Source organism: Stenella coeruleoalba, assembly GCF_951394435.1.
Source record: "Stenella coeruleoalba genome assembly, chromosome: 12".
In the NCBI taxonomy this organism is placed as follows: Eukaryota; Metazoa; Chordata; class Mammalia; order Artiodactyla; family Delphinidae; genus Stenella; species Stenella coeruleoalba.
This window is the reverse complement of record NC_137158.1, coordinates 52124920-52246815: the sequence shown is the minus strand read 5'-3', so window position 1 is coordinate 52246815 and position 121896 is coordinate 52124920. Positions and strand designations below refer to the sequence as shown.

Below are 121896 nucleotides of genomic sequence, written 5' to 3'. Positions count from 1 at the left end.
GTAGCTGCTAGAAACGTGGGCTCCTCCTGACAGAGCTTTAGAAAGAGGCAGCAATAACGAGACTTGATAACCTCAAAAGCTGTGCACAGGAAAATCATCTGCGTTTGAGCTAAAGAAAGTCATGAAATCAATTATAGAGGATTCTAGTTAGGTGTCTCTTGCCCCTCCATAGATGGTTTTTCATCCACAGGTAAGATAAACGAGGAAAACTCGCAGAAGATACAAATGTGTATTTATTAAGTAAGCATTTTTTTCAAGTCAGAATGAATTTTTTTAAATTTTACTTAATTATTTTTATAGAATTTAAATCAATGTTTTTTATAATTCAAATTTCTGAATTTAGTTCCTTGTCTAATCCAATAACATTATATGAAAATGTGAAAATGTTAGTTATTTTACTTATTGATCATTCCCATTGCTCCATGCAACTTAAAAGTTAACTTACTTCTTCATTCAAGCTCTCCTTTGAAGTCTTGTCTAGAAGTTATAGACTATTGAAAATGTAATTTTAATGAAATGAATTGTGTTTTTCCCTTTAGCCCCAAACATACAAGTATCAGAAAATTTCAGGTGTCCTAACCAAAATAGCTAACTACAATTTCTCTCAAAATAAAGTTCCTGTTGCCCATTTTTAGATGACATTTTAGAAATCTCCATTTCACAGATGCAAAGATCCATACTACAAAATTCAACATCTACTATATGCAAAATAAAGGCTTTTTTAAAGCAAAAATGTATATTAATTCAAAATTACATTATACCATTTTTAATATTGTATTGGAATAAACAATTCCCTCCAAAGGTCAAAGGTAGTTGAGCCAAATAGTAAACAGTGTGCTCAGTATTCTTATAATTACCTCTTAGACATCTTATTTAATCTGTTTTGAAAACAAACATTACTTAGTTTGGGGAGTTTTATTTATCTTTTACACAAATATGAAAACTGAAAAACTGAATTAAGAACAAGACAGAGCTTTGAACCTCTGTTATATATAACCAATTATAATGCATTGCAATTTTTTAATATGGTTTAGGGTTTGTTCACTTCTTATCTAGGTGTCTCTCATTCACCACAAGAACTAAGTTTGACAGAATAAATGCATTGCTATCATTAAGGAAAAAAATATTTGCATGAAATTTGAAACTAAGTCAAATACTGACTGACCAAATACCTTCTGAATTGTAACAATGTCCACTATTTACTATAAAAGTGCATTTATTGTATTTAAGACCTATGCTTATTTGTTTTCTAATTTTTTTTTATTTCAACAGTATCATTTGCACTCCTTTAAAAAAAATAGTACAATTTGAGTGTCTCAGTCCAGTGCATTGCTATTTCATGTTTTTCTCCTACAGTATAGGGGAATAGATTCCCACGCTCAGCGCAGAATAGGTTCCATAGTATTATGGCCATGTGCCGGGCTAATCTATGGATATTTACTAAATAAAAACTTCAATTCATGAAAAAAATGATATGCTTTAAGCCATTAAAGCGATATAATAATGTTTCAAAGCCAAGCCTCCTTATGTATTTATTATTTTCTCCCTTTCAAATAGTAATAGTGCTAACTAGTTCCAAGAGCATATTGGAAAACATTTTTTTCAACTAAAACAAAACAAAATCCTTTTCACTACTAAAGATAATTACACACACACTGGATATTTAGCCAGTCCTCCACGTTTGTTCCAATATATTTTAGGTAATCTGCCGATTCTTACATGATCTAACAGCCTCATAAATTTAAAATGTATCACTATTTCTTAGGCTATATAGCACATATAAAATGGAACATTTGCCTATTAGCCGATTGATGCAAAAAATGTAAATACTATATCTGAAAGTTCACACATCGTGCCAGAGCTCTGCTCCTTTTATTTTGTGTTGAAAGTCATTCTGAAATGTCCTCATAACTGGCGGCAATTTTTCAAGTAATTATTAATAAACACACACCAAATAAGAAGCAAAAGAAATTATTAACCAACCAAACCAGCTAGACGCTTAGATAAAATAACATAAGATTGTACAACCTTTCAGCAGGTTTTCTTGATATAACTTCTTTAAAGGACCATAAGCATGTCCATACGCTTTTGGGTTATTTGTAGATGAAAAGGAAGTCTGTTCCTGAAGACACACTGCCATAGCTCTAAAAGTTTCTTTTTGTGAAGAGTAGTAAACATGTTTCTTGATGTTTAAAACAATTCTGCATTACCTTGATGCATCAGAGGGACCTCTGTTCCCTCAGAAATATTACGGAAACTTCAAATGTTTAATTTAACAATGTGACCTAGTTAATATTAAAGAGAACCCAGCTGCTTGGCTTTCTTGCTTATGAATGTACGAATTTTCAGTACTGTAAAGTAAACAAGCATTTTATATGAAAACACTTAAGGAATGTCTCTGCCTACACTTATGCAAACTATTAATGAAATAAAAGTAATCATGCATGCACTTCAAAAACTTGCTTGCAACACTCAATTTAATATTTGTATATTGTTTTAGCATAGTGCCATGTTTGTCAGTAACATGTTGAAGTTACTGTATTGAACTTACACAATAAAGACAATACTATACGAGAATACTCAAAGCAAGACCTCAAATATCCTTCTTCAGATTATAGCTATATTTCACCCTTATAATATAATAGATGCATGTATTTACTTTTTGGAAGAGAGAACAAATAGAATCCATATTCTAGTATCACTGCTTTATTCCATTTTTAAAGAGGCACTTCTTCATATTTCTTAGAATATATTTTTATGATAATCTCTTCCTTTTAAAATATCAGTCAAAAATGTGTGCAAATATCACGGACAACATAAGGAAGTTACTTATTTTTAAACCAGCTTTGGAAGCAGCTGCCCCTGAAACACTGGAGAAAAGAAATGATACAAGAAATAGAAGGTTAGGCAGGCTAAGTGAGGGAAGTAAATGAATTATGGGCCTATTCCAAATCAAACGTGGTAATTCTTTGATGCCTACAAATTTTAAGTAACAAGATAACTGAAAAAGAAAAGCATAGCTCTCAAAATAGAGAGGCAAATCATTAGAGCAAACAGTCTAGTGCTCGTGTGTATGTGTGAGTGGGGATGTACTATCTCAATGAAATCGAAAGAATATAAGGGTGCTTATTTACTATGTATGTAACAGTAGACATAGCAACATAACACAGAAAATCACATGAGGAAAAAGAAAATTCCTAAACAGTGTTAGTTAGCTGGTGCTGAGGGGAAAATTCATAAAGATCAAATGTTCTCTAAGCAGCTTCAAAAACATTACTGGAAATTTTTTTCCAGACTGAAAAGACATAGGCAGACCGAACTAGATACAGCAATTTCAAAACACATCATTGTTGTAATTTGTTCATTCATTTAAAAATATTTTACACAATCCAGCCAACTCTCAATTGCTCATTTGAAAAAGAGCCGTCAAGCAGCAATGCCAATGCAGTTTCCAAATGTGGGGTAGGGAGAGAGTGTGAATGATACTTATAAGTGGGTAGGTATACACATAAAATATGCCTTCCAAGTTATTTTTGTATATGACACTAGCCTATGACAGGGGGAAAAAAAAGCTGGCTATGCTGGTTGACATCTGAAGCTGGTAGAATTCTGAAAATTGGCAATAAATGGTGCATATCAAATGAAACTCATGAAAATGCAAGGTTGACTGGCCTCCTGTACTTACTTTCTTTCCATTTTATTCCATCATATTGTCTAACACTTGCTTGTATAGTATATAAAGCCCAATGCTAAAAAATGTATGTCAAGTTGGCAAAAACGTAAGAACAACATTGGTTAGGTTCTTAGATTAAGAGTTGCTGTGGCTTTTTATTCCAATGCATTCCAATCTCTGTAATATTTATGGGTGGAGCAGAGGACCGACAGTCATTATTCTTCTGCATTTGATTGGAGGTCAGCATTTTTAAGGTATCTTGCATTCATATTTTTAATGTATATTTATGTATTTTTACAAATACTAGACAGTCCATTGGTGACACTGCAGAATCGTGTACTGATCTTGATTTTAAGATTCTTAGCTATAGAATTAGAATTTGACTTTTTAAAGCTTTTGACTAAGAAGTATATGAAGGCTGCTACATGCCTTTATTTCTGTTGGTTTCCAAAAGTTCCTTGAGATATTTTTCTTTCAAAAGAATATTTTAATGTTAAATCCTCAGTCTCGAAAATTACCACTCTGAAAAGGTGGTAAAAATCTTGCTTTTTCACACTAGAATTTGAAATTTGAAGTTAAATTTTTAAAATGTGCTATCATTGCAGAATTTTTATGAAGTGAAAACTTTAACATAAGGATTCCAAATCTAGATTTATACTATAATATAGTATCTCAGATGCCCTCAGAAGATTTCATTATCTCTCCTGGATGCAATATGCTCTTAAAATCTTTTCTGAGAAGAAAACGTGAACTTACTGGATCATTAGGAAAATTAACTTGAATTTGGGGAAAACAATATTACTCTCCATCACCTGATACTGCCTACTGCCTTTGCTGATACCTGTTGTTTTTTTGAAGACAAAATATATTGCACTAAAATGGCAGAGTCAAGATTGCATTACAAATTAAATTGAATTCCCTTAAATAAGTTCACTGAAAGTCTGTTTTACTATACCTCATTTTCATTAACTTTAATGGAAGTGGTTTTCCAGAGTTAGCATTGCATACAGTAATCTATAACATCTCTAAGACCATTGAATATGTGTGATTTACTTTGTAAGCCTGTCACATTGAGGATTTATTAGAGTTCAGTAAAAATATATACGTGTGTGAGAATATATATATTTTTTCAACCAGTGCACAAGAATTAGAAATTAGCCCCTTATTGGTACTTGGCAACTTTTATGTTCAAAATTAGCTGTCAAATACTATTCATGTATGAGTTCTCTTTCTCTTGATCAAAGAGTTTTGGGGGAAAAAGTTTCTTAAAGTACATCAGACAGGGATAAAATGGGGTCTGGAATAAAGGACACATTGTGAAGACAGCAGTTTAAAAAGAATCCACTCTCTTTCAGAATTCCACATCTTAATTTGGGGAACATATTTTTTCACAAGACTCCAGGAATTAAACAACATAGAAGAGTTCAAGTGTTGAGTTTACCAGGTCATTTGCCATTCCTTGTCTCCCAAATGCAAGGCCAGTGATAGTCACCAGGGTACGTTTTCTGTGAACTGAAAATCACTAGACAGTTAATACATTTATCATAATAATTTCCTAGAATCATCTAGTTCCCTGTGCCCATTAAATGTACCTTTGAGTACGACAGTTTCAGAGAAAAACAACGAAACAATCACTATGATAGCTGAAATATGGCTTCATAGGAAACAGGGCTACATTTAATTAGCTTTAATTGCTTATGTGTCTTTTCTGTTCTTGTTATAGTTCATATCACTGGCATAGACTCATAAGCCAATCTTCCAATTTAAGTTACTACCAAAATTTACAAACTTGACGTGAAGAGTACATTGTATTTACAAAGAACTTGGCACTTACAGAATAAATTATTGACCTTTTAAAAAAAATTCAGACCAGGGCACCCATGGTTCAGGCAAACGGGAAAGCCTGATGTCTTATATATTATGCTACATTAACGTGAATAAATAAATTTCCAGCTGGTAATTCCTCCACAGCGCTGGCCCTGGTGCTGAAAACAAGTACCTTCCATTTCTAATCCATGGGGAGGGTAGAGAAGTTATCAGTCCAGAGAGAGCAAAGGTTGCATGTTTTCTTCCTCATTTTTATCCATGCGTTTTAACACTGTAGGATCCACAACTGATTGGGATCTAGAAATGATAAAGCCAATGTCAGTGCGTTACTGCCAAACAATCACCTTCTGTTCTCTGTCTTTTCTCCTTTATTACTTCTCTCATGGATGCGGATTAACTTTTTCTACAACAAGAGACTTATGAACTGAGAATGCTGCACATTTAAAGAGATACATTTATGGTGATGTTTTGCATCAAAGGAAACAATCCCCTCTGGCCTCTGAATAGAATAATGCACAGCAGAGGATTCTAAATACATAATAATAGGCTTAAGTTCTCTTCTTTACAGTCAAGCAAGAGACTTTTCTTTGAGTCTGAGAATTTCTAGTACAGGACTGATGCATTCCAAGAGATCACCAAATGGGGGAATTATTACAGTGAACTTATTGTTATAAGAAAAGAAGTAGAAATAAAAGGAGCCTTGATTCCTGTCTGAAAGGGCTCTATGAAACGACTTCAACAGGAATGTGCATTTTTAACCATCTTTTTTTATATTTAATGAGAACTTTAGGAAAAAAATCAATATTTCAATATGAGTTTTGTTCAATTTTCCACTAGGGCATCTGAATAAAATCAATCTTACTCTTGAAAACTTTAAGAAAAGTAGAAACCCCTCTTGTTTAGTCAGGAGCACTTTATGATTAGGAAAGCAAATAATGTGAAAACCCCTTGCACATGCCTTTGATAGCAGGTGGGAATTATATCTCAGTTCCTCACTAGGAAACAACATAAAACTGGGAAGGAGGAAAGTCAATGAAAAGTGCTACTGTGGTGGCAGGAAGCTGTCATCTTAATGGCTATGGCATTAAAGAAGCAGCTGCCCTTTTAAATTATCCTCCATAATGAATTTTTCCCCTGCTGCTGCATTCCAACCATTTGGCTATTGCTGTGGCAATATGCCTCTTCACAGACCTCATTAATTTTCAAAAAGAAAGACTATAAACTAAAATACAACCACACATGCTAATGAAGAAGAACAGCAATGGAACTAATTATCAAAGCAAAAATAATTACAGAATTAACTGATAAATTGACTCCTTCATTTAAATAAACTTAAATTCATTTCTAAAGAGAGAATGAAAAGGAAGGTGAGAATTTTAAAATAAGGAGGTTTATTTCCTAAGTCACTTTCACTATTTTACCTCAATAATAGGTATTAGATGCATGTATCAGAATGGAGACTGGCTGCAGTTGAATGTGGGGTGCGTGTGTGTGTGTGTGTGTGTCTGTGTGTGTGCAGGAGAGAGAAAGAGACAGAGAGAGAGGGAAGGAGAAGGAGAAATGATAATTTATCTTAGAAAAAAGTACATGAATAAAATACATTTTAACACAATTGACAATTGCACAAAGCACTTAATAATTAGACTTGTAACATTGTTTTTCTTAGACTCAACTGAAATAATTGGTTTCCCAAGATGAATCCATGCTAAAATATACAGGGGTCCATTTAATGTCCTGCACTAGAGGGTTACTTGACAACGAGTACCCACTAGACTATAAATTCCATGAGCAGGGACTTTATCAGTTTCTCTCCTTGCTATGAACACAATGCATGTCACAGAGTCTGTTACACAGTAGGATTTCGATTAACTTTTATCCAATAAATAGCTTCCATACTGAAAGAAGATGGCTATCAAGCATTCAAAGCGAAGAGTGATGAAGATAAAGCAATTTATCCTGTGGAGAAAGAAATTCTTAACAAAAACATTTATTTTAAAATTCTCACAAATTTATTTTAAAATTCTCACAAAGTTAAATGTTGAGGCATATCCTAATAATATTCAAGTACACACCAAAGCTCTTCAGACAGCACAGAGTCTACAATATAATCATTTGCCATAATGTTCTATTAAAACACACATGATACAAATACACATACGCATGCACACACATCTTTTAAATCCTTACGTTCCTTGACTACTTTTACTATCAAATGTAAAATAGATAGCTAGTGGGCAGCAGCCGCATAGCACAGGGAGATCAGCTCGGTGCTTTGTGACCACCTAGAAGGGTGGGATAGGGAGGGTGGGAGGGAGGGAGACACAAGAGGGAAGAGATATGGGGACATATGTATATGCATAACTGATTCACTTTGTTATAAAGCAGAAAGTAACACACCATTGTAAAGCAATTATACTCCAATAAAGATGTTAAAAATTTTTTTACATAAAAAATATTAAAGGATATGGCAATTTTAATAAAATAGTTTAAATTACAGTGCACTATCCAACCTGGGATTAAGTTCCTAGTTTGCTTTTTTTAAAAACATCTTTATTGGAGTATAATTGCTTTACAATGGTGTGTTAGTTTCTGCTTTAAAACAAAGTGAATCAGCTATATGCATACATATATCCCCATAACCCCTCCCTCTTGCGTCTCCCTCCCACCCTCCCTATCCCACCCCTCTAGGTGGTCACAAAGCACCGAGCTGATCTCCCTGTGCTATGTGGCTGCTGCCCACTAGCTATCTATTTTATGTTTGGTAGTGTATATATGTCCTAGTTTGCTTTTATCATGCACTACAGATGTCAGAATTGTTGGATGATGAATGCTGCTGGCTCAATACGCAGAACGATTCCTCAATAAAACAAGCCAGGCAGAAACAATTTCTGATTAAGATTTTTTTGATATTTAATTGCCCCAAGTGTACTGTTGTTTTAGTCTAGATTTTCTTTTGTGCTCTCTTATACAAAAAAACAGGGTTATTTGTGCAGGATCATAACAGTTAATAAATTGGTCTGTTTCAACTGCAATAGAGGAAGTTACCTAACATTAACTCACAGTACATCTTAGCAGTCTCCAGCCTCTACTGTCTTTCAATGAATAACTTTTTTCCTCATGAAAACCTATAGTTTAACTTTAATTATCCAGGTATCATTTATTCATTTATTATGTATCTACAATATTGTGCTATACCTTAGTGTTTAAGAGACTAGATTTTAGACAGAAATGGATTCCAATTCCACCTTCTGCTATTTATTAGTTCTGTGACCAAGGGAAGGCTATTTAAACTTCCTAAGATTTTGTTCCCTTATCTGTAAAATGGGGAAAATAATACCTACATCATACAGACGTATTGAGGATCAAGTGCAATAATGCATGCATAACCCCCGGCATTAATTCCGGCAGATAGCATATGGTAGTGGTTAAGGAAATAACTTAGAGAACACTATTACCTGTGTTCCAGCATTAGCATTGTAGCTTTGGAGCTATGTGAAATGCAGAAGTTACTTACCTTTTCTGTATCTGGGTCTCCTCATCAATAAGATGGGTATAGTATTACCTTATTAGTTGTTTAGAAAAGCAAAGGAGTTGATGTATACAAAGCATTAGGTAGGGTTTGGCACGTAGTAACCATAGGTGTTGAATATTATTTAATAAAATGGAAGTGCCTATTACCATTAACAACATGAGTGTTGATGCTCACTGCAACTGTTGTGTGCCAGACACTATCCTGGGTCCTAGAGGCATAAGGTAAAAGACAGTCCCCGAGTTCAAGGAACCCATTCTCTAGTGAAGTTTGTATTCTTTCACATGATTATACTATCTCTCCACAAATTTACACGGAGGAACATAATCTTCTAGCTATACACGTAACTAAATTCACCCAAAGGAACAGTTATCTACAACTCTTTGGTGAAGGAATGATTTTTCCCCTCTCAATCTAAGAATGATATAAAACTGGAAAAGGAGATGGAGAAGGGTGGAACCTAGAAACAATTTTCTCCCATCCTTGATGGGGAACTACCATCCCCTGCCAGAGAGAAGATCAAAATAAAGTGAAACAACTTTCTTGATCTTATTCTTCAGGAGTTTTCAAATAGAACCATATAAGCTTCATATGATACAAAAGCTACACCAAACAAAGGATGTCTGAAATTCCAATCAGCCCATGTCAGAAGCAAGAAACTCAGGGTTGAGGAGGTCGTCGTGCTGTAAGCCAAGTCTTCAGGGGACAAAATGTCCTAATTAATTGGAGAAGAAAATCAGGATCCAAAAAGACTTCAAAATGTGGATCGCCTGAACCAAATCTAACAAGATGATGTCAATTAAAATAATGTGCTTGGAGGAAAAAGCTAAACACAGAAATAAAGAATTATGAGGATAAGGATCTATAAGTAAAGAGACCAGTTTTAAGGGGTTCAGTATGAGTCAGCAATGTGCCTTGGTTGCCTGAACGGCAGCAACAGTGACAGCAACAGTAACTAAAGGAAGCCAATGAGGTCCTCACTGCAAAGCCAGAATTCTGGAACCTCTATGCAAGTAATGATAACGTCAGATGTCACCTCTACAATTCTAAACACTGCACCTAAAAGGGGCCACTGACAGACAGCAGAGGACTCCTTCATTCATTTAACTGGTGCCTAGTGAGCATGGTTTGTGTGCCAGGCTCCACTCCAGGCACTGAGGATTCAGAAGAGAACAGGATAGACAAAGCCACTAAAGTCTCCCTGAAGCTTACATTGCAGGACAGGGGGATAAATAACTAAATAAAATCAATCATTTCACTGACTAATAATGAACTATGAAGAAAATAAAGAAGGTGATTGATAGGAAGTGTCTAGAATGAGTAGGAAGTAGAGCTGATTAAGACCTGGTGACTGAGAAAGACCAAAAGACCCTCTTGAGGAGATGACCTTTGATTGGGGCCAGCCATTGGAAGACAGAGGAAAAGAATATTCCAGCCAGAGGTGACAAGAATAAAGACCCTTGGATAGGAACAAACTGGGGAGGCTGAAGGAGAATAAAGAAGGATGTTGTGTCTGAAAGGTAGGGGAGGAGAGAAAAGGTAAATAAACTTAGAGGAGAGAGGTAGGCAGGATCAGATCATGCAGCATATTGTAAGTCTCGATATGGAGTTGATTGTATTCATTGTATAATCAGCAGTCACTTAGAAATTCAAAGCAGAGAAGTGAAATGATCTGATTTACATTTTTAAAATATTATTTTGACTGCCACATGGATAATATAATAAATGGAAGGTAGGGGAGCAGGGTAAAGGTGGAGGCAAAGAGAGCAGGTAGGAAGTTTTGGAGGAAGTGTAGGTGATGGGGATGCAGCTAAGGCTGTAGAGGATATGGAGAGAGGTGTGCTCAGAGGAGGGGACCACATTAGTTAACAAGTCACAGAAGGAGGGGCTAAAGGAAATGAGCATTGCTAGCTGGCAAAGGAAAAGACTAAGGGACACCTATGAGAGCTGTCTCCAAATCCTCATGTAGCTCAGTTCTGTCACAGAAGAGTAGACAAGATGTATATCAACAACATGAAAGACTCTGTACCTCATGGATTGGAACCTTGTTCCATCACATATAGACTATGTGACTTTGGGGATACGAATATCTGTTTAACAAGGTTGTTGTGAGAATTAAATAAGTGAATGTTACCAAAAAAGTACCTAGTAAGGGCCTAACTCATGAGAAGTTTATTAAAAATGGTAGATTGTAACAATTATCACTGTTAGAATTTTAATTTTTATCAGAAGGAACCTATTCTTAGGTAATGGCTTTTAACCATTTTTGTCTTAGACAACTTTGAGAATTTGATGAAATATGCCTTCTCTCCAGAAAAAAAAAGCACTATATATACATTTATATATCTATATATACACACATACATTCAAACATATACACACACAGTTTTGAATACAACTTTTATCACTTTACAGACCACTTTTAGGGTCCATCAATGAACCCCTTTGGTGAGAAGAGCATATAACTCAAATTAGGAAGCCTTGTTTTAAGAGGAGGGAGTTGAAAAGCCCAAACTTGATTTAAAGATAAGCTTGTCCATTAGTGGAGAAATTAAAGCTGAAGATGTTCCTGGCCTTTCCATTCTCTCCAAGGAGTTGTGGAGCAGCCTGGGGAGAGAAAGGCATCACACCCCGCCCCCCAAGAACAGCAGCAGCTGCAGCAGCAAATAAAAGAGGCCAGACTCAAAGATGCCACTGCATGAGTCAGTGGTGACCGAATGACCCTAAGGCTTTCCTCAGAGAAGGATGCAAGATAATGTTTGCAATGACATGGGAGATGCCCTTGTGTCCTCCCTGAATTACGTGAAGAGAGACTTGTAGGAGCTGTGGTTCCTATATTTCCAGGATAGGAAATGAACCAAGAAATAATATTTGTGATCCAAATGAACGCTGGGCTGGTGTGGCCTGGGGTAGCATAAGAATTAGATGTCTTCATCTAATTGCTACAGAATGCAAACTCAGAGGCAGTTACGCATTTGTGTGTGTCTGGCAACCCCCTTGCCCTCGATCACCAGTAGATCATGGCTGGACATATGTTTTACCCATATTGGATACAAAACGCCTAGGGAAGTTTTTATTACAGAGCATGTGTTGAATAAATACCCATTGACTGAAAGAAAACAGGCCTAATAACACTATGAGAGTCAAAGCAGGAAATCAGATTCTGACTCAACAGTGAATTCTGTAAAGATTAAAGCTGTAGGGAAAGACAGTGTTTTGCCCCAGGAATGGCTAGACAGAAACTTTTAAACAGAAACTTGGCAGAGATGCTGAAAAAAGAACGTAAGCTTTGAATGTTAGTGTTTGAAGTGTGTGTCTGTTCGCTCTATGGATCCCTTCCTTCAAATGAAATCTTACACAGGAGTCCAAAAATTTGTTTAGATAGTCAGTCTCACCGCAGTGGAGATGGGCACTGTCCCCACCCGCTACCTGCTTGCCCTGAGGCACTCAACCAGAACCTTAAAGAACAGTTTGAAAAGCCACTGGATTGGCTGACTTCTAAGGGGCCAGCTGGATTGTGAATTTGGAACAACATTGAGTTGAGGTTACCTTGAATGAATTTATCTTTGACTTGAAACTCCTTAGACATCCAATCATAGGAGCATGAAAGGCTTTAAAATGTCACCAAATAGCTACTTCAGAAAAATATAAAATCTGGAGTTGTATCAGGTGTCCCCACCCTGGCCCAGCCCGCTTCCCAGCAACCTCCAGCATACCTCTTCATGGACTTGGGGGAGAGTTCCTTCTCTACCTCCTTCACAGGCATGCTGTAGGAGTCCACATTGTATTCACTGTCGTCATCATACTCGTGGTCTAGCAGTGTTCTTGCCCAGGTTCCCATATCATAAGGGGGGAGCATTCCTCCAAACTCAGAGGGCAAAATCTCAGGATGAATTAGTTGGTGTAGACTGTTCAGGTTGTTACCGTGCAAAAATATCTACAAATGCAAGAAGAGGGTGGGAGAAAACACACAGAGGAGAATAAATATCACCCAGATTTTGGGAACTGGGCGGGGGGTGGGGGGGATGGAGGATTGAGGATAGGAAAGCCAAAGCAAGAGTTTTCCATGTCTGTTAAAATATTTAAGCCCTTCATCTACTCTGTGAAACAGGAAGGCTGGTTCTGTAATCCTAATACTTCATATAAAAATCCTGAGGCTCAGGGATTTTAGGTAGCTTCTAGAAGGCCAGATCATTATTGGTTTAAAGAACTGGAACAAGAAATTTCGTTTCCTGCTTCATAGCTGGGAACATGAGCAGAATCTAATGTGCACGTTGATCTGCACATTATCCTGGTGTTAGCTGTACAAAGCTGATGATGTGCATAATGAATGCTGTTAAAAGACTCTTCTCATAAGGACTCAACAACTGCTGAGCCCATTCACGTTATTAAACCCAAAAGCTGTCACCAGTATGGCTTTCTCTTTATCTTCGGTAAAAATAAGAATACTGTAACCACTAAATTACTGCTTTATAATACAAAGTATGTGATGTAAATAAAAGTAGATTAGCATCATCACAATGAAAGGTTGACTGAAGTTTCACATCCCAAAGGACCAATGTTCTGTAATGTTGCCAGCATCTTCTCTGCTAGAGATTTCCATGGTTATCATTCAAATCAGAAATGGAATGAGTTGAAACTGTAAAGCTGTGTGCATCTGTTAATTATTCTTATCACTGTCTACATAGAGCTTTTGGTTAAACTGGAGAATTATTTAAGCTACATACTCAAGATTTGTTTCTCCATAAATTGCTACCTCTTTCCTCTTCTTTCATTTCAATCTCAAGACTTCAGATCAGTCTTCTCTGATAAAGTACTCTTGTCACCTCATATAAACTTTTATATTTATTTAAAGATTATAATTTATAAGTGGCTTAGAAATCTCACACTTCAGGTTCAAGATGAACAGAGGTTCATCTTGCTTTCCATACTTTTAGAATCCATGGAAGTAAATATACTGGAAAACAAAGACTAGTCTATATCAAATAAAATGAGAGGAGTGGGAGTCACCAGTCAACAAATAATTTCAACAAATTGTGGAAGAGTATAAAAGCATCTGAGATTGGGTCACTGGTCAAAATGATCACAGCAAGTGGCTGGTGGAATACATAATGTGGGGCTTACAGAGGTGGAAGATACTGTCTTCCCCAAGTTAAATCAGGTTAATTGCACTTTACACCTTCCCCTTCCTACTTACAGAGCACAACAGGAAAACACACACACTCTCTCTCTCTCTCTCTCTCTCTCTCTCTCTCTCTAGCTCTCGCTCTCGCTCTCGCTCTCGCTCTCGTTCTTATAATTTTCCTGGGAAAATTAAGTTCTAGCACCTGAAATCCCAACTTTATTAGGTATACAACCTTTATTTCATCAGATGTACTACTTCATGTCAGAAACCTTATCTTTCAAGTCATGCAAGAGTTAGGTAATAAATCCTTAGAAAAGTAAATGTAATTCACACTACTTCTCTTTTCACTAACACTCTGTTCCCTCCTCCCTCAACATCACTTTCAGCTTTGGCCTTGTTTCCTCTTTCCCTGAAAAAATAGGGCAACCAGATGAGACCCACCCACTAGCATCTGTATCCATATGCTTTGCCTTTGCTCCCAGCACAATGGAAGAATAAACTCTACAAAGGCCAACCCCTCCACCTGTGCACCAGAATTCATTCTCTCTTCCACTCAGTTATATTTCCCAAACAATTCTCTCTTGTCTCTCTCACATCATCAGATTTCCTCCTCTTCTGTATCTTTCCCATCAAAGAACAAACATGCCAGCTCTACTCTTCCCTCCCCCACCATACAGATGCATAAAAACCTCTCTTGACCTTACCTCCAGTTATTATCCTATTTTTCTCCTTCCTTTCATTGCAAAACTCATCAAAGGAGTCATCTATATTCATTGTCCAAGTACTTTTGTCCCATTTTTCCTGAATCGAATCCAAATAGGCTTTGCCTCCCACCATTGCATGAAAATAGCTCTTGTCAAGATCCTTCTCACTGCTAAATTCAGTGTCCAATAATTCTCTGTCCTTATTTTCCTTAAACTCTCAGCAGCACTGGATATAGTAGATGGCTCTCCTCATTGAAACACTTTCTCCCAGGATCTCTTGGTTTCCTTCTATTTGATAGATGCTTTTTTCAGACTCTTTTGCTGGTTATTCCTCACCTCCCCAGCATCTTAACATCAGAGAGCTCCAGGCTTCAGCTCTCGGATTTATTCTCTTCTCTAACTATACTCACTCCTTGGTGATGTCATTCAGTCTAGTGCCTTTAAGTATTGTCCATACACTGAAAATTTATATTTTGAAGCCAGACCTCTCTTTTGAACTCCATATTGGTATTTCTACTCTCTATGTCACACCTCCACTTAAATGGTAAATGGGCACCTGGAGCTTAACATATCCAAGATTGAACTTATAATTCTCTCCCCCAAATCAACTCCTCCCTATTTTCAATGTCAGTTAATCGTACAAATATGCTTCTAGTTTCTCAGGCCAAAACATTTGACTCATCTTTTACTTCTCTCATAATCTAAGTTGTCAGTAAATTCTTTTGGTACTACCTCCAAAATCTATCCTGAATTCAAACATCTGAACAACTGCACCCTTACAACCCTAACACAACTCCCATCATCCTTCACACTGTGTTACTGCCTCCTAACTGCCCTCCTGACTTCCACTCTTGCCACCAACACTCTATTCTCAACACAGCAGACCGAATGACCATGTTAAAACATCCATCAGTTCACATTATTCTGCTCATAATCCCCCATTGCCTTCTTCTTTCTCTTAGAGTAAGTCCTATAAGATCCTCTATGAACTCTTTCTGTGAGCACATCTCCTACTACTCACACCCTGCTGGAATATGCCATGCACACATTTGTCTCATCATTTATTGAAGTTTTACTATATTCTCCCCCGTGTATATTTTTTCTTCCTCCATTTCATGCAAGAAGTCTGGTTCTTTGGGTCTCCTTTGCCTCAGATTACCTTACAATTATACTTAGGCTGAACTTTTAAATTTAAAAAAAATTTATTTTCCTAAACCGTGCCATTGAAGAGATTATGGTAGCTGACCATAATTATGGTAGAAAGAGGGTAGAATATTTTTAAGAATTAGCAAGGAATAGAATAGCAAGCCCACGATTGAGGAAGAAGTGGAAATTTGTGACAACTAGCAGGAAAACCTGTTTCCTGTCAGCTCTTGGGGTGTGGCAGGACCACATCTGTGGACCAGCTGAAGAGTGCACTAGGGTAGTGGATTGAAACCTCGCCATTGGGTTCTGGCTTCAGTAAAGATGCTGAAGCATCTCCTTCTGCTGGAGCAGAAGGAGACCTTAATTCAATGAACTAATACTAGCTTGAACAGTGAGCATGTCAAAAGTGGCCATGATGGATGGGAAGTTAGGCTCTACATGAAAGATTCTAGACACTGGTGAAATTTTGAGAAGGGACCCCTGTCAACCCCTAAGGTTGACATTCCCATCAGCCCAGTGTGCTGGAAACTCAAAGTCTGATTTAATTTAAGAAAATGAAGAGCTAAATGTCTACTGTGAAAGAGGATTCACGACTCTTTCCTAGGTTTCCTTTTACCAGTTTTTCAGAACATAGATTTACAGCATCTGTGTTATAAGTTGTTTGAGTAATACTGTAATGCTGAATCACTTGGGATTCCAGTAAGGAAATATAATAACGTTGCATTGTGCATTGATTATATACTTAAAAATTAAAGGTGTTTCAATCTATAATTATTTTCTCATACAAAAATTTCCAAGTCATATAGTTTTAATTAAAATGGTAAAATTCAAATACCTCAATTCCATCTGGAATAGTGCTAGCAATGCATTCTTGTAGGCATTGTCAAAATCATCAAATTCCGTCAAATAACCCCCAAACCTAGAACTTTCCTTGTTTTGTAGACTTGAAACTCTTCAGTCTTTTCAACAGAGCAAAATCATGTCAAAATCATGTCACAACAAGTCACTCCTGCACTCAAAGTCTTTCAAGTGCTCCTCATTTCACTCTGACTGAAAGCCCAGATCTTTACGACCTTCTATGAGTGGGCACACTATGTTCCTGCCCATCCAGTCCCCTAATATCCTCCCCAGTAGCTTATTCGTCTCCAGCTTTTCTGGCCTCCTTGCTGTTTGTCAAATATTCCAGGCCTGTTTCTACCTAAGGACCATTGCCTTTGCTAGTCCCTCTACCTGGAACAGTTTTCCCAATACATCCACATTTTCAGCTCTACTACCTCCTAGCTGTGATTTAGAGCAAATGGTTTCAGCTTCTATGCCTCATTTTCCCATCTATAAAAGGAGGAAAATAACAATGCTTACCCTAAAGCTTTGTTGGAGGGACTAAATGAGTTAACATACCAAGAGTACTTAGAACAGCACGCGGCATAGCATGAACACTAAAAAAGCATTCATTAGTACAATCTGTGCTAAAAGCCCCAGCAGGTATTTTGGATCACCTGATCATCCCTTCATAGAACAATGCTGAAAGTGTTTTTTCTGAGGCACATCAATACATTTTTCCAAATTATAAAATGTAAATTAATATGAATCTTGGTGGTAGAAATAATTCCTAATATAAATTATAATTGTTTACAGAATTCTTTCTCCTAAATTACTAAAACATATTCAACAAATTCACAAACAGAAAACTCTCTGTTCACAAATGTTTGACACCGACACATACTAACAATGATTTCACTTTCACACTCACAGTAAGGCTTTTAAGGCACTGAGATACCTGAAGTGCCTTCTCATTCATGAGAAACATGGAAAATTATCTTCCCTATGGATTTAGAAGTAACTATATTTTCCTGTGGAACTAATCATTTGAAAATTGGTCACAGCACAGTGGTAAAAATATCTCTAAATGCAGAGCTATTTGTATTCAAATGTTAACTCTACAACTTTACAGCTGTGTAAATGAATAAGCAAGTTATTTATCCATCCTAAGACTTACTTTCCTCAGCTTTTCAATAGGAGATGATGCTTACTAAGCTTACTTTTCAGAGATGTTTGGAGGATAAAATGAAATAATGTACATTAAAATGCATTTTAAAATATTATCAATAGTGATAAATGTGTTCGGTATTTACAATGTGCCATGCACTGCATTAAATAATTTATATAAATATTCTTATTCTCAGAAAAATGATTATTTTGGAATCTACTTTGAATATCCTCATTGTTGGATAAAACTGAATCTTGGAATTCAAGTAACTTGTAATTTAAAGAGATATTAAAATTTCTACACATTAGTATTCTTTCTGAAATGTGTGATTGATCAAGACAATCACTACAAAATTATATTAGAGATCACAAAATTCACTATATTCAATGTAATACATATTGTGAAATAACTAACGCCTATTTATAACATAAAAAATTGTAACTTTTCCCTGCATATTACTTGAAATTAAGTGTACCAATAACAATATAGTAACACGGTATAATTTTTTTTACTTTTAAACTGAGGCTTTAATGTATAATGAATGTGCTAAAATGTTCCCCATTTGTGGAAAAGCAAGAGAGCTAGTTTTTAAGTATTTCTTTCACAGATACACTGTTCAGAATTAATCACAAGTTTTTACATTTTGTAAAATATCTTTTATGTTATCTTTTAGAGTTATATTCAATACAGAAACACATTTTACCACAGCACATGTTATACATACAGTATGCATCATAATTTATTGAACGGGGAGCAGAAAGGAAATAAAAAAACAAAGAAGCAAACAAATACCCTTTTCCGAGTCTTCTCCTTCAGGAAAGGCCGGATCACGGTATACAGGGCATGGATATACCATGGTTGGTTGACAAAATGAATTCCTCCAAATCGTGCTGGGAAACTATCCTAGAGTAACATGGCGGGGAAAAAAAATCAAAACACGCTTTAAGACACTGAGAAGGTTTAGGGAAGGCCATATGGTATACAAATTTGTTATTCCGTACACTTAAATGATTATGTGTATAGCTAAGGAGAAGAAAGAAGGAAGAACCTTAGGAAGAACCTTACTGCAATTAATCACTGTAACTTTCATACAGAAACTGAAGCAATATGGAATAAAGCACATCTTTCTCAAGAATAGGTTGTTGATAGGAATTTCAGCATTTTAGGAGTGCCACGTTTTAAGCCTGCAAACTGCTAACAGTCATTATAGACCACGAAATATATGTAAAAGACTTTAGAAATTTGTCAAATAATGAATCTATGTTAGATAAGTGTCTATTAAAGTGTATTTAAATTAAAATGTTTTATTAAATTTCAATGTAGTTATCTATAATGTGAGGATGGTCAGATATCAAAACTCACTTTATTCTCTTTATTTTATTACCAACTTTACTATAAACACTCTCCTTTCCTTATTCCAACTACAAAAAAAGGAAACACGCTTAAGCAAAATAAAAACCTGGAATTGTAGTGTAAGAAATTTGCACATGCATTTTGCCAAGTTAAATGAAAGTTAAACCCTCTGAGCTCACTCAACAGGAGGAAAACGGGGCTATCACAAAGCCAGCCTCTCCTTCAGCAAGAACTCAACCATGTAAGGTTTGCATCTGAAGTGATGTAGAGGTGTTTTCCTCCTTTCTGTGACTAAATAGGTGCATCTCAAGTCCACCCCCAAATCTGAAGAGAATCCTTAAGCCAAATAAGTTACACCATTTGACAGTGCTACGGATTCTACGTAAATGGACATAGATTTTGCTACTGGTTCAACATTCCACGCTGAACTGACTACAAAAGTCCCTTTAAAAAACTGTACCACTGGAAGTGTCTCTTGAGTGGCATCATAATAATTGGCATACATCTAGATTCTACTGAGAACATAAACAGGAACAAAAGAGAAGAAACTGAAATAATTGTAGATCTATTTTCTTAATTTAAATTTTCTCTTGAACAAGATTCAAAAGATTTAAAAACATGCATGGTGTAACATCATTAAATTATTTTGTTTTTAGGGGACACTTATGAGCATTAGAAATTCATTAGTGATTTTATATATTGATTTTTAGAGTCAACAAACATTTTTTCTGCAACAAAATTTCTATCTTTGAGAATAACACACTACGAAAAAACCACAGTACTTCAAATAATAATTACATTCGTAAGCTGTGTCTTATTTTATGTCAATGTCTTACTTCTTTTATAAATTTGTAGCTTTCATTCATCAAGAGTATTACAAAACAGAAATGAATCAGGTAGAAATGCAGACATAGTGTCTTTTAATTTTTTTATTTTTTCAGCTAAATATGCTTTTATTTTCATATGAAAAAATACATCTGACTTCCACATAGCAGGTTACTTTTTAAAAAATTTTTATTGGAGTATAGTTGCTTTACAATGTTGTGTTAGTTTCTACCGTACACAGGCATAGAGAACAAACATATGGATACCAAGGGGGAAATGGGGGGGGATGAATTGGGACATTGAGGTTGACATACATACACTATTGATACTACGTATAAAATAGATAACTAATGAGAACCTACTGTATAGCACAGGGAACTCTACTCAGTGCTCTGTGGTAACCTACATGGGAAGGAAATCCAGAAAAGAGGGGATATATGAATCATATATGTATATATGATTCATAGTGTCTTTTAAAATTATGACATTTTTATACATAAAATGAAGATAAATAATGTATATACAATAAAGAGAATATTAATATGTGCCCTCCACTCAACTTAAGAAATAGAATATAATTGGTAACCTTGAAGATCACTGTATTTATATATTCTTTCATTTCCCCCACATTTTAAAATTGCACATTGTATTTCAAATATAAGGATTTCTCTTGCTTATATCAATATTTTATTTTATAAATGTTATAAATATATAAATATTATATTTTTATTTTGCATATTTTATATATTTTATATATATATATATATATATATATATATATATATCTCCCTTAAAACATACTGTTAAGTTTTTTAAGTACTTAAGCTTTATAAAAATGTCATAGTCAATGTGGTCGGGTAACAGTGTTTTTGCGGGTTCGTTGTATCTGAAATTTAAACACGTTGTGCATAGCTATAGTTCATTGTCACTGTTGTATAGCATACCATTGTATGGAACACCACAGTTTATTTTCTCCTGTCCCTGCACATTGTTTTCCAAATTTTCGGTTTGTTTTGCTATCACCAACACAGCTGCTCTGCAGACTTCATTCTCAGAAGTGTCTCTTGTGCACGTTCAGGTGTATGTGCAGGGTATTTATCTAAAAGTGTTAACGTTGAGTCATAGAGTGTACACAGTTCAACTTTACAAAATTGTTAGGAGCAAACTGCACCAATTTATACTCTTCTTTCCCCCAGTAATGCAGGAAAGTTCTGGCTGCTCCACATACTACACTTGGTATTACCCATCTTTCTAACTTCTGCCAATCTAGTGGGTGTAAAATAGATTCTCGTGACACTTTAATTTGTTAGTTGCTTCGTCTTTGCTTATTTTAATTCCATCATTAATAACATTGTTTGATAACATAACCATTTTACACAGAGGTGTTTTGTTTCTGGGTCCTTGAGGGCCTGAATTTGTTATCTCTGCTGGTCTTGTTCATGATATCTTGTTTATGGTGGATCATATTTGGCTAATATTAATCCTTGGGAATCCTGAAAGAGCTAGTTTGAAGATGCTTTTGTCCCGACAAGACCTATATTAGCTCCCACTAGGTTCTATCCCTGGATATGGGAGAGGCAGAGAGGTTCCTTAAATGTTTCCTGGCCAGCAGGGATTTCCCCAGCACAACCTTTCCCTAAGGATGCAGCACCTGGAGGAATGCAGGTTCTCACATCCAGTCCCCAACTTGCCCTCGGTGTGTGCAGGCCTCACGTCTTCTCCTGCCCACCGCGCACCCCCAGCAATCATTACTCTCCAAAACTCTAGGTTCCTACAGTCAACATTGGCCTCCAGAACCACTCAAGCTTCCCTTATTCTGTTTCTTTCCAATAGACTCCATGTGTTTGTCTCTGTCGGGACTTGTTTTATGTTCACCAGCGTTCAGTAGAGCACCTAGACATATTTTCATTGTGATTTATTCAACACCCTGGTGCTTCATGGCAGGGAGATCTTGAAGAATTTTTAACCTACAGCACTACCTAAAGCAGAACTACTTAGTACACTTTTAAAATATACTCCTGAGTGAGCATTTGATCTCTAGAACAAAACTGAATGAACACCAGCTATCAGGCTTTTAAGCCAGAAGTCTTAGCTCAGTGATTTTTAAACTTTGAGAACCACTTGAGGTCATGCCTTCTACTGTGAACAAAGAATATACACATGTAAACACATAACTTACACATGATGCCATGGATTCCTTGGACACATCTTTCAATACAGAATGACTTGGTCAGTACCAAATCACAGTTAAGGCAGTGTGAAAGAGAAAGGAAAACACTGACTTTGCAATCAAGTAGACCTAGGTTAAAATTCTGACTTAACAGTACCTCTGTGTTAAAAAGGTATCAAAGTATCAAAGTCCAAAGCAAGGACATAATACTTGATTCCTTCCTTTCCTCAGTGTGATATCACTCATTTCCTTTCTCTTTTTCTTCTCCTTGTGGTATTACCATTATACACATGGTACACCTTTTGTAGTTGCCCTGCAGTCCTTGGATATTCTGTTCTGTTCTTTTTTCCCTTTGTTCGCTTTACATTTCAGTTTTTGCGGTTTCTATTGATATATCCTCAAGCTCAGAGATTCTTTCCTTAGCTGTGTCCAGTCTACTAAAAAGCCTATCAAAAGCATTCTTCATTTCTGTCACAGTTTTTGATCGCTAGCATTTCTTTTTGGTTCTTTTTTAGGATTTCCTCCTCTCTGCTTACATTGTCCAGCTGTTTTAGCATGCTGTCTAGTTATTCATTAAAGCCCTTAGCATATTAATCATAGTTTAAAATTCCCAGTCTAATAATTCCAATATCCCTGCCATGTCTCATTCAGATGCTTACCCTGTCTCTTCAAATTTTGTTTTCTACCTTTTTTCAGTTATGACTTATAATTTTTCCTTGATAGCCAGGCATGATGTACCAGGTAAAAGGAACTATTGTAAAAGGCCTTCAGTAATAAAATGGTAAGAGGTGGGGGAAGGTAAAGCATTCTATGGTCCAATGGATTAGCTCTTGGGCTTTGAATGATCATGTGCCTCTGGACTGTTAACTCACAAGTGTTTCTTGATCTTTTTTCTGGACTGTTAACTGGACTGTTAACTCACAAGTGTTTCTTGATCTTTTTTCTCCCCGCTTGGGTGGAGCAGGATGGCTAAAGTACCTGGAGTTGGGTATTTGCCTTTTCCCATATGGAAGACTAAAGTTGGGAGTTTCCCTCCCCCGCAGGTCAGTTAAGCTCTAATAATACCCCAGCAGGTTAGATTCTGGTTACCTGGTTTCTCCTGAGAGCAAGCCTTGATGAGTAGAGCAGAGTGCTCTGGCATATGTAAAAATGGTCCCTTTTCCCCTCCTCCTGATGCAAACACAAGGAGATTTTTCTCAAGTATTTACGGTGAGAACTTGGTCAAGGTCCTGGAGGTAAATCTCACAAAAGTGTGGGAGGCCCCCCTATACCTGCTCCTCTCTCTGGAGCTTTAACTCTCAGCATTTTATACAATGAGCCTCCAGCAATCCGTCATTAACAATTCAGGCTGTCCTTCCCCAGATTGGTTCCCACGTAGGTTTCTGATCATGACTTTCTGCCCCAATAAGCCAAGACTCCCTGTATTCACCTGTTTCTCTAATCCTGGGGGGTAGGGGATTGCCCTGTGTCCTCACACCACTTTTACAGATCTAAGAATAGTTGTTGATTTTTCAGTCTGTTCAGTTTTTTCCTTGTTAGGACAGAGTGGTGACTTCCAAGCTGTTTATATTAGGAACTGGAAACCAGAAGTCTGATCCCCTTTATTTCTGATCACACCTCGGGTCTTGCAGTATTTATACCCCCACCTCTGTGTAGCTTCATATTTTCATATTCACCTTCCATATGATGCTAGTGTGATCACAGTAAAATCTGAAACTCACTACCTCCATTCCACTCCTTAGTACCATGTCACTTTCCCCCATCCCCTTCATGTCTGTTCATGTTCACATGCTGTTTTATCTCTTGTTGATTCTGTTCCTTCCCATATGCATCCCTCCCTTTTTGTATCATCTGCTCTTACTAATCCCTTAAGAATTAGCTCAGGCAACACCATTTCCAGGAAGCTCTTTTGATCCTTTTCCTGACTTATCCCACTGCTCTCACATCAAAGCCCATCTCTACCATCACAGTGCCTAAGTCCATCACTGCACTTGCCATGATACTAAAATTGTCTCTTTATTTATCTGCCTCCACTACTAAATTGTGAGCTCTTTGAGTGCAGAGGTTGTGTGTTCCATATGGTCTGTTGGTGCTGGGCCTGGCATCCATTTCCACCTACTTCATGCCCCACCTAACAGAGCAGGGGATGGAAGGCTAAAACAGGAATCTATGTTAGCTAGGGTTCTGACTAGGTGAGATCTGTCAATGAGATGCACTTGAATAAGATTTAAAGGACTAAAGGGAGGCAGCAGTCACCTTCCTGTGCAATGACAGCTGCTAAGCAAGCTCTAGAAGAGCAATTGTTTACAGTAGTATCTGCACACCACCTTCCACTTTCTAGTTACCACCTTTGGAAGGTAAAAGTCTGCTGGGACATTAGCAGTAAGAGGGTGAAGACATCAGTTTCTTGACCTCTGAATCACATCTGCAGGGTTGGGACCTCAAAACCAAGAAAGCAGTCACAGACCTCCGTAATTTTCATTCCTCCTGCTCTTCCAGTGAGGTTTTAAGCACTCACTCACTGCATTTAAATCCATTTTTCCTTGAACTATGCAGAGACGTTTCTGTTTTGTGCACTGAATGCTGATCCAGACTGTGCCTGATTCATCCTTCTACTCCCAGCATTTTGAAAACCTGTGTATGTGAGTGTGTGTGTAAGCTAGATGAATATTTATTAAATGAAATACATTCTGATTTATTATTTAAGTAAACTATTTACATTCTCTGAGCTACAATTTATCTGCAACATGGGAACAATATTTAACAGGACTGCTAATGGCTCACCATTGGTGCCACTCATTGAGCCCACCTTCTTGGTGCTGAGCTACCATATTAACTCCCACTTTACACACGTGGAAATGACTGCAGTGGTAATTTTATAATATAGTTTATTGGGCAATTGTTTGGCCCTAAATAACACTACATAGTAGAAAATAATAATCAAAATATTAAGAATATACAGTATGTTGATCATTGGCTCTGGCCACACTGCTCTTCACTGGAGACAAGGAAATAAGTGCTTTGCAATTAGTGAGAATATAGCCAAAATGGGCTGAAAAGAGTTAATAGAATTTCTACCTTCCAAAAGCTTTTGCCAATTCACCTACTTCTATTCGTTTTTCCTTGAGCAGAACACTTTGTGCTTGAGGTACAGATTGTCTGGCGTGAATTCTTCAGTTAATGGAAACTTGACCCGCCAAAGCTCTAGTGGAACTCGGCATGTCTCCAAGCTTCTGCTGACCACAAACTCAAATAAATATCCTTCTTTGGGAGAAGATGGATTTGGAAGTACTTCCAGCATGTAATATGTGGGTTTCCTTAAGAGTTGACGGCCATGGCAAACAACTGCAAAATGAGCTCAGTCAAAGCAAAGCCTTGATCTTCTCCTCATTGGCATAAAAACACTATGAACACAAGAGACTTTGGCATCATGGGCACCATATAGAGGGGTAAACATATTTATATCTACCAAATATACATAAGAGAATTATTCACATATTTCTAGCAAAAAAAAAAATACGTTTGCCCTAAATATCTAGCTATTCAAGAAAAAAAAAATTAGAGAATCTGAACTATTAGCATGTAACTCAAATTTTTAACTGATTTTGATGAAATATAAAAATTGTGTATTAAGATTAACACTACTATGAGTAAATTGTCAGATTTGAGAACATAAATCAATATAGTTTCTGGTGTAATTAAAGGTTGAGGTAATAAATGTGAGGAAAATGAACTTTTCTATTATTACATCACAGCTCTGGTCTTGTTTCACAAGTAAGACTGTCTAGGACTCCTAAACCAGACTGTCTACGGTTCCTCAACTTCTTAAACTTATCAACTGGGTTTAAGAATTGTCCTCAATGTGAACATAGGCAAAAATTGTATTTGTAACTCACCCATTCAGAATTAAATCTATTCAGCCTTTTTTAATGTTTGTTTTTCTTTTCCTCTTTTCCTGCACTTTTTGTAGCACTTAGTTTCAACTACTATATGCGCTATGGCAAAATGCATTTAGTGATAAATTGTAGCACCAGCACCTAGAAATTACACCTTTAATTCCACAACTCTACCTCTGAAGTTATACTAGGATCAAAAATATTGGACTATTCTTTTATGAAGCTTTTAGAATAAATATAAAACATGCTTGTTGTAGAAATTTTGAACACAAAATAAAATAAAATTTTTTTTTGCGGTACGCAGGCCTCTCATTGTTGTGGCCTCTCCTCTTGCGGAGCACAGGCTCTGGACGCACAGGCTCAGTGGCCATGGCTCACGGACCTAGCTGCTCCGTGGCATGTGGGATCTTCCCGGACTGGGGCACGAACCCGTGTCCCCTGCATCGGCAGGTGGACTCTCAACTACTGCGTCACCAGGGAAGCCCAAAATATAATTTTTAAAAAGTCACTCATAACTTTACCACCTAGAGACAAAAGCAATACTCTAAGCATCTTGGAGTATGCCTCCATTTCTTTTCAGTTATGTTTTATATAGATGACATGAAACACTAACAGTCTTAAATTATGATAATAGTTTTTTAATAATGGCTCATATGTGTGCAACATACACGATATCACTTTCTCTAAAAGTATGAGTAGGTATAGAAAGTGGGTGATTATTGTAGCAGTTGGTACTACTGGTTCCTTAGGTAGGATCAACATTAGCTTCCTTCAGATATGTTCAAACTTCTTAAGATCGGTCTGCTTTGACAGCTAGTGGGAAGCAGCCGCATAGCACAGGGAGCTCAGCTCGGTGCTTTGTGTCCACCTAAAGGAGTGGGCTAGGGAGGGTGGGAGGGAAACACAAGAGGGAGGAGATATGGGGATATATGTATACATATAGCCGATTTGCTTTGTTATACAGCAGCAACTAACACAACACTGTAAAGCAATTATACTCCAATAAAGATGTTAAAAAAATAAAAATAAAAACTTTGAGAAGAAAGCATAAAAAATATGCAATCAAAAGGTGAAGAGAAAAAAGATATAAAAGATGGTGTTAAGTAGTTATTAAGAATATTATGTTATTTGTATAGATTTTATGATATTTGTGGTATGTGTCAGCTTCTTAAAATGTCTAGTTTATAGCGATTCATTTCATTATGAGTAAAATTTCATCTTGTATCTGGAAAAAAAAAAAAAAGATTGGTCTGCTTTGACGTGCTAACCGTAGAATGTTTTGCTAAATATGTATATTGAGGGTATTCTTTCTAGATGGTAAAATAGTATTTTAATCTCATATCCGTCTTTTATTTATTTATTTATTTATTTGCGGTACGCGGGCCTCTCACAGTTGCGGCCTCTTCCGTTGTGGAGCACAGGCTCACGGACGCGCAGGCTAAGCGGCCATGGCTCACGGGCCCAGCCGCTCCGCGGCATGTGGGATCCTCGCGGACCGGGGCATGAACCCGTGTCCCCTGCATCGGAAGGCAGACTCCCAACCACTGCGCCACCAGGGAAGTCCTCAGATCCCTCTTTTAGAATGTTGTACTAGCTATTTGTCTACATGTTGTACCCATCTTCAGAAGCTTAAGATTCCTGAATGAAATCACGTTTGTTCTAGTTCCAAAGCCCTGCTCCCATTCCCTACCACTAGCACCCTGCGCAGAGTCTGCAACTGAAAAGAATGGAACTATAGTTGTGATCCCATATACTTAGTGCCATCAATAGTGGACAGACAGATCCAGGCAAGTCATTCAACTGCTTTCAAAAGGGAAACAAAAATTTTTACCAAAACATTCTAACTAGTGCCTTCTGCCAAACTGCAAGAAGACAGGCAGGAAAGTATTTAATTATCAGCTAATTGGTATGTCTTTTTCTGTGCCTGTCTCATGACTGGTAATAAGCCATATGTAAATGAATGTAAGTGACATTGAAAACAAAGGATCTTGACCCTGGTATGGAGATAAGAGAGTTTACATTGAAATCGTACACATGCAGGAGGATGCTTCATCTCCATCCTCTTAACTTGTAACTGTCCATTAAAACCTCATACTATCCAGGTAGGCATCAAATAAAGGAACTTAGATGAAAAAAATTGTGTAGAAACAAAATTTCACCAAAAGGAAGTAATTGCTCTGACATGTAGGGAAACAATAATGATTAACATTTTCTACAACCAGTTTGTTTAACATTTAGAGTTTGTCATCAGAGAAAAGAGAAGAAAATAAGCGAATGGTTGGAAAATGACTAGTGAATTCCTGTTTCAGGAAACAAGTCAGCCTTCAAAGATATATCACATTGTATTCCAAAATAAGCACTTAGCAAAGCTTTTTGTTTGATGAGCAATCTCTGAAACAAAATGCATGTCAATTACAGATTTAAATTTTTATGATTCCTCAGAAAACAGTGTCTTAATTTTAATAAGTGTTTTAAGAAACATGGATTAACCATGATGGATCATTTAAAAGAGTGATGAATAGGATACATTAATTTCCCATTAATAAGTGATATTCTTTTTAGAATTAAAAATTTTTGAGATATGAATACATTTTGAAATGATTTTACCCTTATAAAGATTAAAATCTTAAATCCAAATACACACTAAAATATAGATAACTTTTTATGTTAAATTTTTAAATTTGAAAATTGATATTCTTAGATTTGCATTTGCAAACTTTACAGTATCTGTTTGTTTTAAGACCTCTGGCAAAATGTCAGCTATTGTTTAAAGTGTCTATCATGAATACAACTGTGTCAACATGAATTTCTATTAAGGGTGATCAACAGAATGTGCTCTACCCAAAGGCAAATGCATCCATTTACAACACTTCTATTTTTAAAAATAGCCACTTTCCTTCATCCTATATGCATCGATACTTAGCTAAAGAAGGTTTCATGGTGCCACGACTCCTAATAATGTCTCTTTTCCCCTGTCACTCTCCTTTTATAAAATTCAGTTCCCATTATAGAGATATGCTAGCTTTGTTCTTTTTCAGTTTTGTCTGAGGGTGTTCTCTGTTTTGTTTTGTTTTTTAAGTTAATTTGAAATGATGCCCAAGTGCAAGTGCAGTGATGTTGCCTGATATTCTCCTTTCTGGGGAACATAAAAGAAAACTTAGAGGGGCTCAATGGAGGGCTCTATCTTCTCAATGCAAATAACTAGGAGAACTGCTACAGGATCCTAAGGTACTAAATTATCATGTCCTTTAAACTGTGAGTGGACATGTGCTGTAGGGAGAGCAGGTCTCACACCAACATTTTGAAGGCAGAGGCGTTTGACTGCATTGCTTTGGTGATTGCTTGGACTGAGAGAGTCTTCCAACTTCCACCCCAGAGGTCTAGGAGGAAACTTCTCTGGGTCACTCAGGACCCAGTGGTGGCCAAGGACTGCTCCAGCTCACAAAGCTACAGGCCTAGAGAAAGGGAAGGAGTGATCCTTTCCTCATCCAAGACACACATGATTATCATCTGCTCACATGAAAATGAGAATTGTGTAATGTTCTTATTGTTGTAATTTTAATGTAGACCATCATTTCCCAATTTTTAATTTTGTTATAAAAATCTTAAATACAGTATAGTTCGCTTGCCTAAATCTACAAAGAATAACCTCACTTCCTCTCTCACCAGTAAATTATCACTTGTAAATAATGGTTATACACTAATTCCACAGGAAAAAACACAAATGTTATTCCATTTTTTCCTATTCCTGCTATGTTTCGAACACATGTATTGAGGTAATCCATAACACTCTTGGCTTCTAGTTTCCAGGGATAAATCCACGTACCTATTAGGTAAATGTCTCTGTCAGCAAAAGTATTCCTGTCCCTTCCTCTCAGCCACATAATCAGAATTATTAAATAGACCAGAGGGATTACTATGGAGAGAAAGCTTACGAGAGTACATTATGACTATATGATCAGGGTCTCTGAAATTTGTGGGCTAGAACTGACTAATCTTTCTCAAAATCTCAGGTATATTCTAATTCCAGACAAATCACTGTTTTATTATTGTGTTCTTGTGCTTATAGTTGATCATCTGGTGTTGGTTAACTTTGGTTCAAGTACAACCCTTCCCATACTGTAAGGAACCCTGGAACACAATGTTGGTACATTACAGTGGATAAATCCCTATACCTAGATAAAACTCTCAAATTACACTGGTGACACAGTGACATCAACTTTGCATATGGAAGGGTATGTCTGAGTCTTGAGTACAGTAAAATACAGACAACTTAAAGTGGGATAGTATATAAAATATTCCTCCTCGAAAGAGCACTACCTAGATAAAAAAGTTGCTTAAAGTATAACCAACACTGAAAATTAATTTGTACCATGTTTAGTCATCACATAACTGAATGAACAAGAAGATTTCTCTTTCATGAGCAAAATAAGTTGGTATTCCCCCCAGCTATTTTTTCTGTCAGAGAAGGTTGAAATCAGATTGAAACGAATCACCACAACAGAGCCTTGACACGAAGACACAAGACTTATTTAAGTTAGTCTCTGCTGGTGTGTGCCTGGTACATGCGGGAGGTGAGACAGCCAAGAGGACAGGACACAAAGCCGTTCTCACACCTCTTCACCATCCATGAAGTATCAATTTCAATCAACTATAACAGCAGGAGAGAACCCAAAGTCAAAGCTACCACCTTGGGCTTCCCTGGTGGCGCAGTGGTTGAGAGTCTGCCTGCCGATGCAGGGGACACGGGTTCGTGCCCCGGTCCGAGAAAATCCCACATGCCGCGGAAGGGCTAGGCCGGTGAGCCATGGCCGCTGAGCCTGCGCGTCTGGAGCCTGTGCTCCGCAACGGGAGAGGCCACAACAGTGACAGGCCCACGTACCGCAAAAAAAAAAAAAAAAAAAAAAAAAAAAAAAAAAAACCTACCACCTTATAAAAACACTAGGTTCTTTTATTAAAACTGAACACAAAGCAAAGGTCACAGTTAATTGTGCCATTTCCAATCAAAATAGAATATATAGTAATTTTCTATGACCTGTACCTGAGTCTTGTGGCTTCAATCTATGTGTTAGCTGTAGCAAGACAGCCTTACTTTTACCCCCAGCCAGTATATCAATAATGAATTAGGTCTCCCACTTGACTTTTAAACTACTTTAGTAACACACATTCAGAAATGCTAACGTTCTCATATTCAAAATTGCCAAAGGGGAATGAAGCAGCAGAACTTCAGCCAGAGGAATTCAGAAGAGCAAATTATAAAAGTAATTCGGCAGAAATCCTTAAGTGAATATTTCAGGACACTCCTGCCTACATCAGGCAGGTGAAACTGGCCAAGATTGTTTGTAATGGTGAAACTCAGTGCTGCAAGGGTTTGGCAAGACAGGATCTGTCATATTCTGTTAAGGAAATAGAAATTGGTGAAACATTCCTGAAAGAAACCTCAAAGCATATACTTTATTTCTCCTAATACTATTTCTAGAAATAAATTATAAAGAAATTATCATTAATTGGGGCAAAATTTTCTGTACTTGAATGTTTTGTACATATTTTGTAATGAGGAAAACACTGGAAACAATTTAAATTTATTTAACAAAAGAGTGAATAAATGAATAGTGTATTTATAATATATAATACTAAAGAGCCATTGAAATGGCATTTTCAAAGAATTCTTAATAACAGAAAACAATCAAACTATAATATTAGGCAATAAACCAGGAAAAAATTTTATTTTAACAAAGAATATAAAAGAAAAGAATTAGAAATATACATCAAATATTGGCCTGGTTAACTCTGTGTAATAGAATACTAGATGACTTTTATTTTATTCTTTGTATATTTTATATTTTTCAAATGTTCCGAAATGACCATACACACACACACACACACACACACACACTTAGAGAAATATTTTTAAAAAATCAATACAAAGACAACACAGAACTCTAAGCGTTGATTAATGCTAACAAATATTTACTGAAAACTGCTCAAGCCTAGGAAACATAAGGGGAATATGAATGAAGCAGAGTCCTTACTTTGAAGGAATTTATATTCTGGTAAAAAGAATAAGTAATGTAAACCAAGGAAAGACAATGTTCACAAAATGTTATAAGGTTTAAAAGAGAGAAAAGATGACAGATTGAACAGAAGTTGGAATGATGAGGAAAGAACTCCCAAAAGAGGTAGTATTTGGAATAAATCTTAGGGTGTCAATGAGAATCTGGTCGCTGTAGTTGAGGCAACAGAGTGAGTGGAAGAGAGCATCTCAGAGAGAAGGAGAAGTGCGACTAGACACGGGGAGACTGGGCCACCTTTGGGATCCAGTTGCCAGGACTGTTTGTCTGGAGTTGAAGGTAAGTGTGAAGAAGTGTTGACAGCATGGCTGTCAGCAAGACGGTTTCGCAGGCCACCTGAACCATCCAAGCTGTCTCACAAAAGAGCTCGAGTGTACTTTGCACTAGGTCTCCTTGAGAAGAGTGGCATGTTGCAGTCGTGCTGTGGGAACATTAATCTAGCAGGGTTGTGTAGTTTGTTATGGAAATTTGACATTTTAATATTTATGTTTTAGTGCAACCATTGTAATGTAGAAACATTCTGTCTCAGGTTAAAAATAAAAAACCAACTAGAGTGTTAGTTTTGTCGTTTTGTTTTTTAATGACCAAGTGATGTGTGACACACACATCCATCCACCAGGTCCTCCCATCATGCTCACCTACCACATGCTCACCCGCAGCAGGGATAAGGTGGTGAGGGTAAGGGATGGGACGGGGCTGGAGTAAGACTTGGGAACTAATGGAGATAAGGATGGAATAAGAGTCCTGGGTGTCTCTGATGCACATTTCTTGGAATATGAAACTGATTTTTATGTTTTCACCTGCCCAATCGTTTGGTGAAGCCTTGCAAAATGTCCTACTTTACTTGATTTCAAGTAAGGAGACAGGGAGGATGGACACATGAGGTCAAGCCTATTAGCACTATGCAGGTAAAAAAGCCGAATGCGAGTCATATTAAGGTGTTAAGTATAAAAGGAAAACCAGATACACTCGTCAGAAATATGGTGAAGACAGAAGAGGGAGCCTACAAGAGAATGGCTGAAAGTAGGATGCTACATTTTAATCTTGGTTAGTTGAGAGACCACTACTTGTACTAGAAACTGAAAGAGGAAACGGATTATATTTGAGAGGAAGTGTGATCTGTCGAATTTCAAGTGGCAGTAGGCCATGTGGAGATGTCCCCAAGTTTGGATAGCTCAGACTGGAGTAGAGATATAGAAAAGCAGAAACAGAGCAAAAAATGGAGATTCATGAATACACTGAAAAACATTTTAAAAGGCTACAGACACCTGTAAATTTTAAAATGATAATAATACACATTTGTCCCCCTAATTGAAGTTCTTGACCAATATCATGTTGCCGGCATTGGAGAGAAGAGGTCACTGAAACCAGTGTGATGTTTTCCAATCATTTGCCAGGACATTTTTAGCTCTACCAACTCCTTCCAAGACTATGTGGTGTCCATATGGATTGTGAGGCAGTGGATTATAAAGATAGCTTGAGAGGTTCTAAAGATGTTCAGGCACGTGTCCTTCAAAGAAGCACATATGAAAAACAGCACGGCCGAGGCTCACGGTGTAGGCAGCCCCTCTGCCTGACACTGCTAATGAGGAGCTCCCATTTGGTCTCTGAATGTCTCCTGCAAGGCCAGGGGTAAGGAGGATGATTCCTCAGTTTAGCTAATCTGGGAATATTTACATTCTCTTACTTGTTAGTTTTACAACAGGAAGGAAGCAAGGGTATAGCTTGGGATGGTCACCCCCCCACCGCCTCCAAAATCTGAAAACTCGTAATGAATGTACCTCTAAAAAAAAGAACTTCTAATTCAATGCTTCAAATATTTTACTGTGCTTTCCTTGTGTTTATTACAAAATCAAAGATACTTATCCATTTTGGTTACTTTGAGAAGATTCTAATTAAAGCTACAGGAAATTCATGTGCGCTGTGTAGGATTCTTCTTCCTTTTGCTTTACCTTCTGTGACTTTATTGGCAGTAATAATCACCCCAAGCTATTCCCTGGAAGTTTACCTTCACATTGCTGCAAACTCCTCCTACAAATAAAGCTCCTTGGGAAGTTGTAGTCAACAAGCTGTTGCACCATGGTGCATTTCCTCGGAGTGGAGATGTCAAAGATTGGCACTTACTGTCCCCCCATAGCATTCCTATGCACTCAGGGCCTCCTTGAGTGCACAGAACTGGAGAGTTCATATTAGTCTTTGGTCTGCCAATTTGTATGAACAAGATATGGAAGCATCTTTATTTGTCCAAGCATTCATATCAGGGCAACCAAACACATCTGTAGTCTTTCTTTCCTTAATCTCAGTCATGGTATATACATAAAAAATAAAATAAAATTCTAGCCCAGCCACACAAAGTTGCAGAAAATCCTCAAGAAAGCACAGATTTCCTGAACAAAGAGCTGTTATTTCCAATGATTGCTGTATGCATGGATGTATGTGTTTAAGAAAGCTCCGTAGCTTCAACGTCTTCTTCGCAATTCATGAGTAGAAGAGATTGCATGCCTTGCCCTTCACCTGCCCTTGAAGGGAACACAACAATTCTGAACTAGTGACAAAGCTGGTTTTATCCGTTTTATATAACGTGTAAAGCTGACTGGGGCAACGCATGTCATTTAAAAAATTGAAGTATGTGACATATTTAGGCTGATATTTTGTTCAGTGTAATTTTTAAAAACTCACTCTCTAATCTTTAGAATAGTCCATGGCTCAACCGTGAGTTACAATTTAGGTGGATTCCAGAGATTTTGGAGACAAAACACAGACAACTACACCTTTTCTCCAACTTCAACACTCTCCCCACCCCATACATGTAGTTTGTCTTTGGATCAGGTTTTGATCCTATTCCTTTTTTTCTATCATCTACTTACAATTCCTTTAACATGGGTCTTATCTGTGTTCATGTATGTACATATGTATGTATTTGATGGAAAGCTCCACATGAAGTTCTATGTATTAACTCTAAAAAAATAACCCCCACCTTTAGGTAAAGTCATCAAAAAATTCCTTTACAAGTAAATATTACCAAAGGAGTAGATTTTACTTTAAAAAGTGTTGCTTTTATCTCTCCAATAGTCTCTGCCATATAGATCTGATCAAAAACAAAACAAAACAGGAAAAACTATTCTACTTCTTTCAATGATACAAAATAAAAATGTTATTCTGAATGTTATTCTATGGTCTTCTTCAAAAGAGGTAATAAAAGTTTATTTCTCATTCAACAAGGATTTATTGTTTTAAGTACGATGCTGGTGGTGAGATCCAGACTCTAATATTTTCACTTTTTTAACCATTCAGAAGGTACTTGTATTTATCTATTTACTCACTGATTTTTAAATTTTTAATAATAGACTCACAGGAAGCTGCAAAACTGAAAGAGACCCCCTGCACTACTCCCCCTTCCTCGCCCAATGGAATATTTGTACAATCCACAAAGTTTACTCAGATGACATCAGTTTTACAAGTACTCATTTGTGAGTGTGTTTGTATGTATTTCTACGCAATTTGTATCATCTGTGTAGCTCACCACATTCAAGATGCCAAAATGATCTATCACCACAGGGCTCCCTCCTGCCACCCCTCCAGGGTCACACCCAACCTGACCCCAATCCCTCACCTCTGGTAACCATTAATCTGTCTTCCATCTCTATAATTTTGTTATTTTGAGAATTTTATATACAAGTAGAATCATACAGTATATAACCTTTTGAGACTGGCTTTTCTCATTTACATAATGCCCTGGATATACTTCAAAATTGTTGTATGTAGCAATAGTCATTTTTTCCCCTTATTATTACTAAGTAGTATGCCATGGTATGGATGTACCACCATTCACTCATTTTAGGACATTTGGGTTGTTTCCAGTTTGGGGCTATTATTAAGGATATTTGTGTGTAGCGTTTTGTGTGAACATAAGTTTTCATTTATCTGTGATAAGTGCTCCAGAGTGAAATTGCTGGGTGATATGGTTGCATATTTAGTTTTATAGAAAACTGCCAATTGATCTTCAGAATTGCTGCAGCATTTTACATTCCCACAAGCAATGTATGAGACATCTGGTTTCTCTGCATCTTTACCATCATTTAGTATTTTCACTGTTTTTAATTTTATTTTTATTTTAGCAATTCTGGTAGGTATATACTGAAATCTCATTGTGGTATTAATTGCATTTCCCTAAAGGCAAAAATGTTGAACATCTTTTCATGTGCTTATTTGTCATCTGTATATCCTCCTCAGTGATATATCTGTTCATTTACTTTGCTCATTTTATTATTGGAGGTTTTTTTCAAATGTTGACTTTTTAAGAGTTGTTTGTTTCCTAGATAAAAGTTCTTTCTTGGTTATGTGGTTTGCAAATATTTTCTCCTTGCTTGTAGCTTGTCTTTTCATCCTTTAAACAGGGTGTTTCACAGAGTAAATATTTCTTTAATTTTGATGAGGTTCAATTTATTTTTTTTTTCTTTTATAGATTGTGCTTTCAACATCAAGTCTAAGAAACCTTTTCCTAGCCTTAGATCCTAAAGATTTTCTTTGATTTTTTAGAAGTTATAGTTTTGTGTCTTACATTTAATTCCATAATCCATTTTGAGTTAATTTTTGCATAAAGTTTGAGGATTAAGTCGGGATTCATTTTTTTGCCTATGGATGTCCAGTTACTTCCTGCATCATTTGTTGAAAAAGCTATACTTCCTCCACTGAATAGCTCTCACATTTCTGTAAAAAACCAGGGCATATTTGTGTAAGTCTATTTCTAGGTTCTCTATTTTGCTCCATTTTTCTATGTGTTTATCCCTCCACCAGTTCAACGTTCTAATATTTATATCTAATATTACTGTAGCTATATAAATTTGACACAGAAAGAACAAAATCTACTTCTTCTCAAGATGTAAATTAAAACTATTTTCCAAATATATCACTATGTTGTTCTCTGAAACATAAATAAAAGTTGATTTTTAAGGAAACAATTCCATCCCTAGAAAAAGCTGAAAATTAACTTGCCATTTTATACCTTTCAATTTCATGAGCCAAATAATGTTAGTTTGAAATGTTTCTGTTAAAGCAAAAAAAGATTAATATGCCAACATGAAAAAAATAAACCCCAAACCTGAATAAAAAATACATATCTAAAGATTGAGAAAAATTACTAGGAAAAGATATACAACTAAGAAATAATTAATTTTTTAAAAAACTCTGACATAGATAAAGAAACAACAGACAACAAATAAACCTTTGGTGTTTATGATATACAGAATGCCCATAGCGTCTTGGACAAGTCTGTCATTACATGATCTTAATTTTATTACTGAGAAAACTGAGACACAGAAAGTTTAAAATTTAAAGGATTAAAGTTAATCAAACTGTTGTTAGTTAAGGTGATCATGGACTCTACCATAGTTTCAAATCTACTTCTTAGTCCACTCTGCTATAATTTTTTGTCTATTAGTGAGAAAGAGACCAAATTTTTAATATTAGAGTTAAGTATCATACTAAGAAAATACTGCACATACTCCTGTAGCAGTGACACTGCTTCAGTCACTCTACAGCCAACACACACCTTTATCATTTTCTTAGTTTAAGCAAAAAAGAGCTTCACATTTTATTGATGATATATGTATTGAAGGAACATTCGTTAAGCCCCACTTTTTGCCATTCCCTTAGTGATGGTGAGTAAGATACCATCTCTGCCACCCATGGATTTTGCCATTTAGTTGAAATAAAAATGTTATATTCTATGTTTTACCAGAGAGCGTTTTGGTGGCTTACAATGATACAAAACTTTATTTTAAAGTAAATGAGTAGTTTCTGATTTAAAATGACAGACTGAGCATGTGCATTTGTCTCCCTTACTCCTGAGACTTCATTACAATTATGGGAAAGGAATTTTTTTGAGGAAATGAAACCATAAATAGTGAGCGGAGTGGAGAAAAAAACATGATCACATAAATTATTTCAAAGCATTTTTAGAATAGTTGAAGGATTTAAAAGTCTAATGAATAAAACAGAGGCAATACAGACGGGTATGAGAACAAGAAGAAAGGGATTTTAAACAAGAAACAGTAGATTTAAACCAGGAATTCACTGAAAAACAATACAGAATGATAGTCATGCAGAAAAACTAGAAAGCAATTAGACAAATTAGAAGAGAAACTGACTGGGCTAAAAGAAAAATGATTTTTAAAGGAATAAAAAGAATTTCATGAATAAATATGAAAAAATGACTATAAGATACTGGCAGTGAATCGTGGGAAAAGGTCTTCTACTTTTAGTTATAAGTTCTTTTATTTTTTATGAAGAAGTAAATATCTTGATATAATATTTTTAAATGGAGTTAAGTATAAAAGAAGGAAAAATAAGACCAAGATTCTCAATAATGAGACTAATGCAGTAAGGTATATGTAGTACTAGTTAGTACAGATATATTCCTGAGTGTTTTAACAGCAGCATTTGAAGTTATAATCCCTGAAAATCTTCTGGAAATAGTCACTTAGAAGTTCATCAGATTTGTGAGTAGACATGTGAGCTGGAATTAGAATTGGCATTTGCTTGTGAAAACAAGCAACTTTTAGAGGTGGCCTAATAGAGACACCTAACACAACAGAAAGTCACCCTTCCTCTACTCTGTGATAAGCTGAATGATAACCTTTCAGACAGGATTAAGATTCTCCTTAGAAAATGATTTCAACCCCGTCCTAATGCGTAGCAAGCAAAGTAGCAGTTAAGGCCCTAGGATTTATTCCATCTTCCTTGGCAGAGCAAGTTTTAGTCTCAGATATTAATGTGAAGAAGAAAGCATGTGCTGTCATTTGGATCTTCCCACCTTGGTTCCACTCCAACACTACCTGGACAGCAAAGTCCAGTTTGGAGCTATGAAAAAAAGACAAAGGGAAGGAGATCTAAAGAAAATGTTACTGAAGATAGGGCTGATCATTATGCTTAGCTAGCGGGGAGTGAGCAGTTCTCTGAGCAGTCATATATGAGTCTGAAGAACATATAGTTTAGGTGGCATAAAGCTTGACTTCAACATGACTCATTCCTGCTTCTCTCTCCCATAGTGCTGAGAACATTAAAACAGAACCTGAGATAAGGTTCTTGGATAACTGGGACTCCACTGGAGATTAAATATTACGCAAAGAATTCAAGAATCCAGTCTCTTATCCGTCTCTTATAATAGCTCCATAAGACCAGAGATGAGATCAAACACCAGAGAGAGATCAAAGATCAGACACAGATAGAATTGAACAAGAAAAGAACAAAATGTACACACTTTTATTAACAGCCTATTTAAAAGACTATTTCAAAGAAATAAGAAAAAAATGACATAAAAGGAGACATTGGGATATTATAAGGCAACAGTGTGATGGTGATAAACTGTAACTTCCTGCCTTTTTCCAGTCGGTATTGCAGAGCTGTGATAGAGCTTTGACTCGGCTCTCTGTACAGCTCGCTAAAGGTCTGGTGTACAGAGGTTATGAGCATTTCGCTAAGTGAGGATGATGCATCTCCAAGTCCAATAGCCTTCTCCATGTAAGATGATTCATGAGAACTATTCTCACAGTAGTTTTAACAAAAACTGCCTCATCAATCTGTGTTTTAATACACAGGTTCCTTGCTACCTGTGAATTCCATCAACAGACAGTATTTGCTATAAGTACAGCTGATGATATGCTTAAGTGAACCAACAGCATGTTGCAACTGTTACAGTGTTTCCCTCTGTTTAACCCATCCTTTATAACAGGTCCACCAGATTTTCTATTAAAATACACTTTCCCTGTCAAGTCAAAAACTTGACTGATCACCCACAGAAAAAAATTTGAACTCTAGAGTTGCATTCATGACCTTATACTATTGGTATCAATTAACTTTTGCAACCTTATTTCCTACTTTACTTTTTCATGAATGCTAATATACAACTAAATTAATCTACTTGCTAATACCCATCATGTACATCATGTACATATTCATCTCTGTTTTTTCCCCTAACTGTCCCTCAGCATGTAATGCTTTTAACGATGCATTTCCCTTCTCTCAAAATCCTTCCAGGGCCTTCTATGGATATCTTTTTTCTTAATCCTTTCCTTAAGTAAAATATAACTGCCCTTTCCTTTCTCCCTCTTTAGTATGTTATTTGCACTTTTACAGAGCATTTGCGATTTTAAGTTAACATCATCTTTGGCTATTTAATAATATACTTTACTAATCGTGGCAAATATTTGCCATACTGATCCAAATACATGTGGAGTAATTATTTTTTTACTTGGGGATAAACTGAAAAAAAAAAGTTTTGAATTTAGAAGAAGGAAACTAGAATGATACACTATTTACAAACTTTGTCATGAGAGAAAGGATGGAGGAACAGGCCATTGGTATTTGGAGAAGAAAATCATAAAATAAAAAATATCGGATAGCTCCAAATGTTCAAAGGAACAACACTCTATGTTTTTGAAATATTGTTATGTAAAGGGCCAGGTACTAGGTGCAGTAGCATTGATCCTGTCTTCATGAGTTGGTATAAGGACCAATGGGTACAAGATTCAGAAGCAGATTTTAGTTGAATTTAAGAAAGAGCTTTGTTGCCAAACTCAGAGACGGAAAGGACTGCCTTTTGAGGTGCTGCACTAGCTGGCTCAGATTGTGTATAAACGGAAGCTGAAGAATCATCTCTTAAGACTACCACAGAAGTAATTCTTACATAAGATGGCCTGTGTGACTTCTACGTTTCCTTCAAATGCTAAGATTCTAAAGATTCTAGCCACGTCTATGCTAAGCTTTTCATGACAGCATCTGACATAGAATGTGCTCCTGTGTTGTGTACCTGCTGAAACTAATTTAGATCTATATAGAATGGTCAAGAGCCCAATACAGAATGACATAAAATGCCAAGATATAGCATCCTAATTTGATAAGAAAGATCACATTAGGTTGCTCTCTGTTATTTTAATACTTGGTTTTCCATTCACTTGTACTTAGTATTAGTCTAGAAAGTCAACAGGAAAAAGAAGAATCTAGTCATGAATCTGTAACCCTTAAATATTTAAAATATGTGAATAGTTGTTCATAATTTACCAACATTTGATCAGATTTTAGAAGATAATTAATTCATTAAAAAGTCTTATAAAACAGAATGCACTTTTTTGTACATTCAATAGCATAAATACAATTTATCATCAGATCTTGAGCAAATGAAAGTATAAACCTTTTCAAGAAAATCTTTTCCACAAAAGGCTTTACCATGAGTAACAACTAATTTAATTTTTTAAGAGTATCTTTTTTTGAATTTTATTTTATTTATTTTTTATACAGCAGGTTCTTATTAGTTATCCATTTTATACATATTAGTGTATACATGTCAATCCCAGTCTCCCAGTTCATCCCCCCACCCCCCCACCCCTGCCACTTTCCCCCCTTGGTGTCCATACATTTGTTCTCTACATCTGTGTCTCTATTTCTGCCTTGCAAACCGGATGGCATTCTAATTTGGGTCCCAAACCGCTGCCTCGCCAAAACCTCTGGTTTGTTTCATTTAAGGTAAGCCTGACAAGCTCTGGGTCTATGGAGCATGCCAGAACCCTTACTTCTCGTCTGTTCAAAGAGACCAATGTGAGCAAAGACATGGGCTGGGGGAGAATGTCTGGTGACTAGATCATGTTTTAGAAAGCCAACTGTGATTACCAAGTCCATGTTGAGGAGGAACTGGACAGGGTCCAGTTGGAGGCAGGGCCACTGATTTATCTTTGGAGATAACAAAGGTGAGAGGTAACAAAGATTTAAAGGAGGATAGGGAAAAAATATGAATCGGAAAGGACACAGACAAAAAGTACCCTCCCCTTCTTTTTCATATCACTTGGCCTGAACTAATGCAGACATTCAGCATCTCTGGGCTGGATTGCTATAAAATTGTCTCCTAAATTCCCACTTTTCCAACTTCTTTCTTTAAGATTATCCCACTCCATAGATATTGGTGGGCTGAAGTCATGAACAAATGAATTATATCACATTAGTTTTTCAGTTGGCCATTTTCCATGATTTGTTTTCTCACTTAAAATACTCATTGATTCTCCAGTCTTCATAAAATACAGTTTAAATTCAAAGTCCATCCCACTTTGACCCCAACCTATCACATTTCTCCAGTGTATCTTTCTTGCCTACCTTACATCAACTCGTCACATGAGACTGCCTAGACTTATAACATATCCAAAATGCAATGTATGAATTTTCACTCTATACTTAGCTGCACTGTTTCTCTCCCTATGCATCTCTATATACCAAATCATGTCATCCTTGAAGATATGCTCAATCTTTAACTCTTACATAAAACATTTATAGCATTTTAGTCCACACACCACAACTCCCTCTTCTGAACTATTAAACAATTTCTGTCTGTAAAAATTTATTTTGCCATTTATAGAACCAATTTTAATAATATAAGGATATGACTGGTAGGCAGAAATAAGATGTACTGTTTAAAAGCATGATTGTCCTTATAAGGTGTAATTTATGTCCACTTTTTGTCTTTTACTTAATTCATCGATGGCTATCTTATTCAGATTTGCATAAAAATGTTTTAAAATGGGGCTTATTGATGGCTGTTTAAAAATTCAACTTCCTTCTTTCCTCCTACCAAACACTGGTTAGTTCATATCAGGTATATTAGCATAATATTTTGGTTTATATATCAGCCTGGTAGCTTCATAAAACATGCTTTTTTAAGCATGTCTGATCTTTGACTCTGAAGCATATTTACATTTCCCTGACTCTGTTTTCCTAGGTCTTGCTGTAAATTTCCTTTGTGGTTCCCAAATGTGACCCGTCACAGCTATATGAGTTAGCACTGCATAATTTTCTTAAGATGAGCAGCTGCAGCTGCCTGATTCTATTAATTTTCTCATCAGACTATGTTAATATCACTTTAAAATAGGAGCTAACCTTTTTAACATGGCACATTGTATACTTATTTGTTAAATAATTTGCTTTATTTTCTACTGTATATCATGACTACTTGAAATAAAATTTTTATGATAAAAATACTATGTTCCCAATGGTAAAATGTGTAAAATGCAGAGAGTAGGAAAAGGAAAATTTCTCCACAGTCCTACCACTCTCATATAGTCATTGCTTACATTCCAATGCATTTTATTCTCCTCTTTGCTTAACATATTATTAACATAAATGTGATCATATTTTCATACATTCATTTCTATCACACACACTTAAGATTATTAATAATCATTGCCCATATTATCACAAACTCTTTGCAAACATTACTCCTAGCAGTTGAAAGATCATCCATCATAGAAACACCTTGGTGCTGCAGGGTTCTTCCTCACAAGGATCTATATTCTCCTTCAGCTCATGGATTCTGAGTCTGAGAACTATCTCAGGTCAGGAAACTAGGCATAATATTCTAACTTTATATTCGGATAGCTGCCTTCATTCCTTTTCTCTTTTTTCTAGTTTAATATTTTAAGCAACATTTATTGTCTTCCTATCTTTCTTTCCCATAGGAACACCATGTTTAATAACCATATCCACAGCTCCCTTAGGGCCAGGCCCTTACGATTGCCACTCCAACCTTGCCACTCATTATAATAACTGCACCCAACATACTTCTGGTGTTTAAACGCCATCACCTAGCCAGCAGTATTTCTGAATCCTGTCATCCCCATTGTTCAGGAAATCCTTTCACTGAGTTTCTTTACCATAGTCCTTTTGATTACTAATTCCCCTGCAGCTCTCACATGTCTTAGATATTGCACTCTCCAGTGTATGTTCTCCCATGAGTATCCCACCCTATTTCATCACTATGAAAGTTTTAAGAATTGCAGGTCTATAACATGCTTTTAGTCTACCCAGGACCAATGATATGATCCTCCTTGCCAGTCAACTGGTGAGTTATTTAGCGGAACTGTTATCTTGCCATTGAGGAAGTCTTCATCTAGTTGAAAACAGTGAGGAGAGATATGTATATTAATCATGTAAATACAAGTCTCTTCATGTATTTCAACAGAAAATATTTGTGATATTCCCAAGAGTGAAAATCCCCAAAGTCCTAAGAACAAACCAACGAGTTCCACATGTTATAAATCACAATACTTTTTATTATCACATTTAACTATTATCTTACAACTTGGAAGAACAAATGTAGTGACTATAAACTTCAAAGAGAAAATTACCCACTTAATTTCTTAAAAGATGCATTATTTTCAGAAAAAGGGGGTGGGAGACTTTCTTCCCACCTAATTTTAGTTGGTGAGTTTTGCATGATCTGCCAAGTTAGGTTGATTAATTATATTATATAACCACTGTATTTTGCTCTAAAGACATAATCTTCTTGTTACATAGTTTATTTATATTATCTTCTCCAGCATGGGGCAGGGAAGAAGTGCATGGTCAGGACTGACTGTAACCAAGTGACTCCTCTGACTAGGTATCATGCCAATCTCTTTCATACATGTTATCTTGTTTAATCCTCAAAATAACACCAGGTGGAAGGTATCACTCCCATTTTATATGTGGTAACAATGACCGCGATCAGTTAAGTAGTCTATCTAAAGTTGAAATCTGGATGTGGCTGAGACAAGACTTAAGCCCAGGAATGCTTGCTTCTAAAGTCTGACCTATTCTAGCACCTGTCAGGGGAGAGACAATTCTGCTTTCAACTATATCCTATATAATTTTTGTCCAAATACCTCTTTATGAAGACAGCATATAATCAAACCATGACTTTCCTAGCAGTTTTCGTGGGTGAAAGAAGACAATCTCTTTCTTCCTTACATGGCCTTATGATGAAACACAAATCACAGTGTCATTTCTTTTACCCTATATCCAACTTAGGAATGTTTTTGTGTTTTTAAAATTAAGACATAAATAACTTATGGGAAGATTCCAAGAATAGAGGAAAGAGAGACGATAGTTCTAATTCCAATGCCGATACATGAGTTTCCAGTAAACAATTCCAAAAAAACAGGAGCTAAATAATAAAGGGAAAGCCTTAAAAGGAAAACCGTGGACGACGTGAAAAATGTAGCCTTGACCCAAACATAGAAAGTATGAGACTCAGGGAAAATGAAGGAAACCTCCACTTCTGTGAGTACTGTGACCTATTCTAAGAGGTAGAGGGGCTAACTTTAAGGGCAGTGATGACAAGAGAAAACCAGAACTGCAAAGCGGAAAAGACAAACCTCAGCAATGGAATTTCTGGGAGCTCTCCGTGGTGCTGCTTAAGGCTGCACCTTACTCAATCACCTGCACTTAGGCTGATTTCAATTCAGCCTAAGCCTACTTTGATGGTTTCTATGCAGCACTGAGGTCACATTAGCTCTTTTCTGAGTTAAGGCACTTTCCAGACCCAAATATCTATGAAACTAGAAAACAGCCTGTTATGATTTACAGCAGAGTGCATTTACCCTCCTTTCACTGACTAAATTATAGCTCTAAGTTTAGCATATAGTAGTAACCCATTATGATGCTGATTATCTACCCTCTGTTGAGACAGTAGGCCTCAAACACCACTAAATGTAGCTTGTTCACCAGTTCTGTTGTGGCCCATCGTGGTCTTGCGTGGGGTAGAATGTGCTTTTCTTAGCCATCTTAGGAGAGACAGTGCTCTGACTGGTAGCATCTTTTGGAGGTTTTCTTTTAAAACCAAGTGATAAAATTGCCTATCTGCCTGAATTTCATCTTACTTGAAAATAAACCTGGTTTTCTAAGTTTTAACGCCTTAGTTCATAATAATTTGCAAATAATTATGGGTATATCTCTTGCAATATTTTTGGGTTTTTGGAAATAAATTTACTCCATATTTAATCCTAGAAAAATATCTCTGGGGATTTAAAGAACATAATAATAAAAGCTATTACTACATAGAAGAAGAAAAATTTCTCCCTTAGATCATTATCTATAGATAAAAATGATGGCTCATGACTTTCATTTCTATCGTCTTGTGGTCCTAAACTAGAAAATGGTTGCTTTGGGCATCCCTGGTGGCACAGTGGTTGAGAGTCCGCCTGCCAATGCAGGGGACACGGGTTCGTGCCCCGGTCCGGGAAGATCCCACATGCTGCGGAGTGGCTGGGCCCGTGAGCCATGGCCGCTGAGCCTGTGCATCCGGAGCCTGTGCTCCGCAACGGGAGAGGCCACAACAGTGAGAGGCCCGCGTACCCCAAAAAAAAAAAAAAAGAAAGAAAGAAAAAGAAAAGAAAATGGTTGCTTTAAGGAGTTAAGGAGCTTCCAAGTCAATAAGGCTGACTGAATAAGCGCACTCGCCTCACCTCCTTCCACAAATTTAAATGACAGTAAACGGTACAAACTATAATAAATTTACAACACTGAAAACTAAATGAGGCAAAGTAACTTTATTAAATCAGATATTTGATAAAATTTTAGAAGATGAAAAATACATGTGGTTCTAACTTCCACTTCCAGAAAGACAGAATAATCAAATCATACTTTTCCCTATTCTTCTCATTAAATATAACTAAAAAACCTGGGCAGTATCCATAAAACAAACATAAGAAGACTATAAATGGTGAAAAGAAAAAGGCAGACCAGCTAGAGGCTTTGGGACCCAAAGAATGAAATACTAGCACATTCCCCGGGCTTGATTTTGCCTCAGATATCCCAGATTTATAGCTCAGGAAACTGGCAACTGGAAACAGGCACAGACAAAAAAGCCCTAACTAAAGCTTGCTCTCACTGGCCAAAGGACCAGGAAAGACGCATACTAGCAACACACAAAAGTTTTAGGCAATAACTACTCTACTCCAGCCAAGCACTAGAGGAAAAGAAAAAAACAAACACATGTGACCTCACTCCCACCCACACCAGCAAAGGATGAAAGCACCCTCATCAAGCTGTGATGAGGTATCCCAGCTCCCACCAGGGTCATGTAAGAGAAGACTGAGTATGCAGCCAGGACTTTCATCCCTATTATATCGATGTTAATATCCTGGTTGTGAGATTGCACAATATTTTTGCAAGATGCTACCATTGAGGAAAACATATATGAGATCTCTCTGCACTATTTCTTACAACTGCATGTGAATCTACATTAATATAAAAATGAAAAGTTTAATTAAAAAACATGTGATCCAGAAACATTATGATACACAGAGGATTAAGACCACAGATACAATGTCCACGCAATAGGAATACCAGAAAAGGGATCAGAGAAAAATTGAAAGGAAAGAATAACAAAAATGTTTCTGTTTCTATCTGAAGGATTCATTAAGGTGTGGTAGACACAAGAAGATCTGTTCCCAAATGCATGCTTGTAAATGCCAAAGATGGAAAAAAGATCCTAAAATCTTTTACAGGTACCTACAAAGTATCAAAAATTTGTCTGAATCCAGGCTTCTTATCAGAAATAATGGATGCCTGACAACTATAAAATAATGATTTCAAAGTACTTGAGGGAAATTATTTTGAATCTATATATCTAGACAAAACTATTAACCGATGTGAAAAAATAAACACACTTTAGAGAATGCAAGTGCCCTGCAACTTTACCTCCCTCATACTCCTTCAGGTGGAAAAAAAAAATAAATATATATATATATATATATGTAAACAAAACAAAAAAGAGAGAAAAGAATTCAAGGACTTGAGGAAAGGAAATCTAAGACACAGCAAATATTACACAAGAATGAAATTTGAAAGTCTTCTAGAATGACAGCTCTAATACAGACCTAATAAACAAGAGGAAAAAGTCATAACAGGAAATAAAGAGCTCCTAGAATACCTTCAAGAGGAAAGTGGATTCCTTATGGTACACAACATGATTGAAAAACTAGGTACTGATAGTATAACTTTTACATTATTAATTTATGTACTAAAATTATATTGACTTTTTGCATGTTTTCTCTAGATGACTAAACAATAAGTAAAACTTCAACTGGTTTTTAAAGCACTTGATAGATATTGACAAAATGGTGAAAGCTGGTGGACTCTGCATCCTAAAATTTGACATTGATTTCAGTCTTTAAGCCTATGCAACAAGACTCTACAGTGAAATCCTTTCAGTGTTTCAGCAGCTAGTATTCTTTTTTGGGGAGTTTCTCAAGGTAGGTAATCTCGAATTTTTTAAAGTCATATTCTCATTTTATGAAAATTAAATCCCCAATTCAGAGGATTTCTAACCTTCAAGGTAAAGCAACAAAAATATCACTATAGCTGTCTTACATGTAGTCTTAAGACGCTAGAAGAATGATTTACTATTTTTCTCCTTTTAAAATCGGGATCTTAGGAGCGCTGAACTGACTGAATCGCAGCTGTGTTACCTTTGTTATGGGGATATAGCTATAGGGACCCACGTACATAGAAATGGCCAGCACCCCTACCTACGCAAAGCTAGTCGGGTACAGAGATTGCAGTAAGTACACAGAATGGATTGTAGGAAAACTGCATTTATTTCTTTGTGCTTAAAGGTTGGAATAAAACTTTCTTGAAACACTGTCTAATTATCACCTCTTCCTTTCAGAGAACATAAGCAAACATGCTATAAAGAGCTGATAGAAGAGTCATCATAGGTATTTTAGGGAATCAGCATTGTGAAGGAGAGGACGAGGTGTCCACCATTCCTTTTCTTCCTAGAATCACAGACTACATTTCTTCATCTCCTTTATAGTTATGGGTGTCGACCTGACTGAGTTTTCTAGCCAACAGAATTCAAGTTCAAATAAACAATGTACACTGTTTTCAGCTTTGGCCCATAGACATGTATCATACGTGATTTTCCATGCTTTTTCACCTTATAGGGAAATGCAATGAAACTGACCAAAGTGACCTGGGAAACCACACATAGAAAACGGCAGGGCAACAAAGTGGAAGGAACATGGGTTACTGACTCACTAGGAGAAGCACCATACCTTGATCAAAGCACCCTATTTGATTTCACTGTGAGATGGTTGAGCAAATGCACACATTTTTGTTTGTTTGTTACAGCAGCTATCATTACCTTATATAACTACCTCACACTCCCCCACATCTTAAAATTCCAACTGACTGAGGCCTTTCAAAATGCAGTTGACCTCAAGCCATAGAAACACACTATTTTTAATTGTGCATCAAATAGAAGCCCAGGATTAATACAAGGAGGCATTCCTCTTATGAGTTTATTGTGACTTCTCCGATTGCTGATATGAAGAAAATGAAGCCCATTAAAAACAAATCCTCAGAATAGTTAAAATGAAGAATAAAGAGTATTTTAATTTCCAGATCAATCTTAAGAGAATGTAACAAGAGTGCTACTCATGGATGGGACAGAAGAATCACTTACCTCCAAGATTCTGGCAATATGGTACCAGAATTTTAAAACTTAAGAAAACAAAAATGACACCTTAATTTGAGATTTCAAAAGATTTTGATTTAGATGTCCAGGAGGGTACATTTATGAAGGTGAAATGACTAAACATTTGAAAGATAAGCATGTCAGTTTTATCAACATCTGTAGGAAAATCTGATAGCACTGGGGTCTTAAACTAATTTTTTCCAGTTTTATCAAGGCATGATTGACAAAAATTGGATATACTTAAGGTATACAGACAGCATGATATTTTGGTATACACACACACTGTAAAATGATTGCCACAATCAGGCAATATCTATCACCTCACATAATTACCTTTTTTTATGTGTGTGTGTGTGTGGTAAAAACAGTTGAGATCTACTCTCTTAGCAAATTTCAAGTATACAACACTTTATTATTAACTATAGTCACCATTCTGTCCATTAGGTCTCCAGGATTTTTTCATCTTATAACTGAAATGTTGTACCCTTTGACCAGCATCTCCCCATTTCCCCAACCTCCCGACCCCTGGTAACCACCATTCTCCTCCCTGTTACTATGAATTTAACTTGGTAGATCCCACGTGTAAGTGAGATCATGCAGTACTTGTCTTTCAGTGCCTGACTTACTTCACTTAGCATAATGTCCTCAAGGTTCACCCGTATTGTTGCAAACAGCAGGATTCCTTTCTTTTTTAAGGTTGTATCTAAACTAATTTTTTAAAGATAAATGAATGTTCACATTTTGCCATTTTGATTTGAAGAGAGTGAAAAAAATGAAGTTCTACTGGGATAGAAGAATATATCAAGATGCATTTACATTGATAATAAAAAGAGTAAGAGAGAACTTGCAGTTACTCATCTTTTTTGTTCTCCAGTTAAGGACTTGTCTTAACATAGCCAATAAAATGAAATGGAGAATAGCTCGTATGGTTTGTTCAGTTTTTCATTATAGGTGGTTACTTTCTATCCATTTATCATTATCTCAATGACTCAAACAGAAAGATTATTTGCTTCCTTCCTTTTTTTTTTGCCGTACGCGGGCCTCTCACTGCTGTGGCCTCTCTCGTTGCGGAGCACAGGCTCCGGACGCGCAGGCTCAGCGGCCATGGCTCACAGGCCCAGCCGCTCCGCGGCATGTGGGATCTTCCCGGACCGGGGCACGAACCCGTGTCCCCTGCATCGACAGGCGGACTCTCAACCGCTGTGCCACCAGGGAAGCCCCTTCCTTCCCTTTTGTTGCTTAAATTATTTGGCTGTTAGAAGAAAAATGATAGCTAGTCTCCTTTTCAGTGGTTGAAAGTGTACAGGTATTAAATGTTATGGATAGTTACTGATACTCCTTCCTTTAATTCAGTAAGTGTATGTTAAGTAAGTCTAGAGCACTCATCTCTTTATTTTTTTTTCAAGGTTGACAACTACTTCCTCTAACTAGACATTTTAAATGGATTTAGCTGCTAATCAAAAAAAAAAAAAAACCCAGCAATTTTAATGCAAGAAAAAATAGTGAGATATATGCACATACACATGTATGTAGGTACATGTATGTGTTATGTTTATGTGTATATATGGACATATATATGCAGAATTAACCTGGCCTGTTAGCAAAGTTTATATAATCCTTAGCCTGCTTGCTGAACTGAATATTATATATAGCTTTTACATGTCTATAGTCAGATTTTAAAAAGACTTCCAACGTCCTACTTCTGGGGACTAAACCTCGCAGCCAAGCCACAGTCTCATACCATGAAATCAAGCAGCTTTAGGGTTTTCACTCATTTTGTTTTAGGTTAAGAAACAACTGAAAGGAAGCACACTTAGTTCAGACAGCTATGCATGTGATGAACAAAATGTCACTTTTTTTTTATACACTGCCCTTGTCACTGTTTCTCAACATGGTTCTGACGGTGCATACAAAATGTGGAAATAAATGCTCCCACCCTCCAGGCTGTCTGAATAAATACAGTTCATGAGTCCGTGTGTTCATTTTCAAAAAGACAGGTATTGTTTCAGACCTCTACCATCAATGCACCATCATGCTGCCTTAAATTTACAAGGCAGCTTGCATGCAAGAGGTTTCTGCTGTTGTCAGAAGCATTATAAGCCTGAAAACTATTGGCAGGTTAAAAACCATTGCAAAAAACACTGTTGCAAAACAGAGTCCTTTCGTCTTATTATGAAAGCCCAATTTACTCAATATCTCATTGACTTCCTCTTTACTATTCTCCCATAACTGTCCTCCATACACACACACACACACACGCGTGCGCGCACGCACACACACACATGTGCAATTTCAAAGCTAGCAGGAGCTGTGGGTAAGATCGGGAAGACTGAATAAGCTAACGCTAGACTGAAGTTAATGGCACTCCTCACCCGCTAGCCCTGGACAGGGATGTTCCAAGTCATTAGCATAGCCTCTGTTTTTGGCAAGATCCCCTAGGTAGGACTGGGCTTCCAAACAGTCAGAGCCAGAATTTGTAGTTGGCAGCACTTTCTGCCTTCCACATGAATGACCAGAGCTCTCAGAGCTAGCAGATTGGTGGCTGCTAGTAACACTGGACCCTTGAGTCAAAAGAAAGGGCCAGCATTAAGTACTGTGAATTGATTACATATTCTTGATTCTTTCACAAGTCCTATTTATTAAGGGCTCTTACAATATCTGGCACTGATTTAGGTACTTTGTGATGGCCCTACATCTGAGTGTTAGGTAGCAATTCAAAGAGCTATTCAATTCTTTGTTACAGCCAAACCCCTTGTCAGCAAGCAACCTCTTGACTTCATTATGTACTTTTCAGCAGATGGAGTTTGGGGATTCCTGTGAAATTGTGAAAGCAACAGCACAGAGACTCAGCAGAACAGAGCTAAGGGGGGATAACAGGTAAATACATCCAAAGGGCAACAAACAACAAAGGTAGGGTCAGGATATGTTTAAAAACATCACAAATAAGAGATTCTGGATTCATAAGAGAGTTTGAGTTTTTCACTACCAAAGAGTTTTAAGAATGGTAATATTTTATAAGAAAAATATTAAAATAGAGCAACAGAAACCAAAAAATATTAAAAGCATACTGCTTCATTATAAATTCAGTCTAAGCTGTTCTAGGTATTTCCAAACATTTCATGTTTTAATTGGCTTCCCCAGCAGATATCTTAGAGTCAACAAGTCACATCCACTTAATCTTGTATTGATTTTCTAAGATGCTTCCTGTTACTATGACTACCCTAATCAATTAAATTCTTGTAAGGTGCAAGACAATTTTCTCTTTCTCTTTTCCTTCCGGCTAAGAATGAATACTTTATTTCCACAAAATATATCTGATGTTGCCTCTTATCTATCAAGGAGCCGCACTGTGTTGGTAAAAAAATCTTTTATGCCTTTCCTTTAAAAAAAAATGTTTGAAGATTCTGCAAAGAGAAAGCGTACAGAATTGCCTTGGATTGGTATAATGAGTGGCTTACCAATTTGTGGTTGTGAGGATAAAAGTTCTCTTTGGCTAGCAGAAAAGTGCCTTGCCCTTGCCCTTCATCACAGGGAACTGGGAGGTTGGTAGTCACTCAAAGAGACCACTCACTGGGAAGAAGAAAATGGTTCTGCCACTTGGTGTCCAAAAAAGTGCAAGGTCGGCCATTTGTGACTATTTTAGTACTGTACTATCCCAACAAAGACATTTCACCTGTACTGAAATGTGAGGAATTTTGGCATGGGGGAGGAAAGTTACTTTAACCTGAGGCTACCCATTTTTTCTTAGGCACAGCCCTGGAAACAACAGAAACAAGGGGGCGTGGGAGGCACAAACTATTGGATGTAAAATAAGCTCAAGGATGTATTGTACAACACGAGGAGTATAGCCAATATTTTGTAATAACTGTAAATGGAAAGTAACCTTTAAAATTGTATCATTTTTTTAATTAACAGAAAACCAGAAAAAACAAGATTCAGGAAAGACATTCATTCTTTGGAATCAGACAACCTGGACTCAAGCCTTGAGGTCAGCTGAGAAAATTCAGGTAAGCATCTTAAACTCCCTGAAGTTTCATTATCTGTCCTACAAAATGGGATCAATATAAGTACCTCTAGGGTAGTCTGGGTGTTCTCTATATCTAAGCCCTCTCCTTTGATCCAAGTCAATTCTTCTACCCAACAGATCTTTCCAAAGAAGAAGAGTGACCAGGTCACTTTCCTGTCCCAAATGTCCCCATGTCTGGAGTACACAGGTCAAACCACACAGCATGCCTTCCTCCAGCCCATAGGGCCAGGTCTCAGCCTGCCCTTCCCAGATCACCTCTGGTCATTTGTTTCAATTCATTTCTCACTCTAGCCATATCGAAACTGATTTATCACATACTTTCAATGCTTTGTAGCTGTCTGTTCAAGGCACCTCCCCCAAAGTTTCCCTGCCCCAAATGCTCTTCCTGTCCTTATTCCCTTAGCAAACTCTTGCTCTTCCCTCAAGGCCAAAGCTATCTCCACAATCACCACCTTTCCAACTGTGCCAGGAGTTTCTCCCAAAAGAAACGAAGACTAATTTTCACCAGGTAAAAAAAAATCTCATGTTTTGTTTGGCTTCCAACGAGAAAAAAATATATTATTTGGCAGCTAACATGAAAATATCTAGATGCTATTTAACCACAAAGTAAGTGATTTTTAAAAAATGGAATCTGTGTATCTATAATCTGAGCACTAAAAGCAAAATACGATATTTTTCAGATTCCCAAAGTCAATCATCTTTAAGTCTTCACAGCCTAGGTAGTCACTGAATTGTGAGAAAAACAGCACACATCCAGGAAAATATGCCACTTGAAAAATGAGCTTACCCACATCAATTACTTTGATCATTAATATCACCTGTGAGGTGTATTATTTCTAATGTAATACTTTAAAATTGGTATAAATGAATAGACTGACATCCAAACAAGTTAAGTAATTTGCCCAAATATTTGATATGTGGCAGGGCTGCCATCCAAACCCAGGTCTGTCTGCCTCTATAGCCCGTTTCCATCCTTCAACAGTGTCTCTCTATTGGCCTTCCACTGTGATCACAGGTGGATCTTACAGCAATAGTCTTTGTGTTTTTATCCAAAGTATAAGGTGCTATCTCTAGCTGGGTCACTCAAAATACATGAGGAAAAAGGGGATTGGTGTATGCAGGTAGAGAGGTTATACAGTCACCTCTGTATAAAGGAAGAGAGATGGGCCCTCTTCAAAACACAGTTACATCCCTTAATAATACACATCATTAAATGTTTCCTCCTTGGCACTAGACCCACTGGTAGCTTTTCTTACTTTTGGTTTAATTCCCTAGGATATTTTTTTGTTTGCCTAAAAAGAAGTAACATATTATAGCAGAATGATAGCGTGATACAAATTATCACTGAGTTATTAAAAATATTCTCACCTCTTAATTTCCCTGACTGGGTTAATTGGAAGGGGTTTATTATTGTGGTTTTGGTGGTGGTCTTAGTGATGGCAGTAGTTGTGTTTAACAATCTAAAATTGTGCATATGTGTCTTTACTTCAAACACTTTACGGTTTCACGCTAATCTCAAAAAAAACAGTTTATTCATGCTCTGCGTGAAACATATCAATACACAATAATATTTCTCACATAGTAAGTACAAAATAAAACAGAGTCTTAATTAGAAAAGTCAGAAAACGTTACTTCAGTATGAAAGTAAATATGAAATCACACATGTCACAATGGAACATTTTTAGCACATCTTATATTCTTATTCAGAATCACCATTGTTTATAGATATCGATATAGACATAGACACAGATATAGACATAGATGTAGAGCATTTAAAAATTAATTTGAACTAGAGAAAAAATGAGTTTAAAAGTTAGTAACATGTCAAATTTATTCCCAGGAGGATCTCCCTCCTTTTAAGTGGCTTCCCAATTGGCAACCAGGAGGAATCAACCCTGCTTACTCAGTCTGGGTCCTGGGAGCAAGGAAAGGGGATGGGGACAGTGATGGGGAATAGAGATAAGGCAGTTCAGCAGAGGTCCCTGCAGAGAGGGGGACCATTTCCCTGTCTAACACAAGCACAGAGGTTTAATCTGACTGTAGCTCCTGTTGGGCTGACCCTCAGCACTTAGAAAGTCCTGATGGGAGCCATGGGTAATGGGGAAGTTCCCAAATGTGTCCAAGTGGTCAGTTTTTTCCTCCACCGAGGACTTATCGTATTACTATTAAATGACTCCATAAAGTGTGTAAATTAGCAAACAGCAAGATATTGAGTCTATCCTTGAGTTGTTTGTTTTTTTCAATTTTTTGGAAATAATATGAGTTCTCCAGTTCTTCATATGCTGAAGGCCTAGACTACCCCTCATGCCAGTTAAATTGGGATCACGATTATAAAAGGCTAGGTTACCATTCTGTGTTAAGTAATATGGTTGGTGGTGACCAATTTTCTCTACAGAGTGAGGAACACTTTACACGCTGATGGCAGGAGGGCAGAATTAGGACTGATTCTACATGATACACACATTTCCAAGCACTGTGTTTCCCCATGCCCTCCCAACTCTTATTAACTGTCTCTATGGAGTTAAAAAGAAAGTGTAGTTCAAGATAAGGCAGGAGCAAGGCTGACTCACCAAGAGCAACTCAGGAAACCTGCATCAGGGAAAACCTATCAGAGAAAAGGATCAGTGTGTCTTATTCACTCCAGGGGCAAAACCCAAACTGTGAATTCAATTTGGTTAAGATGTCCTGCTGCTTGGAGAAGTGACCTTTTTTTAGGGGGCCATCATCCTTCAATTTAGGTGCCTATAGACACAGTCAGAAATTACTGTGAAGCAGAGATCTAGATAATTTTGGTTGTTCTACTTAAAAAAAGAAAAATCTAACATCCTGAACTAACGAATGACAACGATAAAATTAGTTATTTTGCGATATTTTCAGTGATAAACGTTATAAAAACTAACTGCTGCAAACTTCTAAAAAGCATGTTGAACATACTGAGAATAAATACTGAATAAGCTCACTTAAGAATTAATTTGCAAATCTTTTTAAGAATTTAAATTTTATTCCATAAATAGTATATATAAAGTAGCATAAAGCCAAGCAGAGAGCAGAAAAAAGACACCTTAAAACTTAAAAAGAAATCGTCGATATTAGGTTTATAACATGCCACTAAATAATAACTGATTTTCCATTTTATAATTCCCAACCAGTTAAATGTCATTCATTGGAAGATGCACCATTCCTCTGTCAACTCCACATCATGGCCCTTCCACAATTAAAAAAAAAAAAAAAAGAGCAAAAAAAATCCCAATTAAGTATAAAGAAGTAATTCAAAACAGTGATTCCATATCTCAGATACCAAAAACTTATTGATTGATTGGCTTTCCAACAGTTGTTGGGCAACTAAATGGAACAATGAAGCAAACATTTAGCTAATTAACAACTATACACAGAAAAGGAAAGAAAAACAAACAAACAAAAGCCTAGATAGCTAATAAGTAAAATACAGATGTTGCTTGTTCTGATTATCAAGCTAAAAATCCCAGATCATCACTGGCACTTATAGACATAGTGAGGGCTTAGTGCCAAGTGTCACAAGCTTCCGTTCATTAAAAGGCCCACATCTTCTAGCTTTTCTTCTATGATCCTTTGTCCAGTTAGTGTTTGTGCTTGAAAACTAGTTTTTTAAATGTGCTTTTATTATTCCTTAAGTAAGATCTTCTGTTGTTCTACCACAGATAAGCCAAACATGGGAGACTGAGAAACTGGGTAATTTGTAAATCATTACCTGAAGGCCTTCGATAGCCAAGCGCAGCATGCTTGGTGTAAGTTTAGAGGCTTGCTTGAAGGTGAAGTTACTCCAGTCTATGATCAAAACAAATCCATTCACTTGAAGCTCGGGATCTTCAATCATGGCTTCTAAAGAAAGTAAGATGGCACGCAAAATATCCACCAGTGTGTACCTATCGGCAACAGAAAAGGGCTGCATTAAATCTGACAACCACTTGTGTAGAAGCTATAGAAAGTTGTGAAGCATACTAAAAATTCCCTCTTAAACTACATCAGGAATCTTAAGGAAATGATTTTGTTTAAAAATCCTCTTTTAAGATGAAGTTTACTTTATTCGCTATACTCAGGGGACATACTAGAATTTAACATGTATTCTACCAAAACAAATTCCAATGCTTTTGAAAATACTACAATTTGTTTCCTTTTCCTTTCCTTCTAGGCCTTGCTATGAGTTTATAATATCTCATTTCAACAACCCTAAAAACTAGGCATGGTACTTTTAAATAGCTCAAGAATGCTCTCAGCAGTACTGACATTTCATATCTTCACATGTAGAAAATTTGAGAATGAGATTTGAAGGAGTTTCATCAATAAACAACACTATACGTAAACAGTTATGATTGAAAGTGTCAACAGATTTTAATTGTACTGAGTTTATATCATAAAGGTAAAAGAAAAGAAAAGACAAAAAGGAAAGGTGGGATGGACAGAAAGAAAGGGAGATCAATGAAAATAAAAGGGAAAATGTACCTGTCTGTTATTACACAGGCCATCCAAATTTAGGGGTCAAGACTTTATCTTTTTCTACCTTGCAACTTAGCACAGTGCCTGGCACACTGTAAAAACTCCATAAATGCTCTTTACTTTCTTCTAAAATGGAACTAGACTAGAGTGCAAAGACACTAATTGTGCATTAAGACACTGCCTCAACGAAGGCAGCGGAAGTAAGAAGAAAAGAAGCCAAATTTGAGAACTATTTTAGAGGTAAACTTTTTAAAATTTAATAATTAAACGTGAGGGCTAAGATTGAGGGAAGAGTATAAGATGACACACAGATTCTAGCTTCAGTCTGATTAGATGGTAAAAATCTTTCATCAAAATCAATAGTGCAAAAAGAGGATACAGTTGAGGATGGCTGGAAATGTGGAATTTGGAATAGTATCCGTTGTACTTGAGAAACATGTAGTATACCCAGAAAGATATATCAAGTAAACATCTGAAAAAGTAAATTCCAAACTCAGGAGAGAGCTCAAGATTGAAAATTCCAGAATCAAAAGCACACCATTCCTACGTTCAAGGAAGTGGATGAGGTAATGCAATCTGAGCTGAGAAGAAAATGAGATAATTACTCTAAGAGGGAATCCCAGCATTTCAAGAGGGATTAGTAAATTTATGGAAGATGTTAACAATTTTCCGTTTTTAGCAGCCTGCATTTCAAGTTTACTTTTCTGCTCAGACATTCAGGTGGAGGTATCTGGGAAAAGCGAGAGAAAGAAATCCTGACCTCAGGGGAGAGGTGGTGTGGGGAGGGGGGTGGATTAGGAGTGGAAATCATTGGGATTCAGTGGAAGCAATGGGCTCACCAGGAAGATGCATGAGACAGTGAGCACATGTGAGGGAGTAGTTCTATTTTGACTTCTAAAAACATTTGGAGGCGAATGGAGAAAGTGTAGTAGTTCAGAAAGGAAGGAATAATTAACAGTGAAACCTCAGGCAATTTCTCACTTTCTCTGGGCCTCATTTCCTCATCTGTAAAATCAGTAGCTTGGAATAGAATCTCTTTAGGGTCCCAGCATTAATTAAGCAAAGGGTGTGGTGTCAGAAGACTTCAAGACGGAATCTCTTCCTGTCCCTCATTAGCTGTGTGGCCCTGGACATGTCAATGATTTATCATTCTGAGGTTTAGTTCCCTTAAATGAGAGTATCTATGATTATCTCACTGCAGCTCACTGGCAGTGGCAAGGTGGGAGGAGGGGGTATGGGAAGGGAAGTCAAAGACATGATTCAGGTGAAACCATTTGCACAATGCTAGGTATGTATCATGTGTTCAGTAAATGTTGGTTGGAATACACACATAGCACCCTTTTTACTGTAATGGTAACCACAGACATAGGCAGGGTATGATCAGAACTAAAGAATATTTGCTTGTAAATTTTACTTAAAAATTAACAATAATCTTTACATAGCTTATTACTACTGTGAAAGGCAAGGATCAAGAGATTATTTTTAAATCTCTGGAAAGTATACAGGGTATTTATAGGCCTAAGGCTATGGCATCCCAAAATACTACATAAGCACATGAGATAAATTTTTTTGTAGAGCTCTGTTAGCTGTCTTTAAATCTGTGAAATATGAATGACTGAATACCTTTATCTGTCACTTCATGGCTGGCTCATCTCCTTTTTAAACATAATGGCCTAACACAGTATTGTGACCAGAAGCCTATAAGCCTACACAGACTGGAAAGTTGGAGCAGGAAGGCTTTAGTTCTGGTTAAAATTTAGAGCTACCCCCTCTAAAAAAGTATTCACTTTAATTTCTGAAGTTCATAATAATATCACAGTTAAGAAAATTAAAAATTAGAACAATCCAGTTTAGAACTTCCCCCCATTATGATCATTCTTACATTTCCTATAAGAATGACAAATAGCATTAATACCAAACAGCCTTAAGTAAAAGTGGAATCTGAAATCGGCTTTGGAAGAATGATGCACTGTATGTATGAAGAATAAACCATGGCACCAGCAGGGCTGAAAACAAGAGGCAATTTGTTTTAAGTAACACATTTTAAGTTTGGCTTTTCCAAAACTGTGTCAAATCAAGAGAGAAACTTATATACATATCATTATTCCAAAGGAAAGAAAATAAGGCAAATCCCAGGATCATCAATAGAGAAAAGCAGGTTTGCAAAGTTTTCAAGAGTAAATCTAACAATGTTTTTTTTAATTTAATACTTTCTTCCAAAAAGAGAATTAAGTGATTTTTATATAAATTATACTAATGTATAAGTTTAATAAAAGAAACATAAAAACATCCTAGCTAACTGAATTCAAAGGGCAGGTCAAAACCACTCTTGAGGGCTTCCCTGGTGGCGCAGTGGTTGGCATTCCACCTGCCGGTGTGGAGGACACGGGTTCGAGCCCTGGTCTGGGAGGATTACACGTGCCGTGGAGCGGCTGAGCCCGTGCGCCGCAAGTACTGAGCCTGCACTCTAGAGCCCACAAGCCACAACTGCTGAAGCCCGCGTACCTGGAGCCTGTGCTCTGCAGCGGAGAAGTCACCGCATAAAGAAACCCGCGCACTGCAGCGAAAAGTGGCCCCCCGCTCGCCGCGGCTAGAGAAAGCCCGCATGCAGCAGCGAAGACCCAACTCAGCCAAAAATAAATAAATTTTTTTTTTTTTTTAAAAAGGGCTTCCCTGGTGGCTCAGTGGTTGAGAGTCCACCTGCCGATGCAGGGGACACGGGTTTGTGCCCCGGTCCGGGAAGATCCCACATGCCGCGGAGCGGCTGGGCCCGTGAGCCACGGACGCTGAGCCTGTGCGTCCGGAGCCTGTTGCTCTGCAACGGAAGAGGCCACAACAGCGAGAGGCCTGCGTACCACAAAAAACAAAAAAACCCACTCTTGACACTCCAATCCTCTGTTGTCAAACATGTCACATTACTACCATTAGCAGCTCAGCAGGTTATTCGTAAGCAGAACATTATTACATGAGACCTTGCCAAAGTCTGCAAAATATCTTCCAAAGAAATGGAGCATTTTATGAATTTTCTGTCTTCAGGAATCCTACTTTCATTATTCTCTTTGAAACTATTTCCGAACTGTTGTATTTTACAAATTAGACGTCACTACAATAAGTATTTCACAAGCTCACCCCAATTATAGTAACTCTACCATTGCTATTCTTCCCTTCTATGTTGAAAGAAAGCCATAAACAATAAACTAGCCCATTAATGGAGCTCTTGGCTCCTGACTGTGCTTCCCAAAGCAGCATTAGGTAAAGCCTGAACCTGAAATCAACTTGGAGAGGATGAAATAATGACACCAGTACACCTGGGACTAGTAGACCACTGCTCTTGAAGGAAGTCAAAGCTGCTATAATATGTAAAAAAAAAAAAAAAAAAAAAAATTCTCCTATTTCGTACCAGTGTGATCAAGAGCAGGGAAGCTTCTTCTCCTGCTCTGGCCTTACAAGGATTTGGGGAGCTACCTAGCCTATGCTTCTCTCCTGGGGCTCACAACGTCTTATCCCCTACTAGAGCTTACAATCAGTGCAAAGAGCGACTTAAATCACAAACAGGCCATTTCCTTCCTACTCTCCAGCCCTTTCTTTCAGCCTGACAAGGAAAAACTGGCATCTTGGCATCACACTGAGCAGCACAAGAGCAAGCAGCTTCCCCTCTGTCACTAAATCAATCAGCCATTATTAAATTCTTCATTAAGGCTGCCCCCAACCCTCAGTTTTCATTATGCCACATTTTCTAATGTCTGAAGCACTTTGTGTTAGAAAGGTGCCAGGGGAAGAGACAAAGGAGAAGAATTACTTTTATTAATGCCTCAGAGTATCATTAGTGCTAAAGTCAATGAATTCACCAAGGTATTTTATATTACTGAGTGGTAATAATAATATCTCTATCTGTGTAATCGTTTAAGATTTCCAAAGCAATTTCAAACGCATTATCTTAATCTCAAAATAAGCCCAAAGTCTCTGTGCCTGACTTAGTTCCTATTATTTTGGAGATGAGGACACAGATGAGATCTCAGAGAATTTAGACAGTTTGTCCAAAATCACTATGGGAGTAAAACTGGAAGCCTAGATGAGAAGCTGGGTCTTTCTGACACCCCAGTGCTCTCCACTCCTTATGGTGCCTAGACCTAGAACCGAGTTTGATGAATAGCTGTTCTGCTTTCTCATGTCTCAGTGGCATACTGTGTGTCAGAAGATGGATCAGAAAGTCGATACCAACATGGCGCCAGGCCAGTTATCAGGTTAGCTCCAACCTGGTCCCAGCAAGGGGCTTTGGTGGAAGAAAAGTAACAAGACATTTGTAAAAGTCAGGATGGGAACAGGCTAAGTCTACAAACCTTGGAGGAAATGTGAAATCCAAAATAATTAAGTGTCTGGTTTGTATCACTAGGCACAGATTAGTTGTCTCAGCCTTGCTTTAATTTTACTGCTGTGGAAATGTACATGAGTAAGGACAAAAGAATCCTTGTAAATGAAACATCTAGAGGAAAAATGTAATTCTTTGGGGAAAAAAAAGGTTAAAAAGTGTGCACGGGCTGCCGCCAAAATAAAATGAAATGAAATAAAACAAAGTTGTGCTGGAAAAATACATTGAAAAGGCTACTCTTCCTCAGAGCAGAATAAGTGTCTGCTTAGCTGCTTAATACAGTCTTTGCCTTCAGAATATTTATTCTACCAACTTAAATTTCTGTGCCTAATGGTCTACATTCTGATGTTTAATCAAGATTTTCTAAAACATAGATGAATCTTTTAATTATCAGAGCTTGCTTTTTTTATAATTATATTTAATTGTCTTTTCCCAGATTTATGTTGGTTAACTACCTGTACACACAAAACAAGTTTGACCAATTCACTTACTAGCTGTGAGGTTATGGGTGGAATAATTGCTCTGTGCCTCAGTTTCCGCATCTGCAAAATGTGGATATTAACAGAAGCTACCTCGTATGTATGTGATAAAGATTTAATAAATTAATGTTTATAAAGTGCTTAGAATAGTGCCTGACACATAGCATATGCTATAAAAGTGTTTCAACATGAATGAATGAATTAAATAATTAATTAAAATGAAAAAATAAAAGGTTGATTACATTACCCGAGCAGGTGATTTTCTTTCTATACAACACTGAGCAGCCTGCTGCCCCTGCCCTGAACTTCCAGCACTGACAAGCAATACCCTCATTTAGCACTTAATGACCTCTCTGGAGTTATTTAGCTTTTTGTGTTTTTTCTTCCCGGAGAGGTTGTATGTTCCTTGATGGTACAAATAATGTGTCATGTGTCTTTTTTGCACCTAGCACCTATTAAATGTCCACGTATGTAGCAAATGCTGGAAAAAAGTATACTTTTTAAAACATTGATTTGAATCAAGTACTATTCTATTCACTCATTTTACTCGATGTTGTAAGGACCCAACCAACATACGGGGACATCTTTTCCCTCATGTCAATAGTGCCACTTACTATGTTAATGAAATGTATGTACCTGCATTCAATGATGTAAAAGAATTCAATCTTTTTCCCAGAATGGAGGAAATATAGTAATTTACTAAGGATAATTTAATAATTTATTAATTGTTGGCTCATGTTTTAAAATATCTTTACACATTTTTTGAGACATCCTTTCAGAGCACTTTAGTAACATCAAATCTGTTGCTTCTTTTCAACTTTGTTTAAAGTTGCATATTTGAAACATGAAAATAGCCTGGTTTGGGCCAGACCCAATCAACATCCTGCTGAAGTTTGGAACTCTTGGTCATTGCTGTTATTTCAGGATTATTTCACTAATTACTGCATAATTACCCTAATTTTTAGAGACTGTCCTATTTTTTTAAAGAGATTTGTCCCAATATTTAGCTAACATTTCTCAGGACAATTTTTTTTCTCTCCCATTTTCCATGGTACGAACCAAGGGCATATTTTGAAGTAAGCTGCAGTTCCCAGAGTATTTGTTTAAAGAGCAGCCCGATAAGGAAGCAATACAGAAGCCCTGCTGGGACAGAAACCCCATGGAACCCACACCTGCATTCCTAGTATTGACCTAATCTCAAAATCAGCCGTAATACGGCATAGCAGTGCCTCTAGGCTTTCGAAGGTAAGGATTCCTGACCCTGCCAGGATATATGACACCAAGAAACAAAAAGTTGAGAAATATTTAAATATTTTAATAAACAGAGCCAAGAAGACTTGAAAAATCAGTCCAAAAAAATTAAGCCTCTTTTTTGGCTTGTTTTTTGCTTTTAAAATTATCAAGTAAGAGTGTTTCTCCCTAATTAACTAGTTAATTGCCCTTGTCTGTTTTAATCTATTTCTAATCATTTTATTTTATTTTGTATTTTATGTTATTTTATTTTAGTGCACTTCCACAGAAGAGTAAAGCTTTGTGGCTGAGAATAAAGCAAATATGTATAGTCTATGGCTATCATTTAAAACTTTTAAGCTACCATCATCATAACCTTCTTTCATTTGAAGACTGGCTACATTATTTTAATAAATGAGAGCATAGTCATAATTAAAACTGAAGCTTCAAATAGCTGGCCATTTGTATAATATTTTCCTTTGTATGAAAAAGCCACACAATAGGAACGAACAAACTGACAACAGTACATGTTTTAGGCAAATTCCAGGATAAGTTAGAGGATCCTAGCATTGTCTCACCAATCAGTCTTTGAGCTCTTTCAGAGTTTCAGTACTATAAGTGATAATCAATGTCCATTATGACAAGCCAAACATGGTACAAGACGGTCAGTGCTTTCTGAATTGCCACTATATTAGAATCATTTTAACTTGGCTGTATTTAATTGTTTTCTAATGGATGTTAATCAGATTCCAGATAAATTGTTTGTTTACAATTGGTTGTTTGTGGTACTAAGTAGAGAGAAGTCATTTATAAGTCTAAGAAGGTAAAATATTACTTGCAGGCTAACTGACAAATTACAGGCCACATATCAGAATACATGTCATCATTATGTTTCAGGTAACACAGTTTACTCATGAATATTCCCAATAATTACATGCCAGTGAATTTCGACTTCTCAGATACCTGCTCTCACGCCCTAGGGTCTAGACCACAATCTACTTTCGTTCCAAACTTCCTTTTCTTAAGGTAGTATAATCTATTCTAGCTTCTCGGTACATTATCATCACACTCTGTTGATGAAATCAGGTGGACAATTTGAAGGTATCTGCTGAGTCCTAAGCAGGGCACTGTCACTCAGGAAAGCAAGATAGCATGTAATATATGGAGGACTACTGCATCACAGTGCTGCAGGGTAACAATCCGTTTGTTTTTAATTTTGTGGAATTTACTTTTGTTTTCAGAAATTATGTTAGACGATTTGAAAAAAAAAAAAAAAGATAAAATTGTGTGAATCTTTGCCAAGGATAGCCTGCTCAATAAACGTAACAAATCATCTGAAACCTGTTCTGTTTTTTTATAAAAGAACCACAGACCACACTGAAAGTCATTTTGACATTTCAGTATTTCAAATATTTTTTTAGCTGTATTACAAGGTGGGTACACTGTAAATATTATACCTCAGTCTCCTGAAGATTCCATATTTCTTGTAAAGCTTTGGAAACGGTCCAGTTACTTGCAATAACCTGAAACTGACCTGCACTATACTGCAATAGGAAGAGACACTATTTTATTTATAGTCACCATCTCACACACATTTACTGTTTCCAGTCTCCTGAGAAGCACAGAAAACTGTCCTAAAAATTCAATATAGGAGAAAATATATATAGATAACTTCCTGCTTAGAATTCTTTTTTTAAAAAAATGCATAACTCAATTCAACTCAACAAACATTTACTGAACATTAACGCTAGTTCAGGTGCTGTTATAATAACATGAGGCTTAGTATTTTTTTGTTATACAAAACTCTTTACAAAGTTTTTCAAAATTCACAAAAAATCTTGATATTCCCTTTGGGAAGTTGGAAATAACCTGTTATCCAAATAAAGGGGGACATTTTCTTCTACCTCATTTCTGGAATTTCCCTGTGCAATCCTGGACAATTCCCACCTATTCTTTCTTTAAAATAATGTTATGTGTCTCTTTTTTTTTTTTTTTTTGCGGTACGCGGGCCTCTCACCGTTGTGGCCTCTCGCGTTGCGGAGCACAGGCTCCGGACACGCAGGCTCAGTAGCCATGGCTCACGGGCCCAGCCGCTCCGCGGCAGGTGGGATCTTCCCGGACCGGGGCACAAACCCGTGTCCCCTGCATCGGCAGGCGGACTCTCAACCACTGCGCCACCAGGGAAGCCCTATTTTGTCTCTTTTAATAGTGTTTTTTTGTTTTTTTTTTTTAGTTGTTGAAAGCCAGGTAATTCACTGAACAGCTCTAGAAGGTGGTTAGAATTATGTTCAGATGTGCAGTCTTCTGCAGGGACCCAGGTTGTTTGGACCGGTGGGATCAGAGCAGGAAGGTGAGAACACCTCACTCACAGAACAGGGGAGGGATGAGGAGTAAAAGAATTTGGCACATGGCATATCCAGCTAACAGAGCAATCGTAAGGTAAACACCTAGGGAAGGTGGCAGAGACTTCTGTAGGAGTCAAGTCAGATAAGCCTTGAAAATGTACGGTGGAGGAAGGAAGGGGATTCAGGCCAAAGGCAGGAAAAGAGCTGGTGACACTCTGGGCACTGTCAGAAAGGCAGTTGTCCTGCTGGTTTCAGAACAGGGCAGAGACAGTTCTTAGGCACATCTCCCAAGGATAAAGGTTTACAGAGGATGCCAAGAGGGGGGACCTGCTTATCCACTAGTCCTTGTATATGTGCATGTAGACATGGGATGGGGGGTGCAGGCAGGGAAAAGGAGGGAGGGACTTTTTAAAAAATATATAGGAGGAGGAAACTCAACTGAATTTTAGATAAGCTCCAAATAAATTGTATACCTTTTGATCTTGAAGTACTAAAACTTCTTGATCATACCTGTTCATTTCCAACCACAGAAATTGAATTCACAATTATTAGTCTATAGGCCCTGTAAGGTATTTTTACAGGACATGGTTTTTCATTTTTAATGTCACATGTACAAAGTTTTAATATTTAAGATTTTGTGTAGATTTAAAGAAAAAGTTCTACATATCAATTAATAAGTCCCCTCCCATTGTAGATTTCCAGGGAGATATATTTTGATTACTAGTAACTTAGCCTTTACATGAAAACATGAGATAGACAACTAAAACACAGTTTCTTTAGTAAGTCCAAAATAATCACCTTTCCACATACATGAGAACTACAAGAGGCTTTCATCTTAATTAGGTTTATAAATCAATGTCAATATTAGCTCACTTATACAAATAAATGAAAATAGGTTTGATGTATGTTCCTGTCTCCCTAAGGGCAACCTGCTTCCCTAATGATATCTTTAACAGACTTTGAGACATATTTAAATATACAATTTCCATAGCGCTCATTTCATGGCAACTCAATAAACTAAGTTCCAGTCTAACTCATGAAATACTAGGTTCTTTCTTGAATAAAATTTTTCTGCTTTGATATACACAATAATTGGTTTGCATAACCCTACAATGTACTTCTTAGATGAAATAAAAACTTTTAAAAGAGAAATTGTGGTCAAAGGATGCCATTTCATGAGCCTTTAAACTTTGCTACCTGATAAAGAGTACAGTAAAATCTCTATAATTAACCAAAATAAGAGACAGAAAGAGAGCTCCATTCCCCTCAATGGCTAACTCTATGAGTTTCTTAGCTTTATGATTCTTCAGGTAGTAGTTTATCTTTATATTTACCTAAAAAATAATTGTAGTTCTCAACGTAGAATTACAGGAAAAAGGAGACCAACTGAAGGGTTAAACGCCTGTTAAAAATATTAATTTGCATTCTAAAATCCCAAGACTCTGAGAAGCCTATCTGGAGACCTATAAGATCCATAAGATTTCTCAGTAACTGTAAAAGTCTTTTAAAGTTGCTCCAGAGATGGTTTAAACTAACCAGATGCATCAAAAATCACCATTCACCGCACTAAAAATACAGCGATGTTTTAACAACAAGCTTCTTATGATTCATAATTCTGGTGACGCTTTTAAGTTCCATGACATTTATTTAACTTCAAACTTAATTGAAACTACCTTACACAAAGGTCTTTTATAATTTCTTATATCTTTCAATCTGAGAAAATAATTCCTCCAACTGAGGAAGTAGAAGAGTCATTGTCTGTTTTTTTCTATTGTAATGTAGATGAAGTAAGAATATTAGTTCTCCTCCATTAAAAAGCCAGAGAGCTCAAAAAGTCTGCCAACTGACAGATCTGAACATTTTTCACTTCCTTCCAAATGACGAAAAATCACATCAGACAGGAAACACATTCTTTAGATTAGTGACAGGTGTAGAACAAGCACACAAGTCAGCCTTTATTTTCAGGGTCGGCGGCATGCTCAGCAACAGAGGGGACAACTCTTCCTTTTTATTGAAGTGACACACATCATATTATTCCTTCATCTACACATCACCAAGCAGAAAAGTTTCCAAGCAATAAAACTACTTGATCTTGGTTGAATGCCAGGGTAGTCTTAAAAAAATAAAACCGCAGTACTAAAGAGAGAGAGGAGGGGGAAGTGGTGGAGCACGATGATGGTGATGAATCCAGTTTAAGAATTTCTTCAGGAAAAAAAAAAAAAAGAATTTCTTTAGGAGGAAGGAGGGAAAGTTGTCTCCATTCTCATACTCATTTCTCCACAGAACAGTAAACTTATTTAGGAGTTGAAAAAATTAGCAGCTTTATTTAGAAGCTGAATGATTGAGATTATACAGCACAATAATATGGTTCAGGAAGCACCTAACGCTGCAGTAGAAAACGGGTGCTCGTGAAGTAAGAGTTTCAAAGGTAAAGATAAAAGTCCCACCACCTCCCCAGGGTGCCCACCAAAAACGCATTTCTTCGTTCCAGTTTCTCTTCCCACCCACCCCACCCACCCACCCCGAGCCAAATAAACAGTAACGTCAAAGCTGTAAAACTATGACACTACTCAAGATAAATTCTGGAAAATGGGAGAGTAAAAGAAGCCCTAGTACAAGTTCGGATTTAGGACTTACCTGCTCTGATCCCAGTTGGCAGCGAAAAGGACTAGAATCTTCCTGCCATAGTGGTCCAGATTGGCTAGGCCCCCAGGGAAGCCATCCTTCAGTGCCTGCTTGATGCCCGGATCAGTGGCCTTGAAGCTTTTGAACATGTCCAGGTTCTGCTGCCGGTACTCAAAGTACTGGGCCAGGAGGCGGAAAGCCTCGAAGTGATGAAACTTCCTGGCCCGTAAGAAGCGTAAGATGAAGGCATCATCTGTGCGGAGAAAGCCAATGTCCGGCCTGGTGATGACCATATCCCTCACCTCCTGGATGTCCTGGTGCAGTGTGTCTGGGTTCTCATTGAGCTCCAGGCGGGCTTTCTCCAGGGTCTCAGGAGAGAGACCAGCCTGTAAATGAGTCATTGTTCTGCTTGTTCCTGAGCCCTGCCTTTCTCTTGCTGGCTGTCCCACTGCACCACTGGCCCTGGTCACTACCACACACCGGCCTCCAGACCTCGCTGCTGCCTGCTTCCTCTTCTTTACAGGAAACGATTTGTCTTGGTGTCCAGTCAAGTACCCTGTTGCTCCTGCTTCCCCACACCTTTTCTATGGAGGATATAAACTTCTTTGCCCACCCCCTAAAAACAATGTCCCACTTTAGTTCCCTTGTCCCTTTCCTTTAAAGAGATGTGGACCTCTGGCGGCCCAGCGCTCCTCTTCTTGTCCTTTCTCTCTCCTAACAAAACACGCCTAACTGCACCCCGCACAGGTGGTGCTGATCTTGGTGCTGTCCTCTTCTCTTCCGAGATGTAACAGAAACAGCCCCCATGCACATCTCAGCCCCAGCACTGTGATGCTTCTGCGGTCCCTACTGAAGGATGCTCCTGCCAGGGATAACGATGGAAATTCTGATTAATAATAAGGCGGCTCTTCAGCTCGGAGCTCAGGGCGGGGGAGAGAGCGTCTTTGCCAGAAGGGAAAAGAGAGAAAGAGAAAGGGGGGGAAGGAGCTTATTTCTCCTTCTACTTATTCAAAGATGCTATTTCTAAGACATTTGTGGGATTCCATTTAAAATGACTGTGATCCAGTTAGGCGGAGGCTCTGCAGATAGCGCACCTTCCCTCCTCCCCTCCTGGATGCACCGTGATCTCATAAGGCACCAGAAGGGGTTTTGGTGGCGTTGGCACCAGCGTGGGCTCCCCCCTCAACCCCACCCCCAACTTCTGTCTTCCTCTAGCCCTTTATTTCAACGGACTTGCTGCGGAGAGGTTGGGGGGAGGGATCTCGCCGGGAAGGTACATTGCAAAGGCAGGGTTGGGGGAGGAGAGGGTGGGAAAAAGGAGTGGAGGATAAAACCTTTTCTATAATACCCCAAAGCGAGAGAGAAGAAAGAGCAGCCGGCTCCTACCAGCAAACCCGGAGGCGGGGACGCTAAGCAAGGCGGCCCTCCCTGGCATCCATCGGCCGCGGCTTCGGAGGCGGCGGCGGCGATAGCAGCATCAGCCCCTCTCGGTGGGTTGGAGCGAGCAGAGAAGAGGGACGGCAGCTGGGACCCGGGCAGAAGACGCTCTGGGGAGCAGCCCTGACCACATCGTCCGCGAGCAGCCCGCTTCCTCTCCCCGCAGGAGGGGTGGGGGGAGCAGAGCTAGGGCCACCGTTGCCCCAGGTTCTCGCCCGGCCCTGCCATTCTCGCCTTCGGGAGAGGAGAAGGAAGGGAGCGAGAATCGAACGCCTGGATGGAGAAGGCCACGCGGGTAGCCGCCGCCTTTGTGCGCCCGGAGCCGCCGGGACCGTGGGCGCGGCGGGGCGGCGGCTGCGGGGCGCGGGCCTCACCCTGGGCGCTGCCCAGCGGCCGCAGTCGGGCGCGCCCCTCCGGGCTGCTGCTGCGGCGGCGGCGGCGGCGGCTGCGGCTGCCGCTGCTCAAAGAGGACGCGGCTCAGCCTAACTCCTCTCTAATTATCCCCGCACAGATCTCGCTGCGACGTAAGCACTCACTCAGCTCGCGCACGCCCTCGGCTGCTCTCTCCCTGACTCGTTTGGGTAGGATCGCAGTTTCCGTGGCATTCAGATATCCCGAGCCCCAAGTTGAGCCGGCTCCTGGTCCCCACTGCCGGGATGGCCGCTCGGGCGGACATGGCCTGGCCGGGCGGAGCAGCGACGCCTTGCAGCCTCCCCACGCCCCGCTCTCACCCTTTGTGTGCGAGACCCCGGCGCTGCCCGGCGGCGAGGAGCTGTAGCAGATGGTAATTCACAGTGACATACATTTTCTAGTTCCGGTAGGAGGTAATTTTTTGATGTGGAAGGAGTACGGAAACATTGTGTCCTTTCCACATTTTGTTGTTGACAGAAAGGTTGCATTTGGTAAAGAAGACCAGAGTGGTTGCAAAGCATTGTGTTGATGATTCAGTGCCCGGAGGAACTTATATGGATAGAATTTCGACCATAAGCTCTGGCTGCTAAATTCCTGTTGAAGAGGATGGAAATGAGCACCGGGTGGGGTGGGGGCGTGGGTGGGACCAGTTCTCAGAGGAAGGAAAAACAGGCGCTCCTTGACTTCCTTCTCATCTCATAATAAAACACACATTTCTGGAGATGCATATGATGGTTCCCTCCGTTTTATACATCTGTACACAAGAATCATGATAAATGAGCAGAAGTCTTTGAGCTTGAGATGACTGTCTACGGGTTTGAGAAAAAGCAATGTTTTCTATTTTCAAAGGACAGCATGTTACTGAGCAAGCATGTCACCAAGAGCAACTTTTGGCTTACAGACTGTCGAATGGGGTCCTGAGTTCAGGTTAACTCAATGCAACAACAGATATTTACTGAGCTCCACTGTGTGTGAGCCATTGTCCTAGATTCTATGGATAGGTGGTCTTGAAGATAAGAAAACATTGTCATATTTGATGACTATTAGTACCTTCAGATTACAGGCACACACTTTTAGTTATTGTTCTTAAGATGATGGTGTTGACAAAGAGAAAGAAGAGGGACGGCAGACCTATACCACTTTATTAATTAAAGTAGTGCAAAGTAATGTAGGAACCAGAATAAGAAAATAAATTATACACACACACGAAGTCATTATCCTCAGGGAATTTACATTTTAAATGGGGGAGGTGGAAAACAAACCAGATGTATGTGTATTACATATATATGCACTATATGTATTCAAGGTCCTTCTAGGACTTCATGTGATTATGACTCTCAAAAGCATTCTGAATGCAATATGAACTGTTAAAAATTTTTGGTTCCCATTTCAAAAAAAAAAAAATGGAAAAATTCAGTTTAGACCAGTATTCAGTATTCAGTTTCTAACTGAAGAAAATGTCTTATATCAACTGTATAAACAGGTTTTAGCCATCACCAATATGGAGAGACAGTTCTCCCGGGGTCTTGTGTTTCTGCATGTCTTATGAGCAAGGCACTAGCTATCCTTTTTTCGAGACTATCCTTTCAAGGCTGTATGCATAGTGAACAGCCTTGGAAGAGCCTTGGCAGCTGGAGATAGTACCTCCATCTGAACGAAGGGTAGGTTTGCTTAGAGCTTTAGAAGATAGTATCTCTCTCTCTCTTTCCTGAGCAAAGGACAAGCAGGCTTATTTGGTTTCCTTCAACTCAGAGCTACTCTCCTGTAACGCCACCCACGGTGTATGCAAATATAACCTGACTTCTCTTAGGCCTGTGGGAATTGGGGCTCAGGAAACCAGCCCCAAATAAGCTGATGCTCAGAGTGCTTTTCTGCATCTGACTCTTTCATCTCTAACTCAGGAGTTGTGCATCCATGGAACTGTGGCCAGCTAACTTGTTAGCTTACAAATAGGGTTAAATCTCAAATCCTTCAAGGTGCTTAAAATGCAATTGCTTCATTTTGTTCTCTGAGATGGAAATACTAGACTATATCTTTAGAAAGGAGTTTATAAAATAAAATTAAACTTGTTGGTCATTGGTATGGTGTGACCTATATTTAGTGATGATATTTTCATTATATATCAATAATAGAATTGCCTCAAATAAGGTTCATTTTAACATATCAGTATATGATCTAAATAGCTTCTGCTATGCAGTAGCATCATTGGAGTTGGTCAGTTATATTTACAAACTATTCAGTCCTGCAATGATCCTACTTTTATTCTGTCTCCCTTGTACATTTGAAATCAAATTAAATATGTAAAGCCGTCTAAGAATTAAACAAGGTGTTTATCCAGATGACACCAGAGCATTTGATTCTCATTCAATATTAACTCACTTTGCCAAATTAATACAAAGTAATGTAGAAACTAGAATATGAAAATAAGTTAGTTAAACAAAAAGATTAATTAAATTGTAATCAGAAAATAATTAAATCAAGGACTTCAGCTGTTTTCAAGCAACCTGAAAGGACAATTTGTTTTACTGCGGTATTTAAAAATGGATAGAGTGAGTGATTTATGTTTTAAAGCATTTTATCCCATTTGCTGTTCAATACAGTATACAGATGAAAAGGGGCAAAAACAAGATGTACAGTTCAATGATATATTACAAAACAAACACCTGTGTAAATACCCACCCAGGTAAAGGAACAGAACATTGCAGGTACCCAAAAAAACCCCATCTCCTCCCCTCATAACTACTGGCCTCTCTTCCCAACAAAGAAAGCCATTCTGTCTTCATTTTGAAAGTAATCACTTCCTAGTTTTTCTTTAAAAATTTACAAACTAAGGAGCGATGCACTACAAATTAGTTTTTTGTTCTTTAAGTTAAATAAATGTAATCATTCATATGTAATTTTGTGATTGGCCACTTTCATTCAATATTATGTTTGTGTTTCGTTCAATATTATGATTCACCTATCTTGTTGCATGTAGTTAGTTCATCCATAGTCAGTGGTGATGCATGGAATTTCATTTTATAAACAACATACTTATCGATTCTCCTGTTGATGGAAATTTGGGTTGTTTTGTACTTGGGGCTCTTAGGACACATGATGTATAAGCATGTTGGTACAAGTCTCTTAGTGCACGTGGACATACCTAGGAATGAAATTGCTGGGTCTTGTGGGATATGCATCTTCAAATTCAGTAAACAATGCCAAATTATTTATATCCAAATGATTGCGCCATTTCACCTTCCCCCCCAGCAGTGTATGAGGTTTCTCACTATGCCACGGTTCTCATAAGTTCTTACTAGTGTCCTTCATTTTAACTGTATTTTAATTGCATCCATGATCTGATTTTGAACAGGGGACTTGCATGGTGACTTTCAAATGCATTTCTATGGTTACTACTGAGGTTAGCTAGTTTTTATATATTTGGCCATTTGTATAACCTTTTTTGTGAAGTGTCATTTGAAGAATTTTGCCCATTTTTATAGTGGATTGTTTATTATTGTTGGAGTTCTTTATAAATTTGGAATATGAGCTCCTTGTCACTTACACATGTTACAACTATCTTCTTCCAGTCTGTAGCTTGCATTTTTACTCTTAATAGTGTCTTTTGATTAACATAATTAAGAATTTTAATGTAATTTAAATTTTCCCCTATGAATAGTGTTTTTTGGGTCCTGTTCAAGAATATCTTAAACAGGTCACCGAGATATTCTCTCATACTACCTTCTAGAAGTTTTGCTGCTTTTGCCTCTCACATTTAGACCTGCAATCACTTGAGACTGGGTTTAGTGCATGGTGTAAGAAAGGGATCAACCATTGTTTTTCTTCCTATATGAATATCCAGTTGACTCAGCACCATTTACTGAGACTATTTATTGAAAAGACTATCTGTTTTTCCTGCTGAGCAGAAGGGCTACCATTGTCACAAAATAACTGTCCATATATGCATGGATTTTAACTCTATATAAACTATAAGCCCCACAAGACATCATTGTTTTATATAACTAATATTTCTCAGTGGTTCTCAAAGTGTGGGCCCCAGGCCAGTAGCATTAGCATCACCTGGGAACTTGTTAGAAATGTAAATTCCCACCCCTGACATACTGAATCAGAAATCCTGGTGAGGGAGCTCAAAATGTCATCTGGCCAGCCTTTCAGGCATTCATAATTTACACTAAAGCTTGACAATTGTTGCTTTATATTTACAGACATATTTATTCTTTTTGTTGTTCTTCATTCCAATGTCATTGTCACAATGATCTCTATTGCGGTAGTTAATAGGCAAGATTCTTTCCTCCAGAGATTTATCTTGTTTTGTTTTCTCTCTCTCTCTTTTTCTCACATATAGGTAGTACTACAGATAAGAGTATGGCCTTTAATAGCATTGCATAGACTAGGTGTTGCAGACGTAGTTGACAAATTCTCATTTCATCTTAGTGGTGTATTACCAGTGATATCACACCTTCACAGAAACCAGTAATGGGAAATTGATCCAGCTATCCTCCTGATGATACAAATGCTTCCCAGAGACCCCATTTGATACAGCGAGGGTGATTGTACTGCTCTCCCTTCTTTCAGAGAAGTAAATATACTCAAGGAGGTGATTACATTAAATCTTATTAGCCTGACAGGTTTTATTAAATTTATAATACATATTATATATAACTATTTAAATTATTTCATATCACAGATCTATATTAAATTAATTGTTAGTTATTTTATTTTATTTTGCAAAGTTGCTCTCTACTTTTAAATAAGGCTTTCATAAAGGGATTTGCCTGGATCACTTAATTCTATGTGTCAATAGTTCCAATATAGCTGGGCAGGTGAAACTAGATTACAATAATCATTAAGGACCACCTCAAGGAAAAACACTCCATAAAAGGTTTAAGAGGGGTGTGTGTGTGTGTGGGTGTGTGTGTGAAGGTCTGATTGGATGTATATGAACCTCAGCTATTTTTAATACAATCAGCAGCTGGGTGCTCACTCCCTGGGCAGCAGTTTATTATAAGCAACACTAACACCCCTAAAATGAGTCCCCCGAATATGAATACTAAAGAGTCTATCAGGGTGAAGATCCTTCAATTAAAAAAATGTGGAAAACTACTATTTTGCTGAATTTCCCAGAGTTGTCGCTTCTTAAATAAAGGCAGTGTATCCAGGCTTGTCAATGGCAGTGAACATGCCTGTGACTAAATGTCCTCCTGTTGCTAGTGTCTCATCAGTAGATAAGAACATATTCAGTTCTGCTTCATTTGCTCTTATTTTGAGGCATGTAATTTCAGTTCTAACATATTTTCATACCAACTGCTCAAACTTGGATTTCTTCCATTTTTGTTCTCCAAAATATTGAGAATGCTGTTATTGCACCATATCTGTTAATAATCATCTAATAGGACCTGGGTTTGTTCTAATGGAACATAATTAGCTAAACTTCATGAAAGTTTGAAGTAAATTTTATACAACAAGCACATGGAAACCATATGTATATTTGCCCTGCCTATAGTCCCAGTACTCAGCACACATCAAATACTCCAAAAGCCCCAAGTGGAAGAAAAGTAAAACTTGTAGAGTTAAAAAAATCCCTACATGTTCCAACTGTAGGCGAATTTTTTAAAGTGGGAATAGTGCACATAATACACAAGTGAAATATTTTAGATTTTTGAAACCAGTTGTCCCTGACATTTGCCTGAATGTTATAAAGTGGTTTTCTAGGATTTCTTCTGCAGTCCAGTTAAATCATCTTTTGAAAGTACTTTCCTTAGATTTCCATTGGTTCAAGTCCTCTCAGGCTACAGTTACAAACATTCCTGGGACTTTTCCAAACTGTTTATCTTCTGGCTTACTAAAGAGGATTTATATAGCAGAAGAAAGTCTTGAAACTGTCCAGCTGGATACGTGTTGATGGCTTATTAAGATGACACTCTTACTGATACAAAGAGTGCTTTAAAAAAATCATTCTAGTAAGTCATGGACCGATCCTCACATGAAGTTTGAAAACAAAAATGTTTAAAGATGGGAGTGGAGTTTCAGTTCTTTGCAAATTCATTTATTCTTCACTAAATATTTATTGAGAACCAATGTAGACCCTGCGCTAGGCAACTTTCTGCTTCCTTTTTAGCTCACCACTGTAGAATATACTGGAGCTAAATTATCTGAACTATTAGACGATTATTTTGCAAAAGCGTCATTTTTAGGGTTATATTGCAAAGGTCATTTTTCTAGTTTCAGATGGACACAGGTCTGTAAATTCAAACAGAATCCTTTGGGATAATGACCACTATCGGGGATACTGTGGATTTTCAAATTGGTGCCTTGGATGGTAAAGAGCATCCTTTTAGCATCTCTTTAGGAGCAGCTAAATTTTTCTCAACCATCCAAAACAGGTTTTCTCAAGCTATTTTAGATATTGTCCCATGAACCAATAAATAAGATAGAACTTTGGGTATTGTGCAATCCCTGGAAAGCTTGCTTATCTAGTATACTGCCACTCAAATAAGTATATTATAAAAGAGGAGTGAGTTATAAGAATACAACCTGGGATCCTTACAAAGTGTGTCTGTTGGCTCCCTGTAATTAAGAGTGACTGGTCTTGGCTTCATCAATTGAAGTGAAGTTTAGCTAGTTTCTGTATCTGAATAATTAGACATCTTTGATAGTACTTTTGACGACAGTTTTCTCTTTAGCGATGTCAGCAGCTACCTTACTTTCTCTGTCTCTTGTTGACCCAGCTTCTCACAGCTGAATCCAGTGTTAGCTGCTTCTGAAGATTCTGGTCCTTCTCAGCTTCCCAGATCAATCAGAACAAAATTAAAGTGTCAGCCAGAGTTTCCAAATTCAAATGGCATTAGGGACCCAGCAGCCGGTATCTTAAACTGTGAAGCAGCCTGTGTAAGGCCACAGGGAGTGTTGGTAACCGTGGCAAATTTTGAAAGCATACTCAACGTTCAGACCTTCTGGTTTGTTTCCACACTATGCAAGCCACCAGAACATCTGCTGGGCTGCCAGTTTGCATCCCTTGACATAAGCTAATATTTCCTGCCTAAGCTATTCCTCTGTCATGCTTCAAACATGAGATTCTGTGGACCATTCACTGCAACTCCCAGACCCTCAAGTTGTGCTGCCCCACTGACCTCCCCTGCTTTAGCAGCCAAACTCCCTGGGACATGGTGTGCCGGAAGCTCACTCCCATACATTCCCTAAGTCACAGCACCTCAGAACTCCCTCATATTTGACCCACAGGTGGACCCAGTCCATGGGGTTGAACTGCAAAGCATGCCCCAGACACCTCCACGCTGACTAGCCATCTGTTATTCCGCTTTGCTGGTTCTGGTTGCTGTCCTTGTGGCTAGAACATTACCTTGTATCTGAAACCAAGCATCAGTCCTCAATAAAAAAACTTCTCCAGAAGTTGACCAGGAACTCTCTGACTTCTGAATGTTCTCCCACCAGTCTAAGCACTGGAGGCTGCACCTTGACTGCCTGGACATGCAGCCAGGTGCCAGGACCTGAGGGCACGTCTCTCCGCCAACACTGTGTGGAAAAGATATAGGCCCTTCTGGAGAAGCAGCCGGAGCCCAGCAGCATCTCAGAAAACAGATTTTCTGACTCCATCTTTCTTCTTTATCCAGCCAACATTGTTCCGGAGTCTACCAAAATTACAATTCAAGGCAAAATATACCCTGAATAGGCCAGAATAGGCCTTCTGTTTTCCACTCACTGGATTATGCCAGTTTCTCCTCATATTTCAAGAAACTGATGGGGAGCTTGGTGTTGGCCACCAGATGGAAAGCCATCTGTAATACACAGGCCAAGATGTGCTGCCCTGTAAAACTGGGATTTGTCCGAGTCAACCTGCTAGCTGTCCAGTTTCATACTACTTGGTTGCAAAGGTTAAAAGACATGTTTACTATAAATACTTCCCCACACCTCAGCAACTTTGCTGCATGTACCTGTCAAGTTACTATGCAAAAAGATTTGAACAACTCTCACAATGAGGCAAAACATAAGAAACTAACATCATAATGAGAAAAAGAACTGTTAGTAGCAATTTTCTCCAATTAGAATTTTCAAATTGTCTATTGCTAGAACACTAATCATTGAAAATAATATCCTACTTCTATCTTCTGATCCTGTAACCCTCCAGAAGCTACAAGACAGGACTCTAAAGATAGTTGCAAGTTTTCTGGGATCCAAGTTACAATGTAATATTAAAACAGTTTGATGTATATTCATTGTGGAACAGAAGAAATAAAACACTGATATCATGATTTCAAAATTAAACAATAAGTGACTTCATATGGCTGTAAGAATTCCTAAAATATGAAACAACTGAGGGAAAAAATGTATGGCTCAAATCTTCAAGATACCCCCTGTTTCAAATGAATAGATTTACTCCCCATCCCCCATAATCGTTTTATACTTTCTTCCATTGCCGTCCATTATTTCCTGCTCACAACTTCATAGTGGAGCTCAAGTCAGAGATGTGGTCTGGCTTGCCAGCAGAGGGAGCTACAAACTCGCTAGAGCTTGACTAACATCCAGGGACCAAAAGCACAGTGGTCACGTGGGGTCTGGGCTATCTAAAGCCAGTTGAAAGTAGGGTTGCCTGATTAAGAAAAAGACAAAACAAAATACACTCAGATAAATTTGATTTTCAGATAAATAACAAATAACATTTTTAGCATAAATATGTCCCATGAAATAATTGATATATATTTATACTAAAAAAAATTAAATCCAAATCTAACCAGATAGCCTATATTTTATCTGGTAGGCTTAGTTGAAAAGTCTGTTGCCTACAGAGGGGAAGAAAGAAACTTTAACAGTAAAAGACAGGGCCTATTTTATCAATACCAGAAATGGAAGCAGGGAAGAATTAAGGGAAGGAGCTGGTAAGACCAGGCTCATACTGATGGCACTGCACCCGTCAGGTCATGTGATCCAATGTCTGCAGGAGAGTGGGCTGCAGGACTGTGGGGTAGCTGTGTGGGTAATAGGAGCAGTGGATTCAGGAGGCATTTTCCGCTGGAATTCGCTATGCATGTCTGTAGCCTGGGAAGCCTGTCGTTTGATTTATCTGGTCTATCTTTTGTGATTGCCTTGACTCTTGTAGGGAAGGCAGAGGCTCTAGGATATTGCTCTTTCTCATGCAAGGGAATCGAGAGGTTGGAGAATTAGAAGCTCAAAGAGGGCTTTGAGCACTGGTGGCGCAGTGGTTGAGAGTCCGCCTGCCGATGCGGGGGACACGGGTTCGTGCCCCGGTCTGGGAAGATCCCACATGCCACAGAGCGGCAGGGCCCGTGAGCCATGGCCGCTGAGCCTGTGTGTCCGGAGCCTGTGTGTCCGGAGCCTGTGCTCCGCAACGGAAGAGGCCACAACAGTGAGAGGCCCGCATACAGCAAAAAAAAAAAAAAAAAATCTCAGAGAAACTCAGTGGATATTTGAGTTAAACGTGTTTTTGAGTATAATCCCAGGCTTTGGAGTGTGCTGTGGTTTAAAGGACCTGGAAACAGCAGGCACAACTGTGTCCCCTTGCATCCACGTGACATGTTTGGGCTTCCTGAAGAAAAGGGTTGAATCTCATTTGTATTGACGTCCCAACCGCTGATACAATCATGTCTCAAAGGAGCTGTCGTGGATGTTTATGTTGATTTGATGTTTTGTGATTATGAGACTGAAAATTATTTTTCTCCAAAGACAAGAAATGGGACTTTCAGAGCTTCAAGAACTGTATATTTGTTTCAAAAACAATCAATGAATCAAAATGTAATTGAGACTTTTAAAAAGAGGGGGGAAAGTAAACTGGTAAAAATAATTGCATCCCTTTATTAATATAAAGCTGAAATATTTCACTTTGAACACTAAAAACTATTGAAGCTAAATCTTTGCAAAACCAAATACTCCTGTCCTATAGGAAATGGTTAGCTATACTCTGGTGACAGAGTGATTTTAACGTGACCAGGATTTAAGTCATTGGATGCGTAAGGAGTGCCACGTGGAGAAGCAATGAACTTTATTACCATCTGGTGATGTGCTTCTGGAATTATGTACCATCCTGTCCCCTTCTCATCTCACACCACTACCCAGTGCCTTGACTTGTACTACTGAGACTCACCTGTATAAACAGCACTGCCTTTCCACCAAGTGAATGCAGCATTCACAAGGAAGACTGGTGTTTCAGCCTACGACGCTTCACCCCGGAAAAAAATCATTTTGAGCATAAAATACCATATTAGACACCATGAGAATAAGGAAATGGCATGAAATTAGGAACATCAGTCAAAGCAAGAACCTTAGGTTAGCTCATAAGCTTTATCTTTTATGATAGTGCTCAGGCTGTCTGGTTTACATGAAAATTTACTTAGCTTGTATGCTTAAACCACCTTCTAAAATTCACTTTACTGTTTGTATAAAAGTATATTTTAAACTTCCTCAAACTTGAGAGTTTCTCATAGTGTCAAATAATAGATCAACATTATACTAATCCCTATTAGCCATCATTTTCTGTGAAAATGACACAATGAGAATGTATTCTTAGTTTATCTCCTGCAGAGGAGTCACCAAATTCATGACATTGGTAACTGTTCAGGTGAAGGCAGGGAGATAAAATCAAAGAGGGGCATCATGGGGCTTTAAGTAATTTGGCACTATTTATTTTTTAGTATATCAGTGGATATAAGGGTTACCTCATAATGTGCTTTCTATTTCTATGTCTTAAATGTTTCACAATAAGCTTTTAAGAAAGAAGAAATCAGTCGCTTCAATCATGCACATACTTTGGTGACTCGTGTATACAGGTCAAGTATGTGATGCACATTTGTTTAGTATGATTTTTGCTTTTAGGCACATAATCACGCATCTTCTCTGATGTTTCCATATTCATCCAACTACAAATCAAAGAAAAATATTTTGATGAGCTATCAAAATGGCTTTATATTTTTTAAAAAAATGTTATTGTTGGGCTTCCCTGGTGGTGCAGTGGTTGAGAGTCTGCCTGCAGACGCAGGGGACACGGCTTTGTGCCCCGGTCCGGGAAGATCCCACATGCCGCGGAGCGGCTGGGCCCGTGAGCCATGGCCGCTGAGCCTGCGCCTCCGGAGCCTGTGCTCCGCAACGGAAGAGGCCACAACAGTGAGAGGCCCGCGTACCGAAAAAAAAAAAAAATGTTATTGCTTATGGGGTTCTACAACCTCATAAACCTCTGACTACCACCCTATCTCCTCTCCTTTAAACTTGTTGACAAGGCTGTTTAGAGTCACCATCTCCTCTTGGTCATGCTCCACTCACCCTCAACCCTGTCCTCTGACTTCCTCCATTAAAGTTGTGCTCACCATGCATTAGTGGTTGTCACGAACAAATTCTTGCTAAATATTACTTAATCTCTGTAACATTTGCACTGTTAATATCCCCACATTTCTTTTTTTTTTTTTTTTTTTGCGGTACGCGGGCCTCTCACTGTTGTGGCCTCTCCCGTTGCGCAGCACAGGCTCCGGACGCGCAGGCTCAGCGGCCATGGCTCACGGGCCCAGTCGCTCCGTGGCATGTGGGATCCTCCCGGACCGGGGCACGAACCCGTGTCCCCTGCATCGGCAGGTGGACTCTCAACCACTGCACCACCAGAAGCCCATCTCCACATTTCTTGACATATTCTCCAGACATCTTTGGGCTTCTGTGATCTGATATTTATTTGGCTTCTCTCTTCTGAGTCCTGCTTCCACCGCTTATTAGCCGTTTCCCTTGATAATTTTACTCTAAGCCTATTTTTACCTATAAGCCTAATTTTCTTCACTGTAAAGATTACTCATTGCAGCATTACTTGGACTGCTTATTGTATCCATACGATGAAATACCGGCAGCTGTTTTAAAATATAAAGTAAACCAGTTGTGATCATCTGGAAAAATTAAGTTGCACAAAAGTAACACAATCTTAAAAAAAGAAAGAATTATCAATCACAACATAAATATGCAGAGAGAAGGAAAAATTAGAGAGATATGCGCTAAACTTTACTGAAAGTTATTTTGCAGAATGGATTATATAATACAGTTACCTTCTAATTCTGTATTTATATCATTGTGAATTTTGTAAAAGCATGCATTATTTTGATAGTTGTAAAATGTGAAAGACAAGGTGAGAAATAGGGATGTAATATACTTCATTGTATTGTCGAATTAATTAAATGATACAGCACTTGGCACTATCTATGGTATACTGTAAGTCCACAACAAATGTTAACCATTATTATTATTATTATCTCTCTGCACCTTTGTAGTTTCATTACTCTTTTCCCAATTCTAAAACATTTCTGTTCCTCAGGGTTGCATTTTCAGCTCTTTCCTATCACTCTACACGCTTCCCCTGCCATTCTTATGCCAATGACTTACACCTCTCTATCCAAATTTCCCTGAGGAGCTCCAGACCCACCTACCACAGTCTTGAGCTTATTTCTACTTGTAGATCCTTCAGCCTAAAAATGCAACATGCATAAAACTGTAGTCTTCACGTTGACCTTCCATAAGTACTCTGCCTCTGGGTTCCCTAGTTCAGTGACTGGTAACCCCATCAAGCCATTGTGTAAGCCAAACCTGAAGGTCAACCACTGTTCTGCCATCATCCTTCACTACCGATCCCTTGGTTCAGTCAATTCTTCCCCTGTATCTCTCTTTAAAAAAAAAATATTTATTTATTTATTTTATTTTTGGCTGCGTTTGGTCTTCGTTGCTGCGCGTGGGCTTTCTCTAGTTGCGGTGAGCAGGGGCTACTCTTCGTTGTGGTGCACCGGCTTCTCGTTGTGGTGGCTTCTCTTGTTGTGGAGCACAGGCTCTAGGCACGTGGTCTCAGTAGTTGTGGCGCACGGGCTTAGTTGCTCCGCGGCATGTGGGATCTTCCCGGACCAGGAATAGAACCCATGTGCCTTGCATTGGCAGGTGGATTCTTAACTACTTTGCCACCAGGGAATTTCCCCCCACCCCCACCCCCCTGTATCTCTTTAGTAGCTCTAGGGACCATCCACTTCCTTCCAATGCCATTGTCATTCCCTTGGTTACATCACATATGTAACCACCTCATGTTAGTCTCATTGTCCCAGCTTTATACCAATTTATTTATTCAACAAGCATTTACTGAGCAGAGGTTATAGCCAGCGAAGAAAAAGATAAGAAAATTTGCAGTCACAACTTCTGTTTCCAACAATGTCTGCTTTATTATTCTTATTTCGTATAATATCACACATATATTATTCACCTTTGATGTTTTACTAAGAACACAAGCATTTTCGTGCAATCATATTATGGATGACAATGATATGACAGTGATAGTATGGTTGGTCTTGAAGACACAGAGTAGATGAAACCCACTTAGAGTAGGACTGTGTGATTTCAGGAAAAGCTTCCTGGAGGAAGTAACAGTTGGGCTGAAATTTAAATTATGAGTAGGTGCTGCCTGGACAAAGAAGAAGAGGAGAAGTATCCCAGGTAAGAAGCCACATTGTAACATACTGACATACTGAGAATTTTCAATGTCGCAGAAGCCAGACTTCTTAGCATGAGTCATTCTGTTCCAGTGCAGCTGAAATTTGGAACGAAGGTAGAAGAAACAGAAGCAAATCCCTGTAAACTGTGTAAGGAGATTAGACTCTGTCCTAAGGAAATGGAAGCCATCACACAATTGAAAGCAGGATGTCACATAGCAAGATGACTGCCCTAACCACGGTGGTGCCAGTCTCTGCCCTTCAATCAGAGTGAACTTTGTATCTCCTCCTGAAGCCCCTTAAACAGATCTCTTTTTCCCTCAGTTTAAAGTCCAAATATTATCTGACCCTTTCATACTTCTCTACTCATTTCTCTTGTCATTCACTCAGCTTCAGTAAAATCAATCTCCTAGCACATCCTTGAAAGTAAAAGTACTGCACAGTCTCGCTTCTGAGCCTTTCCACACTCTGCTCCCTAATCCTGGTACATGCTTTTTCTATTCTTCTTCACTGCGGGGGTAACAACCACTAATCATTCAGGGCTCAGTTTGAAATCAACCTCATTATACGACCCACCCACCTCTGTCCACCATTGAGCTGTGCTCCTACTCTGTACTCATAACAATGTATGATAACCTTACTGTATCATATATCATGCTCCAGTGTAATTGCCTGCTTTCTCCTTGTTTATCCTGTTCCCTAGTACGCATAAGTTCTGTAAAGTTAGGGCTTTGTCTTGTAGGGGTGTGATAAATACATGTTGAATTAATGAAACATCATTTGGTTTTCTGGTTTAAAGAATATACCAGGTTTCTCAATGAATTAAAAAACTCAAATAAATATATCAAAGAAAATAATATAATCACAGTAATTTAAAACAGATAAGAAAAAGAGTTGTGAATTATATGGTAGAAATTAGATGAGTAATGTCTGAGTCAAGAAACCAGATATCAATTATGTCTTTCTTACTTGCTATGTTATTAGGTTAGGTTATTTAAGACCTCTTAACCACTTTTTCTTCACTTGTAAAGTAAAGGTGTTCACTTAGATGATTTCTTACACTTCTTTCAAATTTAAAATCCTCTACTCAGATAATAACAAATGGAGGTAGCATCTATGTAAAGTACGAATGTTTCCCAGATTATTTAACTAGCAATATGGTTTGCTTACTTCTTTTCAGTTGTGTAAAATGAGAGTAAATGAAATAATGTATATATGATTAGCTATAATATATAATGGCTATATTATTAGTCACTGATTTGATTAAATATCTTTCATACTCTCTTTATAAAGTGGTTTGTTTTTGTGATTTTGCTACTGAATGAAAAATTTAATTCTTAAATAAAATTGAAGTGGAAAACAAGTTTGTCTCAACTCTAAATGATGTCTTGAAACCCACTCTTAAATCGGCTCTTAGTAATTCCATTTTAATTACCAGAATTCAATCTTAGATAGAAATTCACTTTTCAGTTGAACGGCCTTTTTTCTCTGACTCTGTATCTTTTATTAGTAACTTTTTATACATTAGCTTCTTTGATTAGAGCAATATAGAAGCTGGCATGGAGAATTCAAAAAGTTAGTATTATACTCTTTCAAATGAGTATGATTTAAGGTCAGTATGTTGTTATGTGGCTATAGATATAGAATTTCCAGTTTTAAATGAAAAAGGTAATATCACCTTTGAGAATCTACCACAAACTGTCAGAGGAAAATTAAAAGCAATTCATCAAAGAGCATACTGACTGTCTTAGTAGAATGGACATTGATTATGTCCCAATTAAAGCAAACATGACTCACACTGAATGGAAATCAATTGACTATCTGTATGATAAGCATGATCCTCCCTTTGCTGTCTAGGACAATGGAGCTATGAAGGTGGCTGGGGAGAGAGATGTGCTTCATCTGTATGTCGCACAGCACTGTAGTAAAGTTCCAGAAAGCTGAGGATGGTCCCAAAGAATGTGTGGCCAAGGAAAAAACAGACACAGCACACCATTCATGCCCCACTCCACTTAGGTACCAGCTGGCCTGAGGAGGGTACTGTAGAGGAAACTCTCTAACGTGCTGGCCCCAGGGAGATCCAGAGCTTCTCCATGGAAGAAGCTTGCGCTTAGGGGAGCATCTGAGTGAAGGGCAAAGGAGGCCCCTTCTCCCATTAGCCAGGGGGTGTGCATTACAAGGACAGAAGCATAAAGTACACGCCTTTAAAGTGTTGGGTGCAGATGTATCTCTCACCAGCCCTCACAGCAATGGGAATTCCACAACACATCCTCCCTATGCTGCTGTGATACACTCAAAGATTCCCCAAAAGCATTTTTACAACGGAAAAAATAAATTCTGAGGTTCTTCACAGTTTGTTACATAGCACTAGGGTGTGAGAGCAATGGCATTAAATCTGATCAGTTCCATTTATTAGTTGCTGTAAACCTTTTATGGTTTGTACAGACAATTGAACATTGCAGTGTGATAAGACAAGAGCGACCACTGTGGTGTCAGAGTAAGCTCTCTGGGTTGTGTGAATTCAGGAACCCTCACCACAAACCACGAGAGCAGCTGCTTTGACTAAAAAGCTTACTGTAATTCTATGCCATTTTCTCCCCACAAAAACTGTTTACTTCTACAATGTTATAGAGTGCATTTAGCAAAACTGCTGATTATAACCTTCTTTTTATTTGTAGATTTTTTCTATTGTCAATTACAAATATGCTACATATTATCAACCTCCTTTTGAGGTTGTAGATAAAAAGAAGAAAGGAAAAACCTATGTTGATTTTTTTTTAGACTTCATACTTATTTCATGCATTTTTTTAGTGGTATCTCGGGTCAAGGGTGTGATATTTGATTTTTTTTAAGCTCTTGACACGAACTGCCACCTACTAGCCTAACATTTTGTTTCTCTCCCGCTCTTCTTTTCCTCTGGTCTCAATAGCTCCTTCCTCTGTCCTTGCTTATTTGTTCCTCTATTAAAGTATATATTTTATTCTGTCTAGCAGCAGATCTTTTTTTTTTTTTTTGCATGTTTTTCTCTATGACGGAATTTCAAGCTTTTAAAGGGCAGTGCCCATGGCTTTTTCATCTTTGCATCCCTCGCAGCCACAAGATATGGTACTCTCCAAAGACAAAATTCAGGTTTTTGTGTGTCTAATTGAAGCAAGTTTAACTTAAACAGTCCAAAATATTCTTACTTAAAAAAAATTATTTAGGGAAAAATATAATTTCTTGCAAACAGTAAATCACTGCAGTCACCATGAATGACAAGTGATCAACAAAATTTCATGTGAGGAGATCCATTTAGTCACCATGTTAGGCAGCAAAAATGCCCTAAGCACACAGGTTGCTGATGAGAGGCAAAGATCTGACATTTAGGGCTTCCCTGGTGGCGCAGTAGTTGAGAGTCCACCTGCCGATGCAGGAGACACGGATTCGTGCCCCGGTCTGGGAAGATCCCACATGCCGCGGAGCGGCTGGGCCCGTGAGCCATGGCCGCTGAGCCTGCGCGTCCGGAGCCTGTGCTCCGCAACGGGAGAGGCCACAACAGTGAGAGGCCCCAACAGTGAGAGGCCCGCGTACCGCAAAAAAAAAAGATCTGACATTTAACCTAAGCAGTAGTGTGAAAATAGAGTATTTTTCTTACTATTACTACATAATGATAAAGCCTCTAAATGAAGAAAGAAAATGTCTGTCAATTATATGGTGCTTTATTGGCAAAATGCTAAAATGTCAAATGGTCTAAATGTATACTTTATATACACTATATATTCAATTGCTATCGCTAAATAGCTACCTGCTCAACATTAGTTGAGCAAAACACTTGGTGAAGTGACTCAACTCTATACATTTCATACAACAATCTGACATTGTACAGATAATGTCTTTAATTCATGTTTTACAGACTTTTTCTTCCATGTGACACATATTTATTCAGTGCTTTTATGCTAACTTTCTATAAAAGGTGCCATTCTACTTGAGGTCTACAAAGTCAGTTTGCATTCCCTGTATGTTGCATCCTTATAACAACCCAGTATTTGTCTCTGAGGTAAAAGACATTTTAAAATTTCCACTTTAGAAATGAGAACTAAGGGACTTCCATGGTGGCGCAGTGGTTAAGAATCCGCCTACCAATGCAGGGGACACGGGTTTGAACCCTGGTCTAGGAAGATCCCACGTGCTGCAGAGCAACTAATCCCATGCGCCACACTACTGAGCCTGCGCTCTAGAGCCTGTGCGCCACAACTACTGAAGCCCGTGAGCCTAGAGCCCGAGCTCTGCCACAAGAGAAGCCACCGCAAATGAGAAGCCCATGCACTGCAACGAAGAGTAGCCTCTGTTCGCGGCAACTAGGGAAAGCCCGCAGGCAGCAAAGAAGACCCAATGCAGCCAAAAATAAAATTAATTAATTTTTTTAAAAAAGAAATGAGAACTGAGGACACAGAGGTGAAGGTGCATGACTGAAATCCCATTGTTAATATGTGTCTGAGTTAGGATTGTAACTCAAGGAAACTAGAAGTTTGCCAATGCTCCTTTTCACTCTGTACTACTTGAGCATATCTAGAGGGATAACTGTGATTTTATTTTAATTTTTATTTATTTTTGGTTGTGTTGGGTCTTTGTTGCTGCGCTCGGGCTTTCTGTAGTTGCTGCGAACGGGGGCTACTCTTCGTTGCGGTGTGCGGGCTTCTCATTGCGGTGGCTTCTCTTGTTGCATAGCACGGGCTCTAGGCGTGCGGGCTTCAGTAGTTGTGGCACGTGAGCTCAGTAGTTGTGGCGCCCGGGCTTAGTTGCTCCGCGGCATGTGGGATCTTCCCGGACCAGGGATCGAACCCGTGTTCCCTGCGTTGGAGGATTCTTAACCACTGAGCCACCAGGGAAGTCCCAGCTGTGATTTTCATATTCATTTGAATGTTTTTCTTGCACAATTCTTACTTTTTAGCAAGAGCTTTATGTAAATGAAATTATTTACAGGCGAAATGACAGAATGTCTGGGATTTACTTTAAAGCATGTGCTAGGAAAAAAATGGAGATTAGTGGAAAGTTTAAAAACATTTGGGATAATGTTGATAATTGTTGAAACTGGGTAATGGATATAAGGGACTTTGTTTTGCTATTCTCTTTAATTTTGTATATGTTTGAAAATCCCCATAATGAAAAGTTAAAGAAAATAAAGAGGATTTTGAAACTTACACTTGGGAGCATAGATGGTAAATTAGTCAAGTAAATGGTTCCTTGCGATGCTGACAAGAAGATAATTTTGGAGAACGTCCAAGATTACAGTTCTTAGAGTTTTAGACCTGGATAGTCCATTTAAATTCATCCCCTTTCAATAGACAAAAGTTTCACTTTTCAGAATGTTCACTGATTATTCAAATTATTCCATGGACTAACAAAAAAAACAGCCTAAGGGAAAATTATGCATAAAAAAGCAAACATTAAAATTTCTTCTCAGGACAATGGGTAAGAAGAACTATGTGGAAAAGGGAAATGATAAGAAAATACAATTTGAATATATTATTTTCAAATTCTTTGACACCATGACTTGGCACACTCGAAATTTAAGACTTTAATGGAACTTAGAATATACTGTTTTAAATAATTCAAGAATAAAACCAAGAATATGTAAAAATTTAATATAGTGTTGAGGAGAAAAATGAAGGGTTTGACCTTGAAAATCATGATGTTGCACAACTACTTTACTCTGAGACCCTTACATGATAATACAGGTGAAGGGTGACACAAGAAAGTGACTACAGATTCTTTATGATTACACCACAGTGTAGGTGTGACAGCCCTTAGCATGTCACATGTGAAGGGAAGGAATATAAAGTAAAAATATACAAGTAAAAATGGAGATGAAAAACATCAGGCTTGCTGCTACTCATAGTGCACAAAAGAAATATTTAACCCAAGAGATTAAATGTCCCCTGGAGAATCTGCTAGTACTAGTCAATCAAGACAATTTTCCCAGTTTCTTCTAAAAAGATACAGAGCTGAACTTTCTGTGGAGAGTAGCTAATTACCTTAAATGATTTATGGCCACCTCTTCAAGTATTTAATAATACTTTGTGTCTGTCAAAGTAGGCAGAAGTTAAAAGAAAAGAGTGCAAACATTAGGTGTCTAATTGTTTCTGCATTAACTAAGGACAATAGAATTCACATTTTTCTGTCAGGAAGTCAAGAGTATACCACACAAACAGTTAAGAAGAAGAGTGTATGTTTGAGTCACATCAGGAGAGACAAAATATGAACATTATTAGGCTTCCCTGGTGGTGCAGTGGTTGAGAGTCCGCCTGCCGATGCAGGGGACACGGGTTCGTGCCCCGGTCCGGGAAGATCCCATGCGCCGCGGAGCGGCTGGGCCCGTGAGCCATGGCTGCTGAGCCTATGCGTCCAGAGCCTGTGCTCTGAAACGGGAGAGGCCACGGCGGTGAGAGGCAAGCGTACAGAAAAAAAAAAAAGAACATTATTAATGATTCTAGTTGCTCCCTTTATCTTCAAGCAATAGCACAAGATGCTGTGAATCAATGCTAATATTTTTATTGCTTTTGAGATGCTATAGTGATTTTGTCAATCATGTAAGGCAGGCTAACTCTAACATAGATTTTTCTCATAGTGGAGCCCTCTTTGGATTTTTCACTCACGTATTTTTAGAGAGCGGACTCTGCAATTACGCTGCTGTGTTTGAATTCTTCCACACCCTAGCTGGAGCAAGTTGCTTAAATTTTCTGCTCTTAATTTTCGTATCAGTAACTGAACATAATTGTACCTACTTTAATAAGATTGTTGTGAGGGTCATTTTAGGTAACAAAGAGCTTAGATAAGTATTTGACATGTACTTAAGAAATGGTAGTTAATAATATTATGCTCTATATAACATACATTCCTTTTTCCTAAAGTAAGTTTTCTATTTTAAATGAAAACTAGTTGTCATAGGCCAACACATCCCAGCCTCTGATGCTGAAATAGTCTTGTTTCCTCAGGACTCAAAGATCCTGTTTTAGCAGAGTAGATTGTTTAACTTACCCAGAATCTAACTCTGTTTTTCCTTTTAACAGAACTCAATTGTTTTTTTATTTGTTTTTATTGTGGTAAAAAACATATAACATGAAATCTACCCTCTTAACAAATTTTTAAGTGTACGGTACAGTATTGTTAACTATATACACATTGTTGTACAACAAATCCCTAGAACTTTTTCATCTTGCATGAATGAAACTATACCCATCGAACCCGCAACTCCCCTTCTCCCCTTCCCCTTAGCCCCAGGCAACCATCAATCTGCTTCCTGCTTCTATGAGTTTGACTACTTTAGATACCTCATATAACTGGAATAACACAGTGTTTATTCTTTGACTGGGTTACTTTGCTTAGCATACTGTCCTCAAGTTTCATCTATATTGTAGCATATGATAGGATTTTCTTATTTTTGAGGATCAGTAATATTCTGTTGCATGTGCATACCACATTTTCTTTATCCACTCATCTATCAATGAATATTTAATTTGTTTCCACGTCTTGGCTATTGTGAATAATGCTGCAATGAACATGAGAAGGCAAACATCTCTTTCAGTTTCTTCGGGAATACACCCAGAAATGAGATATGGGGCTGGATCATATGGTAATTTTATTTTTAATTTTTTGAAGAAACTTCACACAATTTGCCATAGTGGCTCTACCATTTTATGTTGCCACTAGGAGTGCACAAGAATTCCAATTTCCCCACGTCATGGCTTGTTATTTTGCTTTATTTATAATGGCCAGCCTAACAGATATGAGGTTGTATCTCTGTATGGTTTTGATTTTCATTTACCTGATAATTAGTGTTATTGAGCATCTTTTTATATACCTTTTGGCCATTTGTAGGTCTTCTTTGGAGAAATGTCTATCCAAGTCCTTTACCTAATTTTTAATTGGGTTATTTGTTTTTGCACTATTAAGTTGTAGGAGTTTCTTATGTATTTTGGATATTAACCTCTTATTTTATATATATATATATATATATATATATATAGTTTGCCAATATTTTCCCTTATTCAGTATGTTACCTTTTCACTTTGTTGATTGTTTCCTTTGCTGTGCAAAACATTTTAGTTTGAAGTAATCCTACTTATATATTTTTGCTTTTGTTGCCTGCACTTTTGGTGTCATATCTAATAAATCATTGCCAAGACCAATGTTGTGAAGCTTTGCCACAGTGTTTTCTTTTAGGATTTTTATAGTTTCAGGCCTTACTTTTAAGTCTTTAATCCATGCTGAGTTGATTTTGTGTGTGGTATAAGATAAGAGTTCAGTTTTATTCTTTTGCATGTGGATATCCAGCTTTCCCAGCAAAATTTGTTGAAGAGATTGTGTTTTCCCCATTGTGTAGCCTTGGCACTTGTTGACTATTATTTGATTGTATATACCTAAATTTATTTCTAGTCTCTCTATTCTATTCCATTAGTTTATATGTCCGTCTTTATGCCAGTACTACGCTGTTTTGAATACTACGGTATTGTCATGTGTTTTGAAGTCAGAAAGTGTGAGGTCTCCAGCTTTATTCTTTATCAAGATTCTTTTGGCTATTCAGGATCCTTTTTCATTCCATACGAATTTTAGGCTTGTTTTTTCTCTTTCTATGAAATATGCCATTAGAATTTTGATAGGGATTGCATTGAATATGTAGATCACTTTGGGTAGCATGGAAATTTTAGCAATATTAATTCTTCCAATCTGTGAACATGGAATGTCTTTCCATTTATTTGTCTTTAATTTCTTTTATAATTTTTGAAGTTTTCAGTGTACAAATCTTTCACCTCCTGGTTAAGTCTATACCTAACTATTTTGTGCTTTTAGATGCTATTATAAATAGGACTGTTTTCTTAATTTCCTTTGGGGGTTATTCATTTTTATTATATAGAAATGCAATTGATTTTTATGTGTTGATTTTATATCTTGCAGTTTTACTGAATTAACTTATTGGATCTAACAGGTTTTTGTTGTTGTTGCTAGTCTTTAGGGTTTTCTACATATAAAATCATGTCATCTGTGAACAGAAATAATCTGAATTCTTACTTTCCAATTTTGATGATTTTATTTCTTTTTCTTCCCTAATTGCTCTAACTAGGACTTTCAGTACTATGTTAAATAGAAGTGGTAACAGTGGGCATCACTGCCTTATTCCTGATCTTAGAGGAAAAGCTTTCACGTTTTCACCATTGAGATTATGCTAGCTGTGGGTTCTTCATATTATGGCCTTTACTATACTGACATAAATTTTTCTATTCACAGTTTGTTGAGTGTCTTTAAGAAAGTGTGTTGAATTTCGTCAAATGCTTTTTCTTCCTCTATTGACCATGTGACTTTATCCTTTGTTCTGTTAATGTTGTGTCTCTGTGGGGGAAGGAAGTTTTGGGGCTTCCTATTCTGCCATCTGGATCTACCAGAACTTAACGTTATGCACTCCATCCCATTCAGTCCCTGACTTTCAAGAGAACTGACTCTACCACCAGCTCCTGGAGGTGGGCCTGACCCCACTAAAGATCATCTCATCTCTTTGGCTAGTGATGAGATTTATTGGGTTCCATGATGATGAGATTTTACTGGAGTTAATGTAATTCAAGGAAAGGACTGCTGTCCCGTTGGAAGGTTCTGGGAAAGTCTGCCTTCCTCTTCTGGGAGAGCCTCCAAAAACAATGTTCTCTGTCACTCCCCTTGCATGTGAACAAGGAAGTATGCTCGATTGCTATTGGCAGGCATCTTATGACCATGAGAGAACTGGCCTTAGGTTGAAACCCAAACTGTGTGTGGCTGCACAGAGAGACCAAAGAAGCCTGAGTCCTTGATAACATATTTGGTTCAGTGAATCTGTCAACACTGAAGCCCACCCTTAGCTTTGAATTTCATGCAATGTGAATTTTTATTGTGTAAGTTTGAATCATAAATTCTAATAGTTCCAGACCAAAGCATAATGGGATGAATTGGAGAATGTCATTAATATAGCTAAAGCTCAGTTCTTGGATCTGTAAAGTCCTTGTAATGATTAAATATGATAATGTTTTATATATACTGCTATGTATAAAATAGATAACTAGTGAGAACCTACTATATAGCACAGGGAACTCTACTCAATGATCTGTGGTGACCTAAATGGGAAGGAAATCTAAAAAAGAGTGGATATATGTATACATATAATTGATTCACTTTGTTGTACAGCAGAAACTAACACCACATTGTAAAGCAACTGTACTCAATAAAAAAAAATTTTAAGATATGATAATGTGTTTAAAGCTTCTATCAGTGTCATGCACATTCAGTTCTCAATACGTATTAGTTCCCTCTTCTTTCTTGTATAATGAGGCTCAGCTTTTCTTTCCCCACATACCCCTAGACTTATTAAGGAAAGTGCTTTCTATTTTTTGTTTCATAAGGTAAAAAAAATAAATCTCACATCTGTTTCCAGAAGAAAAGGGTACAATTCCTCAACAAGAAAAATGCTTTTTGTCTTTTGTTCCCAGTAACAAGATTATTACAAATCCCTTGTCAATTCCCACCCTCCCAGCCCCAATTTTTCTAAAAAATTTTAAATTTACATGCCTGACAGCACTGTTAATAAAAATTGGAATATAGGAACATAGTATCCAGAGCTGAAAGCTCATGTTTGAAGTCTAAGACCAGAAAGAGTGTTCTCTCACCAAACTGTACAGACTATGTTCAGGCAGTATTTTTTACATAAAAGCAAAGGAGAAAATGTACCAGTACTGTAGACACTGGAGGAGACCACTGGGTTTTACTCAACCCCAAATACATAAATGCATATGCCAAAGGAGTGGGAGACCTAAGGTCCTGCGTATAACCATTTGTAGTTCAAGGAAACAATTGGATCAGTAACTTCTAACCTATAAGTTGTGATTTAAACTTCCATCTTTTTTCGTAGCGACCTTGGAGTATCAATCAGGTGGACACCATGCCACATAATAAGCTAGAACAGATTTAAACTGATACAATAAAAATTTAGTATTTCATGTTCCCTTGTGAAATATTTGTGCATTTATGAACTACATCATTTATATGGTTTGTGGAGTCATTGGATAAGTGACACTGATACAAATAGTGTCCATTGTGTAACGTAGAGATTTTAAATTTTGTGTGTTGTCAGGCAATGTTTATGATACCTTAAAACGTCCACACAGCTAGTGACAAATTATAATTGAAGAAACAGCTAGCTCTAAAATAACTCTACTATAGATTTTTGCTCTCAGAACACATTATCAAAGACATTTTTCCAAACAACACACATCACTGCCCTTCACTTGTGGATTTAGCTTCCTCCAAGTTGTTTTCACTTCTCTCACTTACATTTTCTTTTTAAACAAGAGTTACACTTCCTTAAGCAGCTTCAGTGAAGCATATAGTTTGGGACTACATGGTTTCATGCAATATTGGCCATGGCACTTTTTAATCCATCAATGTCCATAGCGTTTAAAATGGACCAAAACCCCTGTGGAAAAGAAGCATACAAATCTAACACAGAAAGTCCTGACTCAATAGTACATCAAGCTAGATACTCCTTATGTGTAACTATTTGTTGCTAACAAGGCACTTTAAGAAGTTCATTAACTCTGTGAGACTGCTTAATCACACCTCATAAAGGACAGTTTATTTATCCTGCAAACATATAATTCCAGCAATAATTTACTGATTTATATTTGAATCACTATGTTACTCCATTTCATATCTTTCTTCTAGATCTCTGACATAAGCCTCCAACTTAAGAGCAAATGGTTATAATAGGTCAGTAGGTTAAGAATTACTATAACTGAAACAATTTTATGCCAACTCAAGTATTTATTAAACGCTTTAGCACCAGGCTAAACTGGGAACAAAGTAATAAAGCAATTATAAGGCACAGTTCCTATTTTAGAATTTAGTTGAGAAAGGAGAATAAAAGTTGTACAGACATATATATTTTTAATATACACACATATATGTATGTATTATATAAAAGCTATACAGAGCTATAATTACATATTGTTAAACAGTTATATATAATTATATAGTGTAGATAGTTATGCTATTATATATTATTTATATATTATACAGCATGATTTTAATATGCATCTAATATACATGAAATGAATATTATATTTACAATATACATTTTTATGTGTGTATATATACATTACATTTATGTATTTAATATACATACAGTATATATTATATAATATATATTATGTTGTCTATAACAATATAATTTTATGATAAAGTATCAAAATTGAGCTTTTATTTTCATTCATTCAAACATTTTTGGAGTAGAACAGAGGTTGGCAAACTTTTCTGTAAGGAGCCAGATAGTATATATTTTAGGCCTTGCAATCCATATAGTCTCGGTTGGAACCATTCTATTCTGCAGTTCTATGATGCACAAATGAATGGGTGGGCCTGTGTTCCAATAAAACAAAAGCTTCTCCTATAACCTACAAGGCTCTACATGACCTAGCCTCTTGTTTGCTCGCTGTCATCATTCAACACTTGTTTGCTCACAGACATAAGGACTCCTGGTTTGTGGCTGTCACCACAGGGCTTAGTATTCGTTTCTCCCTGGAATTCTCTTTCTTCAGATATCTGTATAAATTTTTTCTCCTCCCCCTTCAAGTCTTTGCTCAAATATCACCTTTTAATAAAGCCTTTCTTAGTATGCTATTTACTACCATGGTATGTAGTATTGTCACAGAATATCCTGTAGCCTTGTCCAAAACTCTGTATTTTGCTCCATGGCTCTGATTTAGCCCGGTGGTTGAGAAAAGCATAGACTCTGGAGCAAAAATGTTTGAGTTGAATTCTGGTTCTTTTACTTACTGACTGTGTAACTTTAGGCTAATTATTTTATCTCTCTAGGGCTCATTTTCCTTTACCCATAAAATTAACATACTAACAGTATATAATTCATGGAGCTGTTTGAATTAGTTAATATATAATTCATTTAATATACATAAAATGCCAAATTAATACTGAACTGAATAGAATTTCTAAAATAACAGAGGAATAAAAAGATACTATCCAGCAGAAGGCAGGGAAGGAGAAAAATAAGAAAAGGAAAAAAAATAAAAAGCAGAAAACACAAGATAAGTTGCAAAAATAAAGCCATTGTATTAATTGTTAACTATAATCATTAGCTCCAATATAGGTAAATGGATTAAATCCAGCTATTAAAAAAACAGATTGTTGGGTTAGATTTTTTTAACGAAATCCAGCTCTACACTGCTGACAAGGAAAACATCCAAAACACACGCACACACAAACATATGTACACATACACACATACACATATTGAACTTAAAATGATGGGAGAAGATATATTTTGCAAAAACTAATCAAAAGAAAGCCAAGGTAGCATGTTAATTTTAGACAAAATATGTTATGGAAAAATTCATTATAAGATAAAGAGACACATAAAAATAAAAATACACCTGTATCAGAGAGATATATACAAATGATGAACTTGTACGTACCTATCTTAATCTGTTCAGGTTGTTATAAGAGAATATCATAGCCTGGGTGGCTTATGAACACCAAACATTTATTTATCACGGTTCTGGAAGATAGAAGTCTGAGATCAGAGTGCCAGTGTGATTGGATGAGAGCCCTCTTCCAGGTTGCAGATTTCTTGTATCTTCACGTGGCAGATGGAGCTAGGGAGCTTAGTAGAACCTCTTTCATAAGGGCACAAATTCCATTCATGAGGGCTCCACCCTCATGACTGAAGCACCTCCCAAAGGTGCCACCTCCTAATACCATCACATCGGGTGTTAAGATTTCAAAATATGAATCTGTTGGTGTGGGGAGTTTGACACAAACATTCAGATCATAGCAGTACCTAAGATAAATGTGCAAGGATTTTTATTGTGACACTATTTATAGTAACAAAAAAATTATGACATTCTCTTATTAAAAAATCATGTGATTAAAAGGTTCAAATTAAAAATACATTTTATATGCCATGTTTATAAAATATATATATAAATTTATATTTGCATAGAAAAAGAAACTAAAACACATCAAACATTTATCAATAATTATTATTTCTAAATGGTAGAATTTCAGGGTTTTTAAATTTTTTTCTTAAAAATGTTTTCTAATTTAATATAACGTACATCATTATGTATAATTTTTAAAAGCAGAAAAATAAATAGTTTTAATTCAAAGTTTTACCAATAAACAGCAAAAGTTTAAATATATTTGCATCATGACATTAACCTTTTTTTTTAACATTAAGATTTTTCTAAAGGAATTGCTCATAGAGTGCTTGTAAAACAGCTATTTCCAACTGAATTTTGAACATATTCAGATGTTTCAATTCCTTTTTGCCTCTAACCTGAGTTCAGTACTGCAATTTTAGCTATATATCCATAGTAGAAATAATTTATGTATTTATTGAGAACATAAATATTCATTAGCATATCTTATTTCCCTCCAGGGTAACATCAATCTATATCAACACTCCAACCTCTCAGTTTCCACACTTCAATTTTGCAGGGATGAGGGTATATTATTTATGTTTTCACACATACATTCTAAACATCTGGGATAAAAAAAACCCTGCTCTCATTATCACTCATTTAAATCATTTTGCACAATGCCACAGGAGAAATGGTTTGAGAATAAATAAAATGCACTTTGGTTGTTACATTTTATGATTTAACCAGAAAATGTCTGGACATTTTTTTTTAAGTATGCTGTAAATGCCAGTCTATTGTCATTCTAAAGGAAGATTTTCTGCATGAATCTGTGATTCTTTGTTAAATAGTCACCTCACCTCAGGTGCTTGCCTAGGCGTTCTCTCTCTCTCTCTCTCTCTCTCTCTCTCTTTCCCTCTCTCTCTCTCTCTTTCTCTCTGGTTCTCCTTTCCATCCCTGTTCTTAAGCCTTGGGTTAGGCTTGAGTTAAGAAAAGGAGATAAACCTTAAATCGTAGGTAAAATTAGAATTTTGATTTACATTAGATTTCATTTTGAAATGAAAATGACTGAAAACTATGAAATCTTTCCAAAATATCAAGAAGGGGTAGGAAAGATTGATCCTGGAGACAATGTTTGCATGGTGGTGTTAGGAGAAAAATCCCTGTTTCCTGGTCATACCCTACTGAATTCAATCTACATAATGAATCAATTAAAATTCATTCCTAATTATCAGTCCACTCCATGTCGTGCTCACTGTGCTCCACGCAGGTTTTTGTTTCACCAGTGCTTCTGCGTTGACTTGAGCTTTAAAGGTCTTTCCTACAGTCTTAAGGTATCTAATCTCCACTTTGTCTCCACCAAAGGAGCTGCACTGCAGTCTTCAAAATGCCAACTTTCCATAGTAATCTGCTGTTACACAAAGAAGAATTCACCCTCACTTTAAGTTTTCTTACTAAGTCAAATATTTTATGCACTATTCCATCTTCTTAGGATGAATTACTATCCATAAAAATGGATTTCCATATGATTGTCCCACCAGTTCTCCAGAGATGTCCATATATGTCTGATTCCCAGATACGAGTATTGTTTGAACTTAAGCTGGAATTCCCACTATGTCAGTCAAAATCAATACCTCATTAAGTTACTTAATCTGTTTTTTTTTTTAATAAAAGAGTTACCAGAAAATAGTTCCACACACACATTATGGATAAAAATATAACTGGAAATAATTATTTAAATACACACATACATGTAAAATTATAAATATCATACCACTAAGCACTAGACTATATACCATATATAATTATAATTTTTAGATTTCTATCTTTCTGGAAGTTACATTAAGACAACCTTTTCAAAAAACATCAATAACACTGATATTATTTCAATAACACTAACAACAAATACTCTTTCCACCTTTTGTTGATATTTCCTCGTTCTTGTAACTAAAAACCAACAGATTTCTTCATCAAAACCTCCCATGCTATAGTTGTATGACAGGCATTTAAAAGCCATTACAGGCAATGGGCTGTCCCAGGTTATACAGAGAGGGACTAAAGCATGAAATTAACATCTAACTACAAATGGGTTATGTATGGAAATAGAGTGCAAGGTTAAAAATTATTCCAAGACAAAAACCTAGATATTTTTGCAAAGCACAAACCTGTGACATCTGTATTGTAATAGAAAAGCTTGGTTTTTTATTTAATATTCAGCCTTGATTTTACTGCTTGTCACTGATTCTAACATTTTAAAGAAAATTTTCTTTTTCTGTCTTCTTACCTATTCAGGCATCATTATTTATACTCACCAAGCCCCCTCAATAAATGTAAGTGCATAATTGGGTATGTGCATAATTGCGTATATTTATGTATACATGCATGTGCAGCAGTGTAACAGCTATGCCAGAAAAGACTTCCAAGCGGGACCTGTGAGAAATGAAGAGAAGGAGAAAATTAGGTATTTTAAGAATCTACTATCTGACAAGACTAAAGTATCATCAATAAATTATCTCATTTAATTGCCATAGTCTATTAAGATTACTAATATACCCTCTTCTTGCTAATGAGGAAACTGAAATTCAGAGAGGTAAGAAACTCGCTAAAATGTACACACTGGTTAATTACAAAAATGAAATTCAAACCTACGTCCAACTGCAAAGTGCTTATTCTTTAAATTATACAATAGCTCCTTTTCTGTGCTTGTATTCAAATAGAGTATGGGATGTGTGTGTTTGCCTGAACATATTTTTCTTCAAAAGACATCATGAATAGTAGATGTTTGTACCTAAACAGACAGCATGATCATAAAGTCTGAGAACATTAAATAGATATCCCAAAACACAAGTCTTATCCAGTACTAGGCTTTACTGATGATTAGCAAAAGATATGACAAGTTAAGCAGCATGTCCAGCATAAACAGAGCAGAGGCCTTGAACTGATAGACACAGATTGCAGCTGTGGCTCATATATTGCAAATTTGTTTACAATAATCAGACTGAAAAACCAGGTATATGCTTCTAAGTGCATTCTTAAATCAGTAATCAATATATAACAAGTCCAACACCCTCATTTGTGTGTAGCTAATTTCTTTAGTCAGTATGAGAAAGGACTTCAAGTTGCAGTCAAAATGACATTAGATATTTCTGAGAAGGAAGGAACATATGAGGTATAAAAATTCTGTTAACTTTTTGTCTCTGAAGACTTTATTGTGTAGAGATTGGCTAAAATTTGTATCTGGATCTTGAAAAATATGGAAAGACAGAAATACTCTTCTGCCTAAAAACAGAGGATGGTTATGATTATCTATATAATGTATATGTAGATTTATATCAAGTGAATACATTTGCAAATCATTTTAGATATACTAAAGCTCCTTCAGAATTAAGACATTAACTTGCTGATTACTGTTTTAATGTGCCTGGGATGGAGCTTTTGAGACTCTGCCTAGAGGAAACAAGAGGCCCTGGAAACACTCTCAAAAATACTCTTCCTTTTCAGTTATGCCAATTAAAGGTTATTGAGTTCTCAAGATCTCTCTTTGGACCATTAATCATTCACATCTAAACATGAATTAATCAGCTAATTTTGAAATGTTACAGATTTGCAGATTTAATAGATGAAGAGTATACGTAAACTAGACATACTCTGAAGAAAGAAAGGGCAGAATAGAGTCTCAGTGTAGGCAATGTGAGAGCAGTGACCAATTTGTGTTTGGAGAAAATTGGGAAAATGTCAATACAGAATAGGAAAGAGAAAGAGAACTAGGTGAACACTCAACACAAATCCAGCATCTTTGCAATTTTGACAATGGCAAATCTTGATGGTGTCCCCAAGATCACACTGCTGAAATCAACATCCCAGCTGTCCTATGTTGTTGGTCCTTGTGTATATCATCCTCCACTCTGCCTGAATTAGTCTTGTCAGCTAAGGAGTAATGGCTTTATAAAGTCAATATCTCTGTATAGAAACAGAGCCATTAAAGTTTCCCCTTGATCCTTCTGTCAATTCAGAAATGCAAAAAATACATTATCTGTCTGTTAATAGTAAATAATGAGACAAGTAGACTTTAGTATAAACGCAGTTTAGCCTGGAGGAGATATTATGTCTATACCTGAAACAGAATACTCTGCAATAAGAAAGTAATCATATGAGTGAATTAAAAAGATCGTGAAAATTAAGAATATGATTACTGAAATAAAAATTCAGCTGAGAATTAGATGATAAAATGAAGATAGCCTCCCAGAAATCATAACAATTAAAAAGAGGCAAAAATGAAAGAGCAAAGATAAAAAATAAAAAATCTTAGAAGACCAATTCATGCCATCAAACATGTAATTAATAGAAATTCCAGAAAGAGAGAATGAAGAAAAGAAGTGGGAGGAACTTGTCATTTAAGCAATAAAACCAAATATCCCAGAGTGGAAGTAGGTCATAAGACCCTAGATTCAAAGGTGAACGGCACTGAATGAAAAAACAAAACACAACACTACATTATGAAACTAGCACACCAAGAATAAAGAGCATATCTTAAAAACCTACAGAGGATTAAGCTGATCACTTACAAAGTTCTGTATCAAAGTCTCATCACCGGAACCTGCTTGACATAGACCAATCCCTTCAAAGTCCTGAAGAAGCACTTTTTCATTCTAGGAGTCCAAAAGTAAGCAATTACCAATCTTTTTGAAGGTAAAATTGAGATTTTTCACACATGCAGGGGCCCCAGAAATTTACCTCCACACACTCTTCCTTAGGGCACTCTTTAAGGCAATGTGGGCCCCATCATAAAAGGTCTCAGTCAAAAAAACGTGCAGCAGGACTTCCCTGGTGGCGCAGTGGTTGAGAGTACGCCTGCCGATGCAGGGGACACAGGTTCGTGCCCCGGTCCGGGAAGATCCCACATGCCGCGGAGCGGCTGGGCCCGTGAGCCATGGCCGCTGAGCCTGCGGGTCCGGAGCCTGTGCTCCGCAACGGGAGAAGCCACAACAGTGAGAGGCCCGCGTACCGCAAAAAAAAAAAAAAACCCAACGTCCAGCAGACACATTTCAATAGCCAATCTTTCCGTTCTTCTTACTTTGAGGTTGGGGAAAGGAGTGGGTAGGTGCCTACCTTTCTCCCAGATGATCTTGGAATGGTGATCCTAGCTCCTATCTAAGTAAATTTTGATTATTTAAACTAATCATACTAATTCCATTATCCTTGCCAATAATTTGTTTAGGAGTGAGACAAGAGCAGAAGTCTACGTAATGGCTTCTAAGGAAGTTTTCCTAAGCCTGAAATAGAGAAATAAAGAAGAGACTGCATATTTCCATGCCTATGTATGACACTTAGAATTGTGGCTTCCATGTTGCCATCCTGACAGCAGCAAGACAGTTAGACAAAAACGATGCACTGAGGCTGGCAGAGCAAAAAAGATGGAAAGTAATTACATCCTTGTTTCCACTTAGTTACTGAATTAAACAACCCTAGAATCATTCCATCTGAGGCCTTCTTTTGTGTGAGGTGATTATTTTTGTAATTACTTAGGTTATCTGGGTATGGATTTGTTACTTGTAGTCCAAACTATTCTAGTGATTCAAAGAAAAAGGCGTTGGATTCAGGAAACTTTGGGATAAAATATGAAAAATAGAGAAAGTCTCAAGATAATAGTTACATTGATATAAAAGGTCTAGATGGCAAACAAGGCCAAAAAAATTCAGAAGCGAGCCTCAAGAGCAAAAGGGAAGTTAATATAATGCTTGACTGGTAGATTAAAAAATGAAAATATGATAAACTAAATAATACAAGGAAAAGAAAAAAGCAAGGGAAACTTGAGGAAAAGTAAAATACTGTACACAAAAGGAAAAAAGCTCATGGCAAACCACTGGTTCTTTAAAGAGCAAGATTTTACTACTCACAATAATGTAAACGTTGTTTTCCTTTTGAATTTTTAGAATGAACTTATGGAAAAATTGAACAACTAGTTTTGGTTATAGAGCATAATTTAGATATTATTAACATTAACAATTCAAAAGTTTAGATGACAAAACCCTAAAATGGAAAAGATGAAAAGGAGATTTGAAAACAATGAAATCCTTATCTTATGTATTGAAAAACGAAGATATGCAGTCTAATATAAATGGAAAAAACCAATTGCTTAAGTATATAAATGTGTTAAAATTTATGTAGTAGGTAACTATAATCGCGATAGAAAATTCCCACCTTAGGGCCTTTGTTTTTGCTTTTTTTGCTATCTGGAATGTACTGCCCATTTCCATAAGGGGTATCCCTCTACCCAGGTCCCAACTCAAGATCTGTTCCCCAGAGAGCATTCCCTGACAGTCCATGTAAAGCAGTACCCTGGTTCCAAGCACGTTGTTTCCTAACATTACAATGCTTCATTGTCATTTCACTCCATTAACATTTGAACGTTCTCATTAATTCATTTACATGCTGATCTCTCTCCTCACAAGACCATATGCTCTTTGAGAGCAGGGACCTTATCTGTCTCATTAATTGTTGTATCCCCACAACCTGGCTCACAATATCCACACAGTGACTATTTCCTAAATGAATAAATGAAGAAGGGGATGAGATAGTGTAAATAAGCCAGCATAACATGAAATCAAACTATGAGGCATAAACTTGATAACGTAAAACATGTCAATGTGAGGATATTATTTAGAGATATAAAGACAACCAGAGAAGAAATAGTTAAAAGATTTAAAAGTGGTTAAGTTGCCTCTTGGAAAGCATTATTAATAGTCCAATAGGAACTTTCTATATATACTGTTTCAGACTATATTTATAATATCTTATGTTTTCTTTGTGATGACATTTAATATCCTCAATCCATTTTTGTACGCGGGCCTCTCACTGTTGTGGCCTCTCCCATTGCGGAGCACAGGCTCCGGACACGCAGGCTCAGCGGCCATGGCTCACGGGCCCAGCCGCTCCGCGGCATGCGGGATCTTCCCGGACCGGGGCACGAACCCGTGTCCCCTGCATCGGCAGGCGGACTCTCAACCACTGCGCCACCAGGGAAGCCCCTCAATCCCTTTTTTTAACCTCTTACACTTGTCTTCCTAGTCCTCCCATGATGAGATTGAAGATCATAAATTGAGGAAGATGGTGCAGCAACATCATGTCTTAGACAAATGAATATAATACTTGGATAAATCATCATCCTGCAGGCAATGCCCTTATAATGTTTTTTGTCTTTAAAACATTTTCCAAGGGCTTAAGAACAGAAGTCTGAAACAGACTCATCTACTGAAACGTTGACCTACTGTTGATCTTGACTTTAAACATTACAGAAAACAGGAAATTTAAAGAAAAAGACATTTGTTTATAGGTATACCATTGTCCCTTACCTATCCATAGAGAATTTGTTTTGTAGATTTCATAATAAAAAGATAATGGTTTTATTTGAATTTAATATTTCTGGGAGAAGTAACAAGTATTCACTTAGTGTTTAAAGATAAGACCTGAAGGAAATATATATTTTTTAATTAAAAAAGTAATTATTGAAGGATACTGAAACCAAATTGATATTCCCTGGGGTTTTAATTTCATCCTAGGCCTAAAAGAAATATAATGGAATTTCTGTTTAATTCTGTATTATAGGCAGACTTAAGACATTTTTCAGTATAACATTAATGCCTGCTTACTCCTAATGTCTTCTATATTGCAACTCCTGCTGTTATGAGGTCAATAGAGTCTCCTATCAAATTGGATAAACTGTGGCCTAACATTGAAGTGTTTGATATGAATTCTTTGATTTGACTCTGAATAGAGTACATGACTAGTGGAACAAAATTCCTTGATGAACTATGTGTACTCTGACTTGCCGTTCTTAATAATACTATTTACTTTCACCAACAATAGTGAGAAACAACTTTTATTGTATAAGACTAAAGTAGATTTCATGGAGAGAAGTACGGAATATGACAGTAAACAAAGGAGAAATATAAATGAAGTAATTTCAAGCTTTCAAATTTCCAGCAAAATCTATACAGAATAGTTAATTGCAAGTTGTCCGAGTTCTGTTTCCTTATTGATTTTCTGTCTAGATGTTCTATCCATTATTGAAAGTTTGGTATTGAAATCTTCTATTATTGTGTTACTGTCCATTTCTCCCTTCAGTTCTGACAATGTGCTTCATATATTTGGGTACTTTGATGTTGGATGCATATGTACTTATAATTGTTATATCTTCCTGGTAAATTGACTCCTTTATTATTATATAATAACCTTTGCCCTTTTTACAGTTTTGAGTCTTTTTTAAAATTTTTATTGGAGTATAGTTGATTTACAATGTTGTGTTAGTTTCAGGTGTACAGCAGAGTGAATCAGATATATAGATATAGATATAGATATAGATATATCTCCACTCTTTTTTAGATTCTTTTCCCATATAGATCATTACAGAGAATTGAGTAGAGTTCCCTGTGCTATACAGTAGGTCTTTATTAGTTATCTATTTTATATATAGTAGTGTGTATATGTCAATCCCAGTTTCCTAATTTATCCCTCTGCCCCTTCCCCCTTGGTAAGCATAGGATTGTTTTCTACATCTGTGACTCTGTTTTGTAAGTAAGTTCATTTATACCATTGTTTTAGATTCCACATATAAGCAATATCATATGATATTTGTCTTTCTCTGACTTACTTCACTGTTTTCAGTCATTTTCCCTGTTTTTTATTTCCTTTTTATTTTTTTATTGAAGTATACTTTACATACAATATTATATTAGTTTCAGGAGTAAACCTAGTGATTTAAATTCATTATGAATTGATCACCATGATAAGTCTATCAATCATCTGTCACCATACGAAGTTATTAAAATATTACTGACTATACTCCCTATGATGTACATTACATCCTTGTGAATCATTTATTTAGAACTTGAAGTTTGTACCTCTTAACCTCTTCATCTATTTTGCCTAACCCTCTGCCACCCTCCCCTCTGGTGACCACCAGGTTGTTCTCTGTATCTATGAATCTGTTTCTGTTTCATTTGTTTGTTTCTTTGCTTTTTCTTTCCAGTCTATATATTTTTATCCATTCATCTATCAATGGACACTTAGGTTGCTTCTATATCTTGACTATTGTAAATAATACTACAATGAACATAAGGGTATATGTATCTTTTTAGATTAGTGTTTTCATTTTTGCCAGGTAAATACCCAGAAGTAGAATTGCTAGATCATATGGTAGTTCAATTTTCAATTTTTTGAGGAACCTCCATACTGTTTTCCATAGTGGCTTCACCAATTTACAGGTCCTCTGCTCATATTTTAATCAGATTGTTTATTTTTTAGATTGAGCTGTGTCAGTTCTTTATATATTTTGGATATTAACCCCTTATCAGATACATCATTTGCAAATATCTTCTCCCATTCAATAGATTATTGGGAGTCTTTTCATTTTGTTGCTTGTTTCCCTCACTCTGCAAAAGCTTTTTAGTTTGGTGTAGTACCATTTGTTTATTTTTGCTTTTGCTGCCAGTGCCTGAGGAAACAAATCAAAAACATTATTGTTAAGACAGATGTCAAAGATAATACTCTTTAGGTTTTCTTCCAGGAGTTTTATGGTTTCAAGCCTTACATTTGAGTCTTTATCGTTTTTGAGTTTATTTTTGTATACTGTATAAGAAAGTGGTCCAGTTTGATTCTTTTGCGTGTAGCTGTCCACTTTTCCCAACTGTTATTGAAAAGACTGTCTTTTCTCCCACTGTATATTCTTGGCTTTTATGTCATAAATTACTTGACCGTATTTATGAAGGTTCATTTCTGGGCTCTCTATCCTTTGCCATTGATATATGTGCCTGTTTTTGTGCCAGAACCATACTATTTTGATTAGTATAGCTTTGTAGCATAGTTTGTAATCAGAGAGTGTAATACTTCCAGCTTCTTTCTCAAGATTATTTTGACTATTTGGGGTCTTTTGTGTTTCCATACAAAATTTATGATTATTTGCTCTAGTTCTGTGAAAAATACCATTGATATTTTGATAGGAACCGCATCAAATTGGTAGATTGCTTGGGGTAGTATGGACATTTTAACAATATTAATTCTTCCAATCCATGAACATGGTATAATTTTCCATATATTTGTGTCATCTTCAGTTTCTTTCATCAGTGTCTTATAGTTTTCAGAGTACAGGTCTTTCACCACCTTGGTTAAATTTATTCCTAAGTATTTTATTCTTTTTGATGCAATTGTAAATGGGATTTTTTTTGTTTTAGTTTCTCTTTCTGATAGTTTGTTATTAGTGTACAAAAATAGAACAGATGTTTGTACATTGATGGTGTATCCTGCAACGTTACTGAATTCATTTATCAGTTCTAATAGTTTTTTGGTGGGGTCTTTAGGGTTTTATATATATAGTCATGTCATCTGCAAACAGTGACAGTTTTGCTTCTTCCTTTCCTATTTGGATGGTTTTATCTCTTTTTCTTGTCTGACTACTGTGGCTAGGACTTCCAATATTATGTTGAGTCGAAGTGGTGATAGTGGGTACTCTTTGTTGTTCCTGATCTTGGGAACAAGTTTTCACAGTTGAGTGTGACGTTAGCTGTGGGTTTGTCATATATGGCCTACATTAATTTGAGCTATGCTTCATCTGTATCCACTTTGTTGACAGTTTTTATCATAAATGGATGTTGAATTTTGTCAATTTTTTTCTGCATTTGTTGAAATAATTATATGATTTTCATCTTTTGTTTTGTTAATGTGGTGTATCACTTTTATTTGCAGATATTAAACCACCCTTGCATTCCTGGAATAAATCCCATTTGATCATAGTGTATGATCCTTTTAATGTTATTGCTGAATTTAGTTGACTAATATTTTGTTGAAGATTTTTAAATCTCTTGTTTATCAGGGATATTGGCCTGTAATTTTCTTTTTTTGTAGTTCTTTGTTTGGTATTGTTATCAGGGTTATGTTGGCCTTGTAGAATGAGTTGGAAGCATTCCTTCCTTTTTGATTTTTTTGGAATAGTTTGAGAAGGATAAGTATTAACTCTTCTTTAAATTTTTGGTGGAATTCACTTGTAAAGCTGTCTGGTCCTGGACTTTTGTTTATTGGGAGGTTTTTTAATACTAATTTAATTTCATTACTAATGGTTGGTTTGTTTATTTCTTTTTCTGAGGTTTTGCCTTGTTCTTTCATTTGGAAAGTATTCTTTGTGTCCATATTATGCCTAACTCTCTGTATTTATTTCTATGTATTAGGCATATCAGCTATGTCTCCTGTCTTGAAAGAGTAGCCTTAGGTAGAAGATGTCCTAAGGGACCCAGTGGCACAATCCTCCCAGTCACCAGTCTCCTGTCCCTTTCCCTTTGTTCTTAGCTGTCTCCACCAAACTATGCAGGGTCTGTCAGTGCTCTTGGTGAGGCAAGACAGAAGCGAGCCCCTCAGACAATGAAGTGAAAGATTGGGATGGTGGAGACATGCTCCATGACTCTCCCTCTCTCCTGGGGAAGAAGCCTCAGGTTCTGTGCCTCACCTCCGTCTCATAGAGCCATGTCAGCCACAACAAGTCACCTGCTCTTTTTGCTTTGTTCTTTACTGAATCTAGGCCTCTGAACTATGTCAATTCCAACAGTCCTTCATGTGAGGTGAGACAGGAAACTGGACCATAGGGCAGTGCACCAAAAGACTTATTCCATTCTCTCTTTCCTCCCAGGTGCTGTCTTGGGGAGGGGCTGATGGAGGTAAGGTGAGATTGCTGTTCTTATTCATTTCAGTGTGGCTGTTCTTGGTTTTATGCTCATCTGAAGTATAACAATTTTTTTTTTTTTTTTTCCGTATGCGGGCCTCTCACTGTTGTGGCCTCTCCCGTTGCGGAGCACAGGCTCCGGACGCGCAGGCTCAGCGGCCATGGCTCACGGGCCCAGCCGCTCCACGGCATGTGGGATCTTCCCGGACCGGGGCTCGAACCCGTGTCCCCCGCATCGGCAGGAGGACTCTCAACAACTGCGCCACCAGGGAAGCCCTGAAGTATAACAATTTTTAAACTAGATTCTAGACTTCTCATAAAGTTATTTTGATCCATATATTATTTTTAAATTGGTGCTTCTGTTGGGTAATGAGGGCCAGGAGTTCTTATTCTGCCATTTTTGTGGAACTCTTTCTATGAATGTGTATTTTGTAATTTTTTTTTTAACATTCCTAGCTAACTTCTTCAACTCTAAAGACAAATAGATAGAATTACTTTAATATATAGTTAAAAGCCTAGTAATTGTGGTCAAATGCCCTATGATTTGGGGGGTTCTCCCCCTTTATCTTCATTTAATTTAAATTTTGAGGCAAAAAGTTTTAATATGAATGTTGCTAAAATTACAATTTTTTGTTACAATAAAAGCTACTTAAAAGTGGGGGTGGACAATGCTAATATTTTGCTACTTAGATGCCTACTTTATTTAAGTTTATTTAATATAGTTGCTCTTATAGTATTTACTTGTATGAGTTATAACGATAAAATAGAAAGATTTACTTTTAAAAATTTAACTTACTGAACGGTATACATCCAAATGAGTGCTAACATCCAAACTATTCACTTGAAAGGCTAAACACATACTCCAATGCTGCTGCAACCATTTTTGAAAATCCTCCCTTGAAATGTCCTTCCAAGTCAACTTAGAAAACAGTATTCACTGTTTTATAGTTTCATATTTTATTTTATATCAAAATTCCACATTGTACCAAACATAAAATGAGATGTAAAAAACTATTTTCACTGTGTTAAAGCGTAGAATCTATTGGCAGCACAGCTGAGGTGGATAAATGAACATCTGACAGATGGAGAGCACTAGGTGGTCACTGTACCTGGAACAGTTCAAGGAACAGATGGTATTTGTCTGTGTTTTTGAACAAGAATGAAGAGATGCTTATTTATTTTATTTGAAGTGATATCCAGAAAGATATGAAAGAACAGAAAACTGCCTTAAGAATAACATGATGAACAAACAATGAGGATAAGTAGATTTCATGTGCTATGAAAAGAAAGAGCACATTTTCTTTCAATTAAAAACACTATAATCCAAAGAAGGTTGACTCATAGCCTAAATCAAAATATAAGAAATACATATTTTGAGATGCTATAGATCTTCATCTTTTTACTAGCCCAGCTACATAAATACATTTAAGTCAACTTTATGGTAGAGCCTGTTATGTTTCAGAATACCTTTTGCTTAGTATTTGAATAGTCTTTGTTCTCTTATTCCCCGTGGGTTGCCTAAGTAACAGAAATTAATATGACAAAGTAATTGGCCTATGGTGGTAAATGGTGGATGTTGAAGTAAGTTATTTCTCCTTTAAAAGCCTTCCAGGGTACTTCCATGGCGGTCCAGTGGTTAAGACTCGGCGCTTCCACTGCAGGGGGTGCAAGTTCAATTCCTGGTCAGGGAACCTGACAGGCTGGTGACCAAAAAAAAAAAGTAAATAAAATAAATAAAAGCCTTCTAGGACTAGTGGTAAATTAATAGGATATCTTTTTTGAAACCTAAGAACATGTACATATAATTGAAAGTTATCCTTCAGAGTCTGACATATACTCATTCCAGGGAGGCTGTCAGTAGTCTAAATATTTTGTGAACTTGTTTTACAATTACCTTTATTCAAGTTCTGAGACCAATATAAATATATATATATATATATATATATATATATATATATATATAACTTTACATTCATATTGTGATTATCATACATATCAATCTAGTAAAATACCTTTTTTATTACTTTTGGAAGCCTCCATTGAATGCAATTCTCCACCAAACAAAAGGGGTGGAGATCTGCCACTACTGAAGATTTCCACAAGAATTTGACACAGATTCTGAGGATTCAGACATGAGTTTGAATACTGCCTCTACATTTATAACCATGAGACCTTGGGCAAATATTACTTAAGCTCTCCAAGTCTCAATGTTTCATTTATGAAATAAGAGTGATAATATTACTAACGTTTGAGCCAAAAGTCATGATGCTAGAAGATGAAGGACTAGAAGTAAATTTTATGCATTCTACATACTCAGAGCCATACATATCATACAATACATGGTATGCATTTAAAGATGTTTATTGACTATATAGATGATGGTTTCATTTTTAAAACTATGGTTCCTGGGTTAAGAGTTTATACATTTTATTAAGAAGATTATAGGAGGATTAAAAAAAAATACAATTTGAGAGTTGTTTAAAAATTATAGTGAAAAATATGTGATGGGTAAAGAAGAGGATGTTTTAGAGAAATGAAGAGTAGAACACCGGAAGAAATTGGAAAGGAAATAAGATAGCTTGTTCAAGGTCACAAGAACACCTGAATGCATTCATCAGCCAGGATACAGTATGATAACTTTAGAGCAGGAAGAAAAAGAGGGGCCAAGTGAAAAAGATTTCTAAATCCAGAGTAAAATACAAGTAAAACATTGATTTCAGACCTGAAAACAGTTCTTAACTAGGATGAATGGATGATACTAGGACTTGGGCAGTACTTCCTTGGAAACCATGAGATCTCTGAGAAATATTTCTAGTGTTGTATTGAGAACACTATCTATGTAGAATGTAAATCCAACGTCAGCTGTCCACGTGCACTGAGAAGCAGAAAAAGGCAATCCACTGGGGGCAAGGACGAAGCTGACCTGCTTGAAAAAACCACTGAGAGAGACCTCATGGCCCTGAAAGATGGAGCAAGGAGCTAACCCTAACCCTTTCCGTAAAAAAAAAAAAAAAAAAAAAAAAAAGATGCCTGGCTCTTCAGGACAACTGGTGGAGAGTTTTGAGCATCCAGTGACACCAGTGTCATCACTGGTACCAGCAACACCAATGGTACTGAATATTGGCAGCAGGGGTATTTTCACTACAACAGTCCCTAATAGGGTCAAACCCCTTTCCTACTTTCTGGCATTTATTTAGACATGGTTCTCTGGCTTCCTTGAGCTAACTTCTGTTTTTCATAAAAAATCCAGATTAGTTTATTTTGTTTGCAATAAAGAACGCTGACTGATACACTGAGTGAGGTAGGCGGAGGGGTGATAGATTGGACCAGTTCTGAGTGCTGATCTGGTCCACAATATGGCAATGGAAATGGGTTACTGAGAAGCTGTAGATGTCAGTACAGGTGAGGCACCTGAAAGATGGGGCAGCCCAGATGTCGGCTCTTCATCCAGAGATGTTGACCTCACCCTGGATCCTGGAAGGGGATGAAAGCAGAGGTTGAAAGAAAAAGAAAGTTGACAACAGCTACAGATAATACAAAATGCATATGGGAACATATGTATATGTATAACTGATTCACTTTGTTATAAAGCAGAAACTAACACACCATTGTAAAGCAATTATACTCCAATAAAGACGTAAAAAAAGAAAAAAAGCACAGCTTATTACAAAATCTTCAAAGAAGTAGGAGACTTACATGAAGGAGGAGGATTAATGGTTCCAACATGGTAGTGTGGACTGAGAGCTCATCAATCCCATTCCTTTACCCTAAGATTTGGGGGTAAGATTTGTAGTCTTATTCTGAGAGTCTTCAATTGTAATTTAATTTGTAGGCTAGAGTTACCAAATTCAGTAGACCACCTTGAAGCCCCCCACCCCTATAAACAAAAACTGTGCGAGTGTAAGTTAATTTCACTGTATCATTGTCACTGGCTCATTACCTGAGCTCAAATATTATGTAAAGACTATCCAAAACCCAGGTGTGTAAGATGGGGCTCAGGAAAAAAGTGGATAAAAGCCCAACAGAACCTTCCCACGTTAGAAATACTAAAGTGTCTCCACCCTTTTATCCTCATTCATATAGTCTCCTGAAGTTAACAAGGCTCAGTTTCACAGGATTTTATATAATAAAAGCGCCAGCCTAACACATGGTATCCCATGGAGACCATGGGAACTTGCACTACATGAATAAATGTCCATCTGAGCGGTGTGCGATCTATGGGGAAAAGGGGAAGAACGCTACCACTTTCCATTCCAAATAAACTTCTGTAGTGATTGCTCTTCCAACAGTAAGTGTGCCTAACTTTTTAAATTAAAAAGCCAGTAAAGGTTTGTTGCTTATTTGTTTCTTTTAAAGAAGCAGGTCTTTTTCTCAGGAGTCAATAAAGTCTAATGATTACATCTGTGGATCAGACTGCTGGGTTTATAGCCTGGATCTGCTTCTTCTAGATGTGCGACCTTGGGTGTGTTATTTAAACATCTGATGCCTTCATTTATTTACCTACAAATGAGGCAAATGCTTTCCTACAAGACTTAATAGAGTTAACATAGGTTAAATATTAAAAGAGCACTTGGTATATAACAAGCACTTAATAAATATTAACTATTACTATTAGTTCTTTGAAAAGTGATACTTTTCCATTTGTGAGGGTTGTTTTAAATTTTAAGCTCAGTCTTTCCAAGTTTCAAAATACCATGTTTATTATGTATATTTTACTACATTGTTATGTTCATTTTCCTGCTCATGTATCAGTGCATTTTATACCAGCCTCCCTTAACACTAAGGTCATGAGCATCTGTACTTTTTTAAGCCACCCATCATTTGAAACTCTTCCCTGCATTTTGGGAATTCACATCTTACCACTCATGAGAAAAAGAGCAAACTCTCCCTGATGGAGCTAAACCCACCAGATGCTAATTTCCCAGCTTCCTTTGCAGCTTGGGTGTTCCAAATATGATCCAGAATTGATCCATCAGATGTACCCAACTTACACTATGAACAAGGGTCAGTGATTCAAAGATGCAGGGGCCACGCAAACTACATTTTCTTAGCAGATATGGTTTTGCAACTGGCAGCAAAACCATTAGGTGTCCAGAGACCTCGGGGACAGCCAGGCAGGGTAGTGCTTGGGGTCTGGTGCCTTGATGAACTGCCGTGAGCTTTGATGGTCAGAGTCAGTGGCACTAGCAGCTGCGTCTCCACAGCACTCATTCGGGGCATACTCTCAGCCTGGGCCGAGGTGATGCCTTGCTCCCTCGTTCCTATTTTCCAAATCCTACACTCAGTAATGTTCCCAATATCCTCTAAGTAAATTCATTTTCTGCTTAAATCTGTCAGAGTTGTTTTCTGAACCTTACAACTAACAGACCTTGACTGATACAATTCAGTTTCATGTACTATGGCATGGTTGAATGTATACTCCCTCAATCAGCCTTCCTCTTTCAGCTGCCTGGGAATATCTGATATAGAAACACATGTTCTTTACTAGAGTTATAGAAAGAAGTTAAATTAATAGAAAACATACAAAATATTGTTAGTTTCCTATCACTGCTGTAACAAATTATCATAAATTCAGTGACTTAAAAGAAAACAAATTTATTCTATTAGAATTCTGGAGGTCAGAAATCTAAAATAAGTCTTAACAGGGTCAAAGTCAAGGTGTTGGAAGGGTGTTTTTCTTCTAGAAGCTCCAGGGGAGAATCTGTTCCTTGCCTCTTCTAACTTCTAGAGGCTGCCTGCATCCCTGTCTCCTGTCCACACCACTGGGATCTCTTGCTTCTTCCATCACATTTCCTACTACTGACTAATATTTGACATTCCTCTTACAAGGACCCTTGTGATTACATTTCGGGCCCACTAGGATAATCCAGAATAATTTCCCCATCTCAAGATTCTTAACTTAATCATATTTGCAAAGTCCCTTTTGCCACGTAAGGTGACATTTACAGGTTTCAGGAATTAGGAATGTGGACATCTCTGAGGGACCATTATTCACTACCACAGACATCTAGACCACTTATTACTAAGTATAGCCTAAATTAAGTAATCTCAGGTCCTCCAGGGGCCTCTGACCCCCTTTATATTCGAAAAAGTCCTCGGTCTCCTACAGCTCTCAGCTTACTTCCAGATATAAGTGGTATAAAGATGCTGGCTGCCAGATTCAAGGAAACAGAGAAAGTGTTCTTGAGAAGAAGCTAGAGGGAGAAAAAAAGTCACACATAGAGTGGTGTGATCTGTCTCATTCCCTGCCTAGCTTGGTCATAACTCAGCGTGTACATCACCAAAATATGCATGCCCACAGGTTCCAGGCAAAGGGGAAAATTCTATTCAATCTTCTGTCAGTCAGATATATATATAATATTTTATATTATATTTATATATAATATTTTATAATACATATGTTTCATATTATTATGTATATAATATATACATTTGGCAACTATGAGTATCAATATAAGACAACATAGTCCTAATCAAAGTACATCTTTATTTTACACATGAGGACATTTTTTTATCCCATATACAAGTTTTAAGAAGAAGAAACACTTCCCCATGGTCTCATTAGGTAATCATAGAGTTGCCTCTACCTGTTGGGAGCCATAACCATCACGGCACACCTCTTCCTGTTGGACAAATCTACCTTTCATTGACAAAGCATCTCACCCTGTATATGGTCATTCTTCCCTGGTCACCACCACCACCAAGAATGATTTTGCTTTCCTTTAGACTCCCAATTAGGTCTGCAGAGCTTCATACTGCTTCTCTTCCTGAAGGTCAAGTGTCCTTCTCTGAATTTAAGGACTCTCACGTATTCTTTGGTTCCAGTGCATTAGGATAACTTCTGCCTGCCTTTATTCTTGCTCTGAGTCTCATTCCCTTCTTTTCTTTTGGTTCTGTCAATTCATGCCTTTGTTTCTTTCCACCAATTAATAAGATACCTCCTTGTTTCATTTCATGATAATTACTTTGCTTTATCTAGGAATGTGAATTATCCTTAAATACTTGAAGGGTGATTATGTGATCAAGAAATTCAAATTATTAGGAGTAGCTCATGGGGAAGAATTTGCAGGAACTAGTCACTAGAAATTACGATGAAGTAGATCTAAGTTTATGTTAGGAAATACTTTCAAACAGTGCTCTTTAGAGGTAGAAAGAACTGCCTTACAAGAAAATAATGCATTAGAATTATTCATGCAACGGGAAAGTGGTCATCCATCAGGAATAGTGTTCTAAGCAGAGGAAATTCTATAATGAAATAAATGGTTGGGTCGAAAAATCCTTTGGGATTTCTTCATCTCTAAATTCTATTATACCAAGTCATATGGTACATGTACTAAAATGTGTTTTTGCCTGTAGTTGATACTTATTTTATATTCACAATACCTCTTTTAGGTTGGTAGTGGCTCTGACTTTGTATAAAAGTAAATATAAATATAAAAATAAAAGTATATGTTCCATATGGAAATAAAAGGATAAAAACACAGGAAAAATCTACTGTCATTTCTAATCAATGTGAGATTTTCTATGAGGATGCTTATGAAATTAGAGTTGCATTAGTGACACAGCTGATGAATATATGTCTAATGTGTGCTACCTAAGATTTCTGAATTGCCAATTATCTTGAGACAGTTACATGTACTACCAGAGGCCTGAGTAATATAAGTGTGACAGTTGGACATTAGCAAGTTTACCCCTAAGAAAATGTGAGACACGGCAAGTTGAAACCTTAGTACAAAGAGCCAAATGCAACTAGGGAATTGGAGGGTGCAGGAGCCAAAAGAACAGATGGGCAGAGGAGACAATGAGGTTAGCAACAATTTCTGTGATGGTGAGGCTTCTGTCAGTACTGCAACCATTAATGCTTGCCACCCAGAAAGTCACATCGTTAGCTTGTATTAAGGTTAATTCTTGAGATTGTACCACATCATCATAATAGATCTAGTTCTACTATCATTCATTTTACTTGGAATGCTAGTCTAGCAAATACGCCTGAATTTAACTTCAGAAAGTTAAGGTTAGGGAACTTTCTAAGCCATGTACAATACTCAGAGAAGTGCTTTATTGAGTGAATTACTCACTTGCTCAGAGTGTACACATGCTCCATCTGGGCCTGGTATGAGGTGTAGGATTAGATCTTTGCAGGAGGTATTACAGAGAGTTCAGAGTGTCTAGAAGCTTAACTCCATTGGAAAAGGCTACTTTAACAACAGAACAAAGTTGGACTTAGGTCTTTGGAGAACAGGGTGGTCTCCCCTGATCCCCCTTGAGGAAGGCAGAGAGCTCTCTTTCAGCTGGTAACCCTGTGTTCCCTGAAAAAAACTAAAGGGCATCTACAATTTCGGGAATGATTCTATTCTTGGAGTTCTATATGGGTTTTTTTTTCTTCAGCTTTACTGACATACAGCGCTATATAAGTTTAAGGTGTACAGCACAAAGATTTAACTTACATACATCATGGAATGAATTTCACAGTAAATTTAGTGAACATTTTGTATCTCGTATAGATACAAAATTAAAGAAATAGAAAAACACTTTTCCTTGTGACAAGAACCCGTAGAATTTACTCTCGTCACAGCTTTCATGTATAACACACAGCAGTGTTCACTAGATTTATCATGTTCTACATCGCATCCCTAGTGCTTGTTTATCTTATAACTAGAAGTTTGTATCATTTGACTGCTTTCATCTGTATGTTTTAAATTTTTTTATAATTTTTTTTATTTCCTTGATAATTTTTTAAAGTTAGGATAATGATTCAAATACACACATTATTACTTAGGTCTGACTTTCAATAACTTATAATCAAATACAAGACAGTTGTACAAATTTGCATCCATAATCAGTTTAATCCAAGCAAAAGGTAAATGTGCATGTGCCCTAAATATGTGGCGGGACACCTCAAGGCTCTCGATATTGTTTATAATTCAAAGAAATCCCCCTAATAGCTCACGTAATTGAAAGTAATTTGAATGGGATCCATTTCCCAACCCATGGCAACACTTCTTAGGGGCATCTCATAGTGCTTAGCAGAGGAGCCCAGGGACTCAGCTGAGTGACGAAGGGCAAAAGGAGGTAGGAGGAAACTTGGAATTTCCCACAGACCCATCCCTGATATTTCCGGTGTCTTCTGCTGCGCCTTTTTTTTTTGCAGTACGCGGGCCTCTCACTGTTGTGGCCTCTCCCGTTGCGGAGCACAGGCTCCGGACGCGCAGGCTCAGTGGCCATGGCTCACGGGCCCAGCCGCTCCGCAGCATGTGGGATCTTCCCAAACCGGGGCACGAACCTGTGTCCCCTGCATCGGCAGGCGGACTCTCAACCACTGCACCACCAGGGAAGCCCCAGCGCCTTTTTATAACAACAAAAGACTCCTGACTCCACAAACCAGAGAAATCAAGGTATACTTTAACTACATGTAACACTAAATATATTTTCATAGAGGGAAAGTGAGATAAGAAATTAGCCAGACTGTTATTTTCTGTAGAAAAGTACCCCAGGGTTTCCTAAACAATTAATTTATACATAGACTTTGGGAAAGTAACACATTGCTGAGTTGGAGACTACCTATAATATTTCATTTTTGTTCTAATATGCTTCTGCTGTCTTAGTATCTAAAAAACATACATATATTATGTAATATATAACATCATAATATATAAGTAATATACAATAAATAATATGTACAGTTCTATAAGTGCTATTCAAAAAACAAAATTCTCAAACATTTCTGCAAGAGTTCACTTTCACCTAAAAGCATAGCACTGCCCACCCCCTGCTAATCCACACGTGTCATGAGGAGCAAGCAGCGTTATCACCCAGACAAGGGGGTGGGAAATGATTTTCAATTACCATTCAGACAGATAATTCCTAGGGGAGTGGGGGAGGCCCTTTTGCTTCTCATTGTGATAATGATCTGGATTATTGCTCCAATTCAGTTTTTTTGCCCTGGGAGTAAGGGTTTGGACTCAGAAGCCTCTAAGGCTACAGCAGCTCTACCTTCAGACCCAGAAACCATGGTAACCGACGGCCACTGCAAAGGCAACTTCCTATGGCGCTGTGTATTTTCCAGATCTTTATAGCTGACACTTGAAACACTGTTTACAATCAACCAATCGCACAGATTCTGCAGTGAGCTCACTGCCCTTTATTGATATGACTGGAATGATTAGTTTCTGGATGAATGTGCACATAAGGCAACATTGTAGAAAGAAGAGATTAGTTTTGTGCTGTTCTTTTTTTGCTATCATCATTATGTGACAAACTATGGTAGCTCTCTCCATTTTATTATTTTAATTAAATCCCCAGGAGGCAGAGAAAAGTGAGGAGATGTAATGTCCTGAACATAAAAACAGATGCTCTTGTTTGTTCTAAATATGACATGTATATTTTTCTCATAAAGGAATATCCCAGAGATTATCTGTCTCATGGGCTGTAAATAAAATAAAGAATAGGCTTCAGGATATGGTGTGTGTGTATATGGTGAGGAAGGTGGTAAAAACCTAGAATTTTATTAAAGACCATGAAATGTAGCAGCTTTATTATTACGGGGCTCCACAGTTTTTTAATGTGTCATTAAATAAACTCCACTAATTAGTATGTAAACCCTCCATTCACAGCACCTAAAAAAAATTGAAAGATAGAGCGTAGTAGTTTAAATAACAAATTCCGGAGTCAGACTACCTCAGTCTTCTTCCACATACTGGCTGTGCCACCTACTTACCTCTCCCGTGCCTCAGTATCATCATCTCTAAAATGGGGGTAATAATAGCTTCTATTTCTTTGGACACTTATGAGGATTAAATGATTTAATGTATATAATTCATAAATATACCTAGAATTTAGTATTTCATGAGTATTAGCTATTCTCATAATTATCATCACCATTATTTTACTATTATTGAACCATTTGGTATAAAATTGGATTCCAAAAATAAAAATGATTTAATATATATAATTCATAAATATACCTAGAATTTAGTGTTTCATAAATGTTAGCTATTATCATCATAATTATCATTACCATTATTTTACTATTATTGAACTATTTGATATAAAATTGGATTTCAAAAATAAAATAACTAATTGAAGACCCAAAAGTTAAATAAATAAATACTAGAGAAAAGGAATTAGATACACAATTGTTTCAAGTAATCAAAAATAAATTATCGTCTTTTAAACTAGAAAAGATCTTAGAAATTATTCAGTGCAAATGCCATATTGCACAACTGTGAACACCAGATTCAACGGGAGCAGTGGTAGCCCAGCGTCCTGGGGCTGGTCTGTGCTATGGAGGCAGGTTGGGAGAGGCAACTGACTCAAGTTTCCTAATTCCTAGTCCATTTCTACCCCATAACACTAAACCCCTTTATAACTCTGATGCTATAGGTTAACTATGGTAAACTCAGCTTTCAAGAGATATAAGTTAACTTGCAATAGTAATATATCTAGTAAATAGGATCTACCTATTACTGGTTCTGTTTATGTGTGTGTGCGTGCCTTAGTGCAAGTGTACATAGGTGTGTATGTGGTGTTTCTTGATAGCTGTTAATGACAAGATGAACTTCTTAGCTGGCTTCTGGTATATTATATGTTTCAAAGTTATCAATAGGTACAATTCAGTAGCTAAGAGCATCGGCTTTGAAATCAAACAGATCAATACTCCAGTCTTGAATGCTGACTCTGCATTTTAATTGTGCCTCAGTTTTCTTATTTGTAAAATGCGGGTAATAATAATAACTCCCTCATGGCTTTACTCTGAGGATAGAATGAGATAAACTAGATATAGCCCTTAAAGTACCTGACAATAAACAGTAAA

At 37.3% G+C, this 121896-nt stretch overlaps 1 protein-coding gene across 1 annotated transcript; it reads right to left on the bottom strand.

Moving 5' to 3' along the window:
* Positions 1–5486: 5486 nt before the first annotated feature.
* CLVS2 (clavesin 2) lies at positions 5487–69619 on the bottom strand. The gene is made up of 5 exons (XM_079939707.1): positions 69148–69619; positions 57342–57516; positions 18784–18894; positions 12746–12966; positions 5487–5797 (listed from the first exon to the last, which is right to left on the bottom strand). The coding sequence occupies exons 1-5, from the start codon at positions 69534–69536 to the stop codon at positions 5710–5712; spliced, it is 984 nt and encodes a 327-aa protein (XP_079795833.1). The 5' UTR covers positions 69537–69619; the 3' UTR covers positions 5487–5709.
* Positions 69620–121896: the final 52277 nt, after the last annotated feature.

Coding starts and splice junctions, on each gene's coding strand:
- CLVS2 (XM_079939707.1), bottom strand. CDS start 69,536: ATGACTCATTTACAGGCTGGTCTCTCTCCTGAGACCCTGGAGAAAGCC. Junction 18,895..57,341: donor TGGCTATCGAAGGCCTTCAG/GTAATGATTTAC, acceptor ATGTTACTCTAG/GATAGTTTCCCAGCACGATT. Junction 12,967..18,783: donor AGGAGAAGACTCGGAAAAGG/GTATTTGTTTGC, acceptor TTGCATTTGTAG/ATATTTTTGCACGGTAACAA.